Genomic DNA, 121,896 nt, shown 5'->3' on the forward strand with positions numbered 1-121,896 from the left:
GTAGATGAATGTCTACAGTACACTCTACACTAGTATACTATAGTATATATATATATATGACTGACAAATATATATATATATATAATATTATAATGAACTATTAAATTATAGATTCTATTAAATTGTAATTTATAAATTCTATTTAATTTATTTAAGCAGGACAGGCAATAGGCACTAGTGCCAGCCCAGGGCAAGGGCACCCCAGTGCCACTGAGGCACTGGGTGCACTGTCAACTCAACAGCACTTACACTAAAGTTGATGACAAATTAATTTTAAAAAAATTAAATTAATCAAATTATTATTATTAAATATATTAATTAAGTAGCACTGAAGTGAGGATGAAGTACACTGTGAGAAATGGCAGGCTAAGGCTTACCAGTCTCACACAGAACAGAACAATCTCTCTGTAACGCTCGGATGCAGCACAGCAGTGTTGCCAAAGCAGTCACAGCGAAAAATGAATGGATCTCTCAGGCAAGCTCTGGTCTTATAAAGGCGCCTTCAGAATTCAAAAAACAGCAGCACAGGCATTGGACGAGACCCTTAGCGTTACGTCACAAGAGTGAGCTGATTGGACAGACGAGGATCAGCTCACTCCTGTTTGAAATTTTGGCGGTTGCGCGGCAAAAACGAAGACGATCACGAAGAATCTTCGATTCTTCGTGATTGTGAGTCTTCGTCTTCGCCTACGGTTTGCCGGCACTGTATTCTGTTCTACGTTCCTTCGGAACGAACAAAAAAACGGCCTCTTCGTGCTCGTTTTCATGTTCGCCCGAAGACGAATGCACAAGTCTAGTCTGAAATCCCTTTTAGCTGAGTCTATGGGATATTCTTACATTTATATTTAAACACTGGGTACCCAAACAGTTATTCTTCAAAAGTCGACATAGACAATAGGACATCAAAAAGATTTATTAACAAGGCTAGGGAACCGAGAATCGCTTACTCAACAACTCTGGAAACTCAATTCTAAGAAAAATTTCAGAAAGAGAATGGAATTGCATGAATATCATGTTAACCAGAACAAAAGTATCCACAACTAAGCACTCGCACGTTTTGATAGAAATATTCTTATAATATATGATTATATAGTTACGTTATGTTTGTCTAGCTGGGAATTAATCTAGTAACGGAAATGAGTTAACAAGTAAAATATTTATTTTTGTTATCAATAGTTACAACAGTATTATTTTCAATCAATATATTCTCGGGCAGAATATTATGCTACTCAATGTATCTAACCAACAGAGGGCAGCATTCTGTCCGATGATATATTAGCCATATGTGGCAGTGTGTTCATTTTCATTTATTAATTATTTAAATAAAATATATTCCCATCATCCGCTGGTCTCCCCGCTGCAACAGTTAAATGTCGGCACTCACGGGCATTAATTCTGTCGAACTTGCAAACTCTTTTTTTCTGTTTATTTTGGGGTTTTTTGTATTAAACTGTTAGACGAAAGGATCATGGGAATATATTTTATTTGAATAAATGCAAATGAGCACACTGCTACACATGGCTAATATATGTTCAGCCAGAATGCTGCCCTCTGTTGGTTATACATTGAGTAGGATTGTTCCATATGCTTGAAATCCAGTTATTATGCTACTTAATGTATCTAACCAACAGAGGGCAGCATTCTGTCCGAACATATATTAGCCATATATGCTAGTGTGCTCATTTGCATTTATTCAAATAAAATATATTCCCATGATCCATCTCCTTGCCTTTCAGGTTTTCTCCTGTTCACCGCTATAACAGTAATGGCGCCCAAAGCACCTGAGCATGGAGGACTTCACATGTATGTGTATCTGACATGAACTAGCAGAAACTCTCTTTTCTATGTACTCTTTGGTGGTGGCGTGATCTGAGCCTACTTCTGGTGTTCTATAGATAGATAGATAGATAGATAGATTGGAACATCGAAATGACTAAGCCATGGTTTAAGTGATTTTTTCATAACTGGACTATTTCTAAAATAGCACCACACAAAAAAAACTTTGGCCAATGACCTATAATTTTCAAACCGGTGCAATTTCTCTCCTTGCCTTTCAAAAGACAACAGATTTCTCATCAGTCTTGAAAAAATTTCTCCGGTTATCATCCCAGTGATCATGGAACAAACATTTAATCAATAGCAATGAAAGCCACCATTGACTTCATTGACAGAATGCTATGGGTTTTGTGCATACTTAATGGTAGTGAATGAAAGATACATTTACATTCGTGTCATTTCATGCCTTTTACAAGATTCTGAGCTTACTGTTAAGAAAAAGATGGGCAACAAAAAAGAGAAACGTATTGAAGAAAAAACATTTTCTTTCTAAATTGCACGTCACAAATTGTACTGAAACTGCAGCCCTCCATGAGGCCGCGGCAGTTGTGATTATTGGCATTTCTCTAAAAAATCAAATGTCTTTTCTCTCTGAAAGACTGCACTGTGGCACCAGGCATTGTGCAATTTTTTTATAACTGGCAGCTCTGTCTTTTTGATCTATCTTTCTAAAAGTTTTTTTTCTTTGAGCTGGCAGAACATTCTATAACATCCTATATTCCTTTTTCCTGTTATTCCTGCCTTTCCCCTTTGAGTTTTTAGCATATCACTTTCCTTCCGACACTTAAAGGGGAAAAAAAACATGGAAAAATACAGTGATGTATGCTTTAATCTGGGTCAGCAATGACAAAACCATCATTTTTCCCTTCTTTATCTTTTATTAACTTCCTTTATCTGCAGACCTGGAGGCTGCCATTGTTGTCAGACATGTGATATTTCGGGTGACTTCCCTACTTGACACCATCTAGTCCCATTGATTCATCTCCTTGGTAACCAATATAGCCATGAAAAATCAGATAGGACCCCTCCAAACTTGGGGTACTTTGACGTAGTGGCAGGATAAGCCATATATGACCATATATTGTGACAGAATAATAGACATATAGTGTGACGGAATTTTGGGGTATTTTCTGTGTGTTTGCGCTGAATTCTTGCTTGTTGTTTTGAGCAAACACCGCAATGAGCTAAATCCTTATGGCATCTGCTGCCTGAAGATATTATATAATGCAAAAACTAGTTTAAATTTTTAGTTTAATTGTTTAAAAAAAAAAATAACAAAAAAAAAAAGCAAGAAATCAGCCCAATATTTTTGAAAACTTATTTTTAATCTGATGCTGGTCATTTAAAAAAAATGTTCTCTTTTAAAGTGTAAACCATAGGTGGATGTATTGGAGCTACTGCTGGATCGTTGTTCGACTAAAATTCCCATGATCCTTGGCCCGCTGCCATTCCTGGAATCCTCTTGTGTATATGACGTGAAAACGTTTCCCATACTGTATATTAAGGGAAAAAAATGCATATTGGAGCTTTTCATGGTTGTTTTCCTACAAGTTGTTTCAAAATACTCCGACACAATGAATATATATATATATATATATATATATATATATATATATATACATACATAGATATAGATATATATGTTGTGTTTGTTTCATGGCATGATTGGATTCAGGTATTAAGATCGTGCCATGTGATTTCCCTGTATACTTACCATCTGTCATTATAAAATATCAGTTTTTCTAAGTGCACCTGTTAAAAAGGAACAGTTTATGTAAAAGCCCTCGGCAGCATTTCGTTACTCATTAGAATTAAAGATATTATGTAACATAAATATCTCAGTATTATTTTGTCGACCAGATTATCTTCTTATTTCTGAAACTAAGATTAAAAAATGTTACAAAAAAAAGATGGTAATATTTCAAATAGCATTTTCAAACAAGCTGTTAATGGACAGAAATTGGCTTTAGCCTGTGTGTGTGTGTGTATGGTTAGATTATGTGAGTTTATTTGTGAATGTAATGCATGCGTATAAAAGATATTACCATGTTGTGATTTTGCTTTTGTCTTCTTTTGTGGAGTTTTGGCTGATTTCTCGTTTACTGGTTTCTTATGCTCCAATTCTAGTTTTCATGAAATGTATTTCTCAATGTGGACAACTTCTACCCTTCTGTGTTCTCTATTGCACGGTTTCTTTTTAGGATTCAGTAATTATCTTGTGGTTGCCTCTCTATTGCACGGTTTCTTTTTAGGATTCTGTAATTATCTTCCGGTTGCCTCTCTATTGCACGTTTTTTTTTTAGGATTCTGAGATTATCTTCCGGTTGCCTCTCTATTGCACGGTTTCTTTTAGGATTCTGAGATTATCTTGCGGTTGCCTCCTTTTGCTTTTCTCAGATTAATCTTGGGTTACCCAACATGGTTCAGAGCTCCATCTTTGGACTTATTGTAATGGTTGGAGAGAAGGTTTTTTTTTATTAATAGATTCAGGTTTCAGGCCTGTTGCTTTAACTCTACAAAGGTTTGAAAGAACACACGTGTTCTAGACTAATCCGTGTTCCGTTGCTCAATATCCTTTTCCGCAGTTAGCAATTACGGTCCTCGTGTGCTTCAGATATTTGTGCCATCTTGACAGGTTGGGTTCCTTCAGACACTTAGAGGTTAAAATGAATTTTATGATTTGTGGTATGCTGAATTTCTAAAACGCAAGCTCGTAACCTACTAGCAATTGCTCAAAAACACTTAAAATCAAATGCCAAACATCCCTAGCGCTCTTGCAAATATTCTTTCACGTATGAACAGCCTTGAGGACTTGCTGAAAATAGTATCCCTAAATTTCCATATCCTCGGCTATTAGTTTATTGGAGTTTTTTTTTAATGCAGCAAACAGCAGCGGGGACAGAAGAACAGAATCATTAATAAAAGACAGAAGTAGTAGCATGATAAAAAAAATAATCAGGAATATTAATACTCTCCGCATTTATATGTATTTCCTAGAACCCTCAGTTAACGTGAAGCTCTTGCAGACATAGGGCATCAAATCCTGTGCTCGGTGCGGAATGGAAAGAGGATTCCGACAGGTGTTAAATTACAACATTTCCCAGCTCTCTGCTAATTTATCATTTTTTTAACACCTTCCCCGTGATTTCACATTTTTCCAGTGAAATTACACTCTGAGAATTGCTTTCTTCAGTCCTCGGTATATAGTATTGCATGTCTCCAGAGAGCTTCCTTCTACCTGAAAAATACAAGATGTGTGGACAATCAACCAAGGATATAGATTTTTATAAACGAGTACATGGAGAATAAAATATTTTGTATTGTTTCATGCATGGGGGGATAAAAACGAAATTCACTATAAATATAGGGAATTGGATATTTTTTTATTTTGGCCTCGCTAATTAGGTTAGAAATTAAAGTCAGAAAGAATAATTACAATTTAAGACTCTGCCTATCCGGATACATTGTTGGTCAGGCTACATAAGCAGCTCACCAAATCCCCAGCTGTGTATTTATCTTTGGTGCTGTCCTAGCAGCTCACGCCACGTCCGCCTTTTTTATTAAACACACAGCGCCTTTTACTGCAGTCTATGGAGGCTGTGCCGAGCCAGCCTGTTGAGTTGCAGCACACCGGGAGCCCTGATCACGCAAGAAGGGGGTCTACCCCAAGGTTTTGCATAAAGGGGGCTGCCTTGCCCTGGGCCTGCCACCCTAGGCCTAGTCAGGTTAGGTCAGGATACTGCAAGTCCCACAATACTGGCATCACAACTAAGTGTTTCTTAGACGAAAGGAAAAGAAATGAGATGCAAAAAAATTCCAAAAAATAGATAACAGGGCACAATGTATCAAGTAATGGAACCGTAGGGACCACATATTAACACAACAATGTAATAAATGTTTCAACCAATAAAGAAAGATACATCATAATGTGAGTTAAGTCCCTGACGTGGGGACAACATGTTACCTAAACTACGCTCCCTCCCAGACAAACTGCCTGTTTAATAACCCTAGAGAAGGTTTCATCTGTGTGTAATATTGGAAGATGTTTTAATCTTCTGCTATAGTATAGATCTAATCTCTGCTATAGTAGGTAACGGAAATAACGTTATCCCAATAGAGGGGGAGTCCCTCTTTCTAGGAACCTGTTTGTTTAAATAAAAAGCATGCTTCTCAAATTTGAGTTGATCTCTACAGTTACATTTAATGTTATAAATTGGTCAATGGGCACATGTGTAATGACCGAGGTGGCCGCTATTGGCTAAACAGAGGTGATACATTTGCTGACAGTTGATTAACACTAAGTTTTAGGTCAAGGAAAGATAGAGAATCAGACTTTTGGCGCACAGGTGAACCTTAGGAGTGCGTGGAAAGAGAAGCAGAGACACGGAGAAGGTAGGGAGACATTGATAGAGAGGACATGAAAGAGTGTGTGGGAGTGAGAGCGTGTGAGAAAGCTTGTAAGAGAGTGTATGGGAGAGTGAGTCAGAGCATGTGAGAGAATGAGAGGTCTACCTGTTAACAGCCACTTAAACATCCATGGGGAGACACGCAGAAGACTTTTCTCTTTCTTTCGATGTGAAATCTAGTAAAATAGCAAACCAAGCTGAACTCCAGTGCTTTTATAATTAAGCATTAAAATAGCGTAATATCACCTTTATTACTCTTTAGTTTAGATCATCCACCACACCCTGAAGGGCGTCATCGATTTCCATTTCACATCATCCAGTGTATATACCTGGTTTCTGATACTTGGAATTTTAATTCCTTGGAATAAAGTCTTCGGAATGAAAGATCTTCTGCTGGTTCTTCTTCTGACCTTGAATATATTTGAATAAAGTTATCCTATCGCTATGTAAGCATCTCTGTTCTAATAGAAACTAAACCAATTTGTCCAGTCTTATCTCATGAAAGAAATCTTCCATCACCTGTATTAACTTTGTAGCGCATCTTTGGGTCTTTTCCAGCTTCGGAATTCATTTTTTTTCGTTGGTGCAGAAGACTGTTTGACATATTCAAGGTGAAGTTTAATAAAACAAAATATATGATCAAAATGACATTTCATTGTTGTGCTTCACGAGAGAGCTTACAGTCAGTTAGTTCTGCAGCTAAGGATTTAACAGGTAAAGCCTATTTGGAACAAACTTGGAAACATTGAATAAGACGTCAGATATGAACCATTTGGCCCCATTTCTGGCCATATTTTTCAGCGGTAGAAATGTCGTCTCTTATTTGGCCCTTGACCTTGTCTTATATTCAGGATAGCCTTATGCCTATCTCATACATGCTTGGGCATTTTGGACACTGAGATATAGCATATCCTATAACAGGGACTTATTTTAGGAGATTACATAAGGGGAAATAGTTCAGACTCGGAATGGCAGCGGGTGGAGCTGCTGATATCCTCAAGTTTTGACCTTGGAATGGTCCAAGGTGTTGAGGGACCCAAGTAGACCAAGGATTTACTTACCTTTCCTACGCTAACTTGAAAACTCAACTCCGACCCTTCCAAGGTCTTAACATTATAAACATTCACCATTCTGGCAAGTATCTCAACTCTGGGGAAAAACCTTGGATCCACATGGTCCAACTCTGGGTTTTGTGAATAGTTTCTGATACAAAAAACAAAGAAAATTCTCATCAGGATACATGTTTGCCTGTGTTCCCTTTATGATAATTTTTTTAATTTTCTATCTACGCTAACTTGCTTCTTTGCATATTTTCTTCCATATCTTGTTTTTGTTAAATGATGCATTTGTGCCGTGTGACATGAACAATATAAATGTTTTGCCTCTTTTCTTTCTGTTCCTTTCCTCTTTATTTAGGCACATTTATTCTTTTGCTTATGTGTCTCAAGGGTATATACTTATTACTACATTTTTCCAGCTTCATTTTTTAAGTTGGTACATTTTTCTCATCTACTCTTTTTCCCTGGAAGTTTTCTTGCCAATTTGTGTTCAGCTAAGGGCAGAATCAAATGGTAAAGGTCCCCTTGAACATCTTATAGAGGAAGATATAAGAGTTCTTTCCATCCCTTTGTTTCATATCATAACCAGCAAGAATGTCAAATGGCAAAGCCATGGAGAGGAACAAAACTTTTTCCATGCAGTCCTTCTGAGTGATCCAGGACCAAGTCTCTTTGAAAGATGACTAACAAAGAAGCAAAAAAAATGTTCTATTGGTACACAGAACTTCATGATGCTCTTGAAGTCTAAAAGCCCAAACATATTATGTGGGTACTAATTTCCACTTTGGAATTCTATGCCTGGTTGCAACCCTGTGCGTTCCTCACTCCTCTTCTTCTTCTACTACTGACCTGAGATGACACATATTAGATTTGCTAATATGACAAAGTGTCATTCAGAGTGTTTTCTCCTCTACTTCACCCCTGTCAATTTGATTATGTGTTTGTGTTGGAGACCCCAAAGTTGTTTTGCTTAAGGCCTCGAAAAACCTAGAGCTACCCTTGCATGTGTGAATACGTTGACATAGAACAACATGAAGAAGGTGACTTTGTGAACAAGGCTCTCTGGGGATGTTTGAGGCAAGTCAAGGCTTCGCAAGAAGAAAAGGGGCAGCGCACATCTCTGCAGGGAGACGGAAAGCATTATAATGTTCTGCAAGGGGAAATAATTTGCCACCAGCTGCAAAGACTGAATTCCCATGTATATATGGGAATCTGTGTACCTTCAAATTATAGTATACCATATCTATATATACGTCATAGCAAAGATAAGCAGACATTCTACAATCTACAGGACCAAAATAACCCAGTGGGTTTTGTGATGGCAGAATCAAGGCCAGTTTAAGGAGTTTTGCTCTATGTGCTCCTCATTAATTTGACCCTGGGCAGAAGGAGATGTCTATTGAATCTAATACTGGCCACATTTTCTACATTCATGATGTTAAATATAATGATGGTATAGAGTTGTACCATGTTAGCGATAGAAAGAGAGAAAGCAAATTAGGTAAAGATTATGCCTTTATTGGTTAACTGATTTATGCAAGGTGCAAGCTTCCAAGACTACCTAGTCTTGAAAGCTAGCAATCCATGAAAAGCCATTTAGCCAATGAAGGTATCATCTTTATCTAATAATTATATGACCTCAGTGGATTGTGTTAGCTGGTATGCATTACCTTTGACTCTCAATTAGTAGTAAAGATAAAGCGGATGTGCCAGCACATATGGCCCTGGGGGCCCAAGCTTCACTATACAATCGATGTGTCACATTGAATCACTTGATCTTTAGGTGATATTCCAGATATTTTGCCCAATTTGCTTTGAGACTTGTTTGAGACTCAACGTGTATTTGTATTCACAGTACATCACAATCTGGATTGAGATTACCGTGTGCCATGCAGGCTTTAATCAGATAAAATTCTGCCTCATTCATAATTTTGGCTGGTTATACTTGTCATGTGACATAAAACCAGGCAACCTTAAGAAATAGAAATAAAATAACAGATTGGTTAAAGTTTATTTGCGTAACATACAAGTGAGTACAATTATTGTTTTGTCTAAGTGGGACAGCAGCTTTAAGGTTTCATGAACCGTTTAACGTTCCCTCATATTTAACAGACGCACCAGCATTTGTTGAGTAATTAGGGCAGGCGCAAGCAGGTGTTCCCAGTAAAATCTGAAATGTATTATGGTAGTATACGTGCCCTTCTGGCCAGTGGTATAGGTGGAGGTTTTAGTAGTAGGGTAAAAATATCTAAATGCCTCTGAAGGGTTTAATACTTTAATAAAAAAATGCAAATTGTGTTTTTTGTGGTTGGTTACTTTTCATTGAATGCATGAAAAATTTTTCTCTTACAAAACAAAAATAATTTTAATTTTCTAAGTGAAGGTCTAACGTTATTGTTAATGCTAATATACGTATTGCTTCCGATAAATAAGTAAATGTATCCATAGTACCCACTAACATTCAGTAATAAGCTAATAAAGACTAATTTACCGTTCAAGGACATTTCAAGGAGACTCCAAGAAAACCTCTAATTTTCTCATCTTTTACTATGCTGTTTTTTTTATCACAATAAACAAAATGTGACTACACATTATAATTAGCTCTATTAGTGATGGACCAAAGGGATATCACAGCGATAAGATTGTTCTCTGGGTGGAATATTTACCTTCTTTAATGGATTGCAGGGTCTTCAAAAACATGCCTGTAAAATGTGACATCAATTGCAACGGATTGAGACTCAGCACAATTAGGATAATGGTCCCTAAGCATTGATGGCAATTTATTAATGTGTCCTTTTCATGTCAAAAGAACATGAGCGCAAAACAATACAGTTTGTACAAATCCAAAGACTATCATACATGAGAAACACTTTATATACATAAACCCCATTGTTTCAATTCATGGGGTTTTAAAAAAAAATCGCATTTCTACTTTCTTTTAAAATAATTAAGAAACACAAATTGCAACAAAAAGCCAGAATTCCAATTTTACATGCCCCCCCTGAGCCAGAAGGTACCAGCCCTTCTCTGCCAGTAACACATGTTTGATAACATTTAAAAAGTATAGGAGTGTATTACATCATTATAGGAGTATAGGAGTGTATTACATCATTATAGGAGTATAGGAGTATATTACATCATTATAGGAGTATAAGAGTGTATTACATCATTATAGGAGTATAGGAGTGTATTACATCATTATAGGAGTATAAGAGTGTATTACATCATTATAGGAGTATAGGAGTGTATTACATCATTATAGGAGTATAGGAGTGTATTACATCATTATAGGAGTATAAGAGTGTATTACATCATTATAGGAGTATAAGAGTGTATTACATCATTATAGGAGTATAGGAGTGTATTACATCATTATAGGAGTATAGGAGTGTATTACATCATTATAGGAGTATAGGAGTGTATTACATCATTATAGGAGTATAAGAGTGTATTACATCATTATAGGAGTATAGGAGTGTATTACATCATTATAGGAGTATAAGAGTGTATTACATCATTATAGGAGTATAGGAGTGTATTACATCATTATAGGAGTATAGGAGTGTATTACATCATTATAGGAGTATAAGAGTGTATTACATCATTATAGGAGTATAAGAGTGTATTACATCATTATAGGAGTATAGGAGTGTATTACATCATTATAGGAGTATAGGAGTGTATTACATTATTCTTTTAAGGGTTCATAAACAATGACATGAAGAAGCCAATATGATGTAAGCTTTAGAAAAAATACATCATATTTGGTGGAATTAAAAAAATAAATATATCTATAATAAAGTTAAATTTAAAAAAAAAAAATATTTTTTCTGAATATAAACATAGTCTAAGTAAAAATTTTTATCATATTCAATATCCTTGATGTTATTTTTAAGCATTCCATAAACTCAGGTGATTGATGGGGATTTTTTATAATGCCATTGACTACCGTAACGTGTTTAATAGCTTTCAAAGCAAAAATGTTGCAATTTCAGGGACAGAAAAAGGAACGGGTGACAGAAGCCTCGGTCGGGGGAACATCTGGCCAACTTACCTTTCAGACGACTTTCTAGATTCCTTAGCAGTGACAAAAGGGTGTTTGGAAAGTAAAAAATATCATGATTTGTTTCTCATTCCATTAAAGAAGTGGCTGATAGTAATAACGTCAATAATAATCCAGTAATGCTTGTTTTCGTATTTTAATGATTAGGAGTTAGAAACAATTTAATTCAACAGGCTGATAAAATATTCAGACATAATAAGACAAAGGTTACATTGTGTTACGCTCCGTGAAAAGGTTTTACGAAAATAAGAAAACACATAAACAGAGCATAAATAGGTTATTAGAAAAGAGGGTGGAATACTACCGTATTTGCTCGATTATAAGACGAGGTTTTTTTCAGAGCAAATGCTCTGAAAAATACCCCTCGTCTTCTAATCGGGGTCGTCTTCTAATCAGACCTCAAATAGAGGTCTGATTAGGAGACTAAGATCCAGATCCCCCGCACCGCTGCAGGGGACCTGGATCCTCCTGTCTCACCCGACCCCCCCCCCCCCATACACACACTTACCGGTGCTTCCTGCTGTGTTGCCGGGCCAGCGGGTTGACGTCTACGCGATCCGCGTAGACAACGTCCGCTGCAGCCGGAAGGAGGTGTGGCTAGCAGCGGGGGTTGTCTGCGTCCGTCGCATAGACCTTCCCCGACTGTCAGAGATCAGAGTTCCCCGCACCGGTGCCGCACCGGTGCGGGGAACTCTGATCTCTGACAGCCGGGGAAAGTATACGCGACGGACGCATACAAACCCCCGCTGCTAGCCACACCTCCTTCCGGCTGCAGCAGAAGGCGACGTCAACCCGCTGCCCCGGCTGGAAGCACCGGTAAGAGAGAGGGGAGAGCGGGGGAAGGGGGGAGAGAGAGTGTGTGTGTGTGTGTTAGTTAGTTAAATGGGGGTATAGGGTGTGTGTGTGTGTTAAATGGGGGCATAGGGCATTTCTGGAGTGGCGTTAAGGGGGCATTTATTAGAGCACTCTGCCTCCTGAAATGCCTTATACCTCCCTATATGTAACTCTGCCCCATAATATGCCCTTTAACCCCCTAAATGGCAGAGTGGCATATAGGGGTATAAGGCATTTCTGGAGGCAGAGTGCTCTATGCAATGCCTTTTAACTCCCTTAATGCCACTCTGCCTCCTGAAATGCCTTATACCTCCCTATATGCCACTCTGCCCCATAATATGCATTTTAACCCCATAAATGCCAGAATGGGATATAGGGGTATAAGGCATTTCTGGAGGCAGAGTGGCACATAGGGGGTCAAAAGGCATACCATGGGGCACAGTGGCATATAGAGGGTTAAAAGGCATATCATGGGCCACAGTGCCATATTGGTGTGGCAAGCCTGGGGGCAGATGTGCGTAACTGGGGGACAGGTTGGAAAATACAAGAAATAAAAACAAAAAAAATCTTTTTCTCAATCATAGCTTTTATTAAAAAAAATAGTTTACATGAATTACCGTATTTGCTCGATTATAAGACGAGGTTTTTTTCAGAGCAAATGCTCTGAAAAATACCCCTCGTCTTCTAATCGGGGTCGTCTTCTAATCAGACCTCAAATAGAGGTCTGATTAGGAGACTAAGATCCAGATCCCCCGCACCGCTGCAGGGGACCTGGATCCTCCTGTCTCACCCGACCCCCCCCCCCCCCCATACACACACTTACCGGTGCTTCCTGCTGTGTTGCCGGGCCAGCGGGTTGACGGCTACGCGATCCGCGTAGACAACGTCCGCTGCAGCCGGAAGGAGGTGTGGCTAGCAGCGGGGGTTGTCTGCGTCCGTCGCATAGACCTTCCCCGACTGTCAGAGATCAGAGTTCCCCGCACCGGTGCCGCACCGGTGCGGGGAACTCTGATCTCTGACAGCCGGGGAAAGTATACGCGACGGACGCATACAAACCCCCGCTGCTAGCCACACCTCCTTCCGGCTGCAGCAGAAGGCGACGTCAACCCGCTGCCCCGGCTGGAAGCACCGGTAAGAGAGAGGGGAGAGCGGGGGAAGGGGGGAGAGAGAGTGTGTGTGTTAGTTAGTTAAATGGGGGTATAGGGTGTGTGTGTGTGTTAAATGGGGGCATAGGGCATTTCTGGAGTGGCGTTAAGGGGGCATTTAATAGAGCACTCTGCCTCCTGAAATGCCTTATACCTCCCTATATGTAACTCTGCCCCATAATATGCCCTTTAACCCCCTAAATGGCAGAGTGGCATATAGGGGTATAAGGCATTTCTGGAGGCAGAGTGCTCTATGCAATGCCTTTTAACTCCCTTAATGCCACTCTGCCTCCTGAAATGCCTTATACCTCCCTATATGCCACTCTGCCCCATAATATGCATTTTAACCCCCTAAATGCCAGAATGGGATATAGGGGTATAAGGCATTTCTGGAGGCAGAGTGGCACATAGGGGGTCAAAAGGCATACCATGGGGCACAGTGGCATATAGAGGGTTAAAAGGCATATCATGGGCCACAGTGCCATATTGGTGTGGCAAGCCTGGGGGCAGATGTGCGTAACTGGGGGACAGGTTGGAAAATACAAGAAATAAAAACAAAAAAAATCTTTTTCTCAATCATAGCTTTTATTAAAAAAAATAGTTTACATGAATTAACATTTACTGGTAAAACTTTTTTCCTTTGGGGTCGTCTTATATTCAGGCTTTTTCTTTTTTTCCTAAGTTAATATTCAGATTTTGGGGGGTCGTCTTATAATCAGGGTCGTCTTATAATCGAGCAAATACGGTAACATTTACTGGTAAAACTTTTTTCCTTTGGGGTCGTCTTATATTCAGGCTTTTTCTTTTTTTCCTAAGTTAATATTCAGATTTTGGGGGGTCGTCTTATAATCAGGGTCGTCTTATAATCGAGCAAATACGGTAAATGCAGTATATATTTTTTCCACGTGTATTCGTTATAGATGAATTATTTATTTGTGTTGATGAATACATTTATTTTGAGTCACTTCCATTAGTAGACTACTTTACAAAATGATATTGTATAAAGGATGAAGGATGAACAATCATTTCATAATAGATATGTGTATAAGGTCTAAAACCTATAAATGGGAAAAACGTTGAGTAGCCTTGACAAGGTCAATCATCTTTTGACGGAGACATAAGTAGTCAGCAATAACAGGAGAAGTACGTCCTTAGTGAGTTCACCTTGATCTTAAAGTTTTCTTTGTGAACCTGAATATCGTTCTGTTTTATACATTTGATGCATTCATTATTTTGGAAATATGATTATCACCTTCTGTCTTCTCACACCTATAAGTGTCCACAAAGTAGGCTGCTACTGTCACAGAATTTCCCAAGGACATGCCGGCATTTACACTAACCCTGAAACATTTCTGCCGCCTATACAAAACTTGGTCAACTTGGTGGCCTCCCAATGGACATTTATCAGGTTTGTCCAAGACTAGTCCGAGCCTCACCATTAAACCCCACTTCCACATAAAGACCTCTCCATGAGGTCAAAACCCCAGAAGATTGCTCACCAGCACTGGGCACAGCATGGCATGAGGTGTAGTCACTAAAATGTGAATCTCCTACAAGAAAAAGTTAGCTGGCCCCGCATAATGCACAATTATTATGGGGAGAGTGTTTATGAGCCCTCTCGCTGGGGTTGACCCTTCATAATACATCGTGAAGTGAGACATTTGAAATGTTCTGTTCTGCAAAGGGTTAGGTTAGTGAATATACTCCATAATCATACAATCAATCTCCAAAATGCCAATTGTAATTGCTGTATGTTGGAGAATATCAATTAGGGGTATTTGGCAACAAAAAAGCTAGAGAAATTCTTCTTTAGACGTACGCCAGATCCTCACTTGTTTTAGCCAGTCTTAGCATGCCTGTTTTATTGCGTCCCATTTTATTTTTTCCCCTGTCTTTGGTTTGTATTTTCATAACACTGTGTTTAATAGCGAACATTCTACCTGCCAAAGCTGCTCTGGGCAACCTTGTGATTATAACACAGACTCTGCAAGCCTGATTTATATATGACATAAAGCACCGTTATTAAATCCTTGCAGAAAATTACTTTTTTTACAGATGTTTCCAGATTTAACCTGTTTTTCATCCAGGTTTTAGCAGTGCCGCCCTTATTTGTTTTAACGGGTACACATTACTTATTTTTGTCTCCTTGACCGAGAATGAGAAAGCAAAACTGATCTTTTATATGTCTCTCGTAAAATTAACAGGTGTTTGTGCCCTGGTTTTCACAACTAAAGAGAACGCATTTGATGATTAACACAATACTGCCCCCTGGTGTTTATATTTGTATCGCACCGTACCCTGCACCATGATCTCATCAGGCGTTAAACAGGAAATATAGAATTTTAACAGTAGATTATTCGGAATTATTCGGCCCATCTAGTCTGATGTCAACACTCCAACCATAATCAGCCGTTGGTCTCGTCTTAGATTCAGGATAGCTATATGCCTATCCCATCCATGTTTATATTGACTGTATTAGCCTCTACCACCAGCTTCTGCACCCTCAGGCATCGTCCCGTTAATCCTTAAGGTCACCATCAGACCCTCGCTACCTGCTGGGACAAGAGAACCAGAAGAGAACATCTGTATGCAGTCTAAGCGCTCTGTGTTAGGGACTCTTGGTTGATTGGTGTGTGTGTGTGAAGAAAGGTGTCTCAATCAGGGTCTCAAGCTTCCATCTGAGGATATGCAGCCAAAAGTCACAGCCCACATCCACCAAAACCAAGGCTCCACTGCAGCAGTTCCAGTGAACTAACCTGAACTATATAAAACAAGCGAGTACACACATGTACAAAACCATGCCTGTGATCACATGAAACAAAATATTGCACAACCAACCTCAGGAATTTTTTTTGTTCTTGATGCCGGAGGTACTCATCATACATGAAAAAGGTAGACGGGTGAAAGTAAGTCCCTCAATCTTCTTCTTCTGGGCCTGTATATGCAGCCCCTTCCTTCCCTGACTTGCATGAACCAAGGAAACATTGGATCTTTTAGGGCCCCCATGAAGGGGAGACCCACTGAAATCATCAGCAAAGATGGCACAGGCAGGCTGTTTGGGGCACAGATAAGCTGCTTGGGGCTTAAAGTGGCACTCACAAGCTGTTTGGGGGCAAAGGAGGTACTCGTAAGCTATTTGGCGGCTAAGGTGGCACTGTGGGACATGTTGCTTGATAAAGTTGGAGGTCATGGTCAATTTTACACTTTCATCCCATACACTCATTCTCCTTTTAATGCAGGATAAAAATGTGCTTACTTTTGTAGCAACTGCCTGAGACTATGCACATCTGGAAAGGCTATTATTGACAAATACGTCGATGTCTTTCCCCATGGATGATTTTTCGAATAAACAGTCCGCCTCTTTCCTTCCCCAAATGCGTAATTTTACATTTTACTACGTTGAAACACATTTGCGATTTAACTTCCTAATTTGTCTAAATCGCTTTTGCAGGGGTAGAACATGCAAGTCTCATTTAGTTACCGTGTGTAATTTGATGTCATCTGCAAAGACTGAGTTCTTGCTTTCCGTGCCCCCTTTCCATTATATTTCATTATAGATAAATTTAAACAAATGAGATCACTAACAGAACTTTGGGGTACTCAACTCAAAGCATTTTTCCAGCTGGAAAATGCCCGATTATCGGACATTATCGGAAATTAAATGAATAGGTTTTCTGTACTGAATGGTTTCCTGTTTTAACCTCTGAATTCACAAATAAAAGCTCGCTCAGCTGGCAGAACAAGGCAGCGATTCATAATGAGTCGAAGAAAAGGCTTGTTGTTTCCAACCAGATATAATAACATCTGTTTTCTTCCTTCCCGTCTTCCGATACTTTGTGCCACGTCCCGTATATAACACCAGACCACTCCCTAAAAGAATTAATTGGAAGGAAAATCAAAGGAGGCCGTTGTTGGGGATATATATGGAAAACCTAGTTCTGCCTATTTTTAGACAAGAAGAACTTGATTCAGATGATTGCAAGGAACAGATAAAGTTAGAGCTTTGGGGTCTCTGGTGCTCCTGCCGCTATGAAATACTCTCGTTATGGAAAAGTTGCTTTGACTAGACCATCCGTCACGAGAGTTACTTTTAGAGGCGGTTCGAACTAGTTAGAACTTTAAGGTCTATTCAGTGTTTCCAATGTTACTCAAACTGTGATGTTTCCTATTTAAGTATTTATTATTAAGTTAATTTATTAGTTTACTGGGAAAATAACCATAGAGAACACCCATGATACGTTTTGCCCCAAAATCTATATATTTGGAGCCCATTCTAGTCAGCTCAGGTTTTAATGAATAATCTCACCAGGAGGAAAATGGGCTTTCCTTGTACATTCACAAGTTCTTGGTAAAGATATACAATATGGACAAAAGTAACCGATCATTACACCAACAGGGACTTTGATGACATCACATTCTAAATACATAGACATTAATATGAAGTTGGTCCCCCTTTGAAGCTATAACGGCTTCCACTCTTCTGGGAAGGCTTTCCGCAAACATTAGGAGAGTTTCTATGGGAAATTGTCTGTTGGGAAAAGAAAAGGGATTTCCCCAAACTGTTCCCACAAAGTTGGAAGCATAGCATTGTCCAAAATGTCTTGTTATGAATCCCTTTAAGATTTGAAACCTGTTTTGAATGCAAGTGATCTAAATATTCATGATCAATTTATCAACAACATTTTCTACTTAATAACAATATCAAATAATTCATGCAGACAATTATTTTTCGCAGGCACAGAATTTATTTGCAGATTTGAGCTGACACCATTCCAGCTGATGGTTATTACTCTGAAGGATAACAAAACGTCAGGATAGTTTTTTGACAACGAAAAATGTTAAATTACTGGCAGCTGAAGAGGTGTCAGAGGCTGACAAGAGAGGACTCTGGAAACATAACAGCATATTAATCTGTTTCTGTGTAAAAGCCGGAGGTTTCTAGCCTACAATCATTAAAAAATGCTCTGCTGAAGTCAATAGAATCGGCATCTACTCAGCGATTCAACGGGGAGTGTGGAAACGCAGCGCAATTTAAATAGACACATCCTTACACATATATTATGTTATACCTTACAAAAATAGCTGATATTAACTCAGGGAAAAGAAAAAATGTCGGTGCGCTAAGCTAGTCTCAGGCTCAAATAATACAAATGTATAATATGAGGCCTACCAAACAGTGTGAGCATGCTGCAAAAACAGTGTATACAAAAAAACAAAAACTGTCTGCGCTTCTCCCCCTAATAAAGTTGGCAACAAATATATAAACATAATATAAATGAGAGGTTAGCAGACAGCTGCTTAATAGACTGTCCAATAATGGGAGCGTCACAAACTTCTCCTTCAACATATCAGTCTGACGCTACTCCAAAGGCAGTCCGGAAGCCAAATGAGAATCAAATGTCCTCTGCACGAGGAACCAACAACTCCAGCTGTATGTTTCAGTCTTCATAGTCTTTGCCAGTTGGGGTCCCTCTGTGGTACCCCTCTAAGCACAAGAAATCAGAGAGATCAAGATCTGCACATTCCACTTGGGTGGGCCTTTTGAGATCCAGTGCATCCCCGCTTTAAAGGCAAATTTCCTCTGCACAAGGGGACCAACAACCCCAGATGTCCAATTTGACCTTGTCAGTGGGGTCTATTTGGTATCCATCTAGTTGCAAAAGAGCAAGGAGGTCTTCTTCTGGTGTCACCTTTCTACTTGGGGTGGAAAACTTTTCTGTTTTTCACTCTCCATCGATCTTTGGGGGCCCACCCCAAGTGGAAAGGTAAGTGGACCTCTTTGCTGTCTTCTGCTTCGATTGATACTAACCAGACCCCATGACTGAGACCCATGAGGATTTGAAGCAAAACACAATATCTCTGTGACGAATTAACCCCTTAAATGCCAATACATGGACTGTATCGCACACTGCTCCAACACTAAATTATTAGGCGGCACAGAGGCTTAGTTATTGCTATATTCACACATATATGTTTTTCTTCATAATATTTATCTCATAAAGGTAATTATTTGTTTTAAAAAATAACTATATCTTTTAATATATATTATTAGAGCTCCCCGCTATAAAACTAACCTTTGTAGCCAGTGGCTGGAATATAAACACCATTGAGAGTAATGTTTTTTTTAGATAGTATACTTCTACTTTTGTCATTTAACATGATGATAATGAGCAGACTCTATAGTCTCCTGACCAATGATTGACTGAGTTCAACAACGGCTTCTGCCTGGCCTTTGCCTACATGCTTCCAAGAATGTGAGCAGAGACCATAAGCCCAAGATCTTCGCAAACCCAAGCTAACATAATCAGGGCACTTGTTTCCTTCACTAATAAATTATGAATGGCTTTTCATTCATTCATTAAAAATCCATTTTCTGAAAATCCATTTCACGTACAGTGAGACACAGGGGGAAAGCGATGCTGGAAGGAAAACCGAAGTCTCTTCCCAAAGCTGCTTCACTCCATTAAACGCTAGTCAACATCTTTTAACATCATTGAGGATCTGGCTTCCACTCCAGAGGCGCGGCAATCCTTCCTCCACTTTGATTCATCTGGGTCATACTACAACCTTGCTGTGATTAACGCACTTGCAGGGATGTAAAGCCCATCGCTTAGATTCAGGCTTTGGAAGTAGCTGCTTTCTCAGACTCATAAAACAATGTAGCAGAGGAATTAATTCATGATAAGATTGTAAGCTTGTGAGGGCAACTTTTTCCCCAATGTATCGGTTTGTGGCTTAGTCTGTCTGGAAGATGGGCCTATTAGCCCTGAATAATGCGTGGTGGTTGGATCAGTGATCCTTCTTGAATTGTATCAATTGAATTATGCATTTTCAGGGCTGACTTAGCCCTTGTTGCAGTTCAACCTTGGATGGGGGTCCATTACAATGCAAACGTGAACTGAAAAGATTGATCTAATCTCCAATGTTCAACATTAATAATAACCCCAAATAATCTAGTTCTAGAACTAAGAAGATAGCTCTACCCACGTCTATCCCGTAATATGGGATGATGATTAAATCATTTTAAAGCACACACACCAGGCTGCTCGACAATGTGTACACGGACGTGAAGCACTGGAAGATCACAGCGCTGTGGAAGATGAGTAGAGCACAATGTACCATCAGACACCGCCAAATGTGGACATCAGTGAGGTGTTATGGTGACGCATTCCTGGTGATGCAGGTGGAATGTCCATATGTAACAAGGTGAAAACCTTTCCTGCAAATTGTAGAGATCATATTATTATTATTTATTGTTTTATATAGCACCATCAAATTCCGTAGCGTTGTACAATGGGTGGACAGGACATAACAAGTCGTATGTAACATAACAAATTGACAGAGACAACTGGTGAGGAGGGGCATGCTCAGAGGAGCTTACAATCTACATAAAGTACCCTGTCACAGGTACCAAACACCCCCAACCAACCTGATACCTAGGTGACCTATTCTTATTTCTCGGTCCTGCTTAATTCCCTCCTGCCATGTTTGATGTCATACTGAAGGGCACAGGGTCAACACAGAGAACCTCTTCATGTCATGATTCTACTCTGGAGACTTAACCATATTTCTACAAATTGTAACTCTGGAGATGCTTGGTCTGAGCCCCCGACCCCCCCCCCCCCTCCGGGTCCCCTGTAAGAGTTTATGGCACCCAGGACAGGACATCTGGTATGCTTTGAAGATGCCCTGCATAGGTGCTGTTTCTGCCCCACTGATTTGATGTCATGGTCTGGCCATGACTCAGATCACATTTATGGCAGGATGTGGACCAAGAAAAACTAATTTTTGCTTCCTCATGCAAGATGCCTTGTTAACCCTTTAACGTAAGCATTTTGCATGACATACTGAAACGTGGATTTAAAGAGAAATTTCAGAATAACAACATTTTCGGAAGATCACACTCATCGCACTCATTAGCTAAAGTTGATACCTTCCAATGGGCCAAAACAGAAAAAAGATGTAAGTTACACAAACTTTGAGGACCTCAGAAATCTTTTTTTCACCCCAGGTGGGGTATAATTGATGCTCATATTTTTGGTACAGACAGCAGACAAGCTCTACAAATTTTTTTTGGTGTTATCTTATTTTTTTTTTTTTGCGAGGAGCTGTTTTTCTGGAGTATATTCCAAATTTACAATCAATTCACTAAACAAAGAGTTGTGCCGAAATGAAGCATTTAATGGGACGCGCCACCCATCATATGCATTTTAACGCACGTGATATCTGAGTGGACCCCTTAAATCTTTGTGGTGTCCTCCTTGCAAATACATGGTGGGATTCTGCAGAATCGCTCCATATGCATTTGCCCCTTCCCTGCCCTTAGCTACTTGCCCTGCAGTAAATGCAACCCCCTCCCCCAACAAACATTGCGGGGAGAGAGGTCTAATGGGACCCGCAGTACGCATGCACAGAGAGTGCTCCCATATAACATATAATATAAGCCTCTGATTGGCTACTTCAAGCCAATCTGTGGTGCAAATTGTCAGACCATGAAGGAGGCGCTTTGCTGGAGCTCTGGACCACAGAAGAGCTCTGGAGCTGCAGCTTCTGCCTAAGCCAAGTGATTATTTTTTAGACTTTTTCAAGAACGCATCATAAAGTACTCAGAAAATACTTTCTTGAAAGAGGAACTTTCCAAACTTGACCCGTCATAATTCAATAAGATGAGATTCCCCACCTTACTCACTGCTTGGTGAATAAACAAATGGAACGGAAATAAATCGTGAACAATTCTATCGTTGCACGAAGAAAAATATACCGCAATCCGCATGCGTGTAACGTGTTACAAAAGGTATGTTCTATACATTTCATGAATATTTACTGTCTCTGCAAATCATAAAGTCTTATCCTGTCTGAAATGTTTTGCTGCTCCGGCTTCCACCGCTCATATTTCATCTTACGGCATGCTCTGGCTGGCTCGGCAATCCCTTAGGACCTTGAATGTCTGCAAACTTTGCAGAGATCTACAATGAACAAATTTTTTTTTTGACTGAGAGGGTGGTGGATACATGGAATAGCCTCCCAGCAGTGGCAGAAGTTAATACAGTGGGAGAATGTATAAATGCATGGTATAGGTATATATTTATTGTCTATTTGAAATGTTTAGAGGTGCTTTAACTACCCCCTTCTTCCTTACATTTCATCGAGGTCTCTGACCCTCTAGTTTTAGACTATGACTTTTTGTTCTAAAGGATAACATTTAGCGTTAAGTAGATTCATTTGGCTTTATCTTGCTGTCTGGCGTGAACGTTCCCACACAGAGAAGATTCTCACCCCACCAAAATGACTAAACAGCGGATAACCATTTGCGAGCTGGGATTAATAGGGTTAATATATGCAGGTAAGTAGTGTTTATCATTTCAAATAACACATTATATTTACATTGGAGAGCATAGTTTAACCTTTTAACCACCAGGACCTGAAAGAAGCATTCGGGTGCGTTTAAGTAGGGGGAAACCACAATGAATTAGACCCCGATTTATTAAACACCGATGAATAAAAGGAGGGTATTTCAAATGATTAAAGAGGTAACAGCACAGAAACCACCCCGCAAGTTATCCTGGAGTCATTGCTGTCCCCATAATGGGGGGTAAGTGGGGGCATACTGCTGAACCAGTGATGTAATAAGGCATTGGAACCTCTGGGTGTTCTGGAGAAGCTGAAGTTTCTGGGGTTCCAAATGCATACCTACCATGTGTCCTTTGTTAAGTGGTTCAGTCCCTCTTTTGAGCCAAATCCCCCAGTTCTTCCTTGATGTCCTTTTTTTTCTAGAAGCTTGGTGGCCATGAGTGTGACCGAGGGTTCTAGCCCTAAAAGTCACATTAATGTCATGTGACTACCAGCAGCAGAAAACATGTTGATTATATTCTGTCCATGAAATTAGTCTTCTGTCAATGGGTTACAGTCACAAAAAAAGCTTCAGTAAAGCCCTGCCCCTGACCACGCCCCTAACCACACCCCTAAAACCAACATGTCCCACTTTGGCCATTTCAAAAATTGGGGGGGGGGGGTGATACTACTTTGCAACCCTTACCATGGGCCATAAAGTACAAGTTACTGTCTATTAACCCTTTGAGATCCAGAGTGGATCATCTCTCATGCACATTCTGTACCATTTCAGACAGAGGAGATCTATCTGCTGATCTCCAAAATGCCAGCCTGTAGATCTATTAAAACAAATGATCGCTTCAACACAATCTTATTTCAGCTTAATCTATTTTATCGTACAAAAAGTACCATAAATGGTTAAATTACCGAATACACTTTGGATTAAGCAAACATTAAACTAGAAAAAAATGCAATAAACACATTTGGCATCAGTCCAATTTTAAAGTGGCTTTGCACATAAATTCCTAACTGTAAATAATTTGGTTTTAAAAAAAAATAAAAAAAAAACCCTTGCCATTCCTCAACAGTCTCTCTTTTGAGTTCCGATGAAACTGCCATTCATTAGAGTCCAAGAAAGGGTGGAGATCCGTGTGAGTTGTGCAGCTAAGAGTTCGGGATCTTCATCCTCTCTAGATAACACTTAAGTGCCCTCTGCACTTCCTCAGAGAGAAGTAGAGGCAGGAAATCAGATAAAGAGGGCAGCAGAGGCAGGCGAAGATCGAAGCCACCATATAAGCCTTGAAGAGACAAGGCAGCGCATAGGTCTCCAGGTTGCAGAACTCGTTAGCCTGGGTCTTGGTGATCATGATAGATGCAGCGGCGATGTGCAGGACGGTGGCCAGGGCATCATAGACGGAGTTGGTCAAAACCCAGCGACCTCCACCCAGAACCGGCACCAGTTCCTGCTTGTCCAGCAGAGTGACGAAAAAGAAGGCAAGAGTTACGAGCCAGAAGAAAACAGCCACGAACAGAGCGAAGTGGATGGAGCCCCCGTAGCGGTTGGAGGCCACCGTGATCCAGAATCCGGCCCCGCTCGCCAGCTGCAGGATACTGAGCACCCCTGGCACACTTTTTAAGAAGTACTTGTTGGCAGCTAGAGAGCTCCTGGCGGTCTGTGCGGGAGACATGGCAGACGGGGCAGCTCAGAGGGACTTCCCAGAGCTCTACAGAAGAAGCTTCCGAGCGCGATCCACAAAGCAGGGAGGCGATGGTCTCCGGGACTGTTCGCACGGCTTCTTCTCCTCTCCCTAGCCTACATACTAGCAGATTGAGGGTGTGGGCAGGCCCGTCACGTAACACAGCCCCTCTTCGTCCTCTGATGACATCATCAGACATTTCCTCTGGATTTGCATGCACATCTGGCTGTTAACGGTCGATGTGTCCCGGTTTCTCTACAGACTTTCAAACAATCACATTCAGGATGTCTGCGTTTTAATTTTGGGCTGAACATTAAACTTTGCTAAGAAATACAGTTTTAGTTAACTTCTGATCTGCCTGGATTTATATGTCTTATTATTATTAACATGACATATACTATTATATATATCATATTATATATATATATAATATACAGTTATAGATACAGGTACAGAACCTGTGGAGTTCCCTCCTGGTTCTATCTCTATCTTATGTTAAATATCTATACATTTATTCCTTTGCAGTCCTCATAGAATCATTCTATCTGCTGGGCATGTTAAAGGGACAGTTTAATGACAGTCCCACTCCAGAAGCATGCACATTTACGTGAGCTGTGAATACATTTCCACTTTAATATGCATTCTTCGGAAATGAAAATAAGAACTGACATTAAAGCTGCAGCCCTGCAGCTGCACTGCTCCTTGTTGGTCCATTGATTCCTGCCAGATTGGGGGTCTGAACCGAGCCCCACTCTCAGTTTTCACCGAGCCAGTGAAGTAGACATGCGGTAGTCAGGGGCATAACTAGAAACCGTGGATGCCCCAAAGCCCTGCAACTTCACCAAGCAACATGTCCCGCAGTGCCACCTTTGCCCTAAACTGCTTGTGCCTTTGCCCCAAAGCTGATCAGTGCCATCCTAACTCCAAACCAGTCTGTTTGTGCCATCTTTGCCTCTAGCTCCGGCAGCGGAGGTTGTTTACGCGCATCGCCGCAGCCGGTGACCGTTCGCACGATGCGTTTTACTTCTGCCCCAAGACTTACCAGAGCAGACTCCCGGTGAGTGCCGGCACCGGAATTTGTATACCCGTATTGCGTAGATGTCCCCCACCGGCCCCGCAAGACACCCGGGAGTCAGCTCTGGTAGGTCGGGGGGGGGGGCAGAGTGGCAGCATATCTCGGGGGGGGGGAGGACAGTGGCAGCATATCTCGGGGGAGGACAGTGGCAGCATATCTCGGGGGGGGGGCAGTGGCAGCATATCTCGGGGGGGGACATGGGCAGCGTATCTCGGGGGGGACAGAGTGGCAGCATGTTTTTTTGGTGCTTTTTTAAAGAAAAAAACCTTTTCTTTAAAAAAGCACCAAACTTTTAGGGTGCGGCCTATATACGGGGGCGGCCTATATCCGAGCCAATACGGTACATACATACATACGCCAACCCCAGCTTAACTCTCACCTCTCCAGCAGCTTTTTCTAGTCGGCTGTTCCAACATTGTGCATGCAGCCTTGGTTTCACCATGGGGTCATGTGACATAACAGGGTCATGTGACATAACGTGACCCCGATGCGTTCCTGTCTCCCTGTGCCGGTTCAAAGTAGTTTAGAAAGGGCCCTTCTGACCTGGACCGATACAGTCCAGGTGGGAAGAGCCCTTTCTAAACAATTTTGAACCGGTACGAGAAGTTTGCGCAGTTTGTGATATCCTAGTCCTATTCATCTTGCACAAGCATCAGTCTTGTATGTGTTTTATTATCCAAGGGTTAAAACTTTTTTATCCTAAGCTCCCCAATACATACATTTCACACATCAGCTATTATGTCTGATTTAAAGGTACACTCCGGTGTCACAGGCAGCCTCCTGAACAACAAATGCATATTAAAATACTTAAATATACATTAATTAACCCTGCAAAAACATACTTTTAGGAGAAACTGCAGCTCTAGAGCTGTAGATGAACACCTCTCGTTGAAACAGCCGATAGCATGATAGCACTTAGGTTGAAATCATATTAACCCCTTAATGATAAAGCCCGTACATGTACAGTCTCCCAATGCATTGTTTTTAGGGTCTTTTTTTCTTACCCCAATAATGGTTGCATCATGTTGTTGTTTTAATGGACTGACAGCAGACCAAACTAACGCCTTCTATTTTTTCCTACAATATCCTATAAACATCCTATAATTACTTAATGGGAAATACCAGGGCTATCAGAGAGATCAAGTGTCTTTCAAATACAATATTTCAATGTACAATTTACTGCTAATGCAATGCTGTAATTACCCATTACCCAAGTAATTGATACTACGTCAGCCCTTCTGACCTAATTGAACGTGGAAGAAAAACAAGACAATTTACAAAGAACATAACTGTGTAACTTAGCAGAATTACACATTAAGTCTCCTTAAAACATAACCTCATCATCATCAAGGAGTTTTATCCAGCGGCAACAATGAGATTCAGATTACAAAAGCTAGAAGAGAAACCAATACACGCTGTGGTCATCTTAGCTTCTTAATTAACAGTCATTTTGTATACTTTAATAAACAAACTATGGTGGTGCTCCCATATCTTAAAAAAAATAAACACTTGGAGTCATGTTGTGTTTTCTTAGTTAAGTAAAACTATAATTATGCATTTAATCACTTATAGATGGAGGTAGGAACATGCTGGGATGGACATCTGCCCAAGCACTCTATAGCTGGATACATGGGCGCTCGCTAAGCTCTTACACGTCTTCAGCCGTCAGTCGTGTTTCCAGCAGATGGCTGTACATTAAAGCATTAGATCGGCCACACGGGAGCCTATACATGTAATTGGAAAGCACTATTGTACATCCAATGGCTAGTCCAGGCCTGGATGGAGATGCTAAATATTTCCACTTAGGACCTCATGATCCTATCAAGATTTAAAAGCAACTCGTTGAGGATTAACAGCTGCTTAATAACCAGCACCTTAGGTGCATTACTGCTGAGGATTGTCTTGAGTTTTATCTCTCCTGTGCTATTACAGAGAAAAAAATCTCCATTTATATATCAGTCTGACAAGGGCAGCCCAAAGTGCAACTTGTCCTCTGTACAAGAGAACCAACCACCCCAGCATTCATTAGCTTCATCAGTAGGGTCTGGTTGGGATCCCTATAAGGCCCAAGTGAGCAAGAAGGTCTACATCTGGACTCACCATTACACTTAGGGAGGATCAAACTGATATGTTGATGGAGATTTTGTTCTCTGTAATGACTGAACTGAACGTGAGATGGCCCTGAGCAGCAACACATCACAGGGCAGGGTCCATTAACTGGCTGTCCATCCTCAGTTGAATTCACACCCTTATTTTAGTTATGTCACCCTTGAGGGATCTCTTGGTGCCCCATCTAGAGGTGAGTCCACATGTGGCTAGAGGGATATCAACTGCATGGCTGACAAGGCCCATGAAGGCTGAAATGTATGTCTGGGGTTTATGGTTCCAGAATGGAGAGGGAATTTGTCTCATGTTTTTGCTCTGTACTGCCCTGGTGGTAGGGACAGACTGATACATAAATGGAGATTTTGTATTCGGTGTATTGGCACAAGCAACCTAAACCTGAGCGGGGACTCACCAGGTTATTAAGTAACCATACTAAGCAATTCTCAACGTTCTTTTGTATTTTGTAACATACTACACAAAACCTGAGCAGGGACACACCAGGTTATTAAGTAACCATACTAAGCAATTCTCAACGTTCTTTTGTATTTTGTAACATACTGCACAAATATTGACCATTTTTTAAGTGCTGTCTCTGGTGTTGCTGCTCCAGCTTTTAAAAAATATGCATATTCCCTTGAGCATTAAATTTGGTGCCTTATATAGAAAAGTAGATTTAAGAAAACCCCCTTATCTGCAGACCTGGAGGCTGCCATTGTTGTCAGTCATGTGAAATTTTGGGTTACTTTCGATGGTCAAACATCACACTGAGGTTATTCTTTATGGCAATGCTAATGAAGTCTGCTGCTCCATAGACTTTCATTATTCAGGGAGTCAGGGCATATGTCTAGCAGACTGAACTAAGATAGGAGAGCTAGAACACACCCAAATGCATATACGCCTATGGCAGAAGACGCTGATGGTGTTCACCCAAGGGTTCTGGATCTGATATTTAAAATAGGATCACAAACACAACTGGAAAACTATACATTGGTGACTTTAACATCAGTATTAGGTAACTTACATTTGGGATGCAATACTAGAAACTGAGGTAAGCAAAATTATTAGTATTAATGGTTCTATGAAGAACAGACCCTGCCAAACAAACCTCCTGAGCTTCTACGATGAGCTAAGTAGAAATTAAGATCTGTGTAGGTCCATATAGTCTAGTTAAATATTAAGGAATTTGATGTGTTTTCTTAGGAGATTATTCCTTAAATTAAAGGCACTAGGCCAAGGATATCGTTTGTGTATTGGGATTGAAAACTGGTTTAAAGTAGGAAGCTTGGAAAATCATCGCTTAACAAAAAGACTTGGGGGTACTAGTTATTATTGTTTATTGTTTTATATATAGCGCCATTAAATTCCGTAGCGCTGTACAATGGGTGGACAGGACACAACAAGCAGTATGTAACATAAAAATTTGACTAGTTGACTTCAAATTATACCATGAGGAGTACTGGCTGCTGAGGCTAACTGCTAGCATGTATTAACCCCTTAATGGCAAATGTACGGGCTCAAAATGCATTGTTTTCAATGGGTTTAGGGACCGCCCATTGTCCTTAAGGGGTATCGATGCAAGATATGAATGCATCAGTGTACTAGAAAGAGGAGATTGAATTGAAAGACAAAGAAGAGCTATTCGGTTAATAATATGAACGTGGGTTTAGCTATGGGGAGTGTTGAGCTAGACTGGATTTATTTACTCAAGAAGAGACACACCTAAGAGGTGACCTCAACACAATATAAAAATAAATTCAAGGCTCTTTCAAGGGAAATCCTCACCCCATGCACCGAGCGCATTACAAGAGGCTACTTATTAAAGTCAGTGCTTTTATTGTAATGAAAGAAGGGATTATTCACAGAAAGGGAAGGCAATACTTATGGAGGAGTTGATCACAAGTACTTTGGAGCTTTATTTTCATGCTTAATACATTTTAAAGTCCATTTCGCATGGATACCAGTGCATTTTAGTGCATGCAAATTGGTGCAGGCATTCCTTAGTTATTGGAGTTTTTCTCTCTCATTTAACTCCACCCCAGCTACCTCTACGGAAAGCATGCAGCTTCTTGCACATGCTCAGTATAACTCCAATTTTGGGGGCACGGGTACACATAGTAATCTAAAAGTTGCTGACCCAGGATTTATTTTGTCCATGGAGTCTTCAAGGATATTTCAATCTTCTAATCCAAATTGTCATGCACTTAAAGATTTATTTCCTTCGGTTGTATCAATCCAATTTGGGGTATTTTCCAAAGTTTCAACTAGTGTTATTTTTTCAGCATTATGTATGTAACATATATATATATATATATATATATATATATTTATATATGTTAACAAACAAAAACAAACTGTGCATGGAAATCAGACATGCCCGTGTAATGCAGAATGACAGATATGTTCCTGTACATGTGAAAGTAGGTTTATTGCATGACTTCACAAAGGTTTGACATTAAAGTATACACTCCTAAGTGCGTGAGTCTTATTTTGTACTGGCTACAGAGACAAACATACCTTAATGTCTCGCTCACATTGTCTCTTTCATCTAAAGACAGGCGAAGACAGACGGGTAATAAGAAACAGAAGGAAACGATGACCTCTTAATGGTGTATTTATCTCAGTTTCCATCGTGGCGTTCCCAATGCAGCGCTTTGTAAGTTACTGAACTAACAAAATTGATTTGACTCCTCTGACTGGAGTTTTCTTTGAATGTGTTGATTACTCAAGTAGTTCTTGGTTTTGTGCATCTGCTGTTCTTTTTCTGCCAGGTATGCAAATGCTTTATTGATATTGGAGCCATCTGCATTTGTTAAGCTAATTTAAAATCCAGATCCCGCATACTCACTAATACAGCAGTACATTCTTGCAGGCAATGCTGTCATTTATTGGGGTCACTTCTTTAGGCCTAATTCAGGGCAGTGCCCCCAGGTCCTCTATCAGACCTACCTGCAGAACTCTGGTATATGACATCATATAGTGGAGCCCTGCACTAATTCATGCAGAAGCAACGCTACCGAGTTTTGCACAGACCTCCATAGTAGATTTGGGCCAGTTTAATTGAGATCTTTGATCTCCAAAGCTGACCCGATCATAGTTGTGGAGCACTAGAGAGATCAGTTACTCAACATAGAGGTCAGCCTGACCCTGAGTCTCAGGGTTTTTGTCGCAACCTCAAGGTCTCAGGGTGAATGGCCAAAATGTCAGGGTCACACAGTCTGGAGCTGACTCTTTCCTATTCTACACTGCCAGGGTCATATCCAAGACTCACAATTGGTGCTTTTGGTTCCAGCGTGTTATGGTTTACCTGCCTACTTGAATGCAGGTGACAATTAAGTGTATCTTTGAATAATGACATATGGTGAGTCGCTACATAATGGGCAAAGGGTTAATGGTCCCACAATCTCTGGGTCAGCTGATTTAGAAAGTTCCCCTGTATGCTGCCACCCCCAGGCCAGAATACGTTACTGCATGCAGGTCGTACAGTGAGCACTTCTCTGATTAGTACTCGTATGTAGAAGTATTATTAAATACTCATCTACAGACACCAGACAAGCCAGAAGGCTTTTCCCTCAGAAATCTCATGGTGCTGCCACAACCACAAGGGATTCTGGGTAGGCACATGCAAATAAGGTCAACAATTATCACCTTTGCCTCTACATCCACATTATACATGGATCCCTTGAAAGTAATTGCCCGCTGTACAGGACAGCCTTTAGACAAAACTCGGGAAGAGGTGCAATAGCCAGATCACCACTCATGGACAGCTTCCCAAGTTTTGTCTAAAGGCTGTCCTGTACAGCGGGCAATTACTTTTAAGGGATCCATGTATAAAGTGGATGTAGAGGCAAAGGTGATAATTGTTGACCTTATTTGCAACACGTGAGAAAAGTGCCCCCGCACTGCCACAGGTGCCAAGTGCCCTGGCGGACCACACCATGGGGCTCGCACCAGGCCTTCCTCACTCAGGGACTCGCTTGATCTCAGCCAAAAGGCACAATTGAGTTTATTTATAGTTTTTCTGAGGCGCTGCACTGTGGAAAAAAAGTGCCCAAAATGTGTCCAATTAAGGGCCACAGCGGACAGAAGATCCCAGATCTTTCTGTTGGGGTGAAGGGATACGCAAACCCTTCCTCTGCTTCATCCCACCCAGGCCCAAACGCCTGCGGGAGGTCCGGATCTTAGCGTGACCGCTGAAAACATCAAAACCAGGACCTTTTAAGGGTCCGGGATTCTAAAATTTACTGAAATCTCTTATATACAACAAAAAAAAAAGCATGTGCGAAAAACAATGAAATTAGCTGAACAGTGTGTTTACTAACACAATCTCATTTATAAAAACACTGCTGAGGGAGAGTTGGGAGGTATGGAGAATGTTCTCTGAGTCTAGGCCCTGCGGTTCATGCGGTACCGTGTGCGGAGGGGGGAGGGGTGCGGTGCACACGGTGTGCGGTGGGGGAGGGGAAGGCGTGCGGTGTAGTGAGGCTCCTACGCAAGCGCTGCTCCCCACAGACAGGAATCTCGGCCGGTGCCAAGTCCTGACCGCCTCACACACTCGGCCCATTGACGTCAATGGCACCGAGCCACACAGTCTCTTGCCCAGCCTCCTAGCTCAGTCCACGCCCCCGCCTGCTGATTGGCCTGCCCGTGTCCTTACGTCACCTCCCCGAACGTTGACCCGGGCGGATTGTGCACGGGCCTTCATGGGAATGAGACTGTGTGCATGGCACGATCGGGAGCAGGGCGGCGAGACCGGGCCCGGAGCCTTCCCCGCACCGGCTGCAGAGCATAATGCAAGGGAGGCATTAACCCTCATGCCAAAGCAGGTGAGTTCGGCCCCTCCCCCCCCGCACCTCTATTAACTCTCTGCTAGCCGCTGCTCGCAGCTGTTGACCCATTCGGGGCTGGGTGCTGGCAATAGCTTCACGCCCCACTCACCCGTACGGGCACCTTTATAGATCCAGGTGTAAGAGGGGTCACCGAGAATGCGGCGGGCAGCGGTTGGTATTGCTGTGGAGATTCTCTAAACAGCCTCTACGGTCGTTTCTCGACTTGTCTTTATCATCTGTAATTTGGGGTCTTTGGGAAAGAAAGGGTTAAAAGGCCAAGGTGCACCGGTTTTTTGCCTCAGATACCCTTCCCCATACATTGAGGGGGCAACTTTACAGGCTGGACCCGGGGGCTGCTGCTGCTGCTGTGTAGGGGGTGCCTGCATTGGCCATTGCGGCAGCAGTTCTGTATGCAGAGTAGACCGACTGCAACTCCCAGCACTCTTAAAATGAATAGAAACAATGCCCTTGAATAACCCCCAGGTTTCTCACTCAAGCGAAACCTGCATCATAATCCTGTCACCCGGCTTGGGTACAAGTGTGTGTGTGTGTATATATATATATATATATATATATATATATATATATATATATATATATATATATATACATATATATACATTAACCTATGTTTGGAATAATTGGGCGTGTGATCTGCGGATGAATTACCCGCAGGAATCCTTCATCCTCTTAAGTTGCACTCCTTGGTAAGCTTTACTCCGCCTGCCGCTCACTGCCGCACAGTGTGATGGTTACTGCCTCGGCCTGTTATCTGCGCGCCTTGTTCTTAATTCCATCTCAACCTGTCAATCAGAATAACTACTGAGCAGACTAAACCCGCACAGCACCGAGCACACAATCTGCTGACGGAAACGACCAAATGTCGTTTCATGTAGCAGCCGGTTCAATAACCCATTGGGGAGAGACCGTGTTTATCAATTAAAACCGTCAACAGAAACATTCCTGGTTGTAAACTCTTCTTGCACTTAAGATGCAATAAATAAACCTCTCAATGTTTGACTCTCCTGATGGGTGGTGAATAAATGGAACAGTCACCCAGCAGAAGTGGTGATGGAATTTAAACATGCATGGAAAAGGCATATGGCTCCTGAATCTAAGATGAGTCCAACGGCTGATTCTTTACATCAGGAAAAATAAGCAGACTAGATGGGTCTTTTCTACAATAAACTTATGTTTCTGTGTCTCGTACGTTAAAATCTAGTAATTGGGGGTTGACCATTTTTGGGTTTTTTTTTTTTTTTTTAGCTGTTCCATAAAACTGGGCAAAGCGAGATAATTAGGTGACTCAGTAGGGCTAAAAACATGGTTGACTGAAAGGTGGAACTGGCAGGAATCCCAAACGCTTGTAAATCAGGATGTGCCAGTCACCCATCGGATTGCGTTATTAATTATACAGATTACCCGTCGGTGACTTGGTTATGAGTAATTGTTGTGATTGTGACGCGTACAGAATAACCCCTGTTTGTTTTTACGGGGAGGGTAACTTCCTGTTTTGGTTGCCTGCTCCGTGATATCGCTGGTAACCGCTAACCCAATTGGTGGCCACATTGTTGCGATTGTTGCTTAGGTTACATCTCCATTAGCGAGAGCTCCGCCAACGAACCGTACGGCATGCCGGACCAGCCCCGGTGCGAGGGTTTGTCGGGAGGGCGAAGCTGGCCCGCATAATATATTTTTATTTAAAGAAAAGAAAAAAACGGCATTACTTTAACCCATTATTGTCGTGAAGGGGTTAAACAGTTCTGGTTCTGGCTGAATGTTTTCAGGCAGCTGTATATTCGCCATTTGTGTGAGTTCTCGCTCTGTTATCTTTAGCCCCAGTCTACTAGACAAACATCATCCTTATCATGCTGCCTGTGGGAAACCGAATGGCTCAGTCTTAATTACCCAGCTGGAGTTGCTTCATTAGAGTTGGCATAAAGAATCGGCTCAGTGTGGGGTCTGAATGGGGAAAGCGACCCGAAAAGTTTTTTTATTAAAGAACAATCCCCCCTCCATCTGTAGGGGTCACACTTTTTAGCTCTAGTAATAAGGCTATGGCTACGCGTGGATGAGGATCTGTGCTCGTACTCGTATAAGTGTGCATGCCCCCCATATTTTATCTATGAAAGTGACCCAGAGAACAGGGAAGTAAAACCGTGCCGGTCCGCTGCACACGGAAAACGGAAACCGACAAAGGACTTAACAAAGAACTTAAGAGGAGCGTCCTCGCTGTTTCCGGCTACAAATCGCTCGGCTGCAGGGACTTTAGTAACCGTCTATCCGATATAAATACATAATGTATAATACATTGTATTGTTCTGTTTTATGCAGTGTTGTCAAAGCAGTTGCTCAAACAGCAGCGTGGGCACTCCGGCTTCTGTCGTAAGCTCGCCTTCAGCTCCATGGCAGGCCCCGGCTCCACGTGCGCGGAAGAAGGCTTCTGCTAACATCTTCAAAGACATCGACCTGCTGCAGATACAGACTCTCTTCCGTACGAGCGGGGATGAGTGCGCCGAGGAGCGAGCCAGGATCATCTGCAACTACGCGGGAGATCGACGTATCGCGGACGCATTGGTCAAACTCCGACGGAAGAGAAGAAACCGATCGTTCCATCAGTCTACGTCCCGACTGAGCAGCGATCGGATCGGGACGCTATCTGTACAGCACTTCAGTAAACTCTGGTAAGTTGCACTCACTTTCTTTTGCCATAAAAGTATTCTTTAAAAACAATTTAAGAGGAATATTTCATTAGGCAGGGCAGTCGTCTCTCCTTACTCTACACCTCCCATGATACAAAGCAGCGGGATCCTTAAGCCGTGGTGTCGATGGCTTTACAGTTGTTCTTACTACATGCTTGGGGTTGCTGATGGTGTCCTAAGTGGCTGAAAAACCTAAAGTTTAGGAAAGACCACACCGTAAAAACAATAACCTCCATTCCAGACATTGGCTTCATTGGCTTAGTTTGCTAGATGTTTCCCGGTAAAGGGTCCTCGTTCTTTGACCGGTCAGAAGTCCTGATTGACGTCTCGCGTGGGTGGTAGCAAGGAAAGAACGTAACCGACGGGTTTATTCTCTAAAATCCATGCGTTGATGTGAAATGAATCACTCGTGTTCACCAACGATGCATTAAGACGGGGCAAACCCGATGAACGAGATTACATTCGTGGCCCGTCGTTGTTGACTATGCGTTATGGAGAGTCACCTGGCTCTTTATTAATGAATAGGCGAGGCTGGTTGAGAGGTTTGGTCAAGACTCATAGCTCTTGTTTTTCCACCTTCGTTAATATTAAATCTTTTACTGTTTAATTACTTAATTGCTTTCCGTACGCAGCATTCGTGAAACCGGTCACAGGGGAAGCACGTCTACGGAGGAAGACTCCGATCAGCCAAGCGTTGTTGAGGAGGACAGCCAGCTTTGCGAAACCAAGAAAAGAGCAGTAACACAAAGAACATCCAAAAAGCTACGAAATAAACAGCAGAGGAGGATCACGGGCTATCTGCACGGGATAAAGCGATGATCCGGAACAATCCAATCAGGAGCCGCTCCCTCACAATTCCATTGCTGCTGTCAAATGCAATAAAGTCCATGACTCTAGGGTGGAAAAACGCAAAACAAGGTGCTTCTGGCTCTTGTTTGTTTGGTGGAAGCTTCATGAGATGGCAGCCTTGGTTTGAAAGTAGTTGGGAAAACTCATTGCTCCTGTAGACTTTAATAACCTTGAGTGTTTATCGTAGATGTGGTGAAGGAGTAAATCAGGAGAACGTTTGTAGGAAAACAATCACCAAAAAATGTCTGATGTGTCTACATTATAGAGGTTTTAATATTTTATGCTGACAATTAATGGCTGCTGAGTATTTCGAACCAAACACTCCTGGAATTCATAGGAATATATATATATACCGGATTTTTTTTATTATTTTTTTTTTATTTGGACATACCAATCCAAAGTGGTCGGGGCTCTAATATAATCCAGATTACAAGAGCCGCTTTCAGCGATGCCAAAATCCGTCTCGAGGTTGACACCGTGTAACGAAAATGTATATGTAGAAGCTGCTGAAAGCATCTGATGAATTTAAAGGGAAGGACGTCCTCCCTGCAGCACGTGGTGAAAAGTGTTTATTAAATAGAGACAACGTACCGGGACATCGTGCGTCTGATGCCTTCACATTGGATGTTGTGTGTATTGGTTAAGCGAAGTGCATCACTATGGAAATCATGTCTCGTTGGTAATACAGATTATAAATGTTTGTCAGAAATATCATACTTTGCATTGAGTCTAAAAATTAAAGTGAAACTTACATTCGTCTCTCCAATTTTCTTCTTAAGGGACTTCTTGACCATTAAGTAGTTTAGAGTGGGGGCTTTTCCATACATATTTGTCACAAAGAGGACCTCTGTGTGCAAAATCGTGAGATTAAATGCTGTTGTGTTTTCTTTCTAATACTGGGGTGTGAGGGGATCTACCCCCAAAGCGAGAGTTGGCAGGGGATGTATGATTTCCACTCCCTCACTCTACTATTTATTATAAAGAGCCAACGGGGACAGGCTTCTACAGCAAGAAGGGCTGGGTTAGCCCTACATGATGCATTCTTCAATAGGTGCGGAGTGAAGAAATCTGATATAACTATACATTATACAGGGTCAGCCTACAGCCCACCAGAGTTGGATCTTCATAAAGTAGAGGAAGGTACAGGGGCTGAAACCATACCTATCCATTTAGTTAATAGAGCCCTAATTGAGGCCTTGGACAGCCTGTAGAAGGTTAGCCTGTGCTACGAGGACATGAAGACTCCATACTAGTTCCCAGCAGCATGTTCCTGGGTTATAACCGGTAAGGTTTTAGTTCTCTAGTACTTGTTGGCCGTTTGCTGGGGGCCCGTTCGTGTTTTTTATTTTTTTTAATTTGTTGAGACATTGGGAAAATAGATAATTAATGCAAATGAATTTGTCTAAGAAGGGAATGTTACTGAAATGTCCTTAGGGGAGAAAAATGTAATTGCGATCCGGCTAAAACACGGTAGATGTAGAAGTAAAGCAAAAAAAAACTAAACTTATTTAAATTAAAGAATTTTAATTTCCTTAGTCCTCCAAGAACCCAGTAAAATCGGATGTATTACATCTCTGCCTGTTAACATTTCAAATACATTTTGTTGCACACATACGTTTACATAAATTTACAGGTATTAAAGCTGCTGAGATAAAACATGGAAGAAAAAGAAAAGTAAGAGTAACCGATTGAAAAGCAGCTTTGCGTTAATGGCACAGAACACGTTTCACAACGAAGCAAAGAAGATGACAGTGAGTGTGTGTGTGTGTATATACACATACATATACACACACCCACACATACCCGTCAAGGCCTGGTCTGCATGTCTTCTCACCCATATTGGGTAACACCAAGTGATCTCGAGAGAATTACAATCCCCCCGTTCTGTGGAAGTGCATTTATTAAACGGAAGAAGATTGGGTTATACTTTCAAAGCATTCCATTTGGTTCACTCCGCGGGGGCATTCATTTGATTTGCAAGAGGATTACTCTTGAAATGCCTTCATACGGATGGATCATTGTATCTGGGGTCGGAGAAACCGCTCTTTCCACAAATTAACAGATTAAACACGTAGGTTCGGCATGAAAAAGGGGAGACAAGAACACAGGAGCTGGTTTCCTCCCATCCACCATGGCTGGCATTACTAATTGCCTGTAACTTCCCAGCCCTGGCTTAAGCGCGTATCGCAAATTAAATAAACTAAGGCACAGAGTATATAGAATCACTCAGCCCATCCGGACATATGATCGGGCAAACATCTAAATTGGGTTTAGTACCTTGGGTTGGAGAGAGGGAGGCCGCTTGTAAAATCAGTAGTATGTAGGGGCCAATCGGACGTAAAATCATTAAAGGCTATGATGTCACCAGCGAGACAAGGCTCGCCCTTACGAAAGCAAAATAAAATATTAGCGTAATACAGTCAAACTATTTGGTTGAGATGGTCATGCTGTGATGTCACCAATTAAAGGAGGCCGTGGTCTGAAACGTAAAACGTTTTATTAATCCCCATTAGCAGCATTTGTTTATGTGAATTGTCAGCAGTGCAACGAGTTGCGAATCCCAAGCAATAGCGTTGGCGTGTCCGTTATACACGCATGGAAGGAACACGTATGAGTGCTGTACAGTAACCATTTCACCGGTGATGCCACCGAGCTTTATTTGGTTCTAGGTCTTCTCTACCATATGACCTTAACAGACGCCAGGGCAATTCTAAGCTAAGGATTCCAGCACCATGCGCGGAACTCTAGGTAGGATCAGTGACAACACGTATCCTGCGTACAGATTACAGAACAGGATTAACAGATGCTTGGGGTAAGCAACTAGCTAGTTAACAGGTTGTTTTGAAGCATGTCAGGGATTTAGAGCGCAATAATTTAAGTAACCAACCTACAGCACTGTTGCTGCTGTTGAACTACGACTCCCATGATCCCTTGCCATGCTGACCAAAGGTTATGGTGGTTTCGGCATCCCATGCTGAGCCACAGTTAGGCTTACCTTGGGTTAACCGTCACGTATTTACTCTGGTAAAGAGCAGCTAAACAGAGGCCGATACATAAAATCACTTTATAGTCTAAGCATTTATAGAAACCTTTAAACATTTTTTATGCTTTGCCTTAAAATACAGATTCTTCCTGATGAATCCTTATTTACAGCTAATCCCAAAAATTAAGGAGAAAAGCAAAACGCAGAAGTCCTTATTATCAGTTTCTTTAAAATATAACTTTTCCCTCATTGAGGGTTTCTTCAGAACTTTGGACAATAAGCATGGTTCTAAGAGCTTGTGTACAGCACATACACATTAACTCTTTAAATAATACAATCTATTAGATTGTAAGCAAGCTTGAAAGTGCAGGGTCCTCTTTCTTCTGTACCAGTATGACTTATGTGTGTATTATTTTGTATATTGTCAAGTTTAAATTCTCCCCTTATTGTAACAAGCTAAGAAACCCGCTAGCACTATATAAGAACAAAATAAAATAAATTAATACTAATAGAACAGGGCACAAGGTTAATCACCATTTGGCTTTAAGGACGAGTTTCTTAGTGCATGTGACTCGGAATCAAATCATCGGGGTATGGGTGTCAGTTTATACAAACCAGCTACACTATAGCCTGCACATTACTATTGGACTACTTAGTGATTTTATTGTTAGACTAAGTGCATGGCCAGGTTGTTCCTCTATATAGCGAGTATTGGTTCAGGGTGATAACTAGTTTAAGAGCAAGTCTCCTTCCTGCCCTTGTTTAGTTTCAGGATTGGACTATGATAAATACTGGGTTTTAGCCAGTGGTTTATAGTGTAAAAAGTAAAGGATATATTCACAACATACCTGTCCGTTTATCATACACAGCGTACGTGCTAACATTAGTGGGATTAAGATGCAAAACCTGTGTGTTATGGTTCTATATGGTTCCCTAAAGGCCACTCGCATGCACTTGGAATGTGGATTAGCCCAGACTCGTTTGCATTGAGTCCAGTATGTCGATGTACATTCCATGACAGTGGGTACTGGTACTGTCCTCACAAGATCCTGCACGAAGCATCCTATGACCAGTCGGTTTACTATGAGTAGTCCTCCTTTGGAAATCTGTGGCCAGGTTGCTCCTTTGTAGCCCTGCGTCGACACCATGCTCCATAAAGCGGCTAATGCATATCGTTGGGTTACCACCAGGAAAAGAAGGGCTTTCTGCTCTGGAAGCTCTGAGTGTAGGATTCACTGTTGTTCTTTTGATGTGACCGAGCTGTTTCTACAATAACTGGTGGCGTCTGAACCAACTGCAGAGGGCTCTTCCCATCCTTAAGAGCCTGCATCAAATTAAGGATCTGGAAGAGACGGGAATCGAGTGAGTAGCCGACAAAGGTATTGAAATGATAAACAAGAAAATATGCAGATATTTGGGAGAGATCAAGCCAAACTGAAACAAAGACATACATGTGCATCATAGATGTTACTAATAATTATAGCGCCTGTGCATACAATACAATTTCTTCCTTTCCACCTAAAGCACATACCATATAAACATCGCACATCATCAAAATAACATATACTTGCAGGTTACCCTCAGATGCCTAAAGTATGTAATTCATGTTACGTGGTTAAGATACAAATTGTGTGCAGCTTCAGACTTTAGCCACCAGGGGTCGCTACCCACTGTTTCCCATATGCCTCCGTAATTGTACACATACAATAAAATCAAATCTATTATAATTTGTATAACATTAGGGTAACTATCATTCTTGGCCCTAGGCTTGTATCATCTGCCATGTATAACCCGTAATCTGCTATTGAGAGACGCCGTTTAAAGCTTAGGTATTATGTTGTACATGCTATGCATTGGCTGTATATTTGCTTGAACAAGTTTGGACCATAAAGGTATTACCATACCTTTAAAAAGTTTTTCCTTACCTGCCCTCTCATAACCGCAATCTGCTTATGAAATTGTCCTCTATCAAATCCAGGATCTTTCTGTAGTAAAAGAATATAAATAAAATATATCAGGAATACACATGGATCATGGAATGATCGTGCCGGCACTGTAAGACACGTGCAGTTAAAACATGAACTTTACACATGGTGATGGATTAAATGAGGCTACGTACATCATAGTGAAACAGCCCAAGCTGTACTGTTTCTTCCAGGATTGTAAAAGAACACACACCCCAGAACAAGGTGAACTACTTGAAACGAGAGAGCGTTATCAGTTCCGACTTGAAACATTTATTTTGGACATTCTACAGACGCACATGGCTAGTATAAATATTGGCTTATTTTGAACTTTACCCACAAAACATAAAAACATCCTGCCCATTTTGTACTTTAAAAACAAAAAAAAAATCTACATATTAAAACTTGTACAATAATCTGCTTTGAATTACTTCTTAAAGATCATTTTTTAAAAATCTGGAAAATCTGACCTTAGAAAGCTCATAGAGGTCTTCTTCCAAGTCTTTGACAAAATTTGGGTCTGAGATTTTTGGGAGAATGAGTTCTTTGATTTCTTGGGAGAATGGAATTTTGGCTTGTGGCAACCATGCCCAGTAAAAAGGATCTGAGGACAAATATTAAAAAAAGAATGAAAAAAATGAAAATTTCACATCAACAGCAACAAAATACACTTTGAGGATTAGTTAGGACCACCCAAGTCAGCATTCATCAACACAAACTTGGCGACTGTGCAGCCTGGCCTTTTGACCACTTATTTCACGTCTTTCCTTCTGAAGGTAACGATCTGAGGTGGTTGGTGTATGGCTTGAGTTACAGGCCAGTCAGAGAAGATCTGAAAACGCTGAGGCTCGTGAAGCCTCATTCATACAAGTACACTTACATACAATGGGAATTGAGGTAGGATAATCTCTGTAAAGTGGAAATAACTTTAGTGCTAGTCCACGAGATGAAGTCTTTACCCATACATTGTGAGCATTTGGATGATCTGCTGCAATAAGGCAACTCACATGCTCTCCATGAGTCTGGATGCTTTAAGGGGAAAGCAAGACCATTGTCAATAGCAGCGATCTTGATGATTGGCTCCTTTACCAAAACCCAGTCAGACTCCTAATAAAAAAAATAAAAAATAAAAACAAACAGATTTAACCAAAAAACATTTCAAACTCTGGTTCTCCTCATCATATGTTTATGTGAACCGGAAGGCAGGAGTTCTGAGCCTTCCACATTATGGGTTTATAATTCTCTATGAAATAAATATTATGCAAACATATTATATTATATATATATATATATATATATACACAACCTCTTCATTCTTGCACATTCTGTCAACAGCAGTTTGTATATCCATACTTACCCTTGCATTCCCACTTTCCATTGGATAATCATACTTTATTAGCCAGTTGTCATTACCTCTATCTAAGGAAAAGGGAAAAAAACAGTATGAAATATTGGGACTGCCACATACCCAAAAACAATGAATGAAAATAACAGCCAACTCGATGCTCTAGTTCATTTACTCTACTTGGACAGAAGGAAATAGTCTTCGCCACAGCAAAAGCAGAGACTGGTATGGAAGAACAGAAACTAATTGAAATACCCATCCTGGAGCATTAGAAAGAATACTCAATAATCATTTATATAGCATTACTGTGTGAATAATTTCCAGCATACACCGGATTCCCGGCTGTGATCTCCTGTATCTTTTCATCTCACTCGGTTATGGACGAGGATGTGGATTATTATCTATACTGGTCAGCATAAACATAGCTGATACATTTTTTTTTTCTTCTAAGATGCCAACAGTGAGACCAAGGGAAGGCAGCCCAGCGGGTGATTATCCTAAAGTACATACCAGTGTTTCGGATGATGTAATCTAAAACGACTAGTCTCTCGAACTGCAACTGCAGCTGCCTGTTAGTGTTTTCAGGCAGAGGTTCAGCCTCAAACCTCCGAAGCCAGTAGTCCGCATCCTTGTAGCCTTTAACAAACAATTGGAAGGAGCCAACCTACAAAGTAAGACATAATACTGTAAAAGTAAATACAGAGACAGGATATGTAAAAAAAACAAAACCCAAAAACATTGTTATAAATAAATGCCGAATCAGAGTCCGCTACAGACGAGTCCATGGGCTCTTTGCGTAACATGGGATGCCGCCATAATCCTAGCCCTTTACCATGTTTTCAATTTAATTTCTTAAATGAATAATTATGATTAAACAGCGTTTTTATTGCATACAGATGCCATTCAGATTAAGACGTATAGGATAAAGCCTTCAATATTAAATTAGGCATGAAATAGAAGAGTATCTCTGGGAATTCCAGCAATGATTGAGAACATGCAATACTTCTTTGATGGTCATCTGTTGGACGTTAGCGTGGAGATCCGTTGGCATTTATGTTACTCCCTACAGAAATCATTTACGGTCCCTCTACATGCCTTGAATTCCAGTTGCATGTGGTGGTCAAACCCAGTTAGGAAATGGAAACAATTATTCCTGTCTCCCAGCCCCAGACGCTTATAGAAGCAATATGGGAATTCTAGATTGATTGACGGGTTCACTGCTGTCCGACTGTAAGAGGTAACGAAGCAGGGGAGAAGACTCGACGGGAGAGAAAAACATGTCGTCTACTAAAGCCTCTGCTTTAAATGTCCTGCTCTTACTATAGCCTACTTATGCATTCTGGGGCCCCTAAAACAGAACATATACAGGAGTTGTTAAGGGATGTCGTATGTATCCTTGATGACTTAACTGTATGTCATTGCAGAAAATAATGCTGTAAGTCTGAAGCACTCCAGTCGCAGTTCACTGAAGACATTATTATTTAAAGGCTCTCATACCTTACCTTGGGAGGCAATCCAATCCGATTAAACCTCTGACCAACTTTTGGCACCTTCTCCAGCGCCAGGCGTTTTCCTCTTGATTTCACCCTGTCAATGGCACTATAATTAAAGGTTTCGCTGGCAAGATACACAACCTGCAAGGACACAAAGCAGCAAATCTTAGGAACCTTGAAAGGACAACGGTCTGAGCTTGGCAAGCGTACCGGTTAACCTACTCGGTACCGGTACATTATATCCCGGGACATTTCATCATGGATTAAACATATAATACATGTTAATGCTAGAAACCTTCACACTTATATCGCTGTGAAGAAAAATGCAGAGAACCTAGATCTGGCGCATGTGTTGAGATTACTTAAACCGACTAAAATGGATTTGGTTCTTTTCGGGTGCCTGAAGCTTTAATCACAGCTTTTGACACGGGGTGGAAATACGCTATTAGTTCAAGCCATGGTGTATAACTGAACTTGCTCATGTCAGGCCGGGAACCTTAATCGATTAATCACAGAGCGCAAAATCACGCCATCGCAATGACTGTGCAGCCGGCCGCAGGGTAGGTACACTCTCATTTGGGCTGAAATGTCGCAGAAACGGTGAAACTGGCAGTTTCCAAGAATGAATGTAACACCGCTGGGAAACATTATATCTCCCCCATCCACAAAGCCTAAAGCTCTCGCTGCCCAATCCTCAGATTATTTCCTGATACGATCTAAACTATTCAGCTATCCCTAATCTGTTTCATTCTGACGCCTGCTCGTTATTTCATGACATGTCTGGATTATGAGAAGTATTTACCTTAGTCCGAGGGACAATTTTAAGCCCTAGTTTTTGGTCCACCAGACTTGCGCCAGCTTCCGAGAGATATCCCTGATTTAAAACAAGACAGTCTCTCCCAAAGCAGCACGGACAGCAGAGCTTCTGCAGCCACTTCGTCCACTTGGGGTTAAGTTGGCCGTACGGTTCCTCGTTCTTTGGTTTAAAGACAGCGATAATTTCCTAAAAAAGAATAAAATGGCAAATTAAGGGAAATAAAAATGTATATTTCATCCAGTGACAAAACAACTAAATGCCTACGTTTCAAATTCAATAATATTTTTATTCCAATGTATCAAGAAAACACCTGGATTCTGTTTTAATATATATATTTTACTCGCTTGCATGTCAGCTCGGTGTAGGTGTTTTGTTTTATTTAACCAAATAATTGCAAATGCACAGATCATGTGACGCAAGTTAATTGTATAACGTATCTATGCCACTATGAGTGAGGGTGTGAGCAAGAGCGCATGAGTGAGGGTGTGAGCAAGAGCGCGTGAGTGAGGGTGTGAGCAAGAGCGCGTGAGTGAGGGTGTGAGCAAGAGCGCGTGAGTGAGGGTGTGAGCAAGAGCGCGTGAGTGAGGGTGTGAGCAAGAGCGCGTGAGTGAGGGTGTGAGCAAGAGCGCGTGAGTGAGGGTGTGAGCAAGAGCGCGTGAGTGAGGGTGTGAGCAAGAGCGCGTGAGTGAGGGTGTGAGCAAGAGCGCGTGAGTGAGGGTGACAATGAATTTCATTTTCAAATGAAAAAAGGCCTCCACACGGAAATCCGAATCTGTAGAAGAAGGTTGGGATGAGGGGGTCTCAGATGGCGGAAGGAGCTATCAGTCAGCTGTCTCCAGCACGGTTACTTCAGGCGTATGTGTTCCAATTAAACAAGTCATGGTATAAATCAGAAGGTCACACTCTGATTTACCGGCAGATTACATTTAGATTTACATGCATGCTACATGCGCGTCTCCGGTATATTTATCATATGTTCCTCATGTGATTTGATGGTACGTGTCACACGTTGTAACTCAGGAAGTTCAAAGTCGAAACCCAACATTAGTCATTTAAAGGAGGACATGAAACGCTCACGACCAGGACTCCTGAAAGGGAACCAACAGACATGGCCTGGGGTATTCGCCGACATTTAATTAGACCAAGTTAAGAGTAATACGGACTGCGAGGAGAGAACAAAAAGGGAATCATTCACTACAGATTGGGCCGGGTGCAGCGGGTCAGCAGATGATGAGTATGAGATGGCAACGAGAACGTTTGAAAACATTGTGCAAACACTTACTAAACAAACCATATCTCGCACGACTAGGACTTTAAAGGGACGCTCCACCCATTAAATTAACTTTAATGGATATAACAATATTGTCCCTTTATACTAGTATTTCCTCCCCTTGCAAATAAATGGACAGGTTGTGGTTGTGGCAGCGCTACAAGATTTCTGAGGGAAAAACCCGCCTTCCGGGCCTGTCAGGTGGGTGTAGATTAGGGTTTAATAATGATTAAACTTGCCATCGCCTTTACCCACCATAATGTTTGTTGTGTGTATTTCTTGTGCCTCCCTAAGCCTCAATATACTCATCCAACTCCAGTGCTGGCTTTAGGGTCACCACATCCACCATGTTTTTAATAGACATTCTATACCGGTGAGGCTTATGGGACACTATATTGTCCTTTTAACCAAGAATTTTGCAATGCGAGAGAAAGGACACGACAGAAAGCATCCAATAATATCCGGTATTTAATAAAAGAGGATTTTGGATTATAGACTATAGGATTTAGTATGTGGCATGAAAGTGCTACTTCACAGAATACGGGGTCAATTCCTGGAAAGAGAGAGACTTTCGTTGGGAGTGAAAGCCAAACAATGATGTCAAAGAATTCAGGAATGACTGCAATGCACACAACACCATCCTGAAGAGCAAATAACGGCCAAACGCGGTGGGCCTTTTGGGTCTTACGCACAATATACATTCCAGAACGACTGGCGAGTGTTTTGGATTGAAGGGACATCTTCAGAACATGTGATGCATATGCATATGTCTGAGTTGAAACCACAACTCTCCTCTTAGTGAATAAACCTATATATAAACACATATATATATGGGGTAAGATAATTTGGCACTGTTATCCGAGGCCGGGCACTAAGATTGAGTGATCGTTCATTTAATAAGTAAAGCATTGTGTATCTTGCGTGTGTCATTTTCTTTTTACTTGTCTTTGGCGCACTGAACGTTACATTCATGTACAAAGCTTGGTTTGGGGACCTCTAAATTACAGGGATCCCAAAGTGAATTTAGGTGAAAAAACGCTAATGTAGATGGATTTAAAGCTTTAGATTGGATTGGTAAAGATCATCAGTCCCGCGTTACAATAGAGTCCATCACAACGCTCTCGTCTTTAGGTGGAAAACGTTACTTTGTTAAAAACAGTCAACCAGGGATAGATAAACGTATCTGGGAAACGAGAGGAGCAGGTAAGGTGAGAAATTAGACGGGAATCTGAGACGAGGCCGGCTTTACCTCTAACCCAAGAAAGTGAGACGGAAGGCGTTTTGGAGACGCTCCAATTTCAAGTGACTGAATGTCAACTCTCTCTTACAGATGTGAATTAAATGATCGGATACACCCTCTGCGGATACACGGATCAGATATGCGTAGAATAACGCGCAGGAAATATATGATCAGCGACCATGCCGTAGTTTCACTTGTTAGGAAAAAGTTATCTTTGTGTGTGAATTATTTAAATATTGTGAAACTGACAGCAGGTCCGTCGTCTTCTTCTTTTGTACCAAGATGTCTTATGTGCATTAATCTATGAACAACAAGTTCAGAAATTGTTCTCACAAACAATCCCATGACACACTGAGGCTTTCTAACGTTAAAGCCGCTACTTGTTCTGTAAGAATAGAGAGGGAGGTTCACAGCGAACTGGGAGAAGTTTGCTGCACAAACTTGGAAATGACATCATTGTCATCATCATCATCATTAATCACGCTTCATCCAGCTGTCCAGACAAGTCTGTGCACTTTATTGATAACTTGTACTAAAATAGGAAGACCCTCGTATGAAACAAGCACTACATTCTAGATCCCACCTACATTCCATGTATTTATGTAGCGCCAGCAGATTCCGTAGCGCTGTTACAATAGGGGGACATTACAATTATACAACTTCAAATGATAATAACATGCTGGCAAAGAAGAAGAAGGTCCTGCTTTTGTGAGCTTACAATCTAATATAAACACAGATAACAGAATGGAAAACATGTTACTGTAGGTGAAAAAAGAACACAGAACACGTTTGATGTCAACAGAAAAAAAAACAGGTCACGGGTTCTATGATCACCTTTTAAAGTACGGGAAAACAGAATGAATCAACTGGAGACTAAGGTATTATTAAATATATTATTAACCCTTTGCTTCTGCAATCATGGGGTGTAATACGTGTTACGTCTTGTGTAAGGCATTGCAGTATATGAAGGCGCTATGTAAATTAATAATTAAACCGGTACTAATGTAATAAAAGTTAAGGTTCTCTTTCGTGGAATAGGAGACTTAGCGCTATCATCCTCAGCAACGCTTATTAAGGAAGAATGATCTGTATTCCAACAGCAGCTGTTTGGCTCATGTGACTGAACACGGAAACCGGGAAGAACAATGTAGAGAAATAAGGAAATGCTGGAATGGTAAAGAATTTGCATCCCTGATGCCTCCCCCAGAGGAAGACTACAGGCGCTTCATACCGGGGAACTCTCTGGGTTTGACCCCAATCTCAGGTTAAGGGGCAGATTCTCAGGGTCCCGCAGTCTGATGGTTCTTTTGCTACAGGTATCTTATGGCTGATATCCCTGCTTGAATGCAGGTGACTCCAGTGCACCTTTAAATAATGAAAAGTTAGGTTTCCTTGGTGACCGGTATTGGTCATTTGGGTAACTAACATGTCACGTGAGTCACTTTATAGACTCTGCATGATGGGCTATTAAAGGGTTAATGCTCGAAGGGTCTCTTGTTCAGCTTATTCAGAAAGTTCCCGGGTATGCTGATACCACCCTGTGGTCCATGGCTGCAGAAGATGCTCCAGACTAACTACCCCGTCCCGTATGAGAAAGTACCCCAGCCTTACTTCTTGCTCATCTTTAACGAAGTAGCTGCCGCTGGATCCCTGGTAGATCCTCTCCGGGAAGATGCCTCGTTCGATGGCCCTTTCCGCCTTCTTCACAACCTCAGCAAACTCTGGATCGTCGGGGAAGCGATTTAGGTCCCGGTGATGGGAGCGATCAAGTAATGGCTGCCTTTCACGCTCACCGGGAGAACCGGGAGGAGACGGGCCGGCGCTGGCACGAGCTGAGGAGCCACAAGGAGGAGAGGGAGAAGAGGCCGGTAACCGGACTACTATTCCAGGCACTATAGGGAGGCGACTAGTGGGACTGAGTTGGGCCGAAGCCACCGGAGAGCCCTGCTGTGGTAAGGTGTAGTCGTTCTTATCCCGAACCGGAGATACCAGTGGACTGGTCTCATCCATTCTCCTAATAAAGGGGTTAGAGGAGTGAGGGCACACACCGGGAACGGGCACCCCGGTGCCGCCGCTGACAGGTTGATTGTAAACAGCGACAGAAGCAAGTGAACAGGTGACAATCAGCTGACTCACAGCCACAGCCGCTCACTTCCGGATCCCTCCAGCCAATGAAAGAACTAGGTGCGTGGGCTCGGGCCTGTCCAGTCCACGCTCCGAGCTATTGCTAACCACACCCCCAGCCACCTAGCCCCGCCTCGTGCGGCTGCACCGCTATTTCGCGCAATGCAGGTTTGGTTGAGGCGTCTGTCTCCGCCTAGTGTTACTACTGATACAGACCGCCGGCTGCCCTTTTCAAACATGGCGACTGAGGCATCATCGGAGGATAGTTGACAAAATCAGGAATTATTCTCGGTGACCAAATTAACTATTTCAAATATGTCCAAAAATCGCCTAAGCTTTAATAATATTCTATTTTTAAACGTATGCCTTGAAACATAAATTTGTATTAATTACTTAATTATAAAATAATCTTTTGAGAATCAGGGGATCTTTTGAGGCAGACCGAATAACTCGTGTCCTTTGTATGTTAAAATGAGAGCGGGTCACGTTTAGCTAACTTTGGATGGGTAGCTGCCTCATAATTGCTGCTGAATAAACTCCGTCCCTCAGTAAAGATGGTGACATGCGAGGAACCGCTAGCTTGCGGAGTAAGGAAAGCCTGCAGACCAATCGGATGCATCGATATTCTCTGTATCCATGACGACCGGCTCGGCAGACCGATGTCTGGGGGAATGAACCAAGACGAAAGGGACTGAACAGCCGCTGGTGTTCGGTGGCGAGGCCGTTCATGGGGAGTGATGAGCGGAGCTGCCCCTGGGGTAATACGGTAAGTGCTGATCTGCCTTTAGTATCCTGGTCACCTACCCAGCGACACTGCACCACAATGGGGGAGCAGGTGTCCGGAACTATACATTCCGGAATTTGGGCTCCTGCTTAGGAAAAAATGGTAGCCATAAAGTGCTTTGTACTGGGCGGCCCGGTGCCAGGGAACTTTCTCCATGAATACAAGTCACGTGATGATGTACATGGCTTCCTATAAGCCTCCAGTCATTGGCATTGCTGGTGGATACTATGTGTAGTCAGTCAGGTGGCATCCCCTAATGGGAGGCATATGCTGGTGGCTTCTGCCACAGGTGTTATACTGTGAACCCGCTGGGGGCAGTTATTGCGGCACTCAGGGGCCGCTATTATGGAGATCACTTTTGGAATCAAGAAAAGCTCAGATACTTTAGATACCAGTGATGAGAGCGCTGAGCACACTATAGGGACATAACCTGGCATCATATCAGGGGAGCCGGACCGACACATCGGGTGAGCCGTACTGACAAATCGGGGTCTTATGGAGCAGATGGAATCCTGGAGAACAGCAATGACCTTGATTATCCCTTCCACGGGTGTCATTAACGTGTGAGACGGGCTTCATGTCTACTCAGAAAGGTGATCTGAATGTATTTTAATAATGTATAAAGGTTGGAAAGCGCGTATTGTGACCATTCCACAGGTTCCTTTGGCGATAAGACCACATTCTAAAGGAAACGCCAGGATTCTCCCACCATTGGCTACCACCACGTGTTGTCACAGGTGTGTTAGCGTGTTCAGGTATCTTCACTAGGTTTCAGAGCATATGGTGGCCTGAAAACATTGGGATCAGTCAGTGCTGGAAAAGTCCACGTGCTTGTGGGGTGATCAGATCAATGATACCTAAAGCACGTTTGTAGAAGAGACGTCCGAGGTCCAAAACCTCAGGTGACTTTAGATTGTATTTTGTGTATCATCTGAAACAAAAGGCTCCGGCTTCTCTCGGACCTGTATGTGTTTTTATTATGGCAGAGAGGGGATTTATGGTTGTCACTGAAAGGGTTACTTGTCTTCTAGTTGCAAAGATGCCCCATTGCCTAAATTTGCATCTAAAATAAATCTGCTGGAAGACAATAGCCGGGATGATTGCGTATTCTGTGTGTTGTCCCGTTGTGCGGACCGGGCTTTGTGATCAGGGATGGACACCACAGCTTGTAATTCTATGAAGGGAAGCAGAAGGACTTCTTTCTCTACGCTGCCTGCTTACTAAGTGTTATCACAGGGCCGCTCCTAGGCTTCCAAGCCCCCTAGTGATTCCGACACCCCCTCCTGTGCGCTCTTCATTCATAACATAGGGAGGAAGCTCATGGCAGCGCCACATGCAGCTCAGAGGACTAGTCGGCCCCCCTGGGCCGGCTCAGAGGACTAGACAATCTAGAAAGACAATATGTATACCATAACATCTTCTGTAGGTACGTAACCGATTGGGTTACTGTCGGCCAAAACCTAGCCGCACTAACACAAAACATCTTTGTGTTTAAGCGTATAACTTCATACATAGCTAGCCAGATCCACCAGCCTTCAAATATCGCCTCTGGTGCCTAACATACTGAGATCAATATGAGCCAATGAGAAAATGGGTTGATATAGAAAAAAAAGAAGTAATCGAGATCTCAGAGGTCTCTTCTTCACTCTTACTGAAGAAGAGACTTCTGTGGTCCTGCGACCTTTGTGTAATGTAACATCTTTTTCTGTGTAGGCCCGATACAAAGTATCAACTTTAACAAGACTACTAATATCTTAGCAGATTTTCCAATAATGTTTGCCCCTGGCTGCCGGTGCTGCGCTGTCATCGCCTTTGTTTGTTTGTATGAATGTATCTGTTTGAAATGTTTAAATAAATAAAGGGATTTACTACAATAACAATAGGCCTTTTTTTACCGGTGGGACTTTAAAGCGCGTTACAGGTGTACACATATGTATATACTTTATAAAGCCCTGAGGCTTAGATGTAATGTAAGGAGGTTTTGCTTTACTGAAGGTGGTAGATAAGTAGAACAGCCTCCCAGCAGAAGTGTTAGAGGCTAAAACAGGAAGGAAATTTAAACACGCAAGATATATATATATATGTTGCTGTACAGCGTTGCGTGATTGGCTGGTGTTCTAAATAAAAGATAAAGATTATTTGTTAAGCCCAGAGCTAACGAGTTCCTTAATGTTCCGCGTGTTCTGGATCCCAGTCGGGGTCAGGAGGGTCTGCGTTTAAATCTAATATCGGGGAGGCAGAGCCGGTCTTGCGCTCTTTTCTTTATTGTTATTAGGACGAGTGGTATCGTGGGAATGCCGCCCGTCACTTTCTGCCGTTATATATGGGGAGGAGGCCGCAGAATCCATTAGGCTATTAAATCATCCGATCCGGCTGTCTAGACCTAATCACACTTAAGCACTTTTGTCCTCCGCAGGAGTTTTTTTTTAATCCTTTTACAGCCGGAGTTTAAAGAAACGCCCCGACCGCTTTGTCAGCTCTGAATTCTCTATATTAATGGATCTCGGAACAATATCTTAATCTTTTGAGCACAAACATGTTAATTATACTTCACATGACTCTTTTCATGTCTGTTACGGGTGCCATCTGTTTGCTCCTGAATGGCATGTTAGTCATTTGCCCCCTTTTGCCCCTGACATGTGTTTGCATGTGTTACACACAGACTCCTCGTGCATCCTCATTACCTGCGCTTTTAATGCATTCATTTTCAGGTAGTTCTGCTATTACATCATTCGGTGTCTATAGCGGGCCACATCTGTACAAACCCACAAAAAGTGCTTAAATGCCGTCTGATAGCTCCCATCACCCCTTTCACATGCTCTGCTTGATGGGAGTTTTAGTCCATAGCAGCGGGCGTTCTGATGATTAGCTGGATACACGTCGTATCTCTCTTTTACGGACGAGCCTCAACTACGCAGGATCCATGTTTTCATTCTAGATCCTTCTAGATTGTCAGCTCATTTGAGCAGCACCCTCATTACCTTTTCTTTCTGTAAGTCCAAATTATGTGATGTGCTACTTGTTATGTCCTGTTTACCCACTTTACAGCGCCGCAGAATATGGTGGCGCTATATAAATCAATCAATAAGTATCATGCTGGAAGTAGCCATCAGAAGATGGGTACACTGTGGTCATAAAGGGATGGACATGGTCAGCAACAATACTCAGGTAGGCTGCGGCGTTTAAACGATGCTCAATTGGTACTAAGGGACCCGAACTGTGCCAAGAAAATGTCCCCCACACCATTACACCACCAGCCTGAACCGTTGGTACAAGGCTTCATACACCAAAGTCTGACCCTGCCATTTGAATGTCGCAGCTGGAATCGAGACTCATCAGATCAGGCAACGTTCTTCCAGTCTTCCATTGTCCAATTTTGGTGATTCTGTGTGAATTATAGCCTCAGTTTCCTGTTCTTAGCTGACAGGAGCGGCACCCGGTGGGGTCTTCTGCTGCTGTAGCCCATCTGCTTCATGGTTCGACGTGTAGTGGGTTCAGAGATGGTGTTCTGTATACCTTGCTTGTAACGAGTGGTTATTTGAGTTACTGTTGCCTTTCTGTCAGCCCATTCTTCTCTGACCTCTGACATCAACAAGGCATTTCCGTCACACAACTGCCGCTCACTGGATATTTTCTCTTTTTCGGACCATTCTCTGTAAACCCTAGAGATGGTTGTGCATGAAAATCCCAGTAGATCAGCAGTTTCTGAAATACTCAGACCAGCCCATTCCGGCACCAACCACCACGCCACGTTCAAAGTCACCTAAATTCTCTTTCTTCCCAATTCTGATGCTCGGTTTTAAGTTTTGCGAGTTGTCTTGACCACATCTATGTGCCTAAATGCATTGAGTTGCTGCCATGTGATTGGCTGATTAGCTATTTGTGTTAACAAGCAATTGTTGAGTGAGCAATTGCCCAGTGAGTGTGTATTTGTATGAATATTTTGCCTACAATGTTGGTGTAAAGGTCTGGGAGAAACGCTTGGTTTCTGGCTGGCAGAAGATTAAATACTTGAAGCGTATTCACATATTAGTTGGAATAATTCTTTTCCATCGCTAATCTATTTGTAGCGACGTTAATTCATATAAATACTCAGCGATGAGTCATCTTTTTCCATTTTAAGTGCTATCCCGGCAGACAGCAGTAAATATATTTCCTTCGGTTAGGAACCGAACCTCGTCTTTTCTATTCAGTCATGAGTTCGCAATTAAATTATAAGAGATTAAGCCACCTTCATCTACAGTGAGTCACATCAGCAACAGATATTTGATTATCGCTCGGTTTCTGGTGGGACGCAGACTCCATGTGAAGTAGATCTAGCCTTACTTTGGTCTTTTTCTCCCATCAAAAATGCCCACAAAAAAACGGGAACTAATAATGGCGACAACTCAATTAGGAAATCAACGTTGTATTTTGGTGTTTGGAGCCCGTGCCATTCAAATAGAATTCATATTATGGCCATTGGCTGCGCATGCATCAAAGCAGATCGGCCTCTTTATTAAAAGTAAAAAAGATGATTTGCGAATTTTATTTTTTTTATTTAAAAAATGTGCATTAAGTGTACAAAGTGACCACTTAAATCTTTCATCATAGCAAACAATGGTCCTGCCAACTGGAGCAGTCAGGTGGTTGCTATGGTGATAAGACCACTTTTCAAACATTGCATGTTACATGCCCCCCCAATAAAAAAAAATCTATTTGATAATAAGAAAAAAAAGTTTTGTTCTTTCTGTATGTAAATATTTATTTAAAGACAATGCTGCTAACAGTAGCAAGTTCTTTACCTGTCTGTAGTAACTTTCAGGTAATTGCCTTATTCTCCACTAGAGGGCGCCTGTTATCAGCTACAAGGTGTTCAAAGCACTTCTTCGCGTCTGTTCATTTCTTTAAGGAAGCACACTTGCTTTCTGTGTTTGGGGATGGGGGGCACCTACCAGATCACACACCCTGTGACCCAAATCACAAAACGGAAATGTTAAAACCCTCAATACAATCAGGTGCCTCCGTCCAGGGTGTTTGCACATGCCGGCCCTCGCCTCTGTGAGTCCTCTGCACCTCTACTTAGTGGGGGCTAGTTATATGTTACCTGATCATAGACGTGTTTGGAGCGTCATGTCACTTATCTGTGAAAAACCCTTATGTGTTGTACGCTGCAAAAAAATTTCTGCCACTGGTGTCTGATTAACGTTGATTTCATGAATGTCTGTATTGTTGTTTTTTTTCTCCAGGTTCACCATTCTCTGTAGCGGGTTTGAAGCATGACGCTGATTAAAGGCTCTTTTACGTATTCCAGCGGAGAGGAGTATCACGGAGAATGGAAGGAAGGTCAGCACAGAGGATTGTTATTACTGTGATGCGATGGAGAAGTTTACATACATTTCAGAAATATTGCTGCTCTGCCTTAGCCTAAATCCTTTAGAAATGGTTGTTTGAAAATATGGTTCCCAAATCATGCAGGGAGCAATGTGTTTTCAGCTCAAAATACACTATAAATGCACCAGCCTACCAAACACGTGGTGCAGGAAGCGCGTGGCTGGCCCTGTATGATGTATAGTTAAATTGGTACAACTTCTTCAGTGTTTCCCTACCCACTGAGTTGTGCATCATGGTCTTGCTGGAGACGCTTACCAGTACTGGCCCCTTTTAAATGGTGAATTATGGAGATAAAACCACAACTTTTCACAGGTACGCAAACATGAAGCATTCGGAACAGAAACCCAAAGATAGTTCCTCGGCACAGAATACATTGGAAAGAAGCATGGCCGAGGTGCCATATGATCATTCATTCCCAGATATTTGTCTCGTGCTGAATTAGGGAGCAGCACTAGGCTTGACCCAGAATGAATGTGCGCATGAATGGGGTCGGATACTAATCACTCTATTCTTTTCTTTGAGGCCGGAGACATGGCATGGGCCACTTACTGTTTGCTGATGGCACCGTCTACGCCGGTCAGTTTGAAAACGGGCTTTTCAGCGGCTATGGAGTGTTAACCTTTTCAGACGGTTCAAGGTGAGGAAAAAAGAAATCTAAAGTGAATGTGATTTCCCTGACTACATGGAGAGCATCTGTTTGTTTTTTTTGGTAAAGCTGGGATTTGGCAAGTTATCCTGTATTTAATCATCTCACAGTGTGCAAAGTACAAATTAACCTATTGTTTTCTATATGTTTTTATTGCATGATTTTCTTGGTGTAAGATGTCATTCCGCAGTAATCCGTATCAGCTGAGAGCAGCGGTATCGCCCTATGATGATCAATTCTCCCACTGTTCTCTGTGGATGCGCGTGATGTTAGCTTCGTATTACAGATGCTGGCCCATAAACCTTATTAGACCCGCCATTGCATTCTTTCCTCTTAAGGTTTAATCACATAAAGTTTCCATGGGACCTGTCTTTTCTCTGCTAAGCCAGACTCATCATTTGTTGTACTAAATGTTCTATGAGTAAAGAATTATTTCCGGGAAGGGTTTGGGTATTCAGTAGTACCAGGAATGATGTTTAATGCTGCGTTTAGTTACAAGAGTAAGTGGAACAGCACCTTTATAAAAGTATGACATCATACCCTGGTGTGCCGCATCAGCTGGCTATGTAAGGGGGGCCGTGATACAGAGGCTTGTGCTAAGAACTGCAGAGAGCATATTAGGGGAGATCATCTGATACCCAAGCCGGTGCGTCATGGAACTGCAGATGCCCTGAGACCCTTTTGCCCCGGGCCTGTGTACCCTACCTCCCGACAGGCCTGGCTGTTGTATTCTTCATGTATGAGCAAGTGCACGTATTGGTAATAAAATAAGAAATAAATAATAAAGTAAATAAGACCGTGTTTTCCGTAATATATACTCTGCAGGTATGAAGGGGAGTTTGTTCAGGGCAAGTTCCAAGGCGCTGGTGTCTTTACCCGCTTTGACAACATGAAATATGAGGGAGAATTTAAAGGGGGACGAGTGGAAGGTTATGGTAAGTAATATGATTTTCTTTTTTTGCATTATGTGCCCGGTCTGTTATGTTTTCTGCTTTATGATTCTTTTCTAACCCTGTGAAGCAGCCACTGCCCAGCAAAATTCTGATACATACCAGTAATTCTGTAAATGCATCCAGCGTGTCCATCGTTTTAAATGACCATGTTTCCCTTAAAGCACCTAGAGCCCCCACCATTGAGCGAGTGCTAAAAGGTAAGGAAAGTGCGGTGGTCCTTTATTTGTGGAAGAGAAGGGGAGAAAAAGCAGAGAGTGCTTACAGTGACTTTAAAGCTCTGTATCAGAATAGAATATTTTCTATTGCAGTAACCGTATTTGCTTGATTATAAGACAAGCCCCCCCAACTTTGCATCTTAATGAAAGAAAAAAAAAAACCCCAAAAGGTCTCAATATAAGATGACCCTACTGGAAAAATAATCAAAAGCACTCTTGCACTCACTCTCCCTGGCTCTCACACGCTTAGTCAACGTCTCCCTACCTTCTCTGACGACCGCTTTTGAGTCCCTCTCTCCTTTTCCAGAGCTCCATTTCTTCTTTTGCCTCTTCTTGTTCGTCTGCCCTCTTTCTTCTTCCGCTTCTCCCAGGCATCAGCTTCGTTATCCAGGCACTTCCACAAAAGGGGCGGAGCCACCATGCACACCCTTTCCCCTGATTGGAGGGACAGGGGAGAGGCTGTCCTCGTGGTGCGTGTAATTTTGCGGAAGTACTCCAAGATGCCAGAATAATGCAGACGGATTTGCAGAGAAAAAAAAAGTGTTTCTGCGCCTGGTTCTTCGCAAATCTGTCTGCATTATTCTGGCCTCTCAGAGTACTTCCCAGAAAAGGTGGAGCCACAGGGACAGCCTCCCCCTGTTCTTCCAATCGGGAAGAGGGTATGTCTAGAGGCCCCGCCCTTTCTGGGAAGTACTCTGAGAGGAAGTGCGCTAGGAGGCCTGTTTCACGGAGAAGTGGATGAAAAAAGACAAGAACAAGAAGAGGCTGTGCTGTGAAAAGGAGACAGGGACACAGAAGCGGTCATCAGAGAAGGTAAGGAGACATTGAGAGAGTGAGAGAATGAGAGAGTTAGTAATGAGCCCCTGGGCTTTGTCTCCAGTGCCTTGATCTGAGTTATGAATAGAAGACAACCTCAAGACAAAGTTGTTGTTTCAGATGATTTGTTTTTGATACAATCCTTGTCTTGAGCAAACTATGGTAATTTTAAAATGCCAAAGAAGACGTGTACATTGTGTGTATTTTTTCCGTTGTGTATGACACATTTTGTTAAATAAATATGTTAATTTGGATGTGCGCAGGACTGCTGACATTTTCAGATGGCTCCCATGGGATTCCAAGAAACGAAGGTCTGTTCGAGGATAACAAGCTTGTAAAGCGTGAGAAATGTCAAGTGGCTATCCAGAGAGCTCAAAGTGCCTCCAAAGCAGCCTGTTGTCTGGTGGCTAACCAGGCCTGATCTGCACCAGACAGCATCTCTTGTGTTTCAACCTGAAGTGCACTCACTTTCCTCCTGCCCTTGACTTCTTTCGACAGCTTGCTGGTGGAAGCAGAGAAACAAACCACTGTTTCTAAAGCTCATTCTTTTCTCTTAATGACACATTCAGGAAACATTAACATGGAAATTTGGAAGTTTATATGTGAACCAAACTGCTGCTTCTTCCAAGTGCAATGGACCACAGCTGGTGCCTCTATAGGAAGAGCTGCCTGTATCAGTGTCTTGGAATGAAAATAGTTTCTATATTATAATAATATATAACAATATATGTATCCATACCACTAATATATGATGTATTCACTAAGTAGTCAATTATAATAATTTATTATAGCATCGCCGTTTTCTTTGAGGAAGCTCTAGTCTTCATGGGAATCCCATCTTGAACTACTTTTGAAGGCAAGTGACTGGTTGATATGTCTACAGAGCCCTGCTGGTGGTAGGTCCAGCATGGGCTGTATTTAGAATTGTAGTAATGGCTGCTGTAAATATATATTATTTTATTCTGTTTCTGCTGCAGACACTTAAGATTCTCAAAGCTGGTATCAGGAGCTTCTTTCTGTTGGCTTTGCACTTGTATTCGGTAAACAGGAATGACGTTGGGATCTGGGATTGTCGCAATGTACGTTTGCTATACTTGAAAAGCTGTGTTTCTTTCCCTTGCCGGTTGTCACGTCCCTGTGTGTGATACCATTTTGTTTATTGTGCATCTATGTTAAAATTTAAGATTATTTTGCGGTACAAAGACACCATAGGGGTTAATTCACAGAAGCATGTGAGGCTGAGTAACAAGCCCCTAGGCTTAGTCGGCAGTGCCTCAGGTCTGAAGTCTGAATAGAATATGACCTCAATTATAAGACAAAAAGTTGTTTTTTCAGATGATTTCAGGTGAGCTGAGGGACGGTAAATATTTCAAGTGATCGACTTCATCTCTGCATTATGGAGGACCAATCCCAGAGAGTTTGTGTTGCAAGAATGGATCGCTAACATTTCGTGTTACCTTATTTCCCCATCAAACTCACCGTTTTATTCACTATACTATGAGATGACCATAGGTTTCCTGGAGTTGAAACATTAACTCACCAACGCAACTGTGTCTGATGAAGGGCCAACCCCGGCAAGTTTCTCCTGCAGGCGGTGCTGAGCTGGCCTTCATAACAGATAGTTAGACATCTCGCGGATTAGCGATGCCTTATGCCTTTCTAGCAGTACAAACTCCACCAGGGTTGGTCCTTCACAATGCAACGTTAAGCGGTGAACTGAAACGTTGGGATTCTTGAATTTATTAACTGAAATAACAAGCATGTCTTAATAGGGAGTCACCAAACCCACATTGAGCATGTTTACTAACGGGATCGGCACATTTATATCATGTTATCATGTCATAGTGCGTTCTGTGGTACAGTTGGGAATGGAGTCGGATGCCTTTTGAGATGCACCAAAAACCTGTTGTAACCGATGGATCACGATGATTATGCCTTTTTTTTCACCATGTGATAGAACTTTTTCAGCATCTGAATGCTGCCAGCAATGCTGACTTGCCGAAGGTCCCGCTTTGGCATCTCGGCAAACCACTGGCTCTCACAAAATAGTCCATTTTACGGCATGCTGTTCATAATCTGCTCACTAACGTCATTTAATATAAAAGACGGATAATTACGTCGTCGTGTTCACTGAAGCTGCATGTATTATGACACATTGAATGTACGGTGTTCATGTTTTCCCGGTGGGCTGTCTCTAACAGGTATTTTCACCATGATTTAGCAAAGTGCAAGACCACCTTTATTGTTGGACTGAAAGTATAGTCCTGTGTTTCCCAACTCTGATTGTAAACCTTTGCAATGCTACAGGCGACATTCAGGGACTCGATGATCTTCTTATCCTTCATACTGCTACATGATCGACAATCCACAGTTCAGCGTGTTTCATATTTAATATATTTAATATCTAAGCTGTGTTTTATTAGTTGTGCACTTTAAAATAATGTATAATTCCTCTTTACCAATCACCTTTTTAACAATAAAGTCCATTAAATCAGTGAATATGACATAAATATCATATTACATGGCGGGCTATTATATTTAGGGGTAAAAGAGTTAAATAATTGTTATTTAAATGAGATTTGAGGGTTTATTCACTGCCTTTAACGCCAAATAAACATACAAATAGAAGTCTAACAGTAATTGCTACTTCTCATTAAACACATTAAATACATTTAAATAGCTACATAATGAGAATACATTTGGTGCATTTGCCTCCTGTTTGCAGACACCCGCTTCAGCCTCATATATATATATATATATACGTGTAGTCGAGCTTATGGTTTATTTAAAGTGTACCCGTTTTCCATAACATGATCACATTTATTGGGGTGCGTTCATAAAGAATTTGCCTAATCGCAAAGGATATTTTTAAATACTGTAAACGCATGCACTGAAAATATAACGGTGGGGAATACTCCTGTACTTTAATTCAGGAGGGCTACGACAGGGTTAACTCTTCGATGCACTCTTTTTTTTTTTTCAACGTCCAACATGAATTTAGTAGACTTTCGTTTTAGAGCTGACATGGCATCCAAAGCAATATATCTCCTTCCGTAGTTTGATCCTTACCAGCAATATTAAAGAAATATATAATTTATGATGATTATAGAAACAGTTTGTGTGCTGATAAAGTCCTGGTTTTAGCATTGCACTAACCTTGTGACTGAGGATCTGTTTATTGTATATCTGTATTGAGTGATAAATGTTCGCCGGCCACAGTGATCACATCCCTTCTACCTTACGTGTCTTTTCGTCTTTCCATGTAAAATGTAATTCACTCACAGGTACTGAATGTCTATTATACGGTATAAGCATATGTTTGTTTGAGAATTGTGCCTTGGCTTTCATGATGTCTGAATTCTGCTTTACTTGAAACATTAAAGACGTACGATGACAAAAAGTCAGCTTCCCGGTGTGTCTCTTGCATGCAGTCATGGTGGGTGATCTTACTTCTAGTGGTTCTCAAAGAAGGCTTTTGGAAACCTATAAGGATCCAGAGAGGGACGGTGTCTCCTTCAAACTGAATACATGTAGACTGCTTCAATGTTCATGAGACGTTAACAAAATCCTTCAAGTTGGTGTTACCTGTTTGGAAGCTCTTCTGAATATCTCTGCCTCTCTTAGTCTGATGTTGGTGAAGATCAGAGACATCCGTCTTGCTGAAGGAACCTGAAGCTCCCATATTTTGCCGAAACCCATTTGAAGTGAACATGGTCGCTGCCTGGCAATGGTTTGGTTTATCTTGGCAGTGTACTTATTAAATGGCCCAGAGTTTTCAGCTGTGCTACTCCTTGTCTTAGGGAATGCACATAAAAAGGTTCATATATGAAATGAAACAATATTACAGCACCATGCCTTCCAGACTGATGCCACGTACAGTGCTGTCATTTAGTGAACCACCCATGCTGTTTCTTGGGTATGCGAAAGCTTAACGGTGAGTTTTTTCTCTGTAAATGTATGTCTGACAAGTTTAAATATTTCACATCACAAAAAACACCATCAAAAATGAAAGTACCCCAGCTGCCAAAAATATCTTCCAAATATAACTGCATTATAAAGGGCTTTCTTTCAACGAACTCTCACTTTAGTGAATAAAACACCAAATGACTGAATTCAAGAAACCTGTACAATTCAACGCCATTTAGAATGACATTATTTCACACAATGTTACAAGACGCCTGCCTTACTGTTATTTATCGTTTTATGTAGCGCCATCATATTCCGCAGCGATGCACAATAGGTAAACAACATAACGTAGTGCATAACAGAAACAAGAGGTAAGGGGGGCCCTGCTCATATGAGCTTGAAAGACCCCCCCATTTTCAGACTTTACAGAGAAAGAAACGCAGCTATAGGCAGGTTGTCTTTAATAATGAATGCTCATTCTTTCAGGAGCAGCAGAGACACTGAAGATGTAATGTCAGAGCGTTTAAATATTTACAATCATCTATATAACTCCGTCCGTGACCCCTTGCGGTTACCCTACATTTCTCCGTCCAACAGATGGTGCCAGATGATTTCAATACAGGGTGTTTCTCATTAAATCTCTTTTGAGCGCATGCGCTGTAAGCCATACGCGGGATCATTCTCTAACGCTATCCAACAATCGCCTGCTTTACAGCGTGCAAGCAATGAATAATGTTACAAGCAGTGAACAGTGCTACGGAACTTGATGGCGCTATATAAAACAATAAATAATAATAATAATAGTGGTTTGGTTCATCAGCCTGCACTCTATAAAACCCATAACAGCAAATAAACCTATTAATAATAATTACTTAATAATAATTAAATGAAGTAATATACAGAAAATACATATTTTTTATAACATTTGCGTCTATTATACTTTCTTTTTAACCAATCATGTGTTGGCTCCAGCTATCTTTATGGCACAGAATCATTTTTTTATTATTATTATTAACTAACTAATTCTAAAAAAGCCCCAGCAAGGTTTTCTTGGAATACTAAATCATATAATGCCCTGTCGGCAAGGTAGAATCTTATCAATCTGCAAAAATACATTATTTTACAAAATGTAAGGTTTTTGATTATTATTGTAATAGTAAAGGTTTGTCCATTTCACTATTTTTTTTTTCTTTTTTAAAAAAAAAAAAACTCTAATCATTGAGGCTTTAACATGCTATTTCTGTTAATTATTGTTTAAAGGGTTGTTTTATCTATTTTAAACGGAGTACAAAACATTTAAATGGCAGGGACAGCCCCGGGCATGGAAACATTTTCATCGTTCTTTTCGTCTGCCAAACACAACGTTAATCAGCCTGCAGGAATCTAACGTTAAGTAAGTTTATACGCTGGGCTAAAGTGACATCAGTCCTGTAGTAACGATTCCGTGCATGCGCTGAGATGGCTGATTCTGGACGCATTTTCTGGTGATGCTGCCGGCCGTAATGTAATAATAATTACCCAACTGTTTCATTTAATACCTTTAAGGCATCGGATACTAGTAAATAGTGGTGTAAAAATGTTAATGTGATCACAGCGCATGGATTCCACAACTGGGCTATTTGGCTTTCTTTACAATTCATCATATTATAGTATTTGATTAGAACTTGAAGCCCTCTTCTAAAATATTAACTCTTGAGTGTTGGGGGATTATTTCTTTAAAAAAAAAAAAAGGGGTACATAGAGCACCATGTCCTGGTCACTTGAATGATCACGTTCAGTTACTCATAGAAGCAAAGAGCACCACTTCTATTCTGTGGTCTTCAAAAAAAAAAAAAAAAAAAAGGGCTTGGTGAATATATATATATATTGGGCTAAACAGTCCAAAAACTTGCTTACGGTTATAACTTCTTAATATATAATTTTTTTTTAAAATGTTTTTCCCCATATTTTTGAAGTTTGGTATTTGACATTGTGTCTGGGTGTGTTTGCACCAGTTCTAAAATATGTTAAAATGTCAATGAAGAGCGGGTCCATTATATGCTGGGATACGATATCATCTGGGAAACATAACTGAATATAATTTATTATATATCTATATATTAACTATTAGGTCAAGCCCCACTGCCTCCTTCTTTTATATTCTCAGTTAATATATTTCACTGTACCATCTAGGATAATAAAAGAATAATATTCCCTTAAAAAAAACGTATTTAGTGATTTTTCAGTTCCCAAACCCAGCTCCTGCTTTTATTATCTAAATTTGTAAGAGAAGCGCAATGTTCGTAGGGGAGTACTGAGGTTGAGCCTCTAGAGGGTAGCGAAGAAATGGCCAAGTAAGCTGTGTAAGAAAAACAAAATACATAGTCCTGTAAAGCATATAAAACAAACAAAAAAAACAAAAAAAAAAAAAAAAGTTATCCTTTAAATATTATTACAATATTGTTTCACCATCATGACAGAATACTTTTTATTGGGTTTTTTTTTCCAATGAACATTTTATTTTTTTAGGGCTTTTCTATTTACCATGTAAAGTCATGAACAGCATTTATTTCTGTTATACTTTTTTGTGTAATACATGTTGGCCAGAATCGCATGCATACTCCGTACTCCGATATTTAGATGAGAAAAGGCACTTCATTAAAAAAAGGCACTTTTGAACCCTTCATTTATGGGCACCGTTTAAAGCCAGCCATTTGCCGTAAAGTCTCTTCTTAGTTCCTTTATCTCTGGTTCTGTGAGAGGGAGAAGCGGAGAACGGCAAAACCCTCCGTGATAACCAAACCACTCCATGGCTTGCTTCACACCGGGTATCCCAAACTTGCGCGTCACCTGCATAAAAAAAAAAATGAAAAAAATATTAATTAAATATTAAAATATTAATCTCTGATTGGCTCGCACACCGATGATCCAAATTATTATCCAACCCATTGGGTTGAAAGCATTTTATCTTCACAATTTTAAACAATACCAATTTATCTGCGATGTGTTTCATCCATAAAGGTAAAGAATATCAATTGGGCATCATATGACACGGTTCATGAATTATGATCTCGGCAGAGTTTCGATGTGTATCTGTCACAAGGAAAGTGTTCTAATTAAAGTATTCAGTGGCAAAACGGTAGAGGGCTGTTGGGAGGTGGGGAGTTGATGACCATTAGTGCCACGTATAGCGAAATCAGTGCTAGAAGGTACGCAATGCATTGCCCGGCCCTTTTTTCACTGGAAAGGTCAAAGCTTCAATAACATGTTCAGAGTGTGTTTACCAAGCCGTTCTAAATGTGAAAACCAATTCGAAGATCCACGGCCATAATTTAAATAGCTCCCTCGGTTAATTACAGTCAGTCATGTCCTATAAATACGCTGAACAATTGATGTGCGTGTCTTGTGATCACAGCAATGTGGTGGAGGTTCAGCAGGGTACATTATGTCGTGTGTCCGTCTCGGGCCTTCTAGTAGCATTAATGTTCTACTAATGAGTCTGGCATACCACTGGCCATGTTTTCTCAACTGCTTCACGGCAGCTCACGGACATCTGATCTTTCATATAATAAACCCATGCATGGCACTAAAGCTTTAATAGACTGTAAGCTCACAAGCACAGGGCCCGGTTTCCCTCCTGAACGAGTGTTTCTTCACCTATAGTATTACTTTACTGTTATTGGTAATTTTGTATGCTGTCTATTTCAAGTTATTGTTCGTTTTCACTCTCAGCTACTGTAATAGAGCTACAGAATCTGCTAGAGCCCTGTTAATGTAATTCAATTAAAACCCCCCACATGTAAACAATACAACATATTATATTAAATATAATGCTCAAGAATGACAGGAACTGTAAAACCCTAAAATTATAAAGAGGGCCTTGCTATACACACACAGTGTATCATTAAAACACATTATATTATATATTATATATATATATATATATGTTCTGCCTACATTTAACAACTTAACAAATAAAAACAGCCATTACGACTTTTTTTTTCCATTGGTTATCTACAAAGTGATCCCTGGATTATTAAAGCTGCCCTCTTTACCCTCTAACAAGATGAATAACCCCTCTGGCTTTGTCACATCTTCCTTAAACGAGTGAAACCGGCTTAATGATGCTAACTGGACGGCAGCCAAGAGGACAGCTGCATCGGCCATTAGCAAGCGAAATACCAGCTGTGATCACATACACCAACTGGGCTCCATCCCGGTTCTGGGTGAGGTTCTGTCTGGTATTTTCTAACCAAATGTCAGAGTGAATGGCCTGAAGTCAATGCGCATGAATATAACGACAATGTCGCATGGTGAGAATACATTATTACACTTCTTGTTCTTGAGAAATATTTTGCTGCAACAGATTTAAAGGGCATCTCATGTGGAAAGCTTGGTGGCCCTTTACTTTTCTGCCAAGTATTAAACTATTTTGGAAGCTCTTGGTCAGGAGAACAGGGAGTATGAGAGACATTGTGGTTTGCTTACTAAAGAGAGAGTTGGTTTCCGCTCATTGACTTCATAATGAGGGTCCAAGCTTCTGCTCCAGGAAGAGCTTGGCCGGCCCTGTATAATCTATGGATTTCTCCAAAGTCCCTTCACCCATTGAATTATGCATTATGCAGGGCCAGCTCAACCTTTCACACTGGCGTAACTTGTTGTCCCTTCATAGCGGATCTTTCACAGTAATTATAGTCTAATTGATGTTAAACACAGAAACAAAAGAATCCGAATAATCCTAAATCCCACCAAAAAGTCATTCTTGGAGTATATCTTCCTCCTTTATGTATGTGTTACCAGGTGCCACCTTACAGTCACCCAAATACGTTATTTTGTGTGAGATGACTAAGAAAACCCTGAGAGTTCTGGTCTTCAGTCTATGACAGTCTCATATCTCTTCCTTTGAGCCTTCAGGTAGAATGACCACCAGGATTTGGGATTACACTCGATAGCCCAGCTCTAGGGCCAAACCTACTCGTAGTCCAAGTTCAGGTCAAAATGGCAGGAAGGCGAGTTCAGGTGAAGTCCAAGTATCAAACCAAAAGGTTTGGGTGGCCACAAAGCCAGACGAGGTCAAGAATACAAGTGAATTAACTGAATGGCTTATTGCGCAGGGATGGCATGCAGCTTTTGTCACATTTAAATAGTTTAGCTGTGAAATGTCAGACCCAACCGCAAAATCACAACGCTGTGACGCACACAGAGTAACACATTAAGGTGACACAAAAGACCCAATGAACACAAGTGAGAAACACTAGAAATGCCTCTGAAGATGGTAACAAACAGTAACCTTACAGCAGCGTTTGGTTCTATGAGTCGGTGCTGCAATTCCTTGGCTTCTTTCCACTGAGAATTCAGACACAGCCTTTCCAATTCACACAACTGGGCACCAAGGATGTTCCCAAGAGCGCAAATACCTCCAACGGCACCTACAGGGCAAACAGAAACAGGGATTGTCCGGTTATTAATAACGTTGCATGGAAAGAAAGTCAACTTAGACAATTCTAATTAAATAAACCTACATCGTCACAGCATGGCCCCCACATGTCCCATGATAGCCACACATGGGACGGTCCACGTCCATGAATGACGGGATGATAATGTACCAAAAAATGGTAACAATGTTTAAGGTTTCACTATATTCCACACTGTATTTGATGACAAACATTACACTCTTGTAACTAAATGCAGCATTAAAAACATAATCCTTAGTAATCGTGACTACTTAAATCCTTCCAAGAAATTATTATTTAATGAAGCAAATATTCAGATTTTTGTTAGGAACACTTAATTATCACATGACACACAAGCAGACACCGATAGGTCGTTAGAGAAACAAAGAAAAGCTTCTTAAAGTTTTTTATACTTCATTAGACATACAGATGAAATATTAAAATGACAAATCAGGTTTATTTGCTGAGAAAACACAACTAATGTTGCGTCTCAACGAAAGATCTCCTTTAAGGGATGAATTAGGGTAACTAACTCGCCGTGGCCCCTGACACATCAGGACGGGCAGATACTCTGGCAGTTGAATGTGTTTTGCAGGCGGCAGCACGTCCGTGTATGAGTCTGGTTAATCATTAAAGAAATGATCAAACATCCCTAAAGCTGGGGGGGATGATAAGATCCCAACGCGTTGTTTTGTTGGGCAGCTACAGACCCTGAACTTTTCCCCAATTTTGGTAGAATTGTTTCAAATAATCTAGAAGATTATAATCTAAATGTAGATTTTTATTTGTTTACTTGTTATTTTAAAGCTTGTATTGCAATAAATGCAGTGATATAAGTACAATAGGTATGAATATACTCTGAATAAAAGTCCCTGCCCCAAAGAGCTTACAGTCTACGTAGTTTTCTTGTGCATTGAGATGGGTGCCATAGTTGTGTGGTTTATTAATAATTTGATACTTTAGTGTCGTTAAATACACTCTATGTTGCTGCAGTTCAATGCTTTAATGACTACCTCCCTTCAACAGTTCTTAGTGCTCCAAAAGTTCAAATCCATAAACCACTCGGAGATAACTTTAGTAAATCGCAAGTGTTCCTCAACTTCAAATGTGTTCTCGGCTAAGTTCATTCCGAGTAACACCCTTAGAGCCTTTAAATAAAGTGACGGGGGTGGTGGAAGGGTAAAATACAATAGCTGGCACTCAGCTGCTGGTAATTTGTCACCGCGTCTTTAGGGATCAGGTGGTGTTTCTTGAAGGCTTTAAGAAGAGTATATCTCCCTCTGGACACCTACTGCTGCCTGGTGAGGCCATCAACGTTGAAACTCACTTGAAGTAGTCATGGTGCCTACAATTATTCGATGGTAGTTCCAGAAATTATTTTTTAAAAAGGTAAACGTTGCAAGAAAGAACAATGTTGAACGGCTTCATCTTTATCACCGCTCTCTGGTGTATTATGCAAATCAGTCCCTGCGCAAGCAATAATCCATGGTGTCAACGGCTGAGTTTCTAACACAAAAAGCACCAGGTCATCCAATGTAAAGTTGCATTCCCTTTGGTTACCCAGCTTGGGAAATATATTCTCGTGCCCAGGCCTAGACTGACCTTTGGCAAAGCAGACAAATGCCCAATGGCATCTCCCATGTACCTTTATTGCCACTTGTGCAGTTGGTCACATGTGCTAGCGGGTGCACATACGCCATTTTATCAGCTGACCTTAAAGTGTCAAGGTTGATTTTGATCCCTATGCCTGATCAAGACATGGTGGAAAAGGGGAGGATATGGGGTATTCAGTGTTAAGTCACATCTCCACCTATAATGATGTATAATATGACATCATGATGCGACCCACTTAACGCGAGAGAAGCTGCGTGTGATGTCACACGTTCCACATAATGCGATTCCCTGAGAGCTTAACATTTAAGCTCCCAAATGTTACAATGCATCATGAATGGACGACCCCAGTGAACATCTCCTACAAGAAGCCTTGGGCTAAACCAATGAGATCTCTTGAAAGCATGACACCGATTTAGTTTTAACATGGCTGGGCTCATCACAATGCCTATAACGCCTAGGCTCTATAGATATTTGTTTTCATCTATGCAGCGCTTTAGTTTCTAAATAGTATCTGGTAACACAATAATGCCATCATTTACCATTCATAGTAAATTCCTTTCCAGTATCCTTCGCTGTCAACAGCAAAAAGCCATATTCTGTGTATTTAAGCCTTTAATGCTCCCCAGAGCAGGGGCTTTTAACTCCACGGGACCACCAACCATGCAGGTTCTTGAGAGATCTTCACAATGGCACAGATGGAGCTGTCACATCGACGAGATATTGATTGATCCACCTGTGCTCATTCAAGCAGATCCCGCAAAGCTGCACTGTTGGTGGTCCAGGGGACAGCAGCTAGAAATCCCTGGCGTGGAATACGCAGATAAAATCATTCCGGTGTAATGGTTCTTTTACGCGTTGTTTTTAAATAATCGGTTATATACGCTTAGGGGTTCCCGGCAGGTAATTAAATTACAATAAGCTCATTAAGCAAGAAATACATCAAACGAGCATAAAGGGAGTCATTATACCTGTTGATTTATTGACATAGTTTAATAAAATCTCCTACATATTAGTAATAATAATAATTAGCCAAAGGAAATGTTACAAATTAAACCATTTTTTAAACTAAACTAGTTGGGTATGGTCATTTAAAGCATAGTTTTTAGGATTTTTACACGACTTTTGTCATTTATTTAGTTCGTGTGATCTTTAATATTTTACCTTCTTTACAAAAGGATAAATCTGTTAGTTTTTGCTTTATCTTCAGCCTCCATAAATAATGCGTGATATGAACTTCAAATAAGCTTTAATTATGTCATTCCATGGAGGTGAAGGCTGACACTTGGACCTGTTGGCTGTAAAATGCCGTAAAGCAACACTGTGTGAGGTTCATGGAAAGGTGGAAAAATATATTATTTATTATTATCTTTTACTTATATAGCGCCAACAGTTTACGCAGCGCTTCATACAATACATATATTCAAGGGGTCTGACAAGACGAGAATTAAAGGTCTAAGACAAACCGATACATTAGGAGGAGAGGCTCGGTTCGCAAGCTTACAATCTTGACAAGGAAGATTCCCGTCATTAAAGATGCGTTCATCTTTTGTTCAAACATTGGTTGGTTTGGACTAAAAAAAGGGAATTAAATGAACCAAATGAACAGAATACCAGCTAGTAATAAAAATAAGAACTGGCGGTATCATTCCTTTCCATCATGGTGCTTTAGTCTTCTGTATTTTATTTCTGTTAGAGACAGAGTGACGTTACTGTATCTGTTCTCTAGTCCTTTGTGACGTGTGATTGACAGACACCATACAGTGACCTCTCATCTGTTTCACGAAGCAGCGATCTGATTGGGTCTCGCAACCTGCGTCAATCATCCTCCCTGACACGGCGCGCCGAGAAGCGATGTCATCTCCCCGGGAGCTACCGGCCACAAGCCACAAGCAACGTACATGTGTGTGTGTGTGTGTGTGTGTGTGTGTGTGTGCGTGTGCGTACATGTGTATATGTGTGTATATGTGTGTATATGTATGTGTATGTGGGGGGTAAAAGAGGTTAAAAGAGAAAAGGGCATAGAAAAAAGGGATGAAAAGATGTCAGAAAGTGAGGTGGAAAAAGAGACAAAAAAGACAAGATACAGAAAGCAGCGTAAAATGGGGGGAAAGATCTTGATAAAGGCATGAAATCTAGAGAAGGGGCCCTTCTTGCATAATGAGAAGGGGCCCTTCTTTGTAATGCCCCAATTTATAGCTCTGAGCAAAGTGTTGCTAGCTCCTCTGGCACTCACAGGGTGAAGTAGGTACAGTCCCAGTGTCATCGTGTCAACCTGAGACCCCCGCAGACCGCCTCACGGCATGTTTCGCGTGCCACTGCTGGCTTTATAGAGGTGACCCTGATTTCACACAGGCTTTGAAAATTACTCCAAAGATGCCATTCCACAGATAGCATACCCACATGCTCAGCTCTCACATCGTGTCCTCTGTAACGGACGCGGATCGGATCTCCGGCGTTGGAGAATCGCGGCACCCAACACACAATGTCTTTCTCAGAATGATCTGAAAATCCCCAGAGCTTTTCACGGAACGTTAAGACCTTCTATGTGGAACGATGATAATGTTTAACCAAACGTTCTGTGAAACGCTCTTAAAAACATTGTCCATCAATGATTTCAACAACTCCTATCTGCATTCACCGGTCATTTCCCAGAAAATAATATTTTTAGGTCTACATTCCGCATATGATAAGATAAAGTAATAGCGAGGCTTAAAATCTATTTATGTGATATTTTTCAGCTTGTACAGAGTTTTAAGATATTCATTAAACCCTGTAGATTCAGATTTTATCTTATTCTTACATTTTTGCTGCTGTTTTTTTTTTTTTTGCCTCGTCTATTTCATTTTTTTGAGCTTCTGTGTAAGCCTTGGTTCTTTAAATCAACAGATTAAAGAATAATACAGTAAATCACCTGAATACTCAAATGCAGCCTTGTATGCAAATGTGCTGCCTTGCGTTATAATAAGTAATTTGCATACGAGAGAAAAAAAGTTGTGTCACAAAGTTAAATGCTAGCAGGTTTTAAACCATTTTTTCTATGGCTTTTCTGGTAGTATATATATATAAATTGAATAAACGTGTTCTATTTCCACGTTATCGTTCTCACAAGAAAAGACAAGCCAGCCTGGCTTTTTAGTAAGGTTACTCTTTTAAGGCAGTTAATGATGTCTATGGAGGGTATGCTGATCGCCCAAGAGGGTGATCCCCCTACTTTTTGTACCAGGGAGACTGCTGCCCCTGGACCTGCTGATCATATAATGACGTCAACAAGCAACCTCATATTATATATATATTATTTCTTATATAAGTCCTTCCCAAACATAGTTAAAATGCTGATGGGTTCCCATTACGAGCCCACTTACCTACAGAGTATCCGGGCAGCAGAAAGCCGGCAGATCCACACAATACCTGGAACCCAGAATTTTGGGTTTTATGACTAATAAGACCGATACGAGTGACCTGAAACATTAAAGAATAATATTACAATCCACTCCTTATTTATTCATAGCCTTATCATATGTTAAAAAAAAAAAACAATCAATACAAACAGCACCAGAATCCTTTTTTTAAGTATATATAAATCAAACATGTCATGGATTCTGCTTGCACTAGTGGTTTCTATGATGTTAAGTAGATTTTCTCAGCCAACCAGATTCATAAACTTGATGGCATAAGATAAATCAATAAGTAATGTCAGCCTAGTATACAATGCAATTTCCAGTAACCGAAGACTAACAGGAACCAGCACACCCGCCATCTCTTTACGGGTTACCCTAGAACCTAGAATTCCGTAAGGTACCAAACGTGTTACATTACGTTAGCTATATAATAGAATGTAAATCATTTTATTGTTATACTTATCTCGAATTTTATATATTTCTAAATTATAACACTCCGCAAGAAGGGAGAAAACTAGGTTAAAGGGTTAAAAGATTGTTTGAAAAAAGCCAACCTTCTTCACAGACCAGACAGAGAATATATAATAACAGAATAATTTGAACTATGCGCCCTCTGATGTGTAATACACCATCCAAACCACCCAAAATGTCAGATCCGTTTCCCGGCTATGATTTAATGGGCTGTAATCTGAAATTCAATCTAGGATTAAACCTACTCTGTTCCTCTCATTACTTTTCCTCCCCCGTGTTTTTCAGTAAGACCTTTGTCAAGTAGATGATTTAAATAGTTTCTCTCGCGGTAATGGCGTATCGTATGCTGATCAGAGCCCTGGCTGCATACAAAAACCATATCACAAAGAGCTTTCCTGTACAACCGCCTAAGAAGAACGGGTTGTACTTTAATATGCAGTCTTTAATAGGTTAAAAAATAAATAAAAGCACTTGTTTTGGGGAGAAGCTTCAGCTCCTGCCTCCTCTGTGGTTTGACGATTCTCAACACCGATTGGCTGCTTAAAACAGCCAATCGGTGGCAGGAAAGCGCTTTCATTGAGTGCTTTCCAGGAATGTGCACGGGGAGTCTTATTAGACCCTACAATGGTGGCCGAACCAGTGCTGGAGCCGGGTTGCAGTATGGGTACCACGTATCAGGAGATGTGTTTAAGAGTTTATAGCTACTACAGACTATTACGGTATTACTCTGGCTGTGATTGTCAGTAAACGCCCTTCTGGGGTTTTTTTACCTCTTTTTTTTACCTCTTTAGCGTTACGCTTGGTCTCCTGGACTCATAGAAAATACCCCATGATTAATGCCACCACTTCATTCAGTTAACCTTCTGATACGCGACATATTCCTAACCTGAATATGTATAAATATATAAGACCCATTTATGTTTCTTTAAGAAATACTATAAAATGCATTTAACAAACATTTATAGCCAAGTGAGGAAAACGTAAGTCCAAACGCATTATATTTGGTCATAAGACCCCCTGCAGCCCCGGGGGTTTATTGGGCCTCCAGGTCTTAGGGTGCCAAGAAAGCCCCCCCCCCCGTGGAGAAATACCCCCTTCAAATCTGCCCTAATTACACAGGGTGCTTAAATCCAGAGGAGGGCATATACACGGGTAGGGGGGTTCTTAGGAAATAAGGAAAGGAAAGGTCTGACCCAGACCATTGACTGAAGCTTGAAATTCTCTTTCGATGGGAAGAAAATTGCCAGAGACGTAAAAAAAGTGAGATTGGCTCCTTTTCTAGTTCACTTTTTTCTGCTACATAATGCGATAAATAGATGCTCTGTCTACATTCTCATGTAATTATGGTGCATTTTCTCTTTATTTTTTCAACACCACCATTACCTAAAAGCCTCATACTGCATCCCACTTTTTCCCGGCACACGCAGAGATGAGCAGCTTGAGATATCCAAGAGGTGATAAAACGTATCGAAGTACTCAGACATTCCAAGAGGGCGCCAGCGAAACTCACAAACCTGGAAGTCTTCCCAAAAAGTGTTCGATAAGCGAGACGGGATCTAGAAAGTCATTCATATCGAAACCCCCTGACTATCCACGCAGCAATGTCGGATATCTGCACACGTGTAGACACCATAAGACCTCGGGAAAACCATCTTCACCCGCTCCCAACGCATCCTCCCCTAGTACACGCGTTCAGGATTGAAGTGTGACCTTCTATGACATCGGACACCTTTCCAAATCTGCCACTGATTATAACTTTATTTACATTGTTAATGGTGATTTTTACTAATATTAATATTTTCATTTTTAATTACATTTTACAATTTTATTTTATTTATTTTAATTATTTTTTAAACAATACTTTTCCTTCAGAATGTTGATGCATAGAACAGAAAAAAAAACCACTAAAAATTAGAAGCAGGACTCACGTCTCCTCCACTATCCTTGATGCCAATGATGTTAGGGTGCTGAGACAGTGTAACGATAGCATCCACTGGTAGATCCAGACCCGTGTTTCCAGGGACGCTGTATAGAACAACTGGAACAGGAGAAGAATCTGCTACCTAAAATAACAATAAAAAAAATAAATTACCGAGGCTGGTAGACAAATGGAACTGCCTCCCATCAGGAGTGGTAGAGGCCGATATAGTAAAGGAATTTAAGCATGCAAGGGATGGGCATAAAGCGATCCTAAATCTAACAAGGACTGATTAAGACGCGCGTGTTAACATCGGGAAAAATGGCCAAACTAGATGGGCTGAATGGTTCTTATCTGTCACCATTCATAAATATGAATCCATGTCTGCAGAACGTTTAATCTTCCCCTTGGTTTGTTCTATTTGTCAGATGTGATGCCATAAGAAACATTTATCCAATACAGGGCAGTTGGGAAGGGCTTAGATAAACTGGGCCGTCAGTGTAACACGGATCACATGATCCTGGATCACATGATCCTGTAAAAACCTCTCTATAGCATACTCGCAAACACTTCCTTCCTGGATTCTGGGACAGTGTGGGCGGGACCTAAAGGGGGTGGGGCCATACACTCTGCAGAATTGAGCGAGAGGCTACCCAGTACAGATACTAGGTAGCTTGGAGCTCACTTACAAGCATTTAGGCCGTGTGTGTCCTTGATATACACAGTTAAAATGCCATGCTGCCGGTGCTTATTGTAATGCACGGTGCATAGGCAGGATTGATATGCCGAATTTGATGGGACTGAACCAAAAAAAATGGGACTGTCCTGGGAAATACGGAACTGTTGCCAGCTATGGTACAGAATACGAACTTCTCTTAGACCTCACATATTAGCTATGGCGAGACGACTTTGTTCCAAATGCTAAACGCAGATCCTACTGGTAATTATGGCGTCTCTTTCAAATCCTGGACCCATTGAGGTTAAGATGCTGAGGTTATCAGACATGTCTTGGAGTATAATCCCTTCATTCCTTTACTATCAAACTCCAGACCTGCCAACCGCAGCTCAACAAGAGCCTTCCTCGTTAAATAAAATACCTCCCTGTAACACGAACCCTCGGCCGTAACCGCTAATGAAGCAAATAACGCATTTCATGTTACAGGGCAGGGTGATCAGGCAGAGACTACATAGTGTGAATTGCACAGCCATGAGAGATCATTAGTAAGTAGCTCATACCTCTGACCCCCACAGGGATGAAGTAATCTCTTTTATTACTAATTTGCATGGCCTTCATTAAATGAAAGAGTATACACGATTACACCGAAAACCCTGTTGGCTTAAACCATGGAAGACGTCTCCAAGGAAGTCTAAAGGGCAACAGTGAATATATTAATCATTTCCTAAAGTCCTCAGAATACCTTACGGTAATGCTGAACGAGAGCGCTGCTGGTCATCCTGCCTCGGTAGTAACACGGGGTCACCACGAGCACCGCGTCCGCTCCACACTTAGCCATTTCTTCTGTCATCTCAATCGTGGCCTGGGTCGCTTTGTAAGGAGAAGAATATACAGAAAGGCGGTTGCTGCTAGAATATTAATGACCAATACTAACACAAAACCCCAAAAATCACCTATCTAAGGCATAAATATAAAATTAAAGCCGTTCATATAATATACAATAAGGTTTTCACTGGCTTCGGGAGTCAGAGACAAATAATAAACCTAAGATTTAAAAAGAATAACCCAGCGCTCTGATCTGAGGCCTTCACCGCCTCTTCTTTCTTTGTCTGGCAGAGGAGGAATATTTTTGAAGATGTCTTTGCCTTCGGAGTATTTGGTCCCATCAGTTTTGGCAAAACAAACCAAAAAAAACAATTTTTTGGCACACAGGTGTCAATCTTCCTTAAAAGCCCCTCCTTATGTTGAGTAACCATCTCTATGGTAACAGTAATAATAGTATGGGTCCCTTTAAGGTAGTTTGGCCCTTATGCCGTGCAGCTGCTGGATCTCGTTAGTTTGTCCCTGACCTTAGATACGGTTATAAATATCCAATCTCCTTCTGGCTCTGGAGTCCCGGAACCCATAATTATTACTGAAGAATATCTGCAAACTTTACATATTGGACACAATCTCACGGTTACGTCCGATGAGTTACTGCTTATCCATTTGAGTGACAGCCGTTCCAAAATGGTGTCTTTATTCCCATCTATGGTTGGTCCTCATGACTTGGTATGATGGTAAACTATAGATAAAATTTAAAGTCTGCCGTATGTAAGACTTTTTAAAAACATTTCTCATAAATAAACCTTCCATCTCCTTTATTCAATGTGTGGAAGGATGCGTTCTAGTTTAGATCACCCAAGGCCACTTTTCTGATAACTTTTGTAGTGTAAGTCCTCCAATTTTGTGTACTTTTTAAAATTCATATAATTTATGGCTCTTACTTGTCCAAGGTTTGTTATTTATATATATGTTATGATACTGCTCGCTCTTATTTGTTTAAATGAAAGAAGAAAAAGCAACAATTTTACATCACCTTCATATGACATCACATACCAAGGACCACTCTGTTCTAAGAAGTGAAGTTGTTTTTGACACTGTTGGAGGTAAGACCAGCACTAGTGCTCTCCTACGTCTCATCCCTTGTGCAGTACAACCAGCCTTGGAGAAGTTGGCCAAAATACTTGGAAACTTCATAGAACTCATCAGTGATTGGAATCAGCTTGAAGCAAAGACTCTGGGGCTCGTGAAATGTCATGTATTTGCCCCAGAGTTCTCTTTTAGCTTTCATAAAATGTAAGATATCAAAGATAGAATATTAGATGAGGCGTTAGATATTTCTATATAAACTCACTTGCCACCTATGCCCTGGCTTGAATTCTGACAATGTTTAACCAGAACCTACTAGCATCTTAGATAGACTACTATTCGAGCAATACGGAAAGTTCCATGCTTCATCCTACAACTAGAACCCAAAAGGCCATACGTGGAGGGTTTTGGTGATGGGTTATAACGGTTCTAGAACCCATAAGGCCATACGCGGAGGGTTTTGGTGATGGGTTATAACGGTTCTAGAACCCAAAGGCCATACGTGGAGGGTTTTGGTGATGGGTTATAACGGTTCTAGAACCCAAAGGCCATTCGTGGAGGGTTTTGGTGATGGGTTATAACGGTTCTAGAACCCAAAGGACATACGTGGAGGGTTTTGGTGATGGGTTATAAGGGTTCTAGAACCCAAAAGGCCATACGTGGAGGGTTTTGGTGATGGGTTATAACGGTTCTAGAACCCATAAGGCCATACGCGGAGGGTTTTGGTGATGGGTTATAACGGTTCTAGAACCCAAAGGCCATACGTGGAGGGTTTTGGTGATGGGTTATAACGGTTCTAGAACCCAAAGGCCATTCGTGGAGGGTTTTGGTGATGGGTTATAACGGTTCTAGAACCCAAAGGACATACGTGGAGGGTTTTGGTGATGGGTTATAAGGGTTCTAGAACCCAAAAGGCCATACGTGGAGGGTTTTGGTGATGGGTTATAACGGTTCTAGAACCCAAAAGGCCACACGTGAAGGGTTTTGGTGATGGGTTGAAGTATTGCGTTCACTATAGTGAACATTACTATATTATCAAAGCACGTGTCTTACATTCACATCCTGAGCCCGCCAAAACAAGCTTGTCCTTTGGCACTGTCTTCCGAACCCTGCGGACAATCTCCAGCCTCTCGTCCTTGGTCAGGTACGCATACTCGCCGGTGGATCCCTGCACAACAAAGCCTGTGATAAAAGACACATGACGATGTTATCACACTATGTCCATGAAACCCACAATATGTGTGAACGTAACATATTGTATCTGCCTAACGAAGAATGCAGACATGTAGAAAAAGAAAATGCATTAGAACAGGGGAGGAATAAGTTCCTCCCCTGGAAGAGATCACTGTAACAGCACAGATTGCAAAGTGTATAATGGTCCTCGAATACAATAAATATATATAAATGTATATAAATAAAATCAATGTAAAAATAAATTATTTATATTTTATTCATTGATTTTTATAAATAGTTATTTTTATATCGATTTAATTTATTGTATATGAGAACCGTTGTACACGTTGGAGGTTTGGACCGTAGACCACTCTCCTGCCTTGCCCTTTGGTACCAAGTATTGGACCACGGCCTTGACACTTTTGGCTCTGCCAGCTTCTTACCATCTTGGTTTAATAGCGATCCAGAAGCGTAGGTGATCCAGATTGCAGAGCGCGTGACCTGACGGTGCGGAGATATGCAGCTTCAGAAGGAGAGGTGAGAGTGTACTTCCCATCAGGGGAAGCTGCAGTACCGAGCCCCTCCGCGTAATCAGATAGTGATCACAGACATACCAGAGAAGTCTCCGGCTCTTATCCCGAGTCCCAGGGTTTTTGCCCCAATCTCAGGGTGAAGGGGCAGATATTCAAATGTACCTTTAAATAAGTCAAGGTTTCCATGGGGACCGGTATTTGAGCCGTGTGGTGAGTAACTACATAGAAGCTGCATGATGGGCATCAAAGAGTTAACATCTAAACAGTCTCAGGGTCAGCTAGAAAGTTGTCAGGTATGGCCATCGGCAGACAATGCTTGCATCTCACGCACATGAAAAGCAGTCACAGTAAAATACTGTCAGTCACAGGCTATTAATTGATGATCTCTCTGTACGTGGCCTTATTCCTCCCCGTAATGAAGAAGGGGCAGTCATACGTGACACCCTATGTACATGTGTGCGTGGGAAGAGACAACTTTATTCAGCGTGACATCATATATATATATATAGAGAGAGAGAGTCCAAGACCCCCCCCCCGGACCCACCGCATACAGCTTTACTGCATTACCAATGCTAAGCAACAAGATGAAATCAATCAGCATTTTGAATAATATTAATAAATTAATAAATAGGAAAGGCGTGTATTCCTCACATGACAACAGGCCACGTGAAGACGACGCGGATAAACGGCCTTCGTTGGCTCCTTCTATGATTCATTTCCCCGTTCTGCGTACGGAGGTATGTTTAACGCTCAAATGCAGTTAAGGCATTAGTGTTATGAGGCATAGCTGCCAACTGTCCTATGCTTATAGATGGATATCTGTTAACTGGTGTAACATATGTTTGGCAGATCAGACCACATGAACATTTCCTATGAAGGAATCTATAACCTTCCGTTTTAACACCAAAAAAAACCCCTATATTTTCATATCCAAAGCAAGATACTAAAATAAATTAGTAATTAAATCATAATAATAATAATAATAATAATAAATAATAATCAGGACAGGTCTTAACCCACAAGGCACCGCAGGCATGAATATTCTTTTGATCCCAAAAGTCCTGCTTTGTCTTGTCGTTTTATTTAAACATTATGGTGACTTTTGGGGCTACAGAACGATCATGTGGCCCAAACATTCTGAGCTCTTGGAAAGGAGGGACTGCCGGGGTAGAAAGAGGGGTAACAGAACAGGGATTTGAGTCCTGATAAAGCCCAGGGGCCCCTCCACACCCGTCATCAGTGTCTGCCATGATGAGGATGAAGATGATGATGATGATGATGATGATCAGGGCAAATAAAGAAATCACATAACAAATTGGATTTAAGGAGCTCCTGTCCATAATTCTATGTTAAATTAATAATAATAATATGTTAAAAGCAGAATTATCATTATCATTGATGTATATGGCGCCATCGTATTCCGTAGCGCAGTACAAAGGGTAGTTCAATGCTGTTTCAATTTGTTTTCTTCCCACCATTTAGAAATCTATGCCCAGCCCCTCCCCCCCCCCGCTCCGTAGTATAACGATCTGCCGGTCGCTCACCGCGGAAGGGGATCTCTCCGAACCTCCGCAGGTTCTCCTCCAGGCCGGCATAGTCTATCTCCTCTCCGGCAGTGAAGGGGGTGGATATCGGAGGGTAAATGCCTTTGAGCTCCAGGGCAGGCCGCGCACGGAGGCTGAGGCTCCTGGCCAGGGCTCTGCGCCTTATTACCCGGGCACAGGCTGGGAGCAGACCGCTGAGCTGCATCCTGCCGCCGACTCTCTGCCGCTAGAGCCCCGGAGGGGAGCGGAGGGCGGCTGGGGGTCTGTTAATCATTAACGGGGGGGACTCCGTTATCTATTCACCGGCTGCGGACAGGCTGGATACAGAGTAACGAATAACTTCCGCTGTGAACGGGTTACCGCTGAGCTCTGGGATAGAAAGATCGGTCATCCGATTAACCCAGTGATGTACCTACCCGTGCTGCGCTCACCTGCGGGGTGTTTAGACGTTACATGAGCCTTAAAGATCTCAGAGGTCTCCTTTTCAGATATAACCCGATCAGCAGCTACAGGAGACCTGTTCTGTGCTGCTTCGGCTACTAGATATAGCTTTATATGCAGCATAAAACAAACCAAGGGCAGTAAGAATTAACCCTTTCTGCGCCTAGTCCCCATTGCATTAGGATGTGTCCTATTTATGGCACTTTTTTGGTTTCTGGATAGAAATGGCAACATCAGCGCCTGACCTCACAGACTCTGTACTGGATGAATGGGCAAAACTTCCCAAAGAAACTCTTGTGGAAAGTCTTCCCAGAAGAGTGGAAGCCATTATAGCTGGAAAGGGGGGGCAACTACATATTACTGTCTATGTATTTAGAATGCGATGTCATCAACGTCTCTGTTGGTGTAATGGCCAGATGTCCCCCTATATATAAATATATGGGGTATTCCATTAGTAGTAGTATCGCAATGATTTAAAGAATATATCTGTAACATGCTCACAACTGAGACCATTCAAAGTAATTGTATTTTAATAGGGTATGTAATATCATATAACACAAAGAAAGACGCTATTTTACAGAAATAAACTAAATAAAACATTTACAAAAATAGTTTACAGCATGTGCATTCACATTCATCCGCTTATTGCCGGTGTCTCTAACGATGAAGAATCGCCATATTGTTCAAGGTTCCGCCTCGCTCTTCTTTTCTGCCCCACCGTTTGTTCTTTTCACCAACATCTCTCTGGTATCTGCTTGCCACTGTTGCACCAGGTCTGTGGGGGTTTTGCCGTTCTGCAATGTATACAAAGGATCATATAGACAGCACAGTTACCTTTGCACCGGCCGTCCAACACATTCATTCACACAACGTAGTAGCAAAGCTTTGCCGATTAATTGATATTTTCACATTCATTTTTTTGGAAGGATGCAGTTTAGTTATAAACATTGTTTTAGGGGATAGTGCTTATTTTCTGTCAATATTATATCCATTCTGGTGGATTGAGAAGAAGGTTTAGATGATACCAGAGAATGTGGAGGTTAACAATATATCTGCTTCTAAAGTAACAATGTCATTCTTTACGCTAGCTCAGGCAAAGTTATCCCGCTGAGGTCTTCCTACGTCTGTAAAGGTGGGTGTATCTGAAAAAGCCTAACTTATTTTATTGAATATATGTTTAAGGTTTCAATGAGGACACGCTATAAGCAAGGTAAGTGTGTGTGATAGAGTGAGTGTGTGTTAGCGTGTGTGATAGAGTGAGTGTGTGTTAGTCATGGGGGGCACCCTGCTCTACCTACCCCTGAAAGTGCCAAACCTATCCATTTAGAAAAGCACAATAACTCTGAATTAGGTAATACAGGGGAATAACATATGCTCCGGAAACCATGGCAATTCAGCGGAGTCCCATGTCTTAGGGGGTGTAAAATGTTTGGCCCTTACAGGCTACATACATACATAGAGAAGGGGCCACTCCACAAAGCCTGCAAGGGGACCTCAAGCATCATGTAGGACAACAATGGTAACATCCCACCAGTTCTCTATGATGAGTATCTCGTGGTTATTTTGAAATAGATTTATATTATATATAATCCTTTTTAAATTAAATACTATTACAGTCTTCTCACCCATTCCCAGCTCGTCACAAATACTTACCATATTTTTTGTCATCATGTTGGCTCCATATAGCATGAGCATTTTAATGATCTTGTAGCGATTCAGTCTGACTGCATCATGGAGAGCTGTATCACCTTCCTGTAATCAAACAAATGCTGCTTAGTCCAATAAACATCTCAAATGGCCAGAGGGGGGCACTTTGGGGGTTTTGGCCACGGTTAGAGACATGACAAGGGGCAGAGCTTTACTAAGACTTTTTTTATCTGACTTTGTGAATGACTATATTGAAATGTAACTGAGAAGAAGAAGAATAGTATTTTATTTGCACACATTGATTTATAAACACATATTATTGTGTCTTTTAGGGCTATAGAACCTACCAGATGTTTTAGGCTTCTGGAAATGAGGGCCATCAGGGGAGAAAAGAGGGACAGATAGATCTGGGTCCTAAAAAGGGACCTACTCTCCTAAGGGACAGTTGAGGCAAAGCGTACCCCAGTGAGTTCTTCTGGCAGAGATCAAGCTAACCCTGTTTAATGCATAATAAAGAGGTCATTGGATGCCCTAACATGAACCCTAGAAGGTTACAGAACGCTACTCCATTCATTGGGAAAACATTTTTTTTTACCACTTTGTTAAACATCAGGAACATACATTAACTATTTAATCTGATTGTTTGCTCCTTTCAGACTTTCAGACTCAGAAACATGAATGAACCGTTTAATTGGGATCTGCCCTCACCCTGTCCTTGGAGTTGATGTCCACCCCAGTAGAAATCAGATGTTCCACAACATCAGCATGGCCAGTTCTTGTTGCGACGTGTAAAGGAGTGCTTAACAGCTGTAAACCGGGAGAAGTAACTTGTTAGAGCTATAATCATGTAAACAATAATTCAGGCTTCATCATTCCATTGATCGATGCCCTGTTATTTCCCATGTTGGTCTACAAATCCGCAGAGCCAAATAGCCATATGTCATCTACCTTCCTGTAGGCTCTCGTGTAATGTATCTCAATTAATTCAAGGAGGTTACAAGATCCAAAGAAGATGCCAGATTTGAAAACTCAAAATAATTTCTAAGCTCCATTATTTCTTCTAATGGTCTTAGAGATACTGAGGCTTACTGGGCATGTGCGTATATTTGAATTCATATTTGTAACTTGTAGATGTTCTGTATTTCACATCTTCTCGCATTTATTATTAATAATAATTCTTTTACCATCACCGTTTACCGCAGTGTCGCAAAGCATATTACCTTGTCCTTGACATTGATCTCAGCTCCGCTATCCTGAAGAAGTTTTATGACTTCCAGTCGACCCCCGCGACAAGCCCAATGAACAGCTGTGCAGTCCAGCTACAAGAAGAAGACAAACTCAATAACGGTCACCAGTACCTGAAGATATTCTAAATGACATAATATTAAGTAAACATTATCGCTAAAACAATATCCACCTGACCTGATCGGCCTCTTATGTATTTCAGTACATGATATGTGCTTTAAATTGGGTGATTAAATGACATTTTATACATTTTTGTTATTATTTTTTGTTTTGTAGAAGTATTTTGCTCTTGGAATGGCTCTTACCCTGTCTCTGAAGTTCACTGATGATCCACTTTCTATAAGTTTTTTGATGATATTTATGTGACCCTCCAAGGATGCCCTGTGAAGAGCTGTCCTCTTGAACTGTTGTGTATAAGGAAACATATATATATTATTAATGTACATACACTAATAAATGGCAACAGATTTATATACTTGAATATAATAATAGCAACTGATTTAATACTTCAATATATCACTGTTATATTCCTGTGTCACATGACTGCTAGAATTTGGAAATTCAAAACTAATAGGGATAGTGTTTCTGGAGCTAAATTCAGGTTTAATATTTATAATAAGCAGAATAGTTGGCATGGAACCTTTAAAAAGTCCCAGCATGTTCTGTTGGGTGTCCTTCATTTAACCGGCAAACCTATGTTGACATGTGAGTGAAATTAGTGACAACTGTCTGTTCCCATTGAGTAGACCCAACGATTCCAATAACAGAACATGCTCCCAGATATCAGCATTAAATTAACTTAAGATCCCTCATGAAGAGATCATTTTTCACTCTGCCTGAGATAGCGCAAAGCCCCGCTGCCAACGACTTATCCTGATAATGCTGTTTGTCATTACATAATTGAACCGAGAAACATATGAGAAAGTGAGAGACTCTGTCTCAGAATGGAATTCGCTGTGGAGTCCAAGAAGCCTACAGAGTTACTATCAGGTCTCAAGCTATCTAGACGTTTTGACCACGCCAAGAAGATTAGTCGTGTGGACTCTAATTTTAGGCCTACCTCATCACACGTGTCTGGAGATCCACCGTCTTCCAAGAACTTCTCAATTATATTTATCTTGCCTTCAACAGAAGCTTTGAGGAACGCTTCAGGGCTGACTGGCCCCGTCTAAAATGCAAGAACCACGTTCAACGAGCGTCTATAAATATTTATTACATAAACCCCAACATTATTCTCCTCATTCACCTTTTCTGTTATTTACTTTCCAACTTAAATACATTTTATATACACACATTTTGCCATTGCCACTGTAGTAATTTCTAGGACCATACAGTCGAATCTGAAATGGCCTTTGACCCATGGTGTCAAAACTCAAGTATGCGACAGAATATTAATTATTTACCATAAACCTTTATCTTGCATTTTCTACTACATTTCAAGAGGTAGGGCGTTCTGTAAACTTAAACTCAGCTTTTGTTTATAGACTTAATGTATGTTTTCTTTTTAATTCCCCTCTTAGACGTTGTCCTATTGATCACTACTTTGTTCGGATCAGGTGCCCCCTATGAAGTGGATAATGTTGGAGGATAACGTGAAGATTACCATGCAGTTCCCCTGAACGTTCCTTGAATTATTTACAGCCTTGTCTATAGGTCCTGCCGCTAACCTATTAAGATCTTTAGGAGTTTTTTTTCCTATGGGCTTCCTACGAAGTCAGGTTTCAAGAGTGTGAGAGAGAATCTAGTCAATGGTTATTGAGTAATCTGGCAAATATGACTTTCTCCTTTAGCTCCTTTAACTAAAGACAGTAACACTTACGATTTCCTCTTGCTCAGGTTCTGGTTGCGGAGCTACAATCTGAGATTTCCTCTGTTTCCTCTCTTGTCTCTTTTTGCGGATTTCAATGAGGTTTTGGATACCACCAACATCTATGATTTCCTTTCTTAAATCCACGGAGGTTTTCCGTACTCGATCATCAGCCTGCAAAGTTATCCAAGGTCAATGTGAGCAAATGTGCCATATAATGACCATGGAACAGCAGGCAGTGTAGTCTCATTAACAATAAACCTTATGTTAAAGTTAACGTTGGTCAATAATAATGTTGGTTAATGTTGATATCGGCAGGAATAAACATGAGGTAAAAACATGTTCTGGTTTGTTTTTATGTATTTGGAGTAAAGTTTGCACTAATTTAGAAGGCGGCCTAATGGCAGACAGAATTTCCTTCATAATATTTGTTTAGAGAACTTCTATAAGTCAGAACTCTTGCAGAGGATCTTGCGTTATTTGGATAAAAAGACTGCTAAATAAAGTAGTTAACAGAATACTGCGTAAGTGTACACTTTATCTAACATTTGGGGGATAGTTTCCAGCAGCCTTACTTTTCACTTTTAAAAATTAATTTAAGTGAAATGATGGAATAATTAGGAAATAATGGATAAAATGGGAGAAAATATATTGACAGTTTCTGCTTTAAGCCAACTTGGATGTTCTGAGGAAGCCCCTGGAGGGAAACGTGCCATCCAGAGAAGTAGAACCACATATTAGATGTGTATATATATATAATTAGATGTGTATATATATATATATATATCAAAACAAGATAATATTCTTCTGTGCTGGTATATATAGGTAAACAACATGTGCTAACAGCTCGGCTAATGCAAAGGAAGCCCCATATCATTTCTATTAAAATGCACCCAATATTAGAGATTCTTGACATCTTGAATTTCAAAAAAGTAGCTCGGAGCAAGTTCTTGGAATCAAAGATCCGAGGCAGTATCAGACCTATGAGTAAGTCCATGCTAACAGACTAACCGCGTTAGGTGATCATCTAATATTTCTGGATTTATAATTATGGATTAAATGTTCCATTTTATATAAATACCCCTTGGATTTTGCTTTTGTATAAAGGACTTACTCTGGGCAACTCTTCTGCAATTCTGATATATACCCTCCAGCGGGCGGTTTGGGGGAATCGAGCTTGGAGAGTGTGCCTTAAATTTTGCTTTCACAGTGACTTTCTTGTACATATTTTTGAACAAACATAAAGTCAATTGGTAGATGAATCAAAAGTTAGTAAACTGAAAACCAAATAAGACTTGGTTACACTTGGGAGAGATTCTCATCCAACTAGTGGATATCCCACGCAGAATTACAAAGTGTTCCATTTTCCTTCCTAACCAATCCAATAAACATAAAAAATGCATAAAATGTCTTACCTTGAGGTTGGCGACACTTTTATTCACTGGCTGCTTGTAATCCTCTTTTAACTGATTGGAATCTATTTCAATGACTCCTATTTTCCGGAATCGAGGTTTCTTTATCTGTGTTACAAAAGTCTTTTGTTAGTGGATGAATACAGAAAGATTTGTCGGTATGAAAATGGAATAATAGAAACCCAGATTTTTTTTAATGGGGAAAATGCGTTCATGAGTTAAATGGGAACTCTGCGCATTTTTACCCCGAGTCTCAGGGTTTTTCCTCCAATTCCAGGGTCTCAGAGTAAAAATATCAGGTCGCACAGACTGTAGCCGAAACATGCTTACATTCTAAGACTCCTAATTAGTTCTTTTGCTGCGATTATCTTATCTTTTATATTCCTGTTCGAGTGCATGTTATCTTTGAATAAAGATTTCATGAGTTGCTACATAGAATCTGCATCATAGGCAATGAAGGGATTAATATTTAAAGCGTTTCAGGGTCATTTGGAAGGTTTCTAGGTATGGTGATAAAGTCTCAGGTGAGGATGTTACCAAGATTAGTATAATACCCTATTACCCACGGCTCGGAAGAAATACAATGTAATTCAGGTCCAGAAGGTTTTTTCGAGTCAAGCTCCTATGCTGGGATTTCACCAGGGACTTAAACGCAGAAAACATTGGAGCTGTTTGGTGATTGGAGCCAACCAACCTCACCAAAGTCAGAGATAAAACCTTTCCGTTAGGCTCAATTCTCCTAAATTAACACTTTTGTAACTTTGAGAAATATCACTCTCATGAGAGAAAACTCTATATGCCCTCTGGTCGGAGGTGTTTTGATTACTTTTGTACGTTATCTCTGCGGAATCACTAAAAACAAGTCTCTTACTGGAATGAAATGTTTTGTTACCATCCAGCACCTTAATTACCCACCCATCAAGGACCACTTTCAGTTCAATCGACTACTAGATTATCATTATTAATGATTATTATTAATTAGATATACATGTAACTAATAAAATATCACAATTTCACATGTGTGTTATTAATAATTAAAATGAAATGAATAACTTTATTTAAAGACATAGCACAACTCGCCTAAGAATGAAGCAGTAAACATGACCACGTGCTTCGTTGATAGACTCAAGTAGGACTCACCTCATTCTCACTTTCAAGTTCCAGCTTCTGATCGATAAGTTCAGTGGCCCATTTCACTTCATCCTCCATTTTCCAAAAGCGATTCCAAAAAATGTCACCGGAAAACACAAAATGTGGTTTCCTAGGAGCTACTGGGGATTAAAACCAATATAAATCCTAAAAAAAAATTGGTATTTTTGTTATATTTTAGTCTCAAAATATATTTTTTCAAATAGCACGTTCTCTGTAGAGAATCACTGATCGCTATCTTAGCAGAAGGCTAAAAAAGATGTCCAGCTGGACCCTGAATGACAGAGGACTTTATAGGGAGAAGGCAGGGACAGCTCCTCCTTTTTCTCTTTCAGAAGATTCAAGACCATCATTCCAAATGAACAGGTGTAGCTTCCTGCACATGACCTGGGCTCCTTTACCATGAGATCATCCTGCTACATTATGTCATGTCTGTTTTCCCCTGACCTTATGTCACCTTTACAGCCTACTCTTCAAAACTGTCAAACAGCTAACCTTTTGAGCGCCAGATTGGAAAGCAACTCAACACTACAGAATGTTGGTGGAACATTCTGACATTGAAAGGGTTGAAGTCATATAATTTTAAACATAATCGTGTAATGCAATCGTTATTCTGAAGATTCCAGTTACTGTAAAAAAAAAAAAAAAATAAGAAAGGGTAGGTAGTTGTGTATCTTGGATTGTATGAATGTCTTACGCCTAAGAACAGAAAAAAAATTTATAGGGTAAGATTTTGTAACTGTAGATTGAAAAGTACTGTATATTGAAATGATACAGTGTCCTGAATTATGTGTTCCTTTTGGAGAATCTTGGGGGAAGCAGTTTTTTGTTGCACTTTTTACTTCCTACTGCATCATGGATGTCAGGAAGTGAGCAGTTCAGCTAGATATTTCTTCCCTAGGCATACTGGAAACCTCATATACATCTTAATGCGCACATTTTCACTACACATTTTAAAACATGAATAGATGAATTAAATTAAATAGATAGTGAAAGGGCCCGGACTGGTATGCTGGGCAAATGCCTGTGGGCATACTTGGGAACTTTCAGGTTTTGCCTGGGGAATTCGGGTGAAGCCCTTCTCTGGGTCTCCGGATCACCATGGAGAAACTCTGAGTTGTGGAAGTGGGCCTCTAGTGGGCCATTTATGTCAGCAGACCACCCACCAATGTCAGCGGGACCTCTTGACATCAGGGGACCCCCACTGACCTCAAAATGGGGAGGCTCTGGGTAGGTGGAGCCAGAATATCCCCAGGTATGCTTGTGGGTCGCTGGCCAACAGCCCCATACGCTCACCAGCTGGAGCAGCAGATCAGATGCTGCAGTGTGTGGCCACTTGCTGTATATGCCTGGCCGCATACACTACGTGGGCATAAAAGCATCATCAGGCGGCCACTGGCCTTAAAGTGCCGCCTGGCACTCATACAAAATAAATACTAGATAATGTACAAATGGCGTCGGCCTTATGTAACACAAGAAAAGGAAAATAGCAATAATTATTTCTAATAACGATAAACCATTAGAAATAAAAAATGTAGCATTAAGTAAATGGTATTCCCAAGTATACTATACACATACTTTTAATCACATGCGCTGCACAGGCCATGTTTCACGATGTCCATGTGGTGTGTGCGTAGTGAAACTAGAGCCAGAGGACATATATCCAAAAAACAGAGGCTATCCACCGCACAGGCTGACCCAGCATGTCTGCTGCTTTTTTTAATGAACTATGTAACGTCTGTGGTGTTTCTAATCAGAGGTTGACCTAGAGCTAGTGGCGCCGGGGTACAGTATGTTTTCGATAACCTCCATAACTAAAAAACATGCACATATTAACACGCAAACTCACTCTAACACCCACTCTAACATCATACACACGGGGGGGGGGTCAAGAGTAAGTCCAATTTCAGGCCTTCTTTATGTAGCGGGGGCATCCATGCCTGTTGTGACCTAGTCTCTGCCTACATTAGACTGTGGTCCTGATCCTATGACCAGCGCTGCCTTTGCAGGACAGTCTCCGAAGTTCCTAGCCTCTTCACTCTTCCAGTCTCCTCAGTACCAGTTACCTACACTAAGCGTTACACACACCCTCTAACACACTTACACTAAAACATACTTACTCCATCATACACCACTCTATCAATCACAACTCACATCTTACATATTTGATTATGTCAAATGTGCTTTATTATATATAATATATCAAATATTTATATATAAGTTTCATCTTAAATGGTTGAAAGTTCTTATTCAATCCTTCTGACATTTTTTTGCTTCATATAATTTGTATTTTGTTTTCGATATTAATTCCAATACCCTGTGGCATTCTCTGGCCTACTACTAGCCACTGCTCTGTGGCTGGTTGGGGATATTTTGATCCCCCTTCAGACTGGCTCATTCACTTTATGGGGGTTTGTGCCAAGTTGACACATTGTCTCCTCTGTACACGTCCTTCTGAACCAGAGCACAGGGATGTGACGTTAAGCCAAGGTGCTCAGAACACAGAAAGCACGATGTAAGGAGAAGATCTTCAGGATATGCCCTGGGAAGCAGCTGAGAGATCTGCCTAGGTCAGCCTTATGGCAGGAACCCTGGTAAGTGCAGCTGCCGGTACCTACTGAGTAGTTCAGGATCATCTTGACACAAAGCATGAGTTTCAATCAATGATGGAGAATATATGCTCTGTCCAGGCAACTGCTTGTACCCAGTTAATTACCTCCTCCATCACTTACCTGACACATGGAATGAGAAAATTTAAAGAGGAAAAGGAAATGTCAACATGTCAAAAAAGGCTCTATCCCATTAAATAGTTACTTTCTAGAATTTTGATCTTCAATATGATTTAAAAAGTTGTTTATCGCTTCTGAAAATGCACACTTCAGTGTACGGTCTGCCTTGCAGAATTGCTGAAAAGTACTTTGCTGTTAAATTTGTGATGGGACACGTTGAGTCTCAGCTTGGGACATGTCTAAGCATGCAGCTGTATAATAGCCTACATCTAAATACAGTGTAGACAGGTGTCAGACAAACCCAACGCAAGTGGATGAAATTATCCAATAGCCATGTGCTGTCTACACTAAAGATGGTGTGCTCATCCTGAGTACACCAAGTTCCTTTCCACAGGTCTTGGGCTTTCATGGTAAAGCTCTAGGTTTGACCTTGGTCTGCTGACTTCCCCAGCCATTAGTATGTATTGCTGTCTGCCTATGGTTCCTACTTTGGCTACTCTAAATATATGTCAAGTAACGCATCCGAGGCTAGCTAGTCCTGTACACATTTAACAGCGCAACCTCACACCACATTAGGTAGTACAATATTTCTGGTGAGGTGAAGTATCCTATGTTTTCATTCGGAGAACGAACTTGTACAACAAATTGTCCGCCTTTTATGACAAAACCTATACTTCCTACCAAAAAAGAATTCCTTAAAATGTCTACGCTAGTGATAGTCAGGGTCTAATAGTACTACTTCTGAAGAACAGTGAGACAAAACGAGATATTCTTCATCCACATATGTCCATTTATGTAGCTTTCTATGATCATATACATCTTCTTTGGGTCCTTAAGTCTTTACTACAAGGTGGTAAGAAAGATCTTCATGGTCATTTCACTCCATAAATATCAACCCATCTTAATGCCAGACTCCATAACATATGGTACCAGGAAAACTTGAGTAACAATCCCTTGTGTTAAATACCTCTCATTCAGATTAACAAAGGGGTCAGTTGAGTCTCTGCTAGTGTTCTTTTAATAGATGCACTTGTAATGCACAAAAAACACTGAAAATCATAAGAACTAACTGTTCCCCCATAGATCTATAAAAGGCACAGCTATAACTACAAATATGTATTGGGGAATATTCGTATTACATCATGTGGCATGTGTGTACACAGGGTATCTTTTGAAAGCGATACCAAGTGTCCCATGCATTCGACAATAAAACCTATTATAGACGTGTTAGCAGTTACCCAGTGTAATTGAGCACATGCGTGAAATACTTAAGCCTGTTTTCGGTATTTCAAATGGTAAAGACCTCTGTCAGTCTAAAAAGGCTTTTGAAGTCTTTACCCTCCCCCAGAGGAACGTTCAGCCATGAGAACTTTACATTAGTCTAAGAGAAGAAAAAATATTTGTTAAAATAAACTGCCGAAAGTGGCCAGGGCTTGACTGGCAATGTTGTGGTGACCCTGGCACTCGATGCATAGGATGCGGTTGGATATGCGCAGATGTACCAGTCCTGGTCTGTAAGCAGCAGATATGTATTCGTTTTTCCGGAGTGAATTATTTTTCAAATTTATGAATTCATGGAAACATAGAACCTCCACATCACACTTTCTCCTTTTGGGCTTCAAAGACAGACCCAGTCAGACTCAACTGGTCGTCTAGCAGACTCGGCCGGTGGCTGATGGTGCTGCACACTTACTGGCACTCCTTCAGTGGGATGGCTGCTGGCTGAATATATATGGCCACACATTGCAAGAGTGTAAGAGAGTGTTGCGCAGTCACATTATTTGGCAGCAGTAGGCCTAAAAGTGATACTTTTCATCCCTAGTCTGGCCATGCTTGAAGTGGTCTACAAGCTCATCAAAGCCAAAGATGCTCTTTGGAAACAAACCTTCTTGCAGAGCGAAGGACTTGGCAAGGATGACAATTCAGGGGGTCCCCATTCAGACATGCAAAGAGGTCACGCAGAAAGCTGAAGACTCTCCTTCTGACCATATGTTGTTTTATGGTCTATTTCCAGGGATGCTCACGGAGAGAACTATTAAAGGAGCTTGGCGGGGAATATTCTATACAAGCGATGCTTTATGGTTTGGCTGGAGTCACCTGGAGAGAGGGACTATTCCACTCCATCAAAGACAGTCTTGAGGCGTAGAACTTGTCCCACTCACTATCCTGGCTCAGTAACTCATTCACCCATATTATAGAACAGCCTTCCCCCAAGCCAACTCCATTGACCCTGTCCCTGCCACAAAACTACCCCTAGTCACACGCATACTCTTAGTATTATAATAACACAATAAACAAAGGAAATTGGAAAATGTTTGCAACAATTGTGTTGCATTGTTTGTAGTGCTGGTGTATTAGTGGCTATTGCACCATTTACTGATGTATGATTGTAACGATGCTGAGCCCAGAGCATGTTGTATGAAAAAACATAACAACTGTATATGATATCGTTCGAGTAGATATTTGACTGATTCCAAATCAAAGATTGTTCTCACAATACAATCCTTTTTTTCTGTCTGGGGGAAAACCTTTGGATATACGGTAACTACATTCTTTCCTGGTAATAATTAAAAGGAATTGTTGGGCAGTTTACTGAAAGAAGTTGTTGTGGTCATGTTTTATAGAATAATTATGTAGGTTTCTAGCAAATACCCCACAAAAAATTGTTACTAAGTTAACACACACGTTTTAGTTGAATTATTCTTTTATGGCATATTTTGCGGTGTATATTTTTTTAAGAATCTGATAACTGATACAAAGGTCTGACTGATGAACCTTTGCTCCGGCTAAAAGTCATATTAGGAACCCAGACCAATGATGTGGAGTAAGCAGACAAGAAAGATGATATGCTTGGAAGAATTTGGGCTGGTGCAAGGAGCATGAAGCCCACACAAGCAGTCATCTGATCTGCTGCGTTTAACTACCAAGAACTGCTATCGGTTTCTGCTTCCCTCGTTTCCCTGCTGAGAAGATAGTCCACCGCCCAATAAATCAAGAACTGGCTTAATCAGTAATTTTTATATACTAGAAAAGTTAATGCAGTCAAGATTGGTTTGATTTCAGCTATATTTAGAAATCTGCATATAGTCTTTAGGATGCCAAAATTGGGGGATCGGTGCTCAACTCATTGTCTGGGAGAATTGCATTGGGAGTGTACATACTCTCAGGTTAATCCAGATCATGTTCTGGCTTAACACTACAGATCCAATCTCGTGACACAAATAGAACCCTTACCCATACATGTAAAAAGAACCATACACACCAAAATGACTCTAGATGGTGCGTGGACCAAAATAGGTGATATTGGCAAGTTTTTTTCCAGGACACGTCTAAAGTGCTGCCCTGCCCTATGTATTTAACATGAACTAGGCAGGAAACTATGAAACGTACGTGTGTCCCCTAAAAAATACAACCCTATGTATTGTCAAAGTCCTATGTGTTCGCCTAGATTTCTATGTAGGCCACAATATTTAATGGTGAAGTGTAAGTCCTGGAAAAGAGCCCATTTCAAGCACTCTACATAATGTATCTCTCCTAGAGAATACACTGTAGGTTCTGTTCCTCTGTAAGTCAGAACAGAGAACATTGCTGGAAGGACGCTACATTTCTAAGAACATTGTGTGAAGGCCCTGCCAGGTTCACCTGCCACTTCTCACTACATGTACAGAAGGATGATGTCCATGCAGAGGTCATTCTGTCTGCATTGCGCCTAACACTTAAAATGTAGAACTTATTTTAAAGGAAAATTCTTGTAAATTCTTAAAACTATTTAAACATAAAGTCGGATGGTAAGTGTGAACAACATTTCATGGGATAGACTACTGTGGAGTCAGCAGGTCAAAAGACAATAAGTATAATTAAGAAAATTGTGATAAAATATACCGGACATCTCTGGTGGCAACCAGTGTGACCACAGCTATCTTCTGAAGGACATTTATTCAACCACAGCCATTTTTAGTGGCACTATGAACTCAAGGGGACTCAACATAATCTATAGGCTACCTGCGGTGGTGACCACACAAAATTCTTCTGGTGGCAGAATGTGGACAATGTGGTCACACAAGGGTAATTCTGATCTACCCTACTGAGTGCCACATAAAGCACAGTATCAAAAGCAACTGAAAAAAAGCCACGTCGATACTCAAAGAGTAATAAAAGTTAATATGAACATTTTTAACTTGAAAGAAAGTTAGATCTCCCCACGCTTAATGTCAAAGTATAATGTAAATGTACAGAATGTTAACTAGCACACAACTAAAATGCCATCAGCAAGGTTGTTTCGTCTTATGTCACCAATGACTTTTTATGTCTTCTGAATAATAATTGAGATTCCATAAATGAAACCAGAATAGGAATAAAAATCTCTTTAATTAATGAAACAAGGCGTCAAGATGAAATATGCATAACAATGTCACCTTTTAATGTTATTGTTTTGGGATTTTGTTTGAAATTAACAGCAAGGCACAGATACGGCGTTTTGTTTTTAGTTATTTTTAATGTTATTCCATTATTAAGCCAATTTTTGGGCAATATACACCATCACCTGTGTGTGTGATAACCCCCTTGGGGGTTAGGTTGGTGCTACAAAAGTGGACTTGATGTCAGGACTGGTGATCAAACAAGGCACAAGACAAATTTCCATCCTTAACATTGCAAAGGTAGGTGCTGTCCAGTGGGCCCCCAACACCAGCTCTTCCAACTTCTCCAAGCCCAGGCAAACTGCTAGGCTGCCGCTGTGGGCTTCGCTCCTTCATCACCTAGCTGACATAGACAGCGTGTGAGAACCACGACGGAGTAGAATAGCTTGCCAACCCCCTCCTGAGCGAATAAAGGTAGGTGTGTGTATGTATGTTAGTATCTTACTGAATGCGTGTGTGTAAAGGTGTTAGTCTGTGTAAGTATGTTACTGTATGTGTGCGTATATATTAGTATGTGTATATTTGTGTGTATGTAAATGTATTATAGTATATGTAAGCATGTTACGGTGTGTATGTGTTCGTATGCGTGTGTCAGTATGTATGTTAGTGTGTGAAAATATAGGTTACTGTATATGTGTCTCTATACGTTACTGTGCGTGTAAGTACATATGTTAAAATGTATAGGTATATTACAGTGTGTGTTAGTATCTTACTGTGTGTCTGGGATGAAATTGGGGGCCCCCCACATCCATGCATCCAACAGGTGGCCTGACTCTTGTACCTAGAACACAGTACTTTATCATAAAAATAAAATCATGGTGAATGATCTCAAGATCTTGGCGAGTGGTTACAGTTACCGTTCTACATAATGATAAAAATGATTTCTTTGGAGATCCACTATTCTGAAAGTGATTAAAGGGAAAATGTGAAAGAATGTACAGTTTTGGGGTTGATATGTTGCATGTCAAGTGTTTCACCAAAAACCTGTAAATGAAAAAACCTGTAAATGAAATGCTAGAATATTAGTGATCCATTCAACATTTTCACTTCTTTTAGGTCTCGGACAGACTGTGTGATCTTCTGCGCCATCTACTGGACCAGAAGACCTGAATTTAGGAGAGGCCAAAATGAAGATACATACAGAGTAGGGCTTTAGGTACATAGAATTAATCAGATTAAATTGAGTGACAATGGGAAAGACAAACCTATTCTGAACCTCAGAAGTCATGGGAGCAGGGTCACACATATGCATTGGACTACCAGTTTCATAATGCCAGTTCCAGGGTAGTGGGCATGTATAATACCTCGACTGGGTGATCGAACCCCCCCCCCAAAAAAAAAAATACATTTCTGAGCAATGGTATAACAAACAGTTGTCTATTTGTCTCATATTGTTCAGAAGATTAACTAACAAACATCCCAACCATCCCATTTTTCAGGCCATGGGTAGACTAGACACCAACATTGCTCATGGCGGACATTTACTCAGGCGCTATATAAAACAAATAATAATAATAATAATAATAATAAGGTACTTGAAATGTTCACAAAGTATACCCTTCCGTCTCCAACGATCTACTACCGAGCAGTGAATTAATCTAGAACGGCAGTGAAAAGGTGATGGCTCTCTTGATAAGGGTCCATGGGCCTGATTATTTGAGCGTAAAAATGTAAATATATTATTCATGGATACGTTGGCATTGTGAAAAAGAAGCGGTAACGGGCATAGAAAGCCCCCGCATCCATGTACAGTAATTATAACCTACTCCCTACTTTATTTTCATTTACCGTATGTTATGCTGGAGGCAGAAATATTCTTCAAAAATATTTTACAGCAAAGCCATAGCATGTAAGCTCGTATACGCATATGGAAAGCAGCTAGAACACGCATCCCAAATGCCTATATCAAGACTGTTTTGTCCTTAGGCAGCCACGCTCTACTTTCAGATACTGACAAGTTACCTAACAAGGGAAAATAAGGGTTAGGCAACGATTTCCTAATAGTTACAACACATAGAAATAGCAACAAGACCACAATGTCCCCTAAGGGGCATAGCTTCCAACAGTCCTGAATTTGCTAGGGCTATGAAAACTAGGCTTATGTGCCGAAGGTAATCTTGCTTATACACACGCAGGAGGGACTCATTCACTAAACAAGGTTACATTTGAGTTTTGGGGATCATGCCTGATCAAGGCGTTTAGATGAGGAATGGATTTTACTTACACACTTTCATTTATAAGCATGATGTCTTTATATACACATTTGTTACTTTAAGGTCTATAGGACACCGTGATATCCTCATATGCCGCAGACGTTCTGAGCTCCTACAATAACGAGATATCAATTAATATCAGCAGCCAAAATGCTTGTCTTCAGGCTCCAAGAGGCAGACATCCGTACCATAAAACCAGCATCACACGTAATCAACGCACACTCGTTCCTGACGAACGGTTTATTTAGTACGGCGAGCCAAATTATTAAAAACAAAAAAATTAAACCAAAATTTGACGTCCCCAGCAGAAATAGATCATTACATAACTAAGACTTTATTTTATTGTTTTTATAAGTAAAAAATAGATACAGATATATCCCCGTTTTTTCAGTACAATTCAGCTGATGTAAGATTTACATGTTCCCTTATACTTTTAAGATCGGTTCATTCTATTTTTCTATAATACCCAATGAAATAATTTAATTTGGACACATTTTAAACAGGAGACAGAACCGTGCATTACGACATATAATGGTACTGCATTCAAAACAGATTTATTTACAGACCTCGATTTCAAGTAGATTCTGTGTATAATACAGAGCGGTATTGCGCCTACCGATAAAAATCAGAAACAGAGGTACCGGGAAATAATTTATGATTGCGAACATCATCTTTGATAAACTTGCCATTATAAAAAAAAAAGTTTTATTTATTTTTTTAACTGAATAAAAACATCTTAATGGGTGTTTTGGGTTTTTTCTAGGAAGCCGTCTAGACTACAGTCACCTATATTATTGAACGCCTATATCACATAGGAGAATGCATTGTAACCTATTATAATGTGCCATAAACCCACATATTCCAGTAGTCAACAATGCCACATGCAAAGTGGTTACTGCAAAGTTAGCCCAACCGTAACGAGTCGGGGTGCTTGCTTGTTCCCACGGAATACTCCGCTCAACAGCAGTTAAAGTATAAATTCTAGATTTCTAGCTGAGCATCATGGGAATTGCAGCCCACTGGCTACCCCTGCTTTTTAGGTAAGGTAGTATCCAGCCCGGACTGGCCACCCGGCAAATCAGGCATATATCCGGTGGGCAACTTTGTGCTAGTCCCGTTCAAGCGGTGGGTCTGGCCGTCCAACATGCGACCACAGGCTAGACACACGTCAGGTATAGGTGTATCCAGAAGGTGGACGTACATTTATCATCGACGCCTGGGCCGATGGTATTTTATAGAAAATATATGGGCCAGTATGAGATGCCAATGGAGCCCCCACATGGTTTTGCCAATTGAAGGGTTTATGCCTGATCCATAAATTTTATGCATTAAAGGCAGAACTTGAAAATCATACATTACTTATGGGTATTATTTATTAGCAAACGAAATTAATGTAGCAGGTACGCACATTTGTAACATAACCTTAATTTAAGGATTGTTAATGATCAAAAAGGGGGCTGATTTTTTTTACAGCAAAACATAATTTGGTCCTGCTAGACTCCATGAATAATACTACAGCACACACACAAAAAAAAGAAATGGCACTTGGTAACTAAATAAAAATGTGCCTATCATCTGGAAAAAAAATTACAAAAAATGTATAAAAACAACAATTCTATATGTCAGGTTTTCTTGTTCTGATATTGCGAATAGATATTTTCGAGGAAAATAAAGTCCATAATATGTCCTTATATGCGATTCCCTCACAATGTGCAAAGCCAGGTTTCCTAAGGCACTCTAGGCAGCTGCCGAGAGGACTATGTGTAGCAGATACGACTAAGTGTCCCACCCCGAATTCCTATGATACGAATCTTTCTTGGGGGAGCTTCTGGAATTTTTACCTAGGGGCCCCTAGTAGTAAGCGAGGCCCTGATAACATGGCATTCTCTGTAGAATAGCCAAAATGGCTCAGTCATTAACAAAATCTTTCCTTTATGAGGCGACTATTGTGCGCCATCAAGACATCAGGACAGATAGTGCAGCATTTGCATTCTCAAAATTAAGTTTCCCCATTTTATATCATTGTTACCGACCCCCCTCGAATCTCAGAGAGACACGATGGTGACGATGGTGGTCACCAAGAAAGGAAATTGATTAAAATTTAGCAGCCAGCCTTTCTGGGACCTTCTCAACAACATACTAAGACTTCAGTAGACGTTTCTATCTCACTGCATCGTTTGTCCCTTTATTCAGTTCTTTGTCTCTATTGGTTGATTGACAATAACTTGGATCACAAAGTCTCTCTGGATCTTCGTTTCTTGTAGCTTCATTCGGTCTGTGAGAAGTTTTCCAGAAAAGAACCAGCGCTGCGAGCAAGGCTCGATGCCCTCTACTGCATGCAACTGCTTCTTCAGCTGGCCAATGGTGTCTACCATACTTGCATTCAGTTTAACATCATTTCCGGTGGAAAGGCGAACTTTGAGTTGGAACTCCCTTCTGGCATTAGGAGCTGGATCTGGAGCGTCTGCTCCGTCTTCTTCACTCCTTTCCGTGATAAGGTTGACAGGAGGAGCAAGGCAATATACAGGCAGTTGGTACCGAGTTCCCAGTTCATCATAGCATTCTGTCAGCGATCCTGGAAAGAAAATTAAAATTCATGAATTATATCAACTCAACAGAATCACGTACTTATGAATAATTGAGTATATCAACATAGCACAACTTAAGAGAAGTCCTGGCAGACCTTCTCGGAGTACGTGGTTGAAGATGCTTACTTATGATTATCATTTCTTTAGAAAATGCTAAAAATGTGTATTGTTACAGTATATCAATCCTACATTTTTGTTTTTACAGCTAAAGTTGTAGGATTGCCGCGATTTGGCTTGCGTTGTTATGGACTGGAATAGTAAATAAATTTAGGATTTTTTATTACAATTAGATTAGGAAATTAAAAGTGTAAACTATACTTCTACGAGCTACTTATATAGAGCTAGATCGTTTTTAAAATTTCAGGTAGAGGGGATTCATTTTTAGACAAAATAATAGTCTTCTTTCAATTTGTAGTTATTTTTAGCACATTTCTGATGTTCATGTCTGCTAATTTTTATATATTTGTTTCTTTATAAATGAAAGCTAGGGGAGGACGGCATAAAGATGCTAAATGACGATTACAAATATTGGACATAATGAAGTGCCTTTTTATAAAGTTACATTACCAATTTGAAGATCTCATTACTATTGGATTTGGATTAAAAAAAATATATAAGGATCGTGTTTCGTGTGGGATACCAATGTGTTTTAAAAACATCATTCCAGGAAACTGAATAAAATGTAGTAAATATCAAATAACGGCTAAAAATAATTTGCACTTAAAGTATAAGATAATGGGATGGGAATATCTGCCATCATTGTGTTGTGTGGAGCAGTAATAGAACGCATTGATCTCTATATTCATCTAGCAGGTCATATAGTTAAAATGTGCATAAATAATGTAGTAAAATAACTAGTCTATTTTCATTTTAAAAAAAATAAAAAGAAACATATTAAAGATATAGGTTTCTAGAAACAAAAGATTCAGGTTTTTACCATGAATCGGTTACACAGTTTACATGGCTACAATCCTATAAGTAAACATATCATGCAATACAAGTACCAGTCTAACGACATACCACAAGTTTTACGAAGATGACGATCATTATTTGTTAAATAAAAGCATGCAGGAAAAAAGGTGAGCAAACAATATTAGTGGACCGGTCTGGTGGCCAAAAAGAACTCGGCACATTATTCAAAAAGAACAGGATTAAGCCGAGACGCGGTGATAGACGCAAAATGCCAGGCTCTGTTATAATGCGCTGAGAAATATATTACTCAACATATTTTGGAGGAAAGATAATGTTTGGAGACCACTGATGAACACTCATAGTACAAACGTTACAAAAGTAACTAGCGCTGTTAATTAAACATCTTCAACCTAAATCTAATATTTCACGTGTAGGTGCAAGTCACAGGTGTCTGAAGAAAGTCCTCCAGCGCTCAAGTCCAAACTATTAAGAATTTAAAACACTGCCAGGGGAAAAAATATTACAATCACACATAGAAACGATGAGGTGTTCCCCTTCTATGGCAGAATATTGGTAGATCAAGAGTGATCAAAGACGCGCCCCTGCCCAGAGACAGAAGAAACTCATCCAGAGACCCAGGGAAGGAGAGCTTCACCCAGAGACGCCAGGTCAACTCCAGGGTGTACAATGCTTTAAAACTGTGCACATTTGGCAATAAAGCAAATAAGATACCATTATGTGCAAGACATTTATCCACATTCATCAAGACAAAGCATAGAAGTCAACAGAATCCATGGATTGCTTCCAGTATTTTACATTTTCCCAGAATTTCTCACTCATCGGGCTGAAAATTACATTTCAGTGACACACCAATAATCCTTACATCAATATTCTAACCAATTCTCATTGAGATTGATAATCTTTACATGTATCGGACCTCTGAATGACTGCATCATCAATATTACAGGCAGGGTGTGGATTAGCCACGGGGTTGGTAAACTACATACCAAAACAGTAATTCATATTCTGTTTTTAGTAACAGGCTAGGCGTACTTTCAACACACGCTAACACCTATTGCTCTTTCTATCCCTATCAGCTGTCAAACATTCACAGACCTGGAAGAGATAAAGCTACAGCTGTAATACGGCCGGTTTAATTCAGGGTGGACGATTAAATAAAAACTAGACTTTTCTCAAGGGGCGAGTTTCACTTATCTAAACCTGATGTTAAACCCCAAAGCTTAGTGAATGGATTCTATGAACCCTTGAACCTCGGCAATAAGTGTAAACGTATGGCGGACGTACCATGAGGTAATGTAATGCTTGCACCATCTACGATGGCCTGTGCCAGCTCGTGATCGTTGGCTTCCACCGCGTACGCCGCAGCCTTTAGAGCATCCCAGATCTCCTTGCGCCCCTCAAATGCCGGTGCCGTGTCCCAAAACTCATCCCGCTTGCTGCGCAATTGCCCATCGGTCATTGGGTAGTCGCTTTTCCATCTTGGCCTCTCCTTTTTCAATGGCTCATTGCGAACTAATAAGATAAATAAAAAAAATCATTAAAACACTTCAATTATGAAATGTTATCACAAGCAATTGATAAAATCAATGTTATATTACCAAACAATGCCTTTTGTGCTGCGTTTTCTTTGGAGTAATAGATAAGAGTGAGTAATCGGTCTCGAATCAAGCAATGGAGATCATGAGTCGGTCAGAGAACTCCCCTGACCAGCTCACCGAGAAGTTTTTGCAGTTTCCACATGGCCTCCTTGCGTCATGCTGAAGTTGTGCACCAGGATATGACATCATAACATCATATCCCGAAATTCTGATTCAATGTGTTGCAATGAGGTAAAGAAAAATGCTTCTCAATGAAGGTCTCCCGTTTTGGGAAGCTGGAACGTTGGGGACTGTTTTTAGATCATGCTGTGTCTGCATGCTACCAATTTAAGACGGATGCTAAGAAAATCAAATACATTCCAAGGACGCGTTCGCTTACAGCCGTTTCTTACCCGAGGCAGAGTAAAAATACAACTCGGCAATGTATCAGTCCTTGATTTGCGCTACTGCTTGTCACTAATACACACTTATAGAGACAGGGAAACGGTAGAAAACTACTCTTTCCACATGCAATATATTACTTTTTTTTGGCATTTTCCCATATATATATATATATACCGTATTGGCTCGAATATAGGCCGCACTTTTTTCCCCCACTTTAAGTTTTTAAAGTGGGGGTGCGGCCTATATTCGGGCTCTAGCGCCCGACGCCCGGGACATGCAGTCCCGGGCGCCGGGCAGGCAGCGGGGTTAAGATACAGATCCCCCGCAGCGGTGCAGGGGACCTGCATCCTTCTCCCCGATACGCTCAGACAGCCTCCCCTGCCAGCACTTCCCACGGGGGGGGGGGTGCCGGCACGGGAGGTTATCTAAGCGTTTTACCTCTGCCCACCCCCGACTTACCGGAGCAGACTCCCGGGTGTCTTGCGGGGCCGGCGGGAGACATTTACGCAATACGCGCATGCAACTTCCGGTACCGGAAGTTGCATACGCGTATTGCGTAGATGTCCCTCGCCGGCCCCGCAAGACACCCGGGAGTCTGCTCCGGTAAGTCGAGGAGGGGGGGCAGAGGAGGACAGCGGCAGCGTATCGCGGGGAGGGAGGACAGCGGCAGCGTATCGCGGGGAGGGAGGACAGCGGCAGCGTATCGCGGGGAGGGAGGACAGCGGCAGCGTATCGCGGGGAGGGAGGACAGCGGCAGTGGATCTCGGGGAGGGAGGACAGCGGCAGCGTATCGCGGGGAGGGAGGACAGTGGCAGCGTATCTCGGGGAGGGAGGACAGTGGCAGCATATCTCGGGGGGGGGGACAGAGTGGCAGCATGTTTTTTTTGGTGCTTTTTTAAAGAAAAAAAACTTTTTCTTTAAAAAAGCACCAAACTTTTAGGGTGCGGCCTATATACGGGGGCGGCCTATATCCGAGCCAATACGGTATATATAAATATTTCCCATGCTTTGCCAAACCCTGTATATTAGGGTTGCTCAGAAGTCCATGACATGATGGAGCCGCGATAGCTGGGGGTGAGAAGGAGCCATTTACAGATACAGGTCAGGTATCCGAAATGCTTGAGACCAGAAGTATTTTGCATAAGGGATAATTTCAAACAACGCATCCGGTATGCCAGCGTCAGAGTATGGTGGGCAGGGATATATATATTCACAGAGAAAAGCTCTACGGGACCACTTGAGAAGTTAAACATCAGAAACAAGATCTTCCCTGTCCCGCCAAACCAGAGCATCCCTTATCTGAAACATTTTCAGATCATTTTGGATAATGGAGTTCCAGATAAGGGATACTTCTTAAATCAAGAATTAAGCAAATTATTTCATATAGACATTTTCTCACAGGTCGTAAATCAATGCGTACGTCACTTTCTTCAGTTTCGACACACCTGAACAGTCTAAGTATGTGTGTTTAACCCAAATCGCAATCACCCTTAGGAATTCAGCCTTTTTTCAAGCACTAGAAATCAAACACTTATTCGCATCTTATCAAAAAAATTATAACTCTGTACCCACAACAAACCCATTTGCTTGAAAACCAAAATCAAACTGCTGTATTCTAGATCTGTGATCATATATGGATTACTTCAAATCAAATTATGCAGTTAAAAGGAAAGTTTAATGCCCAAGACACCTCCGCTATAGAAGAATGGGTATTAAAATACCCATTATATTAAAACTATTAAATCTAATTTTTCCAAAGATCAATAAAAAATGGATTACCTGACCTAGAATGTGTGCCCTCCTCCATTGTATAACTATTCTTACCACCAATTGGCTGCTTGAAGAGGCGAATCATTGGCAGGAAAGTACAGTCATTGAAATCAATGTGAGTGCTTTCCACACAAGTGTAGCCAATCAGCAGTAAGACATGTAAGACCATAGAGGAGAGCTGCAGATTCTAGGTAGCGATAAATGTGTCCAGATCCCCTCGACATGAACTTAAACAGAACTACAGCATTTATACACACACACACACACATACATTATCAGTCACTATTAAAATGTATACAAATGTGCTGCATAAAATGACACTGTATGCCACTATACAGCATGTACTCTATTGCAAAGCATGCGTCTTTCACCTGGATGGCCCTGATGCGGAGTCGGTGGGACCTTTGAAATGTAAAGATATATAAACCACTCCTGACTGTGTGTAAATTCACTTATAAAACTGAGTAATATGGTCCCTTTTAATAAACTGGAATACTTTTTACAATAAAACATTAATTAGGATGTTTGTGTTCAATATCATAGCATTTCCGTGGTACTGAGTTTCCATGAAATCATTATTTGTGATAATCGCTACTCTGTTCCATAATATATAATAATAACCTTACATTAATTATTATATCCAGAGATATGCAGCACGGTGCACATTATTACAGTAGCTTCTCTAATTCAGACCATAAAAATGTGCCAATAAAGGCATGTGTAGCCTATAATTAAGTCGGTTTTTTTTCCTAATCGCTCAACACTTTCTAAAGTTACACAATTTGCTGTTTGGACTTGGCAAACTAGACAAGCTTGTTCTAAGCCAATCTGCCAATAGAAAGAGAGAAAAGCACAGAATAGCTTATTTTTAATCACCCAGCCGGAAACCTCGACTAATGAAAAAGTCTATGGACGACCGGACTTCATTAGCATTGCCATAAAGAAATCGGCTCAAGGTGGTGTTTGAGCCGGGGAAAAAAATTACCCAAAATACCACGTGACTGACAAAGATGGCGGCCTCCAGGTCTGCAGATAAAGGGAGTTTATTGGAGCGAAATACAACCCAGGTTTACTGTATACAGCACTGGATTTTATGGTCTAGGTGAAATATACTTTTTTCCATTTGACTTCCATGGAATCGATTGAAATACAAAACAAGAATCGAAAAGAAAATGACTTTACCGATGCGATGGTGACTTGGCCTCGTGTGGGGCTCTCATCGGAGACCTACTTAAGCAACACATATTTGGTTGAGACACACTAGCTGTTTACTAACAATCGTCTTGGGAAACTTCCCTGTGGGCCACATACATGCATTCAACAACAACGCCGAGACCTTGAAGAGAATTTATATTAAAAAAAAACATCTTCATACACTATAGATCGTTACCCCTCAGCGTGTCCTCTACATAGATAGATAGATAAACGGGACAATAAATACCCATTTTAGGGTAAGATGCCAAATTATAATTCGGACAATAATGTATACACACACAAGCCATCACAATCATACAAGAATGATCATTATAGGGGGGGGGGTATTTCAAAATAAGTCTGAACTCGGGTTTACTGCACAAATTAGGGGTAGGTGTCATAAATGAGTATAATGACGCTAAAGGCTGCTAGGGGTAATAACGTGCACCCCCTAGAGCTAGACGACATGAGTTTCCATATTGGATTACTTTGGACCAATAAAAAACAACGTGCCAGGGAATTGCCAGCCTTGTCTAAACAAGATCTTTGGAACCGGAGTCCCTTTTGGCATTAATGACTTTCCACGAATTTAAAAATAACCAGATGTGTTATAATATCTAGTCGCAGGGTATGACTGCCAAGCTACGTTTTGGATATGCGTTCCTGTCATGGATCCCTTAGCCCACAGCGGAATCATTTTTCAAGTTACAGAACCGATACAACTTAAGGCAACCCCCCGGACCTCCCTTATGCCAAAGACTATAACCCATCACCCTCAGTGAGCCTTTTGGAACAATGGATCCTGTGTGTCAAGAATTGGCAAGTAAAAACCATTAGAATAAATAAAATAACAAAGGTAAAACTCACTTCACTACTCATTATGTAGGTCCAATTAAATTTCTCCTGCAAGAAGATCTGAGTTTGGAAAATTAGATCGACTCGCTAGACTGTAAGCTCTTTGGGGCAGGGACCTCCTTCAAATTATTCATTCTTGTGCTCTAGATTGTAAGTTTGCGAGCCAGGCCCTTTTTACCTAATGTATCAGCTTGTCCTGGTTGGACAATTCTAGTTTTGGCATTGCCTTCAAAATGTATGTATTGTAAAAATTGTTGATGCTGTATAGATGGTAAAAATAATAAAAGCGTCTACTTTTCTTTTACCATATGTAATTTAAAAATAAACAGACCCTATATGAATATATTTAAATCATTAAATCCACAGTGAATTTAATCAGACCTTACTTTTTATTGGGAATATGCCTTTCAGACAAGGTTTCGTGTTAACCAGGAAACCGACGCATTTTATGGAGCGAGCTTTTCAGACTAAAGGTTATGAGATATAAAAAGCTCTGGTCCCTGAAGCATGAAACGCTATATGACGCATATCATTTGGTTGAGAAAATAAGATGTTATAAGACATTTTATGTAATGCCCGATGAGGAAACTAAATACAAAAAAAAGGGAAAAAAAAATACACAAAAATGACACCAATGGAAACCCCAGGGGTCAAAATACTAAAGTCAATTTTGTAAAGAATGAAAAGAGGTGTATACTTCTTCCACAGCACTTGATTCCACTCTACCTACAATATAACATAACCTACAATATAACATAACCTACATCACGTAAGGTCATTGGGTTGACGCTGAGTGACGTTTGGTTAATGGAAGCCAAGAACATGCAATTAAAATAAGCTGAGCATTCAATCCGGCGTGACATTCTATTTTCGCCAACAAGACAGGAAATTATCAATGACAAGTCCTTCGCTGTAAGTGTCACTCGGCTAACGTACTACCAACGACTACAGCTTCAAATCCTACAAGGAAATAACAGCGCAGCTGATCTTTTCCTTACTTTTCCACAAAATATTAAGATACAATATTTAATAAATAAAAAAAATATTTATTTTTTTTTTAAATCGGTAAATAGATCAAAAATCATACTCAATACTTGCAGTTATTTAGTACTATTTATCTGTCCTTTAAATTGTTGGGTTTTTTTTTATTTAAATATTGAATCTTAATATTACTAAGTTATTTTGAAGGTTACTACTAAAAATAAAAAACAACATTTTCAACGGACATTACTGCAAAATAAAATTAGTAATAATATTGAATGAATATTTAAATAAAAAAGGCATATTTTAAAGGATAAATAGTACAAAATGATAAGACTTGGTGCACTTTATTTGGCAAATTTGGATCCAGAGAAACAAACTTTAAATATATATGTAATATCATTAGTGGATTATTATGGTTTTAAAAATCCCAAACAAAATAAATTAATGTACCAAAAGCAAAGTGGTGCCATCGCATAGCAACCAATGGGATGTTGCCCCAGAAATGTTTTTTATGTATACAACCGCTCTATGCCTGGCACAAGCAGGGTTAAAATATCAGATCCCTGCGGTAATTAGCAGAGATGAGATATTACAGGCCTAATTCTAAGAAGACCCTAAGAAATATAATCTGATCTGAGCTACCCAAACAGATGGTATCCGATTACCCTGCACTGCCGATGCATTATTTATACGGGGGGGGGGGGGGGGGCAAAAGGTTTCGCCGACAACCACAGGGCTGGAATTCAAAGCACGGGCAAAATGGATGCAAGCGCTGACCTTACACATAAAGGCGCACAAACCTTTCATCCTTAGAAGAAAATAAAAAGATGACATTTAAAAAAAGGGAAGGCAGGAGACGTTATGGAGAGGGTAGGGAGCATGAGATATGGGTTAGTCAGTACTGGATGCTGGGTGTGAAAGGATAAGAGGCCGCAAGCTGTAGGTTAGGCTGGATCCAAGGGTTTAAATTACATGGAACCGACCTTGAGAGCTGGAGAGATTAATCCCCGTACAGACGGAGAAGTCAACAATGCCGTGAATTCACCGGCAGCCTCCGTCTCACCCGAATTCACCCGACGCGGTTATTCAAAGGCCCCGGCTCACGCATTAACCGGACGAAAGCCCAATTTCATATAAATTCCGCTTTGCGGGTTCTTATTCAGTTCGTATATTTATTAATGGAATTATGAAATTTTTTGGATGTTTCCTAACCCTGCAAGCTGGCTGCTATATCTACTCGCCATTGGTTTTATAATTACCACATCCACCTATGGCACTCTCTCCCGCCGTCTTTCCCTATAGATTGTGAGCCGGGCCCTCTTTACCTAATGTTTCGGTTTATCTTAATCTGTCGGTTCTAGTTTTGCCAGACCCTATTAATGTATGAAGCGCTGTGTAATTGATTGATATAAATACAAGAGAATAATAATAATAAAAACACCAGCATAAGACACAGCTCTCTATTTGCAGCAGTTGTCCAGCTTGTTGTCGTAATTCTGCTGGGTGACTTCATTAGCACTGCCATAAAGCACCAGCTCAGTGTGGTGTTTGTCCAGGGAAAGGCACCCAAAGTATCACGACTCACAACAATGTCAGCCTCCAGGCAAAGGAAGTTACTTGGAAGAAAATGAGGTCAAAGCAGCTTTTCTGAAAATGTTAGAGAAGTTTTTTTTTTTCCAGGGGACATCTTTAAAGTCACAGCCCTGCTTATTTGTTGGTTTTAGGGAGCTCCAAAAAAGATACAAATCAGGAAAAAAAACAGTAACTGGATGAAATATCTCCAAGCATCACATGTAATAGGGCATCCCAGTTAACCACTGCATTGCCAAACCAGGGTAGAGACCAGTGCTGGCATGTCAATTGTTACAAAATGAATTATTAAATAAGGTTTTAAAGTCTAATGCATTATTAAGCAACATTATGTCACATAATCTATAGATAGGAGTCATTAGATAAGGCAAACAAAAAAAACGGGTTGGATTTAAGCTTGGAGAGTGCCTGGATCCACATGAGCGAAGCACGTATGGGAACATTTCCCGAATTACTCAGTTTGTATTACCCATTATTACAAAATAAAAAGGAACGTCAAGCATTCAAGCACCCAACCTGTTTAAAATAAATGTTGACATTTACGCTTACAATTACTGCACTCCATCAATGTAGTCTCCTCCGGTGGCTCTCTGGAACGCGCATGATGCAGGTAAATCAGGTAACATTGCAGAAGAGAAACGCTGTAATCATTTCCAATTGCTGGGTGGTAACATTGATTCATATGGGGATTGTATGACTTGCAAAAGGAAACGCTATCTCAATACAAAACAGGTTTTCATTTTGTGACTAGGGCAGTAGAAGAATGGGATTTAATACATCAACCTCGCCAGTAAATGTATTGGAACTAAATAGTTTAGTATAATTAAGAGTTAATTAAAACAAAACAATAAAAGCAATTGAAATCCACCTTCATTGCGGTTTTGAGCTGGGAACCCAAGTAACCCAGAGGCGGAACGTGCTCAAGAACCCAAACCAAAGCATAAGTTAAAGGGTTGTATGGGGTTTCATCATATCCTGACCCCAAATCACTAAAAGGCTCAGAGGATTGGCAAACAAGATCCTCTTTCTGGTAAAAAGAAGGCAAAAAAGGATGGAAACACCCAAAAGTTATGGTCGCTTTGCCCAGATACTCTCTCCAAGCAGTATCTTTGCCAAAAGGTGCTTGTTTTTGACCTCTGGAAACGATGGTGTTACGTGTTTCTACTTGGCACCATCCTGAAATTCACGGTTTGTGTTTATACCTGGCAACCCGCAGCGACGCACGGATGCAGTATGGAGACCACACAACAAAAATGTGTGGTCCAGGGGTGAGCCATATGGGAGAGCGATAAAGACCAATTTCATTTTGAAATTCTTAAAAGAAAAAAAAAAAAAGATGGATTTTTTTTGCTCCCATAGTTCTACCTTAAGACATTACGACGTGAAGTATATTTTCAGTAACCCAAACTCATCGGTGCGGCACCTTATGTTCCTGTAAATCGTTACGTGATGCACTGCGTGTTGTGTCCTGTTTAGCCATTGTACAGCGCTGTGGAATTTGAATATATCACTACATATCTCAATAAATTGTAATAACCCAGGTATTTAACTACAAACCATTAAGCATATTAAAAATCGGAAATGTGTAAGAGGGTTAACCTATGTAACCGTATATGAACTCTGTTTTCTTTTTGTGATTAATATAGTACTCAGTACCAGTATGTACCTGCACGTACCTGTCCACTGAAGGCCAGAATATCTCCACATTATCTATATGAACTAAACACCTTAGAGATTAACGAAGCAGCCCGATATAATAGGAAACTCTGACACTTACAGTTAAGATTAAAAACGCTTAACTGGAAGTGTTGAAAATATATTGTCAAAACTTTTACTGAAACGCAGACTAGTTTTGTTGCTGCGTATTAACTCATTTTTAACGCTTTATGTATAGCTGTATTTGTCAAAAAAATGCATTGGTAGTAAGAGAACGTTGTCTTCTACACATTCCAAAAGACAAGGAGAAGTCAACAAAACTATCAGTCTGTGCCACATTCGTAAGATGAAGGTTTGCCCTCACAGGTCATCATCAAGGTCTGAGCCTAAATCGTACCTTCATCATCATCATGCAATATGAGGCTGTGTACTTTGCCCAGCATTGTTTAATACCATTACAAGTAAGGTGGGCACATACCAGTATCTGTAAGTAGCCCAGAGCCGGATCGAGTTCAAACCCCAAATAGAAGGTTGTATGAGGTATTATGTCCTGGCCCCAAATCACCAAAGACTTCAGGGGATCTGCACATCCGTGAGCTCCTCTTCTTGGTAGAAGGTAAGCAGGAGGACATAGGATGGAAGCCCACCAAATGATATCCTACATTAATGAGTCTGCTTTGCCCCAATAATGGAAAAGTAAACTTAAACCGGACCATCGTCATCATGCATGATGTGGCCGTGTACTACCACCACTGTTCAACACTGCTTTCCTGGCATCATTTCATGTTTAATGAGTAAAAGACCAGGACGTTAGCACAACCGGAAAACGCTACAGATGAGGATACCAGTAGACGCTTTCAACCTTAATCCTTTGACAACCAGGGAGAGGGGTAATAAAATATGTTTTACTATGCGTTAATTTAACCAAAAATACTTGAAAACCTAAAATAAGGTGTTACAGATTTGCAACAACGAGGTGATTCCCAATCTTGTGTGTTAATTGTTAAAAAGCGCTGTCATTGAAAAAGTACGGCATGCAAATTATTAATGTGGCTAAAACCACCATACTGCATAAATTTGGAATGTAAAGTGACTTGCAAAACACAGATGTCATTTCTTAATCATGGACAATTAGATGAAATAGAATGCAAATCACTAAAGGGATCGTCAATCTACAAAAGTCACCTTGTAAAAGGAGTACCTGATTCGCATGGAGTTATTATGGCATGAAAATAAGAAAAGGTATATGCCTGACATGCCAGAAGTACCTAAAAATTATTAAATATGGTTTGGCATACCATGGAATAAAATGTAGCAGTTTTTAATCAGCGTCATTTTCCCACTTTTGTGAAAGTATTAAAGGGCAGTGGGACTGTCGTATACATACATAAAAATATTAATATGTTTTACTGTGTTTTATTTAATGCTATACAAAAAGTGTACAGTAGCCACAAACTCTCCAATCTAGGGTATCCTGACATTTTACACAAATACAAAATACACTTTAAGGCCAGCAGCTGTATACACACGGCCGCACGCTAAGGGTTTATGCTGGAGTGGCAGATCGGGGGAGTGTGTGGCCCGCCTGGCCCTGACAGCATCTAACCAGCCTTCAGCGATGCTACCAAGTCCATAGGATGCCCCTATTTGGTATAAATGGTTTTAAAGCAGCAGGAATCAGAGGTGAGATATATCCAGTGAGATTTCTCAGAGTAGCGGGGAGACAAGTACACCTGGTACTCAGTGTCGCGAGATTGGCGCTGCAGAACACCGTACTTCCCGCACTCTTCCCTTCCAACAATGGTATGTGTCCCCCGACATCAGTGGGACCACCCGTATCCCACAAGGGGGCTCTGTGTAGCCGGAGCCAGAAAGTTCCCAGGTATGCTTATAAACGGCCAAGATCCTCATATAATAGAGGACGAGAGTCCTCTAATGGAAACTTTGTTATCATTGACTCTGGGAGAAGCAGAATTCCTGTCTTGTCCTTCTGAACTCGTCTTTTCTACCCAGGAGAGACTTGCGATTAGCTGGGAACGGTCTGTATCTTGACCGGCGATCACTGGGTGTCTCAGATAAGTAAACATTTAAAGGCATATTTCTTATCAGACGTCGAGCAGGAACACAGAGCCGCTTGTTTCTGGCACACTATGAGACCAGCAATGTTGATTAGTGAAAGAAAGCCCATTTAAAATGTATATCGGGTAACTGAGCAGGGCCCTTACTACCACTGGTTTCTGCCATTTATGTTCTGTTTACCTATTGTACAGCGCTACGGAATATGATAGCACTATATAGATCAATAAATAATATTAGTCAATGAAAACAAGGCGCTCCAAACTATAGGGCCACAGCGGCTACCAGGTCCTCGATCTTCCCCATCTGAACCCTGCGCTCTCCACAGGCGGATATGCAGCCCCTTTCTTCCCTCCTAGTCTGAAGTCATAGGAGGGCCAGATCTTCTATGTACAAATTAATCGTTCCCCAATATCTTTCTTCATTTCCCTGTTATGTCGCGTGTGGCGCAAACTTAAATCCCTTGACCCGCGCATTTAATGCAACTCTGCCCTGCTTTCTTAGGATTTCCTTGTTTAAGCGACAAGCGGGGAATACTCAGGGAAATGTCTTCACCTTCTAGAATATTGCTTCTGAAACGTCACAAGAAACTTATTAACTAAAGTCACTTTATCATACTAGAAAATAGTTTTTTTCTCCTTGACAACACAAAGTAGTACATTTGGGGCAATCTTAAGGAACATATTAGCGTGGACACCATGATCGCATATATATATATATATATATATATACATACACACACACACACACACACACACACACACACACAAATACATCTGATCTTGTGATAAAGGATTATTTGTCCTTCCCTTCCATCTCAACCACCTTGACCACTTGGATGATAAATGCTAGCACCAGCTAGTCCTGCCTCGGTCTGGTTGCCATTGACCATCTATGTTACCAACAACACATGCTGTTGATATGTACTATAGGCCACTCATCATTGAGCCCTAAGGCAACAAGGTATAAGATTATCTAATGTGCAAGAAAAGAACGGTATTTACAGATAAACACAGCGTAGATTTACACAGTAACAGTAGCAGGAGCACACCTACGTTAATAAAAGACCTGGCCATTACATCTTTATGATAAGGAGTCGGGATATTTGACTAGTAGATTGTTATCTTAGCCCAGAGCTATAACACATACAAAACGGCTAATACACAGGTGCCGGAGAACATCATGTTATGGTAGTTATCGGTTTAGATCCAATGCAAGACAGCATTGTGTCAATAAAAAGGGTAGTGGACGAGAGGAATGGCCTTACAGTAGAAGTTGCAGAGGTTAACAAAAGAGAGGGCTTTCTTGAACAAGACAAGGCCAAGTAAAGTATAAAAAATGACTAAATCAGCCAAATGGCTGTTATCCGCTCTCGAATTCTACGTTGGTACGCACCACCAGCCACATATTTTATTCCTAAGCCTCTCATTTGCCTTATGGCGAATTTCAACACTCGATACTTCACTCACAGGCCAACAAAACGCACGCTGTCAACGGGGCATTATCGAGGAACAATGCCTGTGTGCCTGAACAGCAACAAATTAAAGGGTGACAAGAGATTACGAGCCGAGTCGAAACGATCGAAGTGAAATCTCATTACAGGGGGCCCAACGAGTCCAAACGAACACGCGCTCGATATCCATCTCGGGAGAAAATGTCTGAATGGAGAATGTGGTGGAAATGATATTGGAGAAACAGAGGAACCCATTCATTAAACAGCGACTCTCATCACAGCTTTCAGCATCACTAAATTTATTAAAACCACATAAACTTGGGGGTTTTTGGGGTGTTAATCAGTATTAATAGTCTTAAGCGATACCTTTTATTTCATCTAAAGAAGAGACCACTGAAGTCCCGAAAGCTTATGTATTTTTGTACCTTTTTCTAGGTTGGCCCAATAAAAAGGTATAAACTTTAACTGAATAATTGTTGTAACAGAATAGAACCTATGGAGTCAACCATGAACTATTAAACCCTCCATATTAAGTCAGTGATGTCATAGTAAACTACCTTCCCAAACTGGTTTTGCTATCTATAACATTTAATAAATAGACATACCTATGTTTATATAGGGTTGGGATACAGCAAATAGTAATTTTACTTATTACTGATTCATATAAATACGTACACCTCCCTACATATCCTAAACCTATAGAACCGATGACAAACGCTGGATTTCAGAAATATGTGTGAATTTTGATTAGGGAAGGCGTCATTTTTTATTCTGGATCTTCCAATGTTTCTTTATTAGAATACTTTTAAAAAGGGACTTTCTAAGACCTGCCTGTTATATAAAACAGACTTTATGCAGAACTTTATCTAAAAATTAGACCACTATTTAAAAGCCCTGGGTGTCCCCCTTGAGCCCCACATTTCAACATACAAGGACAGTGCCCGTCGTTTGGAATCATGTTGAAGATAGACCATATATTTTAAAAATTCTCCAAATATATTGTATGGGGGGAAAAAAAGATATAGTTTTCTATTAAGAGGCTAGGTTGATGTCCACGAAAGCTGCAGCTAAATAACAGGAGATCCAAACAGACTTATCCATGAAGGATTAGAAACAGGTGTGATCTTCACATCCAGAATTACGGCAACATCAATGTGGCGTGGCAACATTCCTGGTGCTAAAGCCGGTCGGCACACACGGACATCGCACTACGCAGTAACAAAATATCATAGGTCATACCTATTGCCAGAATGAGAAGGGTAGATAAATGTAATACAACTGTACAAATAAAGTAAATGGATTTAAAGGGGTGCCTAACCCCCGTTTTCATGTTAAATGTTTATTCAAATCATTTTTATATGCATACAAAACAGAGCAAACATTCTGGAGTTTTTGTGCCATTAAACTCCAGCTTCCTCTACTGAAAACAGAGAGCATACTACAGTATGCTTCTTGCACATGCTCAGTAAAACTCCCTCTGCAATTAATGGGGGGGGTAACAGCAGCCAATAACATGTATGCCATCTAAACCCTGGTGTTTTGCTAAGATTTGTGTGATTGGCTATTGCTTTAGTGCTAACTGAGCATGTGCAAGAAATTTACATACAAAGCCTTCCCAATTTCATGTAGCTTAATGCCTCCCTTGCCGACATTTGGTTCCGACCGTGCCCTTTTCTTCTTTCTATACTAAACAAGTCTTTCAACCCAACCCCCTTCCAGCAAGTTGACAACAGAACACAAGAAGTCTGTTCACTAAGCCTAACTTTGGCCGGAGGTCACTCTGCAGGCGACAAGAATCATTCCATTTTATATTCAATAGAGAGAGAAAAAAAAAGGTCCAAGATGGAGGGACACTGTTCACTATTCGCCGCCTGGCATCCTGTAGAGATTAATTCAAGATTCTTCCTTCTACAGTGAGCCATCGGTTCCCCATCCACCATTACCCTCTCCACCATTGCTTGTGTTCAGCTGCAAGAGTCCTGGTGGAAGTCAGATCTTGGCCGAGATCAGCAGCTTATTGATCAAGTCAGCAAGTAGTATTCATACTTCCCAAGTGCCCCTTCTTGGGACATAAGCCCCGCTCTCCCAATGTTCTTTTCTAGAAGCTCGGAATGCCTGGTATGAATGTATCGCAGTGTTCCGCAGCTCTTAAAAAGTCTCATGAACGAGTATGGAAATAGTAGAAATTTTTTCATAAATGAAATTACGTAAAGCAAATGCATTCTTCTATCTTCTTCCAAATGCTCAACAGGAACGCACAGATCACTGGCTACATTATTACACAACATGTTACAACATAGGGCCACATGTATTCAACAGTCACACACACACACACACACACTAAAGGACTGGGATCAGCCGCAGAATCCTGAATAGGTGCAAAGCCCAAAGGGTACTGGCCTGCCAATGGTCACTCCAAGGCAATAGCTATTAATCGGTTACAAAGGCACATTAAAAGCCCCCTAGCCATGACTCTTACCAGACCCACAAATGCAAAAGTTTCCCCCTCTAGCCATTTGAATGTTTAGAGGTATGATGAGCAAAGATCTTCTGTACCCAAGTTTTTTTTTTTAAATGAACTTGATCATAAAATTTCTGGCATTAGGGACTAGAGTCCAAGACTGAAATTCTCCCGATTGCCGCTTTACACACCAAAAAAAACAGTTATTTTTCCGGTTTATTTAAATACAAATTTTTTTTTTATTTTTTTTTTTGGCGGCAAAGGTCCATGTAAACCCATCCACTACCAAAGACAAGAAAACTAACAAAAGGCTAATCCTGTAGTATCAGTTTCTACTGGATGGCACACTGGGATGTTAAGATAATACATCACACGGTTCTCCGACACCGACTGTTAATTGTTTAATTGATTATTCTCAAAGCACATGAACTCTCAGATAGAGGCCTTCATCGCCTGCTCATCTAGAAAAGGCAACAGACCAGAGCTAAAGGTCTTGGTCTAAAATAGAGTTCTACAACTGGAAGCCTTCTCCCAGACGTCCAATGTTCTAGAACAAGAACTTGAAATATCCTTTACCATATTAACGAGGAAGCAGATAACTACAGATTCCTAATACTTTGTTTGCACACAAACACATTTTGAGTCTTGTGCGTCTACACTTGAGATTGTAGCAACTACTGGTTCAATATAGAAGGGTGGGGCGTCTTCTTCTATTAAATCGGTTAATATTCTACTTGTGTGGTACAGAAGAGAAAATATTCATATTTTTGATCAAACCACCTCCTTCCTCATTAATTTTGTTAGGGACTCGTCAGACTCCAAGTTAAAACTCTTGGACGGAACGTAACGTGTCCTGGAAGTGCATAGACAATTTCAAGTTATTGAACTTTTTCAATATAAAAAAAAAAAAAATGAACAGCAAATTGCGTAAACCATGGTTTTACCAAAGGTTTAGCAGCTGCCCGTGTCACAACTTACTGATAATATAAAACGGGGATACATACAGAGATATTCAAGGATTCTGACATCCACAGGGACGCCTTGAGGACTTGTTATGGAACCACTCGGCTAATCAGTTATGGTAGGAAAGGACCTGCTGTATATCATTCAGTATGGGAACGTACATCACCAAGATCCAATCAGCCTTGCGCACCAGCACCGCAACCTAAAGATGACTCCATTGTTGGAAGCGTTGCACAGAGCTTGGGGAGTGAGCCGTATGTCAGCCATATAGCCTGTAAAGTGCAATTCTTCATCTGCAAAGCCCTTTCCTGAATAGTTATCTAGCAACATGACATTGCTTCCTTATTACCTAATAAACCATTGCTTGCGAGCACATATCCTGTATCCAATTGCCATCCACTGCAGCAAGCGGAAGATAACGCATTATGTTGCCCGCACACTAAGCCCTTCAGTCTGTGTGTGTAAACATTGTGATCGCTTCCTTTAAATCAGCGTTTATCACTCTGCAGATAACATAGGTGATACGTGCACTAACAGCACATTTATATACTGCAATTATTTAAAGAAGATGATAATGGACACGGTACCAACGACACACAATATTAGATACATAATCTGAACCTTGCTTCAAAAGCGAGTGAGCTTGAGGAGGTGACCACCTAAACTCTAGGACCTTCTCCCACCACTTATATATGCCCCACCTGTTTGGCTAAGCCCTCTCCATTTTCCCTTATGCCTTGCCCATCTAGGCCTCTGCTAAAGGATGGAGAACCGGTCTTTATGCCTGGAGAGCACGCACACACACATACATACATACACACACGAGGCACCCGCCAGATAACTTCCCAGCATTCCTATTGGATGAAATGCGCATGGAAAGCCCTAAACAGACTGTTTTACATGGCAAAGTTAGTATTCCAAACTCTCAAAGACACACGCTTAGGGACGGTCATCGCACTAGGCATCTCAGGAACCTGTGCCGGGCACCTGAATCATGGGGTGCGCTGGGCAGTGACGTATCCTTTCTAGGGACTTTCTAGGGTCTGAAGTGGTGGCATCCCTTGGGCTGCTTCAGTAGGTGCAGATTGCTCTATTGGGGCAGAGGTCTCTTTGCCCCTCTTTTATCCCCTGATGTCCCTTATTTGTAAGAGATGTATTCGCCTCTTCTACATATAATATCATGATTACAGTTAATCACCAAACGCCACACACACACACATATATATATATATATATATATATATATATATATATATACACACACATACATACATACATACATACATATATACACATATATATATAGCCAATTATATTTTCTTTGTTTTTACAAATGTGTCCTTACATACACAGTACACTTTATCTGATGAGATTAATCCAAATACACAGCCTGGGACATTATCTTCGCACCCTTCTGGCAGGGAAATAGTTGGTTGCCGGTGCTATAGTGGCCCAGCACACACACAGCCCGATCCCCCAGTTCCTGAGCCTATTGCCCCCGATCCTCCTGCTCTTATTGCCCCCGATCCCCCGGCCCCTGTTACCTGTTCTCTTGCGGTGCTGCCCTGCGGCCCTGGGCTGAGTTCTCGGACTCTCTCCCTGGGATCTTCCAATGCAGCCTCCCATATCCGGACTCCGGTCAGTGAATCTCCATGCACAGCACCCGCCGACAGAAAACCCCACAAGGGAACGAAACCGGAGGCTCCAACCTGCTGAACGGACGGGAACGAACGCGGGACCGGCCGCGGGCTGGTGATCGTTACTCCCTGTCTGTAGGATCTTGCCCAACTTTCCGCTGCTTCATCTCAGTTTGTGCGGAACGTCCTGCGTGCAGAAGGGGCAGCGCCTCGGGGAGATCAGGATCCCGGATTCACCCCCAGCATGAGCAGCAGAAAGTCCCTTGATCTTTCCCCCGTCCTGCGCAGAGCTTCTGCAATCTTCCCGGAGTCACGAAGGGGCGCCCCGGTCCCGGTTAGCACATGCCCCTCTCCTCCTGTGTGTAGGTAGAGCTCCTACTATCTGCTAGCAAGAAAATGCAATGTGGAGCCACCTCTCACCCCTCCCTATTCAGGTATGAGCATGTGACACCATCACAGAAACTCCCTGCTGCTCCTTAACACCCCTTCCCTACCGAATTCACTTTAACCCCCCCTCCCCCATTCACTCCTGTCTGATGAGATCCTGCTGTCTTCTTCTTCCTGGGCTTCCTATCTGAGAGCAGCAAACTGCCCCCTGCTGTGTCTGTGTCTGTGCATAAGATCTCCCAGCTCAGGGGGGTTAGCCAAGGACCCTCACTGCTAATCTAGGGTCAGTGACTCCCACCCCCATATCATTAACTGCCAGGGGCCAAGAATACATCTGTTTTAATGAGATTAGTGGTTGTGTGGATACAGTTGAGACACATACAAGATTAGATCTTTCTTTTAGCTTTTAGCATATTCCACACTTTTCTGGATCAAATCTAATTGATTAATAAGAACCATCGCAGAGATCTGCAGTTCCTACAGTATTAATTATTTTGCCGCCAGCACCTCTGGTGGGAAGCTGTTCCATTTATCATGAAAAATAAATAAAACATTCTTACATTTATTTATTGATTTATATAGCGCCATCATATTCTGCAGCGCTGTACAATAGGATGCATGTTGTACTCATAAATAAACTGCTGTGCCCGAAAAAAAAAAGCCCATTGTTTTTGTCTCATCCCTTTCGGAGGTTTCCTGATTTTATTGGATTTTTTGCATTCCAGTCCTAGTATTAAGTCATAAACCAGAAGAAAAAACCTCATCATCTGGTTCGCTCAAAGACTCCTTTACTCCTCCTGCCGGTCACCCTCCGTAACCTACTTACCATGCGCCTTGATCACAATATTTAGCGGACATCAATATTTTGTCCACCCCTACTTTTACACAATAATTACTTATTTGTCAAAGAATTCCTGAAATAAAAAATTAATAACCATGATAAAAAGACATATTTCACCTATTAAAGTTTTTTTAAAAAAGTTAATTAAGTATTTGGGATAAAATCTATCTCTGGTTTTAGTCTATTTTAGGCCTGAAGAAGAGAATAGATAGTCTATCAAACTTTAATTATCTGATCTTCACCAAATGTGCTCTTTTGTGGTAAAACTCTTTCCCTTAATCTATTTTATGGCAGTCTGCGAGGGGGGGAGCTGGGATTATAAAATGTATCTCTAGTTATTGAATGTTGTCCCGGTGTTCTGTATCACCATAGATTAGTTCCATGTGTCTCCCATGATGTGGCTGCTGCCCAGAAGCTGGTAGATTGACCATCTCCATGTCATCCTTGGGTACACAATAAACTTTTTGTTCTGGTTTTTACCAGACTGCCAGACCTGACCACCATCCTTTGGATGAGCCATGGGAATATATTCACAACGTGTCTGCGCCATTGGTGTGTTTGGGGATTTAATTAAATGTCCACTACAAAGTCTGTTGCTCCCTTCCCCTGGTCATGTAAGATGACATTTTGTCGCATGAAGCTAGTGGTTAGCTAGTCGGTGGTTCAGATCCCATCCTGGACCGTATCAAATCTCTTCTCCCCGGAGGGACAATGAAAGAGAAATAAACTGCACAGGAAGGGGCATAAACGGAACGAGGGAATGAGACGGTAGTGGGGGGGGGAAAGGAAGGAGGAGTGAGACAGTAATGGGGAAAAGGAAGGGGGTTAGACACTCACGGAGGAAAAGGAACAGGGGCTGAGACAGTAATGATGAAAGAGAAGAGGGTGAGACAGGAATCGAGATAAAACAAAAGGGAGTGAGAAATTAACGAGGAAAGA

General features: G+C 41.0%; 7 protein-coding genes across 7 annotated transcripts; 2 read left to right on the forward strand and 5 right to left on the reverse strand.

The window, feature by feature from the left end:
• Nucleotides 1-23,571: 23,571 nt before the first annotated feature.
• Nucleotides 23,572-24,362, reverse strand: MARVELD1 (MARVEL domain containing 1). Its single transcript, XM_053450357.1, has one exon. It carries the CDS (start codon nucleotides 24,358-24,360, stop codon nucleotides 23,863-23,865), a length of 498 nt encoding a protein of 165 aa, XP_053306332.1. The 5' UTR covers nucleotides 24,361-24,362; the 3' UTR covers nucleotides 23,572-23,862.
• Nucleotides 24,363-32,200: 7,838 nt separating this feature from the next.
• Nucleotides 32,201-36,286, forward strand: AVPI1 (arginine vasopressin induced 1). The gene is made up of 3 exons (XM_053450245.1): nucleotides 32,201-32,373; nucleotides 34,711-35,060; nucleotides 35,711-36,286. Exons 1-3 carry the CDS (start codon nucleotides 32,251-32,253, stop codon nucleotides 35,895-35,897), a joined length of 660 nt encoding a protein of 219 aa, XP_053306220.1. The 5' UTR covers nucleotides 32,201-32,250; the 3' UTR covers nucleotides 35,898-36,286.
• A 3,780-nt stretch (nucleotides 36,287-40,066) lies between these two features.
• Nucleotides 40,067-49,191, reverse strand: PI4K2A (phosphatidylinositol 4-kinase type 2 alpha). The gene is made up of 9 exons (XM_053451229.1): nucleotides 48,651-49,191; nucleotides 44,515-44,715; nucleotides 43,722-43,853; nucleotides 42,730-42,883; nucleotides 42,232-42,293; nucleotides 41,882-41,981; nucleotides 41,345-41,478; nucleotides 40,836-40,895; nucleotides 40,067-40,252 (listed from the first exon to the last, which is right to left on the reverse strand). Exons 1-9 carry the CDS (start codon nucleotides 49,047-49,049, stop codon nucleotides 40,091-40,093), a joined length of 1,404 nt encoding a protein of 467 aa, XP_053307204.1. The 5' UTR covers nucleotides 49,050-49,191; the 3' UTR covers nucleotides 40,067-40,090.
• A 621-nt stretch (nucleotides 49,192-49,812) lies between these two features.
• Nucleotides 49,813-59,127, forward strand: MORN4 (MORN repeat containing 4). Its single transcript, XM_053451238.1, has 5 exons — nucleotides 49,813-49,929; nucleotides 55,176-55,272; nucleotides 55,843-55,957; nucleotides 56,792-56,901; nucleotides 58,214-59,127. Exons 2-5 carry the CDS (start codon nucleotides 55,206-55,208, stop codon nucleotides 58,369-58,371), a joined length of 450 nt encoding a protein of 149 aa, XP_053307213.1. The 5' UTR covers nucleotides 49,813-49,929; nucleotides 55,176-55,205; the 3' UTR covers nucleotides 58,372-59,127.
• A 5,168-nt stretch (nucleotides 59,128-64,295) lies between these two features.
• On the reverse strand, nucleotides 64,296-80,768 carry HOGA1 (4-hydroxy-2-oxoglutarate aldolase 1). The gene is made up of 7 exons (XM_053451234.1): nucleotides 80,527-80,768; nucleotides 78,330-78,458; nucleotides 76,108-76,235; nucleotides 74,700-74,834; nucleotides 72,265-72,361; nucleotides 67,131-67,264; nucleotides 64,296-64,685 (listed from the first exon to the last, which is right to left on the reverse strand). Exons 1-7 carry the CDS (start codon nucleotides 80,729-80,731, stop codon nucleotides 64,536-64,538), a joined length of 978 nt encoding a protein of 325 aa, XP_053307209.1. The 5' UTR covers nucleotides 80,732-80,768; the 3' UTR covers nucleotides 64,296-64,535.
• Nucleotides 80,769-81,479: 711 nt separating this feature from the next.
• On the reverse strand, nucleotides 81,480-88,486 carry ANKRD2 (ankyrin repeat domain 2). The gene is made up of 9 exons (XM_053451235.1): nucleotides 88,219-88,486; nucleotides 87,082-87,186; nucleotides 85,679-85,840; nucleotides 84,920-85,027; nucleotides 84,165-84,263; nucleotides 83,835-83,933; nucleotides 83,323-83,421; nucleotides 82,621-82,719; nucleotides 81,480-81,761 (listed from the first exon to the last, which is right to left on the reverse strand). The coding sequence occupies exons 1-9, from the start codon at nucleotides 88,285-88,287 to the stop codon at nucleotides 81,651-81,653; spliced, it is 951 nt and encodes a 316-aa protein (XP_053307210.1). The 5' UTR covers nucleotides 88,288-88,486; the 3' UTR covers nucleotides 81,480-81,650.
• An 11,177-nt stretch (nucleotides 88,487-99,663) lies between these two features.
• On the reverse strand, nucleotides 99,664-120,110 carry UBTD1 (ubiquitin domain containing 1). The gene is made up of 3 exons (XM_053451236.1): nucleotides 119,637-120,110; nucleotides 102,393-102,620; nucleotides 99,664-100,162 (listed from the first exon to the last, which is right to left on the reverse strand). Exons 1-3 carry the CDS (start codon nucleotides 119,716-119,718, stop codon nucleotides 99,777-99,779), a joined length of 696 nt encoding a protein of 231 aa, XP_053307211.1. The 5' UTR covers nucleotides 119,719-120,110; the 3' UTR covers nucleotides 99,664-99,776.
• Between the last annotated feature and the right edge of the window lie 1,786 nt (nucleotides 120,111-121,896).

The sequence above is a fragment of the Spea bombifrons genome, chromosome 11 (assembly GCF_027358695.1).
Source record: "Spea bombifrons isolate aSpeBom1 chromosome 11, aSpeBom1.2.pri, whole genome shotgun sequence".
In the NCBI taxonomy this organism is placed as follows: domain Eukaryota; kingdom Metazoa; phylum Chordata; class Amphibia; order Anura; family Pelobatidae; genus Spea; species Spea bombifrons.

Bases quoted from the DNA above. Each gene is read 5' to 3' on its own strand.
- MARVELD1 (XM_053450357.1), bottom strand. From the start codon at position 24,360: ATGTCTCCCGCACAGACCGCCAGGAGCTCTCTAGCTGCCAACAAGTAC.
- AVPI1 (XM_053450245.1), top strand. From the start codon at position 32,251: ATGGGAATGAGACTGTGTGCATGGCACGATCGGGAGCAGGGCGGCGAG. The intron at 32,374-34,710 runs GTGAGTTCGGCC...TGTTTTATGCAG, and splicing joins TAACCCTCATGCCAAAGCAG to TGTTGTCAAAGCAGTTGCTC. The intron at 35,061-35,710 runs GTAAGTTGCACT...TTCCGTACGCAG, and splicing joins CAGCACTTCAGTAAACTCTG to CATTCGTGAAACCGGTCACA.
- PI4K2A (XM_053451229.1), bottom strand. From the start codon at position 49,049: ATGGATGAGACCAGTCCACTGGTATCTCCGGTTCGGGATAAGAACGAC. The intron at 44,716-48,650 runs GTAAGGCTGGGG...ATTCTTTTTTAG, and splicing joins TCGTTAAAGATGAGCAAGAA to GAAATTATCGCTGTCTTTAA. The intron at 43,854-44,514 runs GTAAATACTTCT...GTGTCCTTGCAG, and splicing joins AAATTGTCCCTCGGACTAAG to GTTGTGTATCTTGCCAGCGA.
- MORN4 (XM_053451238.1), top strand. From the start codon at position 55,206: ATGACGCTGATTAAAGGCTCTTTTACGTATTCCAGCGGAGAGGAGTAT. The intron at 55,958-56,791 runs GTGAGGAAAAAA...TATACTCTGCAG, and splicing joins ACCTTTTCAGACGGTTCAAG to GTATGAAGGGGAGTTTGTTC. The intron at 56,902-58,213 runs GTAAGTAATATG...GGATGTGCGCAG, and splicing joins GGGACGAGTGGAAGGTTATG to GACTGCTGACATTTTCAGAT.
- HOGA1 (XM_053451234.1), bottom strand. From the start codon at position 80,731: ATGCAGCTCAGCGGTCTGCTCCCAGCCTGTGCCCGGGTAATAAGGCGC. The intron at 78,459-80,526 runs GTGAGCGACCGG...CTTTTATCACAG, and splicing joins CGGAGAGATCCCCTTCCGCG to GCTTTGTTGTGCAGGGATCC. The intron at 76,236-78,329 runs GTAAGACACGTG...CTCCTTACAAAG, and splicing joins GGCGGGCTCAGGATGTGAAT to CGACCCAGGCCACGATTGAG.
- ANKRD2 (XM_053451235.1), bottom strand. From the start codon at position 88,287: ATGGAGGATGAAGTGAAATGGGCCACTGAACTTATCGATCAGAAGCTG. The intron at 85,841-87,081 runs GTAAGACATTTT...ATAACTTTGCAG, and splicing joins AAAGTGTCGCCAACCTCAAG to GCTGATGATCGAGTACGGAA. The intron at 84,264-84,919 runs GTAGGCCTAAAA...TATACACAACAG, and splicing joins CTCCAGACACGTGTGATGAG to TTCAAGAGGACAGCTCTTCA.
- UBTD1 (XM_053451236.1), bottom strand. From the start codon at position 119,718: ATGGGAGGCTGCATTGGAAGATCCCAGGGAGAGAGTCCGAGAACTCAG. The intron at 102,621-119,636 runs GTAACAGGGGCC...TTATCTTATTAG, and splicing joins GCAGCACCGCAAGAGAACAG to TTCGCAATGAGCCATTGAAA. The intron at 100,163-102,392 runs GTACGTCCGCCA...TTTTCTTTCCAG, and splicing joins AAGCATTACATTACCTCATG to GATCGCTGACAGAATGCTAT.